The sequence below is a fragment of the Lutra lutra genome, chromosome 2, assembly GCF_902655055.1.
Source record: "Lutra lutra chromosome 2, mLutLut1.2, whole genome shotgun sequence".
NCBI lineage: Eukaryota > Metazoa > Chordata > Mammalia > Carnivora > Mustelidae > Lutra > Lutra lutra.
Window position 1 is genome coordinate 198,823,052 of NC_062279.1, and position 130,020 is coordinate 198,953,071.

Here is a 130,020-nt window from a genome sequence, read left to right on the forward strand (position 1 = left end):
ACCTCACAATCAGGTGCAGGACAATAAACACTCCACAGAAACAGTGCACCTTTCTCTCTTGTTCTTAGCCTTTGTTCATGTCTACTTGCCTAGGGAGCACTTCCTCATCCTGTATGCCTGCTACCTTCCTACTCATTCTCTCAATGATTCACTTCTTGGGTGACTTGCTTTGACTCAAAGCACAAGCTATCTGCGTAGGGCTGAGGTTTAGCAGTGTAGGTGGTTGACAGGAGCACAGAGAGGGAAGGGTCTGAGTCTGACCAGAGCCAGAGTAGAGAGGGCCAGGATGACCACCACATATTTCAAAATGTTTCCTGCAGGAAAAACGAAGTCATTAAGGACTTTCACAAAGTGTAATGTTATGAGGTATCTCTATTTTAAGAAGATACATCTGCTGGCAAGCTATATTTATCCTTGATGGGAAATACGAAAATATCACAGAACTCAAAAATATGCTATGGAAGAGTTGACTGGTTGAAACTCCTTTACTCAGGACTATATATCAACTACAATTTTCTCACTATAAAAGCTCTTCTTTGGGTCACAGAAGTTTAGAAGGTATCTATAAAAGATTATACCATGGCATTTCCATAAATCATATGTGGTAATAGGATTAAAAAGCAAAGTTTAAAAGAGGAATCCTCACATTCAGAAAAGACCACAGGGTCAGTCATTACTGACTCCTTCTTAGGAAAAGGAAGTCCTTCTAAAGGAAAAAAGAACAGGATGTGGGGGAAGTAGACTATGGAAGTGATTATGGGGTCATGTCTGAAGAAACTTTTAATCCATTACATCTGGAAAGAACAAATCTACATTTGAAAAATTAAACTTATTCTTTAAATTAATCCAAGTAAATCATTAATAGAAGCTTTCATTTTTTAAAAGATGTATTTATTTATTTGAGAGACAGCTACCCACACAAGCAAGGGAGGGGTAGAGGGAAAGGCAGAAAGACTCAAGTATATTCTCTGCTGAGCATGGAGCCCCCTTTGGAAGTTTATCTCAGAACCCTGAGATCATGACCTGAGCCGAAGCCAAGAGTCAGATGCTCAGCCAATGAGCCACTCAGGATCCCCTTAATATAATATTTTAAAATATTAGTTATCAACTTAAAAGAAGAGTAACCATATTGGGGTTACATACATTATAAAAACCCAATACCTCCAAACACAACTAATCTTTCCAGTTCTGCCCTAAATTTATAACCTGAAGTGCCGAATTTCAGCTATACCTGTTGATATTTTCTCAGAAGAAAAAGAAGGTCATTGATGAAATTTGACCAGAGAATCTGACTGGAATGAACATTCAGAAAGCCTATAGTGACAGTGGTATAATGGCTTGCCAATACCCTGTCTAGCTACAAAATAACACATTTTGGAAAGAATAAAAACCAGTGGCAGAACAGCAAGAGAAATAACCTTAAAGGAAAGAGGGTTCAAATTATTTTTGGGCCATTTCTTCCTGCCACTGCTTTCTGAGACAAAGAACTAAAAGAAGACAAAAAAGATCCTTTCTAGATTTTATTGTTTTACTGGAAAATGACATTTTAGGGGATACTGGTTGTGCAACAAACCAATATGTGTCTTCTTAAAATGAGAGTGATATTTATAAAAATACAGTTTTATACTTTATATCTTCCTTTCCAACTTTGCAAAGAGTTAATTTAAACTACTAAGAAAAAGGGGTAGGAGAATGAGTAGGTTCTGATTTTCCGCTATGGGAAGAAATCAGAAATTGAACGAATGATATACTGTATTTACTTCCACTCACATAATCTTAATTTATGTGTATATTATAGGAAAATGTGTGGCATGTGTAGTTGGATACACTTATGTTTGAATAAATGTAATCTTGGAAAGTACATAGTAAAAAAAAAATAATAATAACTGCCCCTCATACTGGCCCCTGTCTCAGAACCACAGTTTTAAAATATATATGGAAACATCACAGGCCTAAAACACCTACAATCCCTCTCTCTTCCCTTCTCTCCCCAAATCCCTCCCCAATCCCTATCCCAAACCCATCCACTCAGCTCTCTTTCCTTCCCTTCCTCCCCCAACCCTATCCTTCTTCTCTTCCTTTTCTTTCTCTTTCCCTCCTTCTGCCTTTCCCTCTCCAGTGCTTCTCTAGTTGGGCATAGAAATCACTGGGATCCTCTTAGACTGTAGGTTCTGATTCCGTGGGTCTGCGATGGAATGTGAGATTCCACATTTGTAACAGGATCTCAGGTGATGCTGATGCTGCTGGCCCAGAGACCACACTTGGGCAGCAAGGTGATTAACAAGGATAGAGGAAATGCAGCCACTGTGATATGTCCTTGTTCTTTCATCCCTCCGCAATCAGTTCACATTTACTTATAATTATTCATTGTGGGAAAACAGCAAAGCTTTATTTGCAGGAGTTTGACTTCACATTCTCTTCCTCCTTTATCCCACGAGTCACCAAGTCTTACTTTTTCTTCCCACTTCCCAACTATTATTAATTGAATCTAGAGACATAAAGTCAGTGGATATTTTAAAGCATTGTCATGTAATTTTTTTCTGAATTTGCATTCAATTCTGTTGCTGATTTGTAAGCATTCATACTTAATTGTTCAATATTTAATAAAGTCTCAGATCTTACTCACAGTACTTATAGATTTCAACCCTGAGTTTTTTTCTTATTGCGGTTTTGTGTTTATTTTAAAATATTTTATTGGCATGTCACATCCATACCAAAAAAGTATACAAGTTGTAATTTTGAAGTTCAGTGTATGATTACAAAGAAATTTTATCTTTAGAATAAAATCTGATCTGTTCCCCTCGAATCTCACAAAGACACACAAAGCTGCTCTATCCATTACCTTCTATATCTCAGTAGGTAAGAACAATATTATTCTAGTCATCCTTTACTCCTCTTTGTCACATGCCACATAAGAGATCATTAGTGAATCATAAAAGCACTATCTCTGGGATGCCTGGGTAGCTCAGTCAGTTAAGTGTCTGCCTTCGGCTCAGGTCATGATTCCAGGTCCTAGGATCGAGTCCTACATCGGGCTTTTCACTCAGCAGAGAGCCTGCTTCTCCCTCTGCCTGCCGCTCCCCTTGCTTGTGCTCGCTCCCTATTTCTCTCTCTTTCTCCCTCTCTCTCTCTCTGACAAATAAATAAACAAAATCTTTTAATTTTTTTTTAATTGCACTATCTTCACAATATCCAGATCCAGTCACTTGTAATAATCTACACTGCAAGGACTCTGGTCTCAACCACTATCATTTCTCACCGGAGTTTCACAGTAGCCCCAGAACTGGACGGCTTGCTCATCCTTTTTCTTTAGAACCTATTTTCAACATAGTTGCAACAGTGATCCTTCCAGAATACTAGCTATATCCTGTCACTCTGCCAAAGCTTTCCAAGAACTTCCCATTTCCAAATAAAAGCCAAAGTCCCTTCAAATGCTGGTTCCCCTTAACCCTCTGATTGTACCTTACCTTGGCTTCCTCTATTCAATTATATTGGTCTCCTTACCTTTCTTTGAATACCATGGACATACTCTCCATTCATGGCTTTTGCACCTACCGTCTGTTCCCTTTGCCTGGAATGCTCATTTTCCACATGGTTTGCATCCTCACCTCCTCTGGATATTTCTTCGTATGTAAGGTTGTTAGATTTAGCAAAAATAAATAAATGAAAAACAAGACATCCAGTTTAATTTGAATTCCAGATAAACAATGTGTTTTTTTAGTAAGTATGTCCCATGCAATATTTGGCACTTATGTATATTAAAAATTTATTGTTTATTTAAAATTGGATAACATACTTAGGGAAGAAGAAAGAAAAACTAGCTTCTGTTTACAGTTCTTCTTGAATTAATCTCTTAATTTCTTAAACAGAGGAGACAAAATTCAATGTGGTCCTCTTGTTCCAGTCTCTGGGATCCACATAAGGCAGAACTGCCTACAAAATGATCTCTGGAAAAAGACCTATTTCTATTTGACTTACTAACACACTTGCATGTGTGTACGCAAATACACACAATTGACTATATTTACTTCAAGAATTTTGCCTTTTGTATAGTTATGGTTGATTGTACCTCAACTTTCTCCAACCAAGGACCAAGGAAAGTGAAAATAACCACTTTGTCACAATGAAAAGAATTAAGGCCTGAAAGATTATAGTTTCTCATGAAAATCTGAGGCCAGTCAATTTCTAAACCACACTAAAATTATCCATTCTATATCCTGACTACTGTGAATAATGCTTCCATAAAGACGGGAGTACAGGTATCTCTTTGAGAACAATTTTGCTTTCTTTGGATATATAGCCAGAAGTGAAATTGCTGAATCATGTGGCAGTTTTACTTTCAGGAACTTTCATACTGTTTTCCATCTGTCTATACCAATTTACATTCCCCCTAACTGTGCACAAGGGTTTCTTTTCTCCTCATCCAAGCCAACACTTGTCATCTTTGGTTTTTTGATAACAGGCATTCTAATCAGGTGTGAGGTGCTAGCTCATTATATTTTGGTTTATATTTCCCTGATAATTAGTGATATCGATATACCCATTGTCCATTTAACCTTAAAAAAAGAGGAAATCATGCCATTTGTGACACCATGGATGAACCTGGAGGACATTGCATCACGTGAAATAAACCAGCCACAGAAAGGCAAGTACTTCATGATCTCACTTATATGTAGAATCTTACAAAGTCAGACTCATTATATTTGCAGAGAGTAGAATGGTGGTTACCAGTGGCTGGGAGTGGGGCAAATAGGGAGATGTTGATCAAAGGGTGCCAGCTTTCAGTTATAAGACAAATAAATTCTGAGGGCACCTGGGTAGCTCAGATGGTTAAGCGTCTGCCTTCGGCTCAGGTCATGATCCCAGGCTCCTGGGATTGAGCCCTGCATCAGGTCCCTGCTCAGCAGGGAGTCTGTTTCTACCTCCCCCTCTGCTGCTCCCCCTGCTTGTGCTCTTGCTCTTTGTCAAATAAATAAAATTTTTTTTAAAGATGAATAAATTCTGGAGATGTATAGCATAGTGATTGAGTATAGTTAATAGCAATGTATTGTATACTGGAAATCCACTAGGAGAGGAGATCTCAAGTTTTCTCACTACACACACAAAATGTGAGATGATGTTATGCTAACTAGCTTGACGGTGGTAATCATTTTGCAATGTATATCAAATCACTACCTTATATATCTTAAATATATGTAATTTTTATTTGCCAATCTTACCTCATTAAAGCTGGGGCGGGGGGCGGAATTTGCAGTAGAATTAAGTGAAAGCCTTTCTGCAAGTAAATGAGTAATGCTTGATAGCAAAGCACAGGGGGAAACTGATTAGTAGGTTAGAACTGTGGCTAAAACCACCAAATAATTACAGCAAGGAGTTGATTCACTCTGACAAATGTAATGGAAAAGCAGGATGATACACATGAAGAAAGGACTCAAGTACAATATTGTAAACACCCTTCATCTCTCTCCAATCATGTTATTTAAAAAGATGCATAGATACAAAGGAATTTTCACATTAAAAATATGAAATATATTTCTTTGTATTGTCTTATATCAGTCCCCACAGATTCATTGTAAGTTCTATTTCTATCACAAATTTTTCCTGAGGAAAGAAAACAAAGTATCCAATGGTGACTCCAGAAAAATCTTAAAAGTAACATTCATACTTTAAGCCCAGGCAGGAGGGTAATATGAGAAAGAAGTACAAGACACCACTTATTAATTTCATGCAATATGGTTTCAAATACTTATGATACTTGCTAGTCATAGTTGACACTGACCAAAAGATTGCAGTCCTTTACCCTACATGCAGAAGTCAATTTCCTAGACTTTTAATTATCTCAATTATCTCCCTGGAATTCCCTATTAATCTTCCAAATTCCCTATAAATCCCTCAAATATCACAAATCTAACAATACGATAAATACTTGGCATTTATTTCGTTAATTTAGAATGAAATTTCATTCATCTCAGGAGAGCTATTCTTCAGCCCCAGCAATCTGAAGGGTCAAGAAAATGACAATACACAAAGGACAGTTTTCAAAGATACGATCTCCAGGAATAATTATAAAATGGCCAAAAGTCTTTAGTGCCCCCCCCGCCGCAGTTCATAAACCTGTTCCCTTCTGCCCCAATATATGCTCACTGTCTTCCTATTCTATTCCCATCTAAACTCAGTCTCTCGAGATACCTTAATGGTGTAAGTGACCTTTTCCAACTACTTCCTTCTGGGAGCTGCTTGCACTTCCATCTCCAGTCTTCTGAGAGTCTAAGTTCTTAGTACTTACTCATTTAGATAAATGAAAAGGTACCCCTTAAGCAGAGCTTAGAACTCTAACCTTAAAGACTACATTTGAGCAGAGTTTTAAAATTTTAATAAAGATGAAAGCACACCATTTTAGGGAAAATTCTGACATCAGTGAGCAAGTGATAAGCAGATGAATGAAATGGATGAAAAAAGAAAAAAAAAATCTGGCCCTTGAAATTGCCAAGCCACAAAGACAACTGGCAGAAATACTGTTCAACCATGCCTTTGGGTACGTACACAGGTGACCAGACTCTGGTCTTTCCTTTGAAGATTTAGTAAATCAAATATCAGCATTGTCCCTGAGACACTTTGAATAAGCCACTGGGTTTATTTGGGGAGAATTTAGATCTCTTGACTTTTGTCATGTCTTTGTTTCCTTTGGCTTCTCTCTAGTTGGCAAACAATGGGTCTCTGTTCTTGTTTGTGAATGTCTTTATTGATTCTGTTGTCACATTTATTTTCCTTGTACTAAACTTTAATCCCTGGTATATGCTTTGAGTGAATTTGTCCTTTGTTGCCATAAATGACCTTAGTCTATGCGCTCCTTAGTGGGATTCCTACGGAAGCTGGACAAACCTCCTAATGTTGTCACAGGGATTAAGGAATCATTTTGTAAGCTTCTGATTTGGCACTGAATTCCTTCTAGCATTTAACATTCTAAAAGTCTGTCACATTAAGAAAAAAAATCACGTCTAGATTCTAACTGATTCTCACTGCAAAGGATACTACTATCATATCTTATTTTCAAATGGTTTTATGTATTGGCATTATTTGTTAGACATTAAAAGCCATACAAATGGCACCTGGCTATCATATACTAGATTTGAACAGATACAGAGCTTTTCTGACAGCAGTCTGGATTTTTTGGAATTTTAAACCTCCATATTTTACTTCCAGAAAAACACCAGATATTCATCCACATTTATGATTAAAACTGAGTGCCATAACCACAAATCTATTGAGTATAAACTGTCCCTCAGCTTTAGCATCTGAAGCCTTTCATAGTCTTCCACATATTGAGTTGGCTAAAATGAAGCTTGAGTTATCTGCAGTTATTTGGAATTTACATGCCATGGAGGAAAATGTAAAATGTATCATAATAAATTACAGTTATATTTTCTGTTAGGAAAAAAAGAATTACAGTGAAGACAAAAAAAACACTAAATAAATGTGTACCTGATGAGGAGAGCGCCCCCATGTGGTACTCCCCAAATACATTCTGCCCACATAGGTAAATGCCGACCTGCCTTTATGGTTGACAGATGATTTTATCAGGTCATGGTGCGTATCCTGTGCCCATTGCAGTCATTACTAGTGGATTTAGGCTTAAAATCTCAGTAGGACATTCTAAATAGATATATACAATCGTGACTGGCATGTAAGATAAAATTTTAGTTTCTTTAGCTACAGAATCATTTAGGTAAACCATCCAAAGATAATCAAATTCACCAGGAACTAGTCAGACTCATGTCTTAAAGTCTGATTTCATATTTCATTCAGTAATTTTCTTTACATTTTAATAGTCCTATGTTAATTATTTGACTATCCAAAAGCAGACAGGAAAAGAATCTTAATCCTCCAACAAAATTACATCACCAATCATATAACCATATATTCTCTCTCTCACCCCTCAATCTGTCACACACACACACACACACACACACACACACACACACACATACACACACCACACTGTGCTTGGAGCATTGTTTCACTCTGGGACCTCTTGGCCTTCTGTCTGTATCTTACTCTTACCAAGGCTATCTAATGATATGTATTCTATTATCTACCCCCATCTATACACAAATAGAGTCATACAATTTGTAACCCTGACTGACTCTATGAATAGTTCATGGAAACAAAGAATTGTGCATCCTAAAGTAAAATTATTGGGAAAAAAACATATATATAGAATATACCTTCCAAGGACAGGGAAGGAGGTGAAAAGCCTCCAATTGCCCTGGCCCAGCTCTCAGTCAGCAGTCATGTCCTCCACATGATCTCCTCCAACACAATAGACCCACAGGCAGATACAATTAGTCTTATCTTACAGAACAGAAAACTAGTGCCCGGAAAGGTTGGGTAGTTCACTTGAAGTCAGGCATGTACTATATCAAAGATCTAGAATGATCTGATGCCAGTGTAGTTCACTGACACCACTAGAAAAATGGATGAGAAAATTGTAGGAAAAAGCATAAGTAGGTTTATGGGGAAAATTCATTCAGATGAAGTATAAGGAAGGGTTATGGCAAGATATTAGGGTTGCAGTGGAATAATCAGTACAAGTTAATTTATGCCGTGGTAGCAACCCCCAAATCTCAGCAGCTTGAAGCTACAAGATTTATTTCTCCCTTATACTACATAGTTACTGCGGATTGATTTAAAGTTTTGCTCCATATTGTTCTCACATACCCTTCTCACCGGGGGATCCAGATTGAAGGAATTTATGTTGATAGAAAAGGTAGTATCTGGAACATTGCCAGTGGCCATAGGAGAAAGAGAGAGTGGTGAATTATCTCAAAACTTCCAGCCAGAGTGACACATACCACATCTTGCTCATATTTAATAGGCCAAACCAAGTCACTAAATTTCAAGGGCCAGACAGTAGAATGTGATATTCTACCGGACACCAGGAGGAGGAATGAAAATATTTGGTAGACATGACTAACGACTAACACAGTAGCCCTTGCTTACTTGATAGATGCCAACAGTGAAATCTAAGCACATTTATTTGTTTCAGAGCACCCTCTGTGATGTAGCCTCTATCTTCCAAATCTCATCCCAACAATTTCCCCTAGGAATCTATATTCCAATTATCTTGAAGAGTTATGCCTCCATAAGTATCAAGCTATGTTCTGCCCCAGGATTTTGCACATGAAGTATATTTTGCTTGAATTTTTCATTCTACCTATGAATTCCTACTCTTAGGAATGCCTGGTGAATTCCTACTCCTCCAGCTCAGGGTTTCTCTACCCTATAAACAGCCCAATCCATCCCTAATCCATACATACCATGGCATTCTATTCTATTCCATTCTTTTCAACAGTATTTGTTTATACGTAATTCTCATTCTGTTAGACTGTAAGTGTTCTGAACACAATTATCTCTAGATCATTGTTAGTAATAAATAATGTTTGGTTGAAGGAATAAAGTCATCTGCATTTTAATAGGGGACACCAAGATTTAGCAAAGAGAATATTAAACTTTCATCAATAAACCAGGAAAATTTTGAGGAAAAAAAAATGTAGGACAGCAGGGGATAGTCATGTGGGCAGTAGCTTTTCATTCCTCACTGCTAAAGCTAACATTTCAAAGGAAACTTTCCTTTTATTCTTTTAAATGCAACCTGGTCATTTTAAATTAGAGGATCACATAAATGTGAATCAGATTGGGAAGTTATTTTTAAACTACCTTTACCTCTTAGAGACTTGTTCCTGGAAAATGAAATATGTCAAGTTTTCCCTAAATTGTTTTATTGAGAATTATTACTATGGTGAGCAATGCATTTACACATTTAGCAGCATTTACTTTCCATAGATACCCTGGAGATAAGCATTTAGTTTGCCCCCTTTTATGGAGAAGAGAACAGGGTCAGAGGAGGTAGTTAATTTGCACAAAATTACATGGCTGGCAAATGCATGAAGTGGGATTCAAACTCAAGACTTTTTGATGATGAAGCCATGCTATCAACAATGTCATTTATGCAATAAATGTAGTAAATAAATTTATCATACGCCTGTGTTTATTCTAATAAATTATCCTACCCTATGTTTAACTAAGGATCTTCTCTTTACACTGTTTTTATTCAAAGAGCATTGACAAATTATAAACTTACAATAGTTTGGGACTCATAAATTTTGATGAAATCATACTTGACAAACAGCTATAGTTTTCTTGCAGATTTAGGGCCTATGTTGGGCCTGGTGCTACATGGTGGTTACGCATCCAGAAATCTGAAGACCATCCTACATACTCCGACTGGCACATATCATTGGGTAGAATATGTCCTTGAATTCTTTGGTACTTTTGACATTTAAAGGGAAAAAAAGCAATGCATTTGTTTTTTAGGAACTTCTCCTACCAAGAATTTCCTAATATCACAGTGGAACTGCCAAAGAATTCTAAAACACATTCTCCAAAGTACATATAATTGGCCCTAGGCCAGGTCTTCACAAGTATTCCTTTCAGGACTCTAACTGTAACCACCTGTGCCAAAAGAATTTTTATCTGAAGGCTCATCTAATCTCTGAATCTAAGTCAGTTCTCCAAAGTCCCTGTGAAGCATACAGCCAGGAACTTCATTCCACCATCCAACATAAACTGATTTTTATAGTCCTTTACAGACATATTTTTATGGAGAAATATTAAAAGTGTCTTCAGGGGTGCCTGGGTGGCTCAGTGGGTTAAAGCTTCTGCCTTCAGCTCAGGTCATGATCCCAGAGTCCTGGGATCAAGCCCCTCATCGGGCTCTCTTCTCAGCCGGAAACCTTATTTTGTTTAATTTTTTAAAAAATAAAAAATAAAAATAAAAGTGTCTTCAAAAAGTCTTCTTGGATAGAGATTTTACTTGTTAATTCCAGCTTTCGGTGATTTTTCTGTACTTAGAATTTGTCTGAAAGCCCTAACAAAAGAAAGTTGCTCGTTTCAGCAATAAGAAAACCCAATGAACATATTTCATTGGGGCACATAATTAACATGACTATTCAGTAAATTTTACCTTCCAGAGAAATCACGATGAGTAATTACTGAAGAAAGAGTGCCCAAGTAGTTCTGCTTTACTGGCAACCAAACAGGCCATGCTCCCTCAGAATGATTTCCCACAAATCATTTCATTGACGTTTCTTGAGAGAGTCATTTCAACCCAACCTAACACTTACTCAAAGTCCAGGCTCAGACAGATAACCCACCCTCAGACATTCCGCAAATTATTACATAGTGTTTATTCATGGACTATCTTGGTCTCCTTTATAGAGATTAATTTCACGATTCTTTCTCAGTGATATTCTTTTCATTCATTCATTCCTTCAGGGCTAGAACTTATTTTGTAGCATTTTTAATTAATTTTTCCCCAAGACACTATTTTTTTCAGTTTTGCCTGGTAAATGACAGCATAAGGAAATTACATTTTCCACAGTAATGTAAAGTGGATGTCATAAAGGAACATCTTAATAATAAATATCATTATCCTAATATCACAAAATAATAAATTATCCAAATACCAAAAATACAAAAAACAATAAATGTCTTAAATTCTCATGTATGGATGTTACAACGGGATAAAAAAGAAGACAGATACACTTGTAGAAATGTAGTTTCATACACATCAGACCCATGCCAAAACACATTCAATTAACTAAGCGATTTTTTTTTAAGGGGCACCTGGTTGACTCAGTCAGTTAAGCATCCAACTTCTGATTTTGGTTCAGGTCATGATCTCACGGATCAGGGGACTGAGCCCCACATCAGGCTCCACACCCAGCAGGAAGTCTGCTTGAGGATTCTCTTTTTCTCTCTCCTTTTCCATCTGCCCCTCTCCTTGCCTGCTCTCTCTCTTAATTAATTAATTTTAAAAGGAAAACACGTGATCTTTTTAAATGTGCACATATATGAAAATGCAAACATTAAAGTTTATGTAATAGGTCTTTAATGAATTATGTGTTTCGGTATATATGGTTGTTAAGATGATTTTGGACTTGTACAGACTTCAGTTCAGATCCTGCCCCTGGGGGGCGCCTGGGTGGCTCAGTGGGTTAAGCCGCTGCCTTCGGCTCAGGTCATGATCTCGGAGTCTTGGGATCGAGCCCCGCATCGGGCTCTCTGCTCAGCGGGGAGCCTGCTTCCTCCTCTCTCTCTGCCTGCCTCTCTGCCTGCTTGTGATCTCTCTGTCAAATAAATAAATAAAATCTTTAAAAAAAAAACAAAACAAAAAAAAAAACAAAACAAAAAACAGATCCTGCCCCTGGAACTCATTATTCTCATAACCTTCAGAAGATTTCTCAATCTCAGTGATTCCTATACTATTCACCTATAAAATCAGAATATCAGTATCTAAAACTTAAGGTTGTGAGAGGATTAATACAATTGAGTTGATTTATATAAATAAAGTACTTGGGATAATACCTGGCATAATCTATATGTTAATAAGCAATATTTTTGTTCTCATTACCTCATCATTTAGAAACAGGTGCTGAATGTGATGCTTTACAGAAGTGTGCAAGTAAATGCATGTTTGGTGTACACATCTATATATGTAAAAAGAAAGAAATCAAGAGCAAGAAGGCATGGAAGGTAACAGCACATACATTTAGAAATTTGATGAAGCACCCAATTATAGTCATGAATTTAATTTCAGAAAGAAAGTAGAGCTCTTTGTAATATTACCATTTATCAGAAGTCACATGCAATTCTTATTTGACAAAAACAGAAATAGACTAGTAATTTAAAATGTTTCTGGGGGCGCCTGGGTGGCTCAGTGGGTTAAAGCCTCGGCCTTTGGCTCAGGTCATGATCCCAGTATCCTGGGATCGAGCCCCACATCGGGCTCTCTGCTCTGCTGGGAGCCTGCTTCCTCCTCTCTCTCTCTCTGCCTGCCTCTCGGCCTCCTTGTGATCTCTGTCTGTCAAATAAAAAAAAAAAAAATCTAAAATTTTTCTGACTGCTGAATCTAAAATATCCAATTAAGCAGATATTTTAGGGAGACACAATATTGGTATTTCCAGAGTTTCTAAACTTCTGGAAGCAGTCCCTATGAGGATAGTTGCTATGGCACTGATTTATTAGCTCTTGGCTTCTGCTGTTTTAAGTGATTGTTTCTGCAGATGGAAAACCTTCTTGGAAAAGGAATAGAGAAAATTAAGCTTCTTTCATTGAAATGTTCCCAGAACAATAAGCACTGTTCTTCAGTGACTTTCATGGTTGCTAATCTCAGCTGAGGGCACTTAAACTGTAGATTTTAGAACAATAATCCTGGACATACTTCCTCATATCATCAGTATGAGTTTCTTTAAACTACTGGAAAAGAGAAGTAAAATGTCTGGCTTAGTATCTGTCTTAGAAAACTCCCAAAAGATCTAAGGGAAGCCTCTGAAAATCCAGAAATTGGGAGATAATGACTATAACAGAAAATATGTCACAGATTGTATTATTCAAGACATGTGGGGAGTCTTCAACAAATAATCAAAAAAAAGATTTAAGCAAGAAAACTGGGATGTTTATTTAATATATCTCAAAAGTACATGGGAAAAATTATCCAGTATCTTTGTTCTATATAAACACTTAGAGAATGATGTAGAAATAAGCACTTCCCTTGGTAAAGGACCTGGGTTCAAATCAGTTTTATCACTAAACAACTAAGCCACCTTGGGCAAATGACTTTGCTGAGTCTCAGTTTGCTCATAAGTAAAATGATAATGAAAATACTTAGCCGATTCTTAGGAGGATCAGTTGAAAAAATGTATTCAGAAAACATAGCTGAGAACCTGATATAAGGCATTAAACAAATGTTAGTTTCACATATCTCTGAATACCTACAACCTCAGTATAAACTGACAGCTGTGTGAGATACACCATGGAAAATACTTCTGACCAGGGCAATAAAACTACATTATTTGGCCGATTCAAGCACTATCCATTATGTGAAGGCATTACTTTGCTGGAGTTGACTTTTATTGCATCTTGAGATTTAATCTCTAACATTAGAAATTTTAAGAGTCAATTGTTAAACAATTGGTAAACTGAAATGGGCCCTTGTGGAAATCAGAAGATATAACAAAAAAGAGGTTTTCTGTTCGTCTGTTTGTTGTCAGAGATCCAGTTTACTGGGACATCACTGACTAGATGAAAGGACAGAATTCAAGAAAAACAAGAGTGGGTAGAACCAAGTGACTTTTCCTTAATAAAATGTTGAAATTAGTATTTTGGAAATTTTTCAAGAATACTTCTAATTCACAGACTAATTGGTTGATAATGTACATCTTAGTTTTGGTTCAGGAACCTACCTTTTCACCACTCTGTGGATCTTCGATTTCTAATATCACATTGGCTCTTTGCTTTTCACTTCTGTTCTTCTACACCAAGTGCTACTCAATTTCCCATCCTTGTCTCGTAAAAAAAGGTATTTCTGTAATATGCTTCATTCTTTCATACATTTAACAAATAAATCTTGGGCCAGGCCCTGGGGATACTCAAGATATCTACAGTCTAATGTCTAGTATAACTAACATCAGGTACTTTTTGTAAGAACAGAGCTTTCATTATCTTAACAACCCAATAAGATTACCCCCATTTTACAGAAAGGTAAACAGTTTCAGAGACATTTAAAATTTGCCCACAGCTCAAGTGTCTGCAGCTGGCAGTTAGAATTGGAGCCAGGCAAAAGGGCTCCAAAGTGCATGTTCTTGAGCTTTATTTGAGGCTCTTTGAGATGGAGAGCAGTTGAAAATTGGTAACAAGTAAATGCAATAAACGGCCAAGTTTTGTAAGAGTTTTTAGAAATTATTGGGGCATCTGGGTGGCTCAGTCTGTTCAGCATTTGACCGTTGATTTCAGCTCAGGTTTTGACCTCAGGGTCATAAGTCAAGACCGCATTGGGCTCCATGCTGGGCATGGAGCCTACTTAAAAAAAAAAAAAAAAAAAAAAAAAAAGTTTTTGGAAATTAAATTTCCACAGCCCTGGTTTATCTAGTCCTGACTTTGTACCCCACAAATGCATGCAGTGCTAAACTTCCAGTGTATGCACTGCAAAACTGCCAGGTGCTTCCTGCCCTAGTGAGATCTCCGTTTCTGTCTCTCTTTCTTCTTGAAGCTTGGTCAGTAATGCTTTGCAAAGGAGGGGGGGTGCAATTTTTATAAGCCATTATAAAAAAGAATAACCAGCAATAATTTCCCATCACAGGCTCTATATGTAGGACCTTAGAGCTTTCCTGTTTAACCATTTTTATGCCCATTATATCAGATAATATTGGTTCTTATTCAAGATACATCTAATTACTAAAATACATGACAGTGACAAATTTAATGAAAAGTCTAGTTCTCTATATTAGACCACAGCCTAATTAGGCCACAGAAATAATAACATTCGCAATTCAACACATGATCAATGCAAGTAGCACACGTTAGGTTATTTCTCAGAAGGAATCCAATCTCTATAGTGATTCAGAACTGGCTAACATGATGAGAAATTATTAACACTTGATGAACCATGATCAAATTTTTATTACATGTCACTCAAAAAGTAATATTTTCAAGACGAAAAACTTGGGGACTGTCTCAGGAAGTAGACTGAAGTGGGGATTAACAGGCAGGAAATGTATTAAGGGCCTTGGAGTTAACAACCACGCAGTGGAGGGAAAGCAAGGAGGATCAGACAAAGGAAGAACTCAGCTGCTATGTAGTCAACAAATGCTTTAGTCAATCCCATGGGGAATTGTGGAGCCAGGGTAGGCCAGTGGCCTGGCCTTTAGTGAATTAGTTAGATGGTGATTCTTGGCATGGGAAGGGAGAAGTCCGCTGAGGAGGCAGGTGAGGCAAATGCTGAAGAGGCTGTTAGCCCTCCCAGCTGCTAGGGCAGTAGGTCCTTCATTCCTGAAGGGGGCTCTGGTTGAGGCATCATAGCATCCATGACAGAGACATAGAACTCTGAAAAAGAAGAGTTAGAAAGTAAAGAAGATTTTTTTCATCAATAATTCCAAAGATCTGTCCTTTGGTGAATATGGGTGACCAAATGACCAACACCAGTAATTCAGAGAGAATTATTCCCAAGCTGGAGCAGGATGACAGAATAATATCTCACAGCACTTTTATCAACATGTCTTCATAATCGGAGTTGACTACGTGGAGTGACGTCCAGCATACAGTTCCCATTTATAGCATTATTTTTCATAAACTTTATACTGATTGCTTTCCTACTTCTGATCCTTCTACCAATTTATCTCCATGTCTTTCCTTAACTCTTGACTTGACACTAAGTCTTATTTTCCAAGCAACAAATACCAGTTCTCCCTTTAGTGTTCAAACAGCAAGCAGGGAAGGGGAAAAAAAAAAAAAAGCAGACATTTATAAAATTGCTAGGGTGTGGATTAAGACATTACAAATAGAGAAACACATAATTACAAATAACCACTCCTTCCCACCATACTCTTCATGCAAGTTCACCAGAAATGGGTAACAGATTCTATTATCAAAAAGTATTTAAATCAAGCCAGAGGTATCATTTTTGTTTGGAATAAGAAAGACAATGCATTAGTAATTTTATTGTATTATAATATGCCTATACAACAGAATGAGTTTCTAGAAGGAAGAGTAATTTATTAAACAATATAATGTCTCATCATCAAATACTTCAATGACTTTCAGTATCTGTCAGTGCTATAAGTAGCATTCAATGTAACTCTCTAAAAGTATATCTTGGAATTTCCAAGTTATAGGAATTGCCATGCAAATGTTCAACATATACTTGAGTATTTATTATGGGTCAGTCACTGTTCTAAGCACTGGGATAAAAAAGCAAAAAAAAAAAAAAAAGAAGAAGAAGAAGAATCTATCCTAATGTAATTTTTTCCTAGTAATGGAAGATAAAAAATAAAACAAATAATTTTGAATATTACTTAAAAAACTACTAAAAAATAAACAACAAAATAAGCAAACAAATATAGCAAACACAGTAGACACAGGCTTTGCAGAGAATTTAAATAGGGTGATCTGATAGAGACGACTGCTCTAGACTGGGTAGTCTGGAAACATCCTTCTGTGGAGTGACTCCTAAACTGAATGACAAGAAGTCTTTGGCTCCTCAGTGATCAAAGAGAGAGCATTCTAAGCATAAATAACAAATGTAAAAAGCCTCAAGGCAGGGATAAATTTAACATGTTCAAAAGTCAGAAAGAAAACTAGCTTGATTGGAGCTTTGTGAACAAGGATGGAAGTGAGAAGCAGTGAAGTGAGAGAACAAAGCAAGGGTCAGATCATTGCCATTTCGTAAACCGGAATAGGTGGAAGAAGAAGGAAATAAATAGAGTAGGAAACGAAAAAAGAAAAAGAGTAAATAAATGGAAGAAGTTAAGGAGAGAGGAAGAGGGGAAAAAGAAAGGAAGACTAGACAGCAAGCTTTTTGGAGCCATAAAATACCACTGCTGTCAGAAGCATAAAATCTTGTGGAGGAGATAAACTCTTAATGTAACAAAGTAGAAAAAAAGACAACAGAATTCTGAGGGAGAATTAAATCAGATTGGGCTGGGGTTCTACTGCCCTTGACTGGGACAGTCACAAGAAGTCCCATGACTACAGCATGGGCTTGGCTAGATGTCAGGGGGAGAAAGCCAGAAATTATGGAAAGACACTAATCTTAAATCAAATTATTAGAACTACAAGATTTTTATTAAGATGGGGTTTGTTCCTGGGAGGTTATAGTACAGAAACTAGGTTAGTGCCAAACTCTGATTATAGGCCCAATGAGAAGAAACAGATACAGGGGTCATGAAAGTAGAGGTCTGAAATTTATACAGAGTGAAGGACACAAATCAATACGATAGAGGTTCAGTAGAAAAAGAAACTATTTCAGGTTAGAGGACAAAAGAATTGTTTCTTAGAGAGGCTGAGTATTGATTATGTCCAAACCGGGATGGGTTGTGTTTGAGAGAACGTGCCTCCCACTGAATGTTCTACAGGCCACACTCTATGGAATCACAGGCACACTTTTGGAGCCCTACTTTAGTTGTGTCTGGCCTCTCAATTACTCTGAAACTCATGGGTCCTTTTGTGAAAGAGGAAGTATATATTCCCTTATTTTTCTTAATATCTCCTGGATATATATATATATATAATTTATACATATAATTTATTATATAATAATATAATAATTACTCCTGGAAATTATACTTTATTTTTTAAAGATTTATTTATTTATTTATTTGAGAGAGAGAGAGCATGGGCACATGAGCAGGAGGAGTAGAGGGAGAGGGAGAACTTCAAGCCGATTCCAGGCTGAGCACAGAGCCCAACGTGGGGCTCTATTTCACAACCCTGAGATCATGATCTGAGCTGAAACCAAGAGTCAGAAGCTTAAAGGACTGAGCCACGCAGGTGCCCCCTGGAAATTATACTTTCTGGTCATAATTCACAAGCATATACCTACAAATCTGAAATATAATAAAGTTAGTCTCATATAATCAAGCCCAAGCCATTAAGCTAGAATGGATTGTCATAGTGGAGAGGTGGTGATTAATATCCAATAATGCACATTATTAAACAGAAAGGGCCATTTTAGTAAAGTCTCATAGAGTTTAAAAGTAAGAACCCTCTGTAATAGAAAAGATATGATTGACAGCTTGCTTATCTTCTATATTTATGGCACAATTTAATAATGAAATAATTGTTAGAGTCACCTATTGCCTTGATTGAGCTGAGATTCATTATTCAACTCTGGCAGTATATGAAAATACTCACTTTTATCACTTATTATTTTTATCTGTTAATTATCTTTGGAATCGTGATATGTCTCTTCTCTCTGGTTAGGCAGCTTGGTGATTTGGAAAGACTACTTGATTAATAATCAAAAGAACTAAATACTAGCCAGAATTCTAGTACTTTATTGACAGTGGGGGGAAAAGCAATTTCCATGAAGCAGAATCATATCTGTTTTATTAATACTAAGTTCTCAAAGCCCAGTAAGGACACGGATAAAGAAGTTATACAATAAGTATTTCTTTTTTAAAGATTTTTTTAAAGATTTTATTTATTTAGTTGATACACAAAGAGAGATCACAAGTAGGCAGAGAGGCAGGCAGAGAGAGGGGAAGCAGGCTCCCTGCTGAGCAGAGAGCCCGACATGGGGCTGGATCCCAGGACCCTGAGATCATGACCTGAGCCAAAGGCAGAGGCTTAACCCACTGAGCCACCCAGGTGCCCCACAAGAAGTATTTCTTATACGAATGAATGAAGTTGCTGAACCTTCTGTACCTCAGGTTTCTCACTGAAACATGGCAATGATATAAGTATACTACCTACTTTACATGTCATTAGAAGTTCCTGGAAAATTATAACTCATACGTAAGAAAATTGTTTTTATTCTAAGCAGTGCTAAAATTTAAACTCTATTCTCTTAGAAGAATTGATCTACTTCACAATGGCTCTCTGTAAGCTTCTTAACTGATTTTTCAGGTTAGTTGAAGAGGAAAAAAAGCAGAGATAACATTTTGAAAGGACTAATATAGAAGCCATTGTTATTTGTGCTTCATCATCTGTCTTACTGGAACAGAGCAAAGTTAAGGATAATTTTTAATGGTACATAACCCAACAATCATATGTACTTGGCACAGATGTGTGTTTTCGTACTTTTATTTGAATAGATATCTGGTGTTCTGGTAATCGAACTAAAACAAAGTAATGAAGTCACAGTCACAACATCTGGTTCAGGATTTCCTTATTGTAAGGTTCCTCAATTTAATGTCCTTGCACCTTAATCCATACAGACTGACATTGCTCTGGATGTGTATTGCCTTTTTCTCCTCTGAATAAAGAAACTATTTATTTCACAAAAGTCAATGGAGTACTTACTGGGTGAATGACAGTGAACACAATATGAGTTAAGTTAACATAGCAGAATGGGAGAAAGAGACACAGACAAGATCCACACTAAGAGGTGGTAAGAATTAAATGAGAGCTCCTTGCGACTTCCCCTCCTTCCCAGAGGTAACTTTGATGCAAATGACATAGGGAGCTATCAGGTAGGAAAGCAGTGCCTGCTCTTTTCCTTTCAATATGGTGTATAGCTGGAGAGTTTTGACTGCTTTTCTTGAGAATACTCAAGTAATGGAAAATAAAAACAAAAAGAAAACAATAAAAGAAATCTCCTTCCAACTACCTTCAGATCTGAGGAATGTAGCTAAGTGAAACTACTCATCATCAAGATAATTTTTTTTAAAGATTTTATTTATTTATTTGACAGAGAGAAATCACAAGTAAGCAGAGAGGCAGGCAGAGAGAGAGGAGGAAGCAGGCTCCCTGCTGAGCAGAAAGCCCGATGCGGGGCTTGAACCCAGGACCCGGGATCATGACCCGAGCCGAAGGCAGCGGCTTAACCCACTGAGCCACTCAGGCGCCCCCATCAAGATAATTTTTACATTGACTATATTTTGGCTCTATAATACAGATCCTAACTTCAGTGTTTGGTCCTGATAATTTTCTGGGTCGGTAGTGGAATTAGCTGCCTAAGACGCCACACAATGCAACAGAAAATCTCCAAGACTGAGACCTTAATGGTGTATTAAATTTAATTTGACATGCAGAAGAGACCAACGTCATTAACTGGAAATTTAGGCAATTTAGAGCTGGCTATCTAGTTCATCCACCCAATCAATTTACCAGATTTTCCAAGTAACAGTTGGTCACATTAACTACCAGGTTTAGTTAAGTCAGCATCAACATTTGAGGCAGTCTAACTATTTGGCTAATTTAAAAAGAAACTTTCAGAAATCTTGGGAAAGTTCCATTCTAACAGATACAAAATCCTAGTGGTACTAGGATTTAGTAAAGAAAGGCATCTTGTCATCTTTACTGTATCTTTCCCTCCTGGCTTTTTGTTGTTGTTGTTATATAACAAAAGGTATATTCATTTTAATATTAATGAGCCATGCAAGTTTAAGAAGTGTCTCATCCTACTAAGAAAGATGTATTCACTGAAAGGCAGTAATTTGTTTTCCTGCATGATAGCTACCACTAGTTGTTCAAGATGAAATTAGGCAAAGAACTCTTCCAATGGAAATCAACTTATCATACCTTATGGCACGACTGTGATCGTGGACTATCTACTAGAATGAGGTCAATACTAACAGCAAAGAAAAACAAGACAAATGCAAAACACACTACAAAGAAAATTTAAGTAACAACAAGGTACAAATCATAACAGTATATATTTTGAATGCTAAAATCATATTTAGCAAAAGAGACTTTAAAACACAAAACATAACATTCACCACTCTTTTTTTAAAATGTAGGCCATCATGCTTCATACTAATTAAATTAGTTTTCCAAGCAACATGATCATATGGGGACACAGATGTCACAGATACATAGAAATTTAGCAATTTGTTTTAGGATTTCATTCCACAGGTAGATAGAGATACACTGATATTTTCAAGGTTGAATTTAAATGAAAATAGTTCATATTTACTCAGTCCAACACTGATGAACAAAAGAATCTTAACTGCCCAGACTAGATTTTGAATTTTTATCTTTTAGACCTATGTCTTACAGCTAATAATTCTGTATTTTACTCTTGAAATAAAAAATAATCACTCATTAATCTTTGAACAAAGGCTTAAAAGTTACTCTACTACTGTATTCATATAGAGGATGATAAAAGGAACAGAATAAAATTATTCTAGAAGATTTCATCATAACTAAAGCAGAAGCCAGGAATGATCACTAAAAGTGTGGGAATCCCTACACCACCTAGATGATTTGGAAAGGGGTTATTAGCTAAGCCATCGTCTGAAACCCACTGAGTCACTGGTCCCTTTGAAAAATGATTGGTCATTCTTTTCTAAAGATGGGTTTTTAAATTTAAGAGAAGCTTCAAGCAGCTGAGCTGAAAGATAAAAAGAACACAGATCTTGCATGGGTTTAGATTTCTCTTCTTAGGCAAAGGATTGAGGTAAGATATCAAAATTTTTGCTTTCATAATTTTAAGAACCCAAATCAGTCAACTCAGAAGGATAAACTACCAGGGTCCCCCTCAATGCTTACATAGATCAGTAATTTGAACTAGACCAGGAGTTTTTACACCTGGAGGACAAGACATAATATGCTTCCATAGGTTGCATTATAAATTAATATTACAGTTTTCATATTTTATATTACAGATTTTATAATCTTTTTCCTTAGAGAAATATTGACTCAGTTGCTCAGTTTTAATGTATTTCATGTTATTAATCTTTTAAAAAGACTTGTATCTGTTATAGACTATTGTCAGATCTTTATTGTAGTATTTTTATTACTATGTTAAATAGACATTAAAACTGTTTTCACAATAAAGACCTAGTTCACTGACCCCCGTCATGGACCTCCCATGATCAGAAGGACCCATTTCATGTACAGAACAGTGCAAGCAATGAAGCCATCTTGTTCATTAACTCATTCAGCTACATCCCATGCCACCAAAGGACTCATTTGGTCAAGAAAAGGACAAGCAAACAATTCTGGTTTTTTTAAACAACTGCTCTGAGAAAAAGAATAGGTTCTGTTATAGATATTTATAAAGCTACCTTTTTTATTTTAAATCCTAACATATAAGTAAATACTACAGAACTCACCCAACTACACTTCTGATCAAACAATATCACCACTTATTGTTATCATGATTTTTACATAGAGGGTCCATTTAAAGCTCAATTTCACAATTTATTTTCTAGATATTTCCTCTGAAAATGAAAACCATAATTCTTCTTGGGCTGCTGGGAGCCACAATGTCAGCCCCAGTAAGTGATTTCACGGTACATCTAAAATCATTGTGTGAAACCTCTAACAAATCCTTCTTTGACCATCTCTGTTTTTCATTTTTTAGCTTATCCCACAGCGCCTGATGTCTGCAAGCAACAGCAATGAGGTTAGTTTAAATACTTACAAGCAGCTCTCCATTTTGTTTTCATTTTTGTTTTTTAAGGAAACTCAGTGGAGAAGAGATTAAGACCTTTGTTCTCCAGCTTGCTCTTTCTCAAATAGACAGATCTTTAAAAAGGAGGGGAGAGGCAGGCACCTGGGTGGCACAGTCAGTAAAGCCTCCTACTCTTGATTTTGGCTCAGGTCACAATTTCAGGGTCTTGAGATTCTCTCCCCAGGCTTAGCACTCAGCAGGGAGGCTGCCTGGGATTCTCTCTCTCCCTCTCCCTATCCCCCTACTATGCTCTCTCTCTCTCTTTCTCTAAAATAAATAAATAAGTATTTTTAAAGCCTTAATTAATTTCTCCTAATTCCTATCCACTAGCTCTTATATCAAATGCATTTCCAACGTTCATGTTTATTTAGTATACATGTTTTTTTCTACAATATTATTTGCTCCCCATCTGAGTATAAAATCTTTAAGAGACAGAATCTCCTATATCTTTTTATTCTAATAGCGCCCAATATGGGTGTATATAGGTGTTTAAGAGCGTAAAAATGACTGACTAAACCACAGGAATGGGCTAAAGTTGTGCAATCTCAGACCCAGTGGAGGAGAAGTCGTTAAATCCCAATCTCTAATCACTGTAATTTAGTACAAGCTTAGTGAGAAAACACCCCTAGCAGGAAACTGATCAGTCAGCCCTGGCTTGTTCTATGTTTGTAGTAAACCTTGTTCTCAATAGTTTCATCATGTGTAATCATCTTGTTTTCATGTTATCTTTCCTTTTCTAGTTACTTCTGAGTCTTAATAATGCTCAACTTCAACCACGACAGCTTCAGGTACCTCGATAATTATTTGAAGAATGCTTTTCGACTGTTTATTTCTTACAGTACTTTGTAGAGAACAAAATGTTCACCGATTTCATTTCCGAAGTCTCAATTTTTAAGATTATGAATTTGTCCCACATATTCTAATGACCATGTGTTTGAAGACAAAAGTAAAAGCTGTAATCTGACTAACATTTATTGAAAACTTGGTAAGTGCCAGGCACAAATTCTCACAACTGTGAGATAGTTAAATTGACTATTTACACACAGTCATACTCAACTATGAAAAAAAAAAAAGACTTAAAACCAGTCTGGCAACTGTAGAAACCAGACTCTTTATCCCTCTCTGCCCCAATTTTTTTTATGAGCACTGGGAAGTTGGCATTGTTCATGCTACTTGCACAGCTCATAATGTGCTAAGATGCTGTCCTTTTTTATAATGCAGCAATGGAATAATAGAAATTGTCTACATTTTCCCTTTTTCTTGCTCAGGAATGATTTAAAACTCTTTGCAAAATGGAAGAGAAATGCTTCCTTTCTTTCTTTCGTGTCTTTCCAGGGCCCATTTAATTCGTGGATCCCTCCTTTCTCTGGGATTCTGCAACAGCAGCAGCAAGCTCAAGTTCCAGGGCTCTCTCAATTCTCCTTATCAGCTCTTAACCGGTTTGCTGAACGGTTCCCAAATCAAATGCCTTTCCCAGGATGGGTCAATTTTGCCCAAGGAACCCAGGTGGGACAGCTGGACCCCTCACAGCCTCAAACAGCACCGCAGAGCCATCAGGGCCCTAATCATGTAAGTCAGGCCTCTCCCATCCTGTTCTGAGGAGATAGAACACACGTTGAATGTGAAAATGAGTAGGAATCATCTTTAAAATAAGACAGGAGTTACTGAGAAAGACATTTTTCTCATTATTTGCTCTACCATCACTGGAAGTACTTCCTTTTCTGATTTCTAACATGAAAAAATACCATTTAAATCAGCTATTCCATCACAGCCACAAATCAAGAGTGTTAAAAAACACGTCTGAGAAGAGATAATTAGGGAAATTTCCTCTTTAAAGAAGAAACAATTTGCATTAAGGATATACATATAACATGACCTTTTGTTGTCACAGAAGTCTTTAATACAAATTGTAAATGTATATGACTAGATCTAAGAAAAGCAGCTCTGGAATTTTACATTAAGAAGTCAAGTATAACTGAGGTGTCTGGGTGGTTCAGCTGATTAAGCATCCAATTCTTGATTTCAGCTCAGGTCATGATCTCAGAGTCGTGAGATTGAGCCCCACGTGGAGCTCCGTGCTGGGCGTGGAGCCAATTTAAGATTCTCTCTCCCCCTCTTTCTCTGCCCCTCCCTGCTATGTGCACTAGCTCTCTCTCCCTCTAAAAAAAAAAAAAAAAACAGTCAAGTATAAATTTTTTATACCTCTTTTGGCAGGTTATGCCCTATGTGCTCTCCTTCAAAATGCCTCAAGAGCAAGCTCAGGTAAATGAGTAGAATACCACCACTCCTACAGACAGATGGCTAACTGTACTCTCTAATGCTTTCTTTTGCATTTGTAGCTCTGACTCCTAGAGCAGGGCTATGAAAACTAATATAATTATCACTGTTTAGTACCACTATTGCTAGGCTGGCATCAGTTTGATAATGTTAGGCTCACTTAATAATGCTAAGGAGAGTCCCCAGAACCCCTGAGTTTCCGGGGCATTACTCTATTGGGAATAAAGGAGCTCAATAAACCATAAGTCCTGGTCCTTCTGCATGGTGTTTGTACTGGCATTTGGAAACTCAAGAGAAATACCATGGACTGACTTTGCTCAACCCTAAATTTTGTTTCAGAGGGAGATGCATTAAACTGATAAAATATGATATGATGTAGAGATAAGAAACACTTGCCACATTATTTGGCACTCGGAGCATTCTGTTCAAAATATTACCAGGTTCTTGTATATTTTCAATTATTTCTATATTACAACCAAATGGGGGGATTTCCATTAAATAAGAAACCTTAAAAGATGAATGCCAATTAGTATACTCATTAGAGTAATATGGAAAACTCTCTCCAGATTAGTTTCACCTAATTAACTTTACAATAGACTAGGTTCAAAGAAATATGGACATGGATAAATTATTCACCAGCAGAGTACTGACTATTTCATAAAAAGTTACACCACTTGACTCTCCTGTAATCATAATTATGTAATTTTTGTCCCACACTCATTATAAAATAAAAGTTACTTCTAGACATTACCTCATTCTATGCCAGAGCATTTAGAGACTTAGATACATGGTAAGTGGGATTACTTCATTTTAAGGATCAGGGAACTAAGTCTTAATGAGATTGAATCCCCAACCCTAATCAAAGTAAGTAGCTAAGTTGGAATATAATTCTTCATCCTTCCTCAACCACTAAACCAGTGGTTCTCCACCCTAGCTTTGCATCAGAGGCTCTGCTGGTAATTTTGAAAATTACAAATGCCTAGACCCTATCCACACCTAATGAATCAAAACATGATGAGTAGATCCCAAATACGATTATCTACTAAAATGCTCAAGAGGTGATTTTAATTCTTAGCCAGAAATAAGAACCACTGCATAAAATGTACTTCTCAAACTATAGTTGTTGTTGTTTTTTTTAACTCTTGTGTTTAATACAGTCTCTCACTTAATTAGGCAGGGACACAAACATACTAATCTCTATATATGTACTAAGATCTCCATTTTCTATAAACACATATGCATATATAGACATACACAGGCATAAATGGAAGCCAGTACATGGTAATGTGGATGGTAAAGTTGCAGGTGATTTATTTCTTCCTTGTCTATTTCTGGATTTTCCAAATATTCTAAAAAGTCTTATGGATTATCTTAATAAAATGGCACTTATTAAAGGCAACACATTCTTGAGAATTCCTTCATTATCATAGCACTTCTAACATTCTTGTAAAATAATGATTCTCAAAATATATAGGGAAAATGTCCAGCAAGTCAGCCATGACTTCTTAGATATTCACAAAGTAAACTGTACATTAAGTTTGTATATAAAGTATATATATATAACAGCTTATATATATATATATATACACACACACACACACAAACACACACACACACACAGAGTTTGTATACAAAGTCCATGGTGCCCTTTCTTAAAATTTAAGCCTATTATTTTGCTACTTCTTTCATGAGTTTGGCCAAGCAACCTTGAAACAAAGTCCAACGTCATATACAATATGAGTTATTTCTAAAGTCTGAGAAGGGCTGTTTCATGCATTATTTTGATCATAAAATTATTAGATATATAAAATTATTAGATATAAATATATAATAATATAAAATTATCAGATATATAAAAATTATTAGATATAAAATTATTAGATATAAACTTTTAAAAGGCCTCTGCTGATGTCAAGGAAGCTCTTCCATATCTTTCTTTTACAAGTAGATGCTGCAGTACTATCCAGTCTACATGCTCCTACCCTGGGAACGATCTCAACAAACAGCCACACAGTCACCTCCACAAACGGGACAGCAGCAATTTGAGGAGCAGGTACTGCTGTTTGATTTTAGTCTGACTAGTTCCATCTGAGACTAGAGAGACAATAAATTTTCAAAGGAGAGACTATTTGAGTGTATTTACTGCAAAAGCTCAACAGCCTGAACTGGTGGTCACAAAAAGATACAGTGTGTTATCCTAACATATCAATAACTTTGAAATGTTCAAAGGCTGGATTTTAAAAGAACGAAGTCGGTGAGTGGACTTCAACAAAATCGGAGGCCAAAAGATGAATCATCTTGGCAAATTTTTTTCTAACTTTCAAAAAGCTACCAGGATCCTTCTTGTCATGTTTACATGTGGTTATTGTAAGAAAAAAAAAAAAAAAGCTTCCATGATGGAAGGCACTTATGATCACTAGATACAATTAGATAACATTATAATTGTGTTTTGTGGACCTACAGCACATTTTTAGAATTCTAATGTAATTTCAAGTGGCCCATACATAACTAGATTTCTCTTAGGTATAATGGGGGGAAAATTAACAGTTTATCACCACTCTAAAACCAAATTAGAGAAAACTGAAAATTGTGCTTTAAGTGACTGGTAGTAGTAATTCTAATTAAGTTGTGTTAGAAATTTAACCTCAAAGTCGTATGGTATTAAAAGGATGCTTGGTAAATTAACAATAATTTTTACCACCTAGAATATATGAACCTTCAAAAAAGCATTTAATGTAATATATATATATATAATTTTAAATAATCATTTATTATAAAATTATGACAAAATCATCACAGCAAATCTAACACATTTTCCAAAAATCTGACAGATGCCATTCTATACTCAATTTGGATATATTCCAGTACAAGCAGAACCTGTAAGTAATGCATACTTTTCATTTAAAAAAAAAAACACTAACTTTTGAAATGATTTGCTTCATAGCATATTAAATCTATGAGCACCCTTCAGCCAAAAATCCATTAAGAACAAACCCATAGTTGAACAAAATTGGATTTACCTACTCATTTCAACGAGGGAAGACCCATATGGGGACCTGTGGGTGTCTTAATAGGAAGGTGACTGATTGTTCAAAGGGTCTGGGCTTCTGTCGGGCGATTTTGCAGAGAATTCAAGGAGTAATGGTTCACTCTGAATCGGGTGTTCTCAAGAAGTGATGGGCAAGTCTGTGATTAGTAATTAGACAGTTCCTTCCTAGATGATAAAAGCAAAGAAGAGCAAGGCAAAGGCCTTGATTGTTAAAGAAGGAAGAGTTACTCAAATTATCCAGGATATGAGGATGTCTGGTATTATTGTGGCTTGCGTGGCAACCTTGCTTTAGACAAAATTACACAGCCGTCTTGTTTTTGTTGCATTTCATCGTGTTCAGACATGACCTTGCTTGATGCTGGTGTTCTGTAGGATTGTTCATGTCCAACAGAACACCAGGGCCTAGCAGAGAATATCCAGTAAGCTCCTGACAACACAAGCAGAGTTGTGTGTCCTGTGTCAGAGGCCACTTTTCTCTTTCTCAAATCTAAATGATTATTTTTATTTTTAAGTAACTACAATTAAAGAAGTTGGGAAGGGTGTAACTGCCTTGCATGCAAAACTACGTATTTTAAAGAGGAAAAATTTAGACTTTTTTCAACTTTCCAATGTTACAGGTTATGCCAGGAGGACAGCAGCAACTAGCCTTAGACCCCCTCTTAGGCACAGCTCCTGACACTGCTGTGATGGTGAGATCCTCTTACCACCCTGTACTAGCTATCAGAAGTCAGCAACTGTCAGCCTACAGGTTCCTGCACTATTGTTCATTTTAATAGACTTCACTGTTATTTTTTCATCAAAAATTATTCTTCCTTCCACCTGTAATCTTTTACCAGTCAAGGTCCAATTTACTCAGTCCATCATATATTTACTACTCTATATCAGATACACTCCTAGGGACACTCATTTAAAATCAAGTATTAAGAAACATCCAAATTTGCCAGTATATATTTATAATCATTCTATGATAGATTATAATCTAAAAAACTAATACAGTCATTTACTTCCTAAATAAATTCTTTGCCTTACATCTCAATCCTGTGGCTTTATATTCTTTCCAATTTTGATCTTGTATTTGAATCTGTAACCACTTTGTGTTCTTTCTAATTCTATATAGCCAGCAGAAGGAGTGATACCATATTTACAAAAAGAAGGGATAAACTTTAAACATGCCAGTGGAGGAATTTTCATTCCTTCAACTTCACAAAAACCCAGTACTACAAATTCTTTTGCTCCTGCCGTGGACCCAACTATTACCCCAGAGCTGATGGAAAAGAAGGTAGAGAATCAAAGATTTATTTTATGTAAAAAATGGTTACCTAATGGAAAATATAAAGTTAATGTTTAATTTATAAGATTAAGTCATAGAAATGATGTGAGAGTTAACGATATAGTAAAACACATTGTCTTTACCTTAAACAGGGAGGCCAATAATTTAATTTTTATTTAATAAGCACTTCTTATGAATATCCTTTTCTCGCTAGGCCAAGACTGATTCCTTAAAGGAACCGTAAGATGTTTTCCTAACCATTCAGAGTTTTTGGTAGGTATTTGCCAAAAGGCATGCATTAAGTACCATGACACATCCTAAACTAAAAAAGGGAAAAAAAAAATCAGGGGAACTAATGAATAGGTCTTACCAAAATCAAACAAACAAAAAGTGCTTATATAGTTCTATAAAGCTAATAATAATTGTGGGACTTTAGCCACTTTTTAAAAATAAAAACAAATGTTTGAGAATCATGTGTGCCTATACCATAAATTTGGTATAGACTCTGAAAACACGAGTAGTAAATATACTAGGTCCATATAAAAGACATTCTACAAACACAATACAGAGTTAGTTCTTCTAAATCATCACTGCACTTTGCAAGCCAGAAGTTGTAACAATGTCAATACATCTGTATTAGACTGGAATGAAATAAACTCTCAAAGTGATTTTTTAAAATTGCAAAATCATATGGAAATTTAAAATGCCATGACCTTCATATCAAACATAATTAATTAATCAATTAACTGTCCTATTGGGCTTGGTTGGCTATTAGGCTTGTGGGTGATTGACAGATGGGCAGGCTGGGACAGCACAAGAAGTAAAAACTACACACTAAAAAGCAAACAATTTGGCCTGAAGGGAAAAGTAAAAGGCAAGGTTTTGTTTTTTGGTTTTTTTTTTAACTCTCCTTCCTGCTGCCTATGGTCTTTTCTGATTTCTCCTCTTGTGAAAATGAATCCTCAGCACTCTTCAGCTAAGTAACAAAACAACAACAAAAACTCTATAAAATACAACCAGAGTGAATAGTTTAGCCTAGATTTCTTTAGAAAAGTCTCTTTAATAATGTGACATTTTGTACAATGCAAGTCAACTCAAGTTATTTGATCAGAAATACTAAGGGATTTCGGTATAGCATGACCTTCCTTTTATGTGACACAGTGCCAGAAGGAAAGTTTCCTAGTTTCTGTCAAGTACTTTAGAAAATATCTCAGAAATGTTCCACAAAACAGTCTAATGGTATTAAAATGCACTCTTATCTTATTTTTCAGAGAAAAAGCTATGGCGGTGCCCCGGATATCATTTTAGGCTATCTGCTTCCTCAGTGCCAATAGCAATTCTTTGAAATATACAAAATACTCTTCTCTTGAATTTCTTTTTACTTATCAATAATATTACACTTTTTAAATAAGTCGTAGAAAATAATATAATCATGTAAGTCCTGCCTTTACAAAATTATGTTTCTTTTCAAATATCCTATCATTATATAATCTAGAAAGTAACAACAATAATAAAGCTAATATCACTGGATCAACTAATCATTGCATTTATTATTTATTAAGGGTAGCTTTGGAAAATGAGAATAAGGGTACCCTGTCATTGAATTTATGAGTGTGGTGATTGTGATTAATGAACTAAAGTACGTACCTTTAACATATCATCTCATTATTACCCCCAGGCTCATTTATCTAGACTCCTTCTGATGCAGTTCCTTTCAGAGTCAAACATTTGGTGGCAGAGATCATGAAGTGCATGCTCCCAGTAAGACACAGCTCCGCAGAGAGATGGCTGTCCTCACCAAAAAGATTAGATCCCTACGAACATGTGGGCTGGCTTGAGGAGGCAGCACTCTGTTGAGAATAGGGCACAGATTTCAGATTTCAGATTTCATCATATCTGGCTTTCAATGGGTTTTGAGCCTTCAGCAAGTCACTTAACCTGAGTCTCGGATGTAAAACAGACATAATAATACCTTTTAGAACTTTTGAAAGGACTACATGAAATAACACATATAAGATACCTGGCCATACAAAGTACTCAGAAAATGTTAATTTCCCCCCTTTCACCTGTGACTATGGAAACTTCTTATTTATTGTCTCAGCTCTGGAGCTAAAGCTAAAATCTTGAGAAAACAGGAAAACTGACATTTAATATGCTTTATATAACTGTATGTGAGTGTATGTTGATGTGTGTGAGTGCATGTACACAGAAAGAAAGTTCAATGTATAAATGAGGAAATACATGAATGTGTTAAGTGGTTCAAACATATTTAGTTAGTATTGTAGGCTTTAAAGTTGATCAAAATTCCTGGAATCCTACCTTTTCATGATTTAGTAATATTATTCGAAAACTGTTACTTACCCTGTGGAAGAGCAACCCAATAATCCCATATTCTATTTTCATCTTATATTTTTCTCCTTTCCCCCTAAATTGGTGAGTTAAATGAGTGCAAATCTGGGTAACTGAATGACCTCTTAATATTGGACATGACATAGAGATTCGTACATCAAGATGTCTGATGAAAGCAAGTATTCAACACTTAGGAACATTGTGTCCCCAAATTCCAAGAGTTCACTGAAAAAAATTACATGAGATATTTCATGCTGAGTGTTTAGAAAACATTCTGAAACACAGCACACACTTAACTTCTCTTCAAAGAGGAGGAGAAAGGGGATGGTCAGAGACTGAAGAGGAGACATGAGCATGACGGTGAACAGAAGTAGAAGTCAGGGAAAACTGCAAAACTCTTAAGCATCAAACTAAAATCCAATCAAGAGTTTGGCAATATCAGGGGGTACAATAATAAATACTGTGAAAAATATGAGGATTACATAAATACAACAGTAATAGGTAAAAGCATAAAATGAAGAAATAGCACATAAAAATAATGCAATGTTAAGCGTTATTACTCTGAGAACAAGTATTTTGACAAAAACATTTCATATTAAGCTAAGTATGTTGACATTATTTCTTTATTCTAGACAATATTAACAGGACCTTATTACTCTGGATAGCTTTAACAGATCCAATTTAGTGTCTTAACTTAAAAAATAAATTCTCTAATCTCTGACTGTTCAGGATCCAACCTGTTTCAGGAAGATGTTAAGTCATGTTAAGGTATTTGTAAGCAACAACTATGCTTGAAAACCTGAGTACTACAATTGCTATCAACGTAAAATTCTACATTTTCAAAGTACTTTATAAAAGAACTTTAAATCTACCATTTTTATTAGCAAAATTAGAAAGACAAGGAGGTACACTAAATGGAAATATCACCCGAATACAAGCAAAAAACTATGCTTTGTTTGTTGTAACCCTAATTCCAATCTCTTCATCCCAGGCCAGTGGGGGAAAAAAAAGTGAAGGAGAAAAAGAAGCTTAACCAATGCACTTTGTACTGATTTGAACAGAATAAATCTACATAGAATAATTTCTTTAAAATCAGTCCTATGTAGATTTTATAATCCATAAAGCTTTGGTTTGCTTTAAATGTTTCCTTGGGGAAGGAAACATCACACATCTTTTTAATTAAGGGAAATATTTTTACAGTCTTGAGGTCATTTATATTTTTTACACTTATCATGCCACAAATTCATGCAGAATGAGTTGCAATGCTCCTCAAAACTTTCCCTACAGACTTTCTCCACTGGTTGCTTCCTATGTAAATTTTATTAGAACAGCATTAGTTCAAGACTAAAATATAGAATCCATGCATGACTTCATCTTCATTATATCCATATCCAATCTATCATCATAATCTAGCATCCCTATAATGCACAGATTTTCAAAGTATGTGGTTTGATGAGTTTTATTCACACACACACACTCACACACACACACACACATAAATATGTATACCTTGTAGCCACCATCCCATCAAGTACAGAACATTTCTATCACCCCTAGAAAGTCCTTCTTGCTGTTTTCCAGTCAATCTCATCTCCTATTGTCATGCCAGGCTACTACTTTAAAAAAATTTTTTTTCTGCCAATATACATAAATTTTGCCTGTTCTGGAACTTTATATAAATTAAATCATACACTATATATTCTTTTGTATCTGGCACCTGTTATTCAATATAATGCTTTTGTGATTCATCCATTTACTATTTCAGTTGGATATCACATTGCACGGAAGTACCAGTTTCTTTATTCATTCTCCTATAAAAGAACATTTGGGTTTTTCCTAATTACCGAACATTACAAATAAAGCTGCTGTGACTGTTCTTTTTTTTTTTTTAAAGATTTTATTTATTTATTTGACAGAGAGAGATCACAAGTAGACAGAGAGACAGGCAGAGAGAGAGAGAAGAGGAAGCAGGCTCCCTGCTGAGCAGAGAGCCGGATGCGGGACTCGATCCCAGGACCCTGAGATCATGACCTGAGCCGAAGGCAGCGGCTTAACCCACTGAGCCACCCAGGCGCCCTGCTGTGACTGTTCTTATACAATTCCTTTCGTGAACATGTATTTTCATTTCTCTTGAATAAATACCAAGAAGGAGAGGAAAATCATAGAGTAAGGGTATGTTATAAATAACTGGTAAGCATTTTCCAATATGGGTGTACCATTTTATACTCTAATTAGCAATATGTCATAATTCCAGTTTCTCCACCTTCTGGCCAACACTGACAATCATTTTTTTTTTTTTTAAATCATCTTTAGGGCCGCCTGGGTGGCTCAGTGGGTTAAGCCTCTGCCTTCAGTTCAGGTCCCTGATCTCAGGGTCTTAGGGTCGAGCCCCGCATTGGGCTCTCTGCTTGGTGGGGAGCCTGCTTCCTCCTCTCTCTCCGCCTGCCTCTCTGCCTACTGGTGATCTCTGTCTGTCAAATAAATAAATAAAATCTTAAAAAAAGAAAATCATCTTCGTGAATTGCTCTTTGGTCACACATCGTTTCAGAGGTTAATCTTCATGCAGTATGACTTCCATCCCTTCTTCTCAAAAGTTGCTGCATGAACATTGTCATGAATATTATTTTGACTTTAAAAAGTATTTATAAAAGACCACTGACTCCTACATCTATATCTCAGTCTAATCTATTAAATAGCAGTCTACAGCTAATCTAAAATTGTAAATAGTTCAAAATTGTCTGTCTTTTTAATGTTAGCTATTTTAACAAGTATGAAGAAGCATCTCATGGTTATAACTTGCATTTGCCTGACGACCAATATAGTGTTTCTACGTTTGCAGACCATTTGTGTATCTTCGTTTCCAAAAATTATATTCTTTTGTTGACTTTTTATGATTGAATTTTAAGAGTTTTTAATATATTATGGATGAACATATTTTGACAAATAAATGTATTTTGAATACTTCCCATTGTATAGCTTGTCTTTTCATTTCTTAATGGGGTTTTTAAAAAACACATTTTTTTAATTTGATGCAGTTCAATTCGTCAAGTTTTCAAAGATTAGTGTCTCTTATGTCCTATTAAGGAAATCTTTACCTACTCCAAAGTAATGAATATATGTTCCTATGTTCTCTTACAGAATTTTAAATGCTATAGCTTTTATATTATTTAGGTCTGTAAGCTATCATTTTTTGTGTAGAGTATGAATATTGGGTCAAGAATATTTTTTTTTCACACAGAGACCTAGCTGATGTTATACAGAATCATTTTAAAAGACTACAATTTTGGGGGCACCTGGGTGGCTCAGGGGGTTGAGCTTCTGCCTTTGGCTCCAGTCATGATCTCAGAGCCCTGGGATCGAGCCCCACAGCAGGCTCTCTGCTTAACAGGGAGCCTGCTTCCCGCTCTCTCGCTGCCTGCTGCTCTACTTGTGATGTCTCTCTCTGTGTCAAATAAATAAATAAATAAATCTTAAAAAAAAAAATAAAAAGGACTACCATTTTCTAATTGAGTTGCCTTGGAATCTTTACTGAAATCAATTGACTTTATCTGTGTCTGTTTTGGACTCCATTACATTTAATGCTTTTTCTGTTTTTGCATCAATACTACATGGTATTGATTACTATAACTTTACACCTTTTGCATTTCCATGTGAATTTTAGAATGATTTTACCAATATCTACCATGCTAGAGTTTTAGTGGGATTGTGCTGAATTTCTAAATCAATTAGCACAGACTTGATATCTTGACAATATTGAGTGTTTCAATTCATGAACATGGTATATATTTATTTATTTAGGTCTTTTTAAGTGTATCTCTGAAGAGTATTGTGTCTCTCAATGTGGAGTCTTTGTAATATTTGTTAAGTTTATTTCTGAATATTTTATGTTCCTAAATTTCATTTTCCATTTTCAGTGTGTAGAAAGGCAGTTGATATTTGTACATTTCACTTGTATGATATGATTGTACTAAATACATTTATTAGTTTCTGTAATTACATTGTGAGTTCCATATCCTTTTCTACCAAAAAAAAATATTTTTCTGGAAATAAAAGTAATTTTACTTGTGTCTATTTAATTTATATGTTTGCAATTATTCTTCTTACCTTGTTACACTGACTAGGGTATCCACTGTAGTGATGAGCAGAGAAATAAAAGTGGACATGTTTCCACTGTCCATTACATTAGGGAGAAAGCAATTATTATTTCACAATTAAGTCTGTTGTGCATTTCCCATAAATTACCTTTATCAGATTGTAGAAATCCTTTTATTTCTCGATTGGTGAGAATTTTTATTATGTTTAGCTGAAACTTTTGTAAGATGATTTCTCTGCATTTACTGAAATAATATTAATTTTCCCTTTGATTTGGTTATGTGGTGAATTACAAAGTTTAATTTTTTTTAATATTTTATTTATTTATTTGATAGAAATCACAAGTAGGCAGAGAGGCAGGCAGAGAGAGAGGGAAGAAGCAGGCTCCCCGCTGAGCAGAGAGCCCCATGCGGGGCTCGATCCCAGGACCCTGAGATCATGACCTGAGCCGAAGGCAGAGGCTTTAACCCACTGAGCCACCCAGGTGCCCCAAAGTTTAATTTTTTAATGTCGAATCAACCTTACATTCCTGAAAAAAAGAAAGAATTTGTTGTAATGCAATATCTTTTTAAAATATTGCTGGTATCAACACAAAATGAACAAACTGTTTAGAATCTCTAAAACTAAGAAAGAGAGTTTTATTATAAGAACTTAAGATACCTGCCCAGGAAGCATGCTCTTCACAGGGATGAAAGTGCTTCAGAGACTGAACAGTTTTACAAGGTAATATGCCTTCTCACATCTTGTAAATGCTCAAAAGATTATAGATTAACCATATAGGTAGGAATAACTCTTTAATGTCAAGGAATGCATTGATCAGTATCTTAAGGACTAGATGGTTTTCCTTTAGGCTACTCATTTATAAAGTGTATGTTTGTATGTTTGGTGGGCCATAAATCAGGCTTTTGGTTTAAACAAAGTTTATATATAATCATGCTGACTTGGAAAGAGATCTAAAATAGATTCCTATACATATCAGGCCTTTAGAGAGCTTTTTCTCTAATCACTGGGTTTAACCCAGTAATATTCTATGAATGATTTTCACTTCTCTGTCCATGAATGCTATTAGTTGGCAATTTCCCTTTCTTATAATATCCTTGGCAGTTTACATATTGAGGTTTTGCTGGTTTCATAATAAGAGTTTGGAAATTCTGTTCTTCCGGAGTCAGCCTGTATGTTATTGGTATTCTTTCTTCTTTAAATGTTCGATAGAATTCACCAGTAAAGCTATTTGGGCCCAGAGCTTTCTTTAAGTGAATGTTTTTAATTATACTTTATTAAATACAAGGTTGCCTCAATTTTTTATTTCTTCTTACATTGGCTTTAGATGTAATGTCAATGAATAGGTATAGCTGTGATTCAATAAAACTTCATTTACAAAAGCAAATGTGGGCTATATTTAACCCTCAGGCTATAATTTGCCAACCCCTAACTTAGATCACTGATTGTAAACATTTCTTTTATTCTTATATAAATATGTTAAAGATATAAAATTCTAATCATTCCTTTCTTTTTTAATTCATGCATTATCAAGAAATGGTTTTAAGTATCTAAATGTTTGAGCATTTTCAGTATATGTTATTATTAATTTTAAAATATACCCATTGAAATCAGGAAAATACATTCTTTTTATAGATATTTTTATTATATTGTTAGCTGATTCAAATACATTGTTGAAAACAAAAGAAGTGAGAAAAAGACTAAACATAAAAGGAATAATTAGTAAATAAGCATGGGAAAGTATTTCACATCTTTTTTGATAATGAATGTGATGTATTTATATATAACTCAGTAGGCACAAATGATACATAATTAAAACAACTAATGCAGTGAAAGTGTATTGTAACTAGCAGTCCATTTTCTCAAAGCAACAGAGACTAATACAGTACTTTGCAATATAATTTATAAAATGTACCTTAAGCTTACATTCCTTGATTCAATTTATTTCATACCTGCATATCTAAGGAAATGATCCTGTTATGCATAGCAATTCACTGAAACTTTATCAAACTACCAGAAAAAAACAAAACAAAACAAAAAGAAAACAAAAGAAGTCTCCTCACAAAAGGGAACTGCAAAATTCATTAGCAGGATATTCAGCAGATATTTATAATGAAGTACATTCACATAACGTTAATTTGAAACTCAACAGAAATTAAGTATGCATAAAAAGCATGCACAACAATGACAGCAAAATAATAGACAAAAGTGTCGGGGTAAGAACATCAAGGTCCTGTTCTTTTATTTTTTAAAAATTTTCTGCAATGTGTTTATTATGTGAAATTTTTAAGGAAAAAAATTTCTTTGAACATATCCCAAACAATTAAGTTGCCTTTAAACACCCCGTTCCTTCTTTATTACTGACCATGATTGCATCAGCTCTAACCTGGTTTTCCCCTTGGAAATCAGCTACCCGGATATTCCAACACTGCTTCAACCATCTCTTGGTGTCTCAGCTGAGAATAACTGTCTCATCTCCACCTGGAAATCCACCACAGGTACTTGCTATTGCTGAGATCACCTTGGGTACAGCTGACACTTTTGGTTGCTCAGTAAGGATGTCCTTCTACGTGTGACTTGAAGTTTCATCTTTGTTCCACAGTCCACCTCAAGTATGAGCGGTGCCTGGCCCACTCTGTCATGCTGCTGGCTGCTCCTCAGAACAGAACATTAAACATACCCAGTGGCTGTTCCCTCTACCAGACATTTTATATCATTTTACTCCTTTAAAATTTATTGTTACAGTCACTGCCTCAAACTATGGTCTATCTTAATGACTATTGTCTGTGCACTTAAAAAATAATACATATAATGCAGTTGCTGGGTCCCATGTTCTACAAATACCCGTAGATTAATTTGGTTGATTGTTTCATTCAAATTTCCTATATTTTGACAATTAAAACAGATGTGAAAATGTCCAGCTGTGATTGCTGATTTGTTTATTCTTCCCTGCTTCTGTTGATTTTTGCTTCATATATTTTGAAGCTCTGATTTTAGATGCATAAACATCTGGGACTCATATTTCCTTGAGGGATTGATCTTTTAATTATGTCATGACCCTAACTATCTCTAATAATACACCATATTTTGAACCTTACTTTGTCTAATATTAAATGAAGACATACCAGCTTCTTATGCTTAGTGTTTACATGATACATGCTCTACCATCCTTTTACTTTCAGCTATGTCTTTATATTTAAAGTATGTACCTTATAAACAACATATAGTTAGTTGGCTCTTGCTTTATTATCCAGCCTCAAAATTTATCTTTTAATTGGAATATTTAGTCCATTCAAATTTAGTGAATTTGTTGATAATGACTGGGATTAAGTCTACTCACTTGCTTTTTGTTTTCTCCTATGGTGTTTCCCCTCTGTTTTTTAAATTAAACCCATATTATTATTTTTCCTTTCTATCTCCTTGATTGGGTTTTTAGCTTAAAAAATTCATATCATTTAGTGTTTTCTTTGAGGATTATATTATACATCCTTAACTCATCATGGGCTATGTAGAATTCATATACTACCTCTTTTCCTCTAACACAATTATAGTACAATTTATATAATACTATTTACATTCTACTGTCTTTTGTGCTAATACTTTCATATATTTTGCCTCCACATACGTCTATTAACTCTTAAAGCATTTTAAAAGGAAAAAAAACACACCTATATTTACTTACACAGTAATTTCAGTGCTCTTCCTTACTTCCTTCCTATAGATCTGAATTTTCACCTGGTGTAATCTCACTTTAGCCTCAACCTTCTTTAAAGTTTATTCAGTTTGTGTCTGGTGACTGTGAATTCCTTCGGTCTTTATAACCTAAAAGTTCCTTTATCATGGAATACATGTCTATATCCTGTTTACATGTCCACATTTTTATAGATTATCTTTTCTGGATGTTGAATTCTAAATTGATATTTTTTTTCCTTTTCACATTTTAAACACATTACATTTTTTTTAAAGATTTTATTTATTTGAGAGAGAGAGAGATCACAAACAAGAGTGAGGGGTAGAGGGAGAAGCAGACTCCCCACTGAGCAGAGGGCCTGATGTGGGACTGGATCCCTGGGATCATGACTGGAGCTGAAGGCAGACACTTAACAGACTGAGCCACTCAATGCCTGTTACGTTATCTTTTAGCTTCCATTGGTTCAGGTGAAAAATCAGCTATCGTTTATGATATTTCCTTAATATTCAATGTGTCTTTCTTTCCTTAAGCTGCTTGAAAGACTCTCTTTTTATCTTTGGTATTAGCAGCTGACTGCAACAGACTTAAATGTAGTTACCTTTGTATTAACCCACCTTCCTGTTGCACTGAGTTTCTTGGATCTGCATTGATTTTTTTATAAAATTTGGAAATATCTTCTCAATATTTCTTTGACTATTTTTCTGTTCCATTTTCTCTCTTCTCTCATTCTAGAACTTCAATAACATACATATTAGATTACTTGATACTATTCCTCAGATCAGTGAGCCTTTGCTAATTTTAGTTTTCTCAGTTGTTCAGTTTGGAAATTTTCTATTGATCATTGGTCCTTTTTTATCAATTACAGTCAATCTGCTTTTGCTATTAATATCATCCATTGAGTTTTTATTTTAAGTTTTTTAAAATTTTAAGTTCTTGGATTACTATTTGATTTTTTAGCAATTTTTTTTTACCTCTCCAGAAATTACTAAACCTTTCAGTCAATATTTTAATCATATTCCCATAAATCCTCCAACATGTTCAATTCTAGTTATTTTAAAATCCTTACCAGTTTATTTGAACTCCTAGCTCATCTGTGGGTCTACTGACTGATTTTACTTTTGAGTACAGGTAACATTTCCTTGTATAGTGGTTAATTTATGTGTCATTTTAACTAGCCACAGAGCACTAAGATTAAATATTTCTGGGTGTGTCTATGAAGGTGGTTTTGGATGAGATTAGCATTTAAATTGGTAGACTCAGTGAAGTAGATTACCTTGCCCAATGTAGGTAGGCAGCATCCAAGTCACTGAGGGCCTGAATAGAACAAAAGACAGACGGAAGAGGAATTTTCCCTTTTTTTTCTGCCTCACTCCTTGAACTGGGACATCTCATTTCATCTTGTTTCTTGAACTGGGACTTCTACCATGGGTTCTCCTGGTTCTCAGGCCTTTGGACTGAAACTGAATTACACCACTGTAATCCTGGGTCTCCAGCTTGCAGATGATAGATTGGGGGACTTGAGTCAATTTCTCATAATAATTGTCATTAAAGATATATAGATTTAGATACACAGTTGATTCCTAAACAACATGAGGGTTGGGGTGTCAACCCCACCCACAGTAAAAAATTCATATATGATTTTGGCTTCCCAAAAACTTAACTACTAATAGCCTACTGTTGACCAGAGGCCTTACTGATAACATAAGGAGGGCATATTTTGTATGTTATATGTATTATTTATTGTATTTTTATAATAAACAACAGAAAAGAAAATGTTATTAAGAAAACCATATGGAAGAGAAAATACATTTATAGTCCTTTGCTATTAAAAAAATCCACATTTAAGTGGACCCACGTGGCTCAAACCCATGTTGATTGAGGATCTACTGTAGATACAGAAAAGAGATATATTATACTGGTTCAATTTCTCTGGAAAACTCTGAGTAATATAATTTGGATTTTATCTGCATCCTTAGTCATCTTTTCATTATATGTTGACTTTGTAAATGATTTATAGTAGAGGCTCTACCTCTTGTTATATTCCCTTGAAGAATGAATTTTGTGCTAATATAGTTAATACAGTGGAGGATCCACACTGGTTTAGTGGAGGCTTTTTTTTTTCTTTAACATTCATATATTCATTTCACTTTTATCTTCAGTGCTAGGGCAAAACTAAGTCCTATCAACAGGGTTTTTACACCTATGGCTTGCCCTTATAGTATTTGAATAGAAAACTTATGATATGGGGCGCCTGGGTGGCTCAGTGGGTTAAGCCGCTGCCTTCGGCTCAGGTCATGATCTCAGGGTCCTGGGATCGAGTCCCGCGTCGGGCTCTCTGCTCAGCAGGGAGCCTGCTTCCCTCTCTCTCTCTCTCTCTGCCTGCCTCTCTATGTACTTGTGATCTCTCTCTGTCAAATAAATAAATAAAATCTTTAAAAAAAAAAAAAAGAAAACTTATGATATTTATCAAGCTCCTCTAAGTAATGGAACTTTAACTTTAACTTTAACTCAAGTCCACCACAATAGGAAGTTGCTGAAATCTCTACTCTGCTCTTCAACTTTCCAGCTATTGTTTTTCCCTGGGATCCTTGATGTCTTGCTTTGCATAGGTATATTTTAGTAGTCAGCCAAGAATTAAGAAAGACTTTATATACATATTTTGAGGATTCCACTTCAGACATTCCCTTCATTATGGGACTTCCCCCACTTTGGCACCCCCAAACTCCTTTCTCTGATATCTCAGAGACTATCACTTCCTTACTCAGGAAGCCCCCAAACCCACACCATGCAGATGAAGAGTGTCTATGAGGGAAAAGTGATATAAATGTATATTCAATCTTTCTTGGAAGAGTCTAATTTCCTTAAGTTTCTACCTGCTTTGGTCACTCACCAATGCTTTCCAACTATTGTTTTTCATATTATATCCAGAGTTTATATAATCGTATTAGGAGGAGGTTTAGTTCAATATAAACTTTTCTGTCACAGAAGGTAAAGTTTATATTCTTCAGATTTTCCATCATAAATATCTTTGAATATCTTTATCTTTACTGTCTCTACCTTCCTGAGGGCCATGCTCATCTCTTATGAGGATTAATATATTACCACCTCCATATTAGTTTCCCCCAAAACAGAGTGTTCATTCAAAAAAGGAACTTCTATCATGTTACTCCTTTGCTTAAAACCCTGCAACACCTTCCCATTGGTCTCTGCTTAAACACCAAACTCTCTTAATTGACTTAAAGGTTCATATTACTTGGTCCTGCTAATATATCAGTCATAAACACTTTGATCATTATATTCCAATGAAAATAAACTCCTTTACATTTCATAATATATGCCATGAGCCCCTGATATCTAAAATTTCACACTCTGTTCCCTCTCCCTGGAATATTACTCTTCCTTTTCTTCATTTGGCTAATATTATATCACTTAGGTCTTTACTTTTTCTGGTTTACTCTTTCATAAATCATTTCTATTAGCCTGGGGTGCCTGTTCTGTAGTTCTACAATATCCATATTCCCTTAGTCATTTCATTTATAAATTCTATTTACTTGTATTTTGTCTAACAAGCTGTAAGCTCTAGTAAGCCATGAACAGTGTCTTTGCTACCGAGTACCACAGAGTGCCTGTGACTTCCATAGTGCCTGATTTGTTGTTACAGCAAAATAAATGCTTAATAAATTAGTAAATTAATGACTATAACTTAATTTGAACACAACCTAATTCCCTCCATCGATAATTTGATACCTTGAATGGCAAAAGCCAGCAGATGAGCAGCCTTGCTTACTTATTTTCTCAAAAAATTAGACATGAAAATGCCATCAACACATTTTGATTATCATATCAATTTCCATTAAGAATTACGTATATCTGGGGGCGCCTGGGTGGCTCAGTGGGTTAAAGCCTCTGCCTTTCGGCTCAGGTCATGATCCCAGGGTCCTGGGATCGAGCCCCACATCGGGCTCTCTGCTCAGCGGGGAGTCTGCTTCCTCCTTTCTCTCTCTGCCTGCCTCGCTGCCTACTTGTGATTTCTGTCTGTCAAATAAATAAATAAATAAAATTTAAAAAAAAGAATTATGTATATTTGATATATATTAAAAACAGTTTAACATTTGCCTTCAAAGTTGTCCAGTTATAAAAATTATTTTTGTGGCTGATTCAAAACTTCCCTTGCCCATATCAAAGTTATTTTTTTGAACATACAGTTATACTTTTAAGTATATAAAATTAAAAGACTATCTTTGTTATATGTTGTAGCCTAATGTCCAAAGGGGTTGGTATATAACCTCTTCTGATATAAAAATACTTTTTAAAATTACAGATTTGGGGCACCTGGGTGGCTCAGTCAGTTAAGCCTCTGCCTTTGGCTCAGGTCATGACCCAGGGTCCTGGGATTGAGTCCCATACTGGGCTCCCTGCTCAGTGGGAAGCCTGCTTCTCCTCTGCCAGCCACTCTTCCTGAATGTTCACTCTGTCTGATAAATAAACAAAATCTTTAAATAAATAAATACATAATAAATAAATTAATTAATTAAATTACAGATTATATAACTATTTAAAATCTCTATAGCCACCTTGTAATTCACTAAGTGGATTTTTTCCCTAATTCATTTCTTGTTACTTGTGTTATGGTTAGGAAACAACTCTTCATTCCAGTTCCACAGTTTACTAGATTTGTGTTAAGTAACTTTCTTTCTTTTTTCTTTTTGTTTTCTCTTTTTTTGAAATCTAACTTTCCAAGCTGCACTTTCCTCATCTATAAAATGGGGATAATTACAGAGTTTATCCTATAGCGTATTTATATAAAGCATTTGTCAGCTTCTAACACATCAGCATTTTCTGACAATGTTATCTTAAATAATGTAAACTAATAGAACATTTTCTAATTATACTATATCCCTTAGAACTTAGTGTAATTAGAACCTCTATTAAATACAAAAGGCTTCTCATATTTTAATAATTCAGAGAGAAAAATAAAGGGGGAAAAAACTTGAAATTCTGGACCATGAACATGGTGATCAGATATACACCTGAAGGAAACTAGCGGTTCAAATTCAAAACTTTTGATTTCAATATGCTGCCACATAGAAAACATGATTTTTATTTAAATTTTTTAAGCTAGGAGACAAACAGGAAAAATGTTGTTAATGTTTTTTTAATGCTGAATAAATGGGTGGTTATAAAAAGTTAACCAATTTGCCCAAGTTAAGTAATTGGAAGGGCATGATCCTGGATTCGTGATTCTACAGGCCACTTTCTTAATCTCGGCATAAAGAGCATGTGTCAGGGGGAAATGTCTATTAGGAGAAACCACAGGCAGTATCTACAGAGCTCTGTGTAACACAGACAGGGTAGCAGCACTGTAAACCATGATTTGTATCAAAATATTTAGGTTTTATTCAAACATTTTAGGAAAAATGTAATAGTTCATAGAAGGAAGTCATTCATTTTAAAATTTTGTATTTAACCAAAATTGGTTTGATTCTGAGGAAAATAAGGTAATGTATTTTGCAGGCAGAATGGCTACCTAAGCTTTTTGTAATATATTTCAAATTTGGCAATTTCCATCATTTGAGTGATGTGAAAAATATCAAATTATCCATAGAATTTGGTATAAAATTCAAATTATGCTGATAAAATCATGTCTCATGAGTTTGGGGACAGTTAATGGAGCTTATCAGGTACGGGTCTTTTGAGTTTCAAGCTGTTATGACTGAAAAAGAGCATAAAGAAGTATCCAAAGCAATTTCTAATGAGCCTAATTTGTTCACTCAATAAGTATTTCTTAAGCATATAATTAGTGCCCTGGTAAGCTAAGCCCACTCCAAGGAACAGTGTGGTGGTCACAGGGCTGTCTGGCCATGACTCTGGCACTTGCTGGTGCTGACTTCAGGCATCAGAACTCTATGACCACCTTCCTTTTTAACAACTGGAAGTTATGTGTGCATTGCTGATTGTGGAATTGACAACTACTGAGATTCTACAACATTTGACAATAGGATTCTAATTCTTTTGCAGGAATCAGTCACTAGGGACACTTCAAGCTGAATATATAACACAGGCTTTGAAGATAACTCGGAGATTTATCTGCATCCATGCTCTTAGAAGGAAAATGACACAGTCTTTTTCCAAATAAAATATTCCTCCTGAGTACCGAATATGTATGCAAGTCTATCAAAGGTTATTTCTTATAGTCATTTCTTATGGTTTTCAATGACAAAAAAAGAGAGAGAGAGAGAACAGAAATGCCTAAAGAATGTGTATGTATTGAATTTCTACAAACTTTGTCAGCCACAAGATGTAGAAGTTGGTATCTCTGCTTCTTACTGAATTAATCTATTGATAAGTCTTCCCATAGGGTGGCGTAAGATGTGCATTTCCTTACCACTAATTCTAATCCTTTAATGAGAATAAGCCTAGGGGCTTTCTTTATTTCGTTAACTCCTAAACCTGTTCCCGTAGGTATTCTCATCTTCACTTACCACCCAATCTGAGTGTTATAATTGAAAAGGTACAGGAGAGGTCATCTAACCATTCCAAAATCTCTGCTTCCTACACCACAGCCTATAGTTACTCAACATCTCCTTGAATACCTGGAGATAGATAGGTCTTTTTAACTTTCAAAACGTTTTTCCTTACAGATTATTTTTAATATTTTTTTGAAGTATAATTGACCCACTAGTTTCAGGTGTAAAATCTAATGATTCAGTATTTGTATATACTGCAAACTAATCACCACAGTCAGCCTAGCTTCCCCATCACCATATTAAGTTATGTAATACACCATGCAATATTATTGACTGTGGTCACTATGCTGTACATTACATTCCCATTACTTATTTATTTTATGACTAGAGGTTTGTGCCTCTTGAACCCCTTCTCTCATTTTGTCCACCCTCCAATGCCACTCCTCTCTGGCAATCACCAAGCTGTTCTCTGCTTCTGTTTGATTTTATTTTGTTTGTTGGCTTGTTTTTTGGATTCCACATATATGTGAAATCACAGGTATTTGTCTTTCTCTGCCTAACTTGTATCAGCATAATACCCTCAAGGTCCATCCATACAAGAGTTCATTATTTTTGTGGCCGAGTAGTTTCCATTGTGTGTGTGTGTGTGTGTGTGTGTGTGTGTGTGTACACACACAAATCACATTTTCTGAATCCTTTCACCCATCAATGGATATTTTGGTTGTTTTCATATTAATATCTTGATATATTCATTTTCTTCTGCCATCTGATACCCCCCCAAAATAAATAAACCTAAGCTCTCCTTCATATGATAACCTGTCCAGCTTCTTTTTTTTAAACTTATTTTTTTTAAGATTTATTTATTTATTTATTTGACAGACAGAGATGGCAAGTAGGCAGAGAGGCAGGCAGAGAGAGGAGGAAGCAGGCTCCCTGCTGAGCAGGGAGCCTGATGCAGGGCTAGATCCCAAGGGATCATGACCTGAGCCGAAGGCAGAGGCTTTAACCCACAGAGCCACCCAGGTACCCCCAACCTGCCCGCTTCTGAAAGCCACTCACAACTTCTTTCTAAGCAAAACATCCTAGTTGCTCTTCCCTGGGTTACCCTTGCCCTTTGAAAGACAACCGCATGCTGAAGACATTGTAGAGGGAATTTTTGTATATATAATTTTTGCTCTTTTAGGCAGAGCTGTTTTCTGTTTATTAGATTCTAGTCATTTGAACGTAACATTTAACACATGAAAGTAAGACTGCTTCTATGGCCTGAATTCATCCAGAATTACAGCTTTTCAGAGCTTGGTGTGTTGATGTGGAGGGTAAAATTAGATCACTGATCAGAAAGAACAATCATTCCCTCCTGATACTGCTTGGTTTCAAAATTCCACTACTTAACATTCAGACTTAACTAACATAGTAAGCCCCTAATCTGGTTCCAAATACTATGTAATATGTTTTCATACACCTATACATTAACTGAGGAACATAATTATCTATGGAACCCTGAGGATGTGTGGCAGGAATAGGTCTCACTTACTCAAAGCTTCAGCTCTGATGTTCGTGAAACCATCATTTGTGAAGTCAGACACCATGATGACTTTCATAAATTTCATTTCACTTCATTACCAGTCCCAGAGATAATTATTTTTATAGTCACTTTATTTTTTAAAAGATTTATTTATTTGCGAGAGAGAGAGAGAGCAGGGGAGAGGCAGAAGGAGACGGAGGAAGAATCTTAAGCAAGCTCCACACTCAGCATAGCCGATGTGGGGCTCGATCCCACAACTGCGAGATCATGGCCTCAGCTGAAATCAAGAGTCAGATGTTTAACTAACTGAGGCAATCCAGGTGTTCCTTAATACTCTTTATTTTCTTAAAATTATACTACCAAATATGTTTTCCAATAGGTCATAATCAATGCCAATAGGATGTTTACAAAATATTTTTAATTATGGAAATTAAAATAAGTTTTTAAAAAATAAGAGCATGGGGCAACATCGTGTGAAACAAAAAGCTCTGAATATACACGAATAAAATTTGAAAAGAAACCACAGATAGATGTACCTGGTAGTCACTCATCTAAAGTTTCGATGAAACTGTAAATGTTGCTTATTTCTCAATTTCAACACATTGTGATAGCTGATGATTCAACTGATTAATAACTGATCCCAGGGAGAGGCCTTCAAGCCACAAACTACTCCAGTCCATTCACTTCTGAGTATATATATAGCTGTAATATTCCTGGTCCAGACATTGCCCGTTTCTTACAAGATATCCAAGAGAAGGAACTGGTTGCAAAGTCTGAGAGGTAAGAGAGCTCTAAAATATTGTGAACTAGGATAGATGACAGGTAGGTAGATAGACAGACAGACAGACAGACATGTCATGTAACAGAGGACATTGGGAGATGGAGAGGAGAAGTGAGTTGGGGGAAATTGGAGGGGTAGACAAACCATGAGAGATTGTGGACTCTGAGAAACAAACTGAGGGTTTTGGAGGGGAGGGAGGTGGGTTGGGTGAGTGTGGTGGGGGTATTAAGGAGGGCATGTATTGCACGGAGCACTGGGTGTGGTGCATAAACAATGAATTCTGGAACACTGAAAAGAAATAAAATGAAAAAAAAAGTCAAAATTAAAATTATTCAAACTGTACACAATGGTTGCTTGAATTTGTAAACTTAGGAATTAAATAATCATTTGGGGTATTATGCTTTATCATTTTACCCCTGATAGTATCTAGTACAATGCTTCAGGCTGAGAAGATATGCTCTGTGTATGTTTATTTATGTCTGTGAGGAATGTGTGTGTATGTGTAAAATTGTCTATTCTGTCAGTCTTTCTATAGAATTCTGAGCTTCACTGGAATTTTAATCCTCTATCTTATTATAATCGTAACATCCATCTGGTATTTTTTTAAATCCCAATTTGATTTTTGATTAATATGAACCAAAAATAAGATGGAGTTTAAAACTTGATTATAATTTTTCTTTTAAATTTTATTTTTCTGTCTCATAGATATTTAGGAAGCATCAGGAGGTGATTAAATCCCCCTAGAATCTCCATTAATCACCTTGAAAAACCCCAAAATAATAATAATAACATGGGCAACTGACATTTTCCTGATGTAAAAGTTTAAATTAAATAATCTTCAGAAAACTTTATAATGTGTTGACCTAAAATTGTAGAAATAATTTAGCCATTTTTCTCAAAAATTTACTAGCAATTATAATGAGTACATTATAACAATTTGTATCATGAGATAAAGAGGCTACAATCAAAATTAAAATATAAAATGAAATGCTTTGGAAATGTCCTTTCCCAAATTTCAAAAATAGGTCCCTCTAAACAGCATGGAATTTTGGGAGTTGCCTAAGAACCAAATCAAATTTGTGTCACCTAAGTTAATTTCATAGTCATTATTACATTGTTTTGAACTTCCTGAGCTCAGTAAATAACTGCTTACCCACACACTACCATTCTCTGTATACCCTGATGCTGTATTTCATTCCAGAAACTACAATTACCACATAAAGAGATTATTCTGAAATGACATGCAAAATTTATTTTTAAAAGGATTATAACATAGTTATAAAGTTGCAAAGTACCTTTGATTTTATCCAAACAACAATGTACTCCATTAATAAATAGATTGATACCCTAAGATTAAGGAATTTACCTAAGCCAAGGAGTTGTTAGAACATAATCTGTACTAGAACTGGATCTTCCAAATTTACGCTAATATTTGGTCTTCTCCCAACTTCTAGGATGTTTCTGAGTAAGATGAAAATTCTCCTTCTGATCGCAGTCATCTTGGCAGTAACTGCTGGTTTCCCGGTAAGTATCCATTTCTATATTCCAGAGTATTTATGATTTTTTTTTCTAATTCATGAATCTTAGGGATTTTTTTTCCTCCACATGCTGTATTTCTACTTTATAAACATACCTGATGTCTGCCCCTTTAACATGATATTCTAGAAAATACTGTAAATCATATATTGTTCAGTGCTCACTTCAATTCCATATTGCTTATAGTAGTGAATTTTAATCATTTAGAAAAAATACTGACACTCTGCAGAAAAATGGTTACTATGATATCTTCTAGACACTCAGATTCTAGATTTTTAAAAAATGGATAGTATAAAATAATATTAGGTAGTAGATAAATTATTTCCTTCACACATAATACATCTATTTCTCAGTTTGCATGTTTTATCAACATGAGTTGAACTAATTTCACTGTTTGAGTTTTAGGTCTCTGAAAACCAGGAAAGAGAAGAACGAAGTGTAAGTTACATTTTCTCTTTTTCCATGTAAGATTTCCATGTAAAATATCCATAACTGTGGTTTAAATTCCTTTATCCAACCTTCTCAAATTCTAGAGAAGACCTTAAAGAGTTTAGGTATTATTAGCACTCCACAGAATAAACTTCAAGAATTTGATCTTTGTTTGTAAAAAGGGAATTTTATCAGCAACTCAGGTAAAAGTGGGACCCAAACTAAAACTTGAATCACTCTGTGATAACAGGGTTATTATATTTTTGTTAAAATTATTTAACCCAATAGAGTCTCATAATTGTTCATGCCTCCACTCTGATTAACTCTACAAAACTCATTCTAGAAAAAGTAAAAATATGATAATAACAATTAAAACTTAAGAATTAGGAGATGTGGACCAGCTCTGATGATCCCACCAGTGACAAATTCACTAAAGGATTATTTTGGTCTAAACAGTTAATCAAAATTTTTTAAGAAAAAGAAAATAAAATTTGAAGAGGGAGGTTCTTATTTAGGGATTCATTTGTACTCCTAGAAATCTTACTATATGGAAGGAAGCATTGTTTTGGGGTCAAAACTATAAACAGTGTTAAAGATACCAAAACTGATAAGGATATAGACAGAAGACAGAGGGGGAAAGAGGAAAGAATGAAAAGAGATGAAGAGAAGACTGTATCTGACACAGAGTTTGGGTAAAGATCTTATATAAAAGCAAAGGGAGAAATCTGATGTCACCTCATCAATCCCCCTCCCTCTTGGTCTTAAAGTTAAAAGCACTTATCAGTAAAACTGGGCTATGAGTAGAAAAGTACAAAGATATGGGTATCTCTAAGTAATTTCCTAAAATTTTCTAAAATGATGCAAATTAACTAATCCCTGTTTTTGTATGTGTAGAAAAGGCAAATGATCCCAGAATTTCTAAAACCTCTACTTAAAAGACCCACGTTAAAAGGCTATTCTACCTCTTTCAGTCATAAAGAGTAAAACAAGCCTTTTTAATTTCTTTCAACAGGCCAGTGGAAGCAATGAATCACCTTCACCGTTTTATGGCCCATTTGGCCCATATCCACCATTCCTGGATCCAAGATATCCATGGTGGAGATATTGTCCTCCTTTCCCAATACCTTTCAATGTCCCTCCTCCTAATGGACAGTAAAGAAAGAAAAGTTCCACTACAGTTTAACATGAAATAGGTGGTAAGTATGTCCAATACAAAGCATGTTTTTTAAGTTGTCTGTGAATTATAATATATTATTCCATGAAAAAAAGTATGTTACAATGTTCCCACTTACCCCTTTAAGTTATAATTTGTTTCAATCTTTTTCTCTGGTAGACATTGTTAGGTCTCTATTTAGAGGTACTTGAGTCTTTCCATGATCAAGGGGTCAGAGAAGTTTAAAAACCTCATTTGCTATGAAATAATAAGTCCTTTCCTTTTTTATTAAAAGGTTTTTAACTCTTAAAATATTTTCTACTATCATCAACATTTGTGCATATTTGCACTAAGTCAGAGGTCTAAAAGAAGTAAAATTTCAACCAAAGAGGATATCACAATAAATAAATTTTGGACTTAGGGTCTAAGGCAGACTTCAGCCTATTCCTTAGAAAATCATGTGTTTTTCTAATTAATATTAAAACCTCAAACCTAGCTTCTGATGGTCACAATTTAATTAATCCTAAAAGTTAAATTATCTCATATATAATAGAGGCCCCTGTCATCACCTATCAAGAACAAAGTAACCAGATGAATTGAAGGAATGTAGACTACAGATTACATTAGGACCAAGAGGGCTGTTTTAGGAAAGAAAAAACTTTCAGCTAATACCTACCACTAAAGGCCCTGCCATCTTTCCTGCACCTACTCAGTCTTCTTGAGTGGAAAACTTCCCAGTCCTTGAACCAGATTTACTTTTGAAGTGATCATCATTATTAAAAAGCAAAAAAAAAAAAGTAATTCACAAGCAAATTACCCATTGGGATTAATAACTGAATGCTTATCATTTATTTCAGGTCACTGTAAAATGGAATGTGAGCCACTTCCTTGAAGAATCAATATTCCTGCTAACAAGATAAAAATAAATGTAATTGAAATAGCATATAGTATTCTCTCGCTGATTTTCTTTAGTGGGCTGCAATAAATAAAAGAGAAGAACCTGGTTTCCTATTTTCTAAATGTGCTTTGCTGGTAGGAATGCAAAATAAATTCTAACAGATTTTAACACACATTTCTTTCTTTCTTTTTTTTTTTTTTTTTTTTTTTTTTTTTTTTTTTTTAGAGAGAGAGAGAGTGCGTGAGCTAGTATTTTGGGTGGAGGGGGGAGAGGGAGAGAATCATAAGCACAGACTCAATATCATGACCCTGAGATCATGACCTGAGCTGAAATCAAGAATTGCATGCCCAGCCAACTGAGCCACTCAGGGGCCCCTTAATATACATTTCTTGATGACTAACCAGTCTATGGAAAATATGCAGATGGAGGTGACCAAAATCAACCAAAATCAACCAAGGTACTGGAAGTACCTTGAATAAAAAATTCTATACAGCAACCTGTGCTGGTATTTGTATTACACCAACTATATTAACAACTGCACCAATTGTATTAACAAGAGCCAGAGGTCAATTTAATTAAAAAAATTTTGAGTAATTGTGCTTCAATTACTCAGTTGATACTGTAATTATATACTGTAGGATATAAACTTGATGTGTTGGCAAAGGATATAAAAAACAACCAAGTACTTTCTCTAACTTCAAAAAACTTATGAGTAAGATCTTAAAAACAGCATTGATATCATGCCTGTAGGCTACAGGGTGCTTTTTTGAATTAGATCACCAAACCATCACATGATCTCTGTTCAGTAATCACATTTCCTATGTGAGGAAACTAAAGATCATGAGAATCCTGTGGACCTACACAAGACCTAGAACATGGCAGAAAAGAAATACAAACCAAGCTTATCCAACTCCTATGTTTTTGCTAGCAGCCTATATACTAAAATAAATTCTGAGTCCACGACTCCACAATGGCAGTACCAATGTCTAGTTAAGTCCATCTGTTTTTACTTTAATTCAGGAGGAAAAATCAAACCCCTACTAATAAATATAACTGCCACACACTTCCTTCTCTGCTAATCTAGATGTCACACCATCAAAAGAATTACCTTTTGAAACACTCTCACTCTCTCTCTCTGACAAATAAATAAATAAAATCTTCAAAAACAAAACAAACAAACAAACAAAAAAAAACCCAAAAACAAAAAAACAAATACAGTAGTTAAAAGTAAATGACAGTTTCTTCTTTTTTTTCACTCAAGGAAATTATAGTGATATAATTTGAGGTGAATAAAATCTGAGAGTTAAGGACATATATCAAAGACTTAAGCAAACAAAGTGGAGGAAAGACAGTAAATTAGAGATTCGTCCTTCCCAAACTTTAGAGTAGCCACGCTTTGCCTTAGGCCCCTTTTCAGAGCTTTGATTTCCTACCTTCATTTTCCTCCATCTTGGTTTCCCTTGACTGCCTTTCCTCAGTGTTTCAGTGTATTTCATATATTTCTGACTTACTCAAATACCTCGGAAAGCTTCATCTCACCTGCACCTTAAATCCATTTTCCCCACATGGCATTCAAGGCCTCTTACATACTAACCTTGAGCTTCTTTTTGAATTCCCGTGGCATCAGCCAGCCTCTCTTATGGCCCCAGATGTTACAAGACACTACTGCCATTCCCGACAACTGGCTTTCATTCTCACTCTGCTGTGGCTTTGCTTATGCAGCTCTCTCTTTGTGCAATGTCCATTCCTCTGTTTCACTATTTAAATTTATCTTTCAAGATCCAAATCCAATATCGTGACCTTCAAGAAAAACTTTCTGCTCTCTCTCCAAACAGAATAACTCACCACTTTGACCTTCTTCCACCATGTTTTATTTCCTCTTTTCTTTATAAATCTTACTATAATTTCTAATAAAATCATCCATTTACATTTCTGTATCCTTCTCAAGAAGACTGTAAGTTCCTACAGTAACACAATAATATATCTACCCCCCAGTACTTAAGCTGACTATAGGGTACACAGTGAATGTTTGATAAATAAAATACATTAAGAAAACTTTCAAATTCCTAATGTTAAACAAAAGAGTTTTTTCATACTCTGATCTATATCAACATGGAAATTAGCAGATTATTTTTTTGTGGAAAAAAAACTTATTAAAATCAATATATCAATGGTAACATTTCTCTCTTACTCAATTATAGCATTAGCAAAACAAATTGGTTAACTTTGCATCTCTCCATACTTTGTTACAGAAATTATAGGGTCCATAAAATATGAAGTCATGAATAACATTATTTGTCACAAGACAATGCAAAAATCACTATATGTGTGTGTGTGTGTATACATATACATATATATATATATATAAAATTATACATGCAATTTGAGTATACACACACACACACACACACACTTTCACAGGATTTAACATTTGTGTCTGCTATGGAAAAACCAAGTTCAGATATTATTTAACCAAATATATATTCCCTTTCATATAAAGTAAATAACACAGCAAAGATTTCACAAACTTCATTGAAGAACAACTTGTCCTGATCATCAGTTTACATAAATCTAATGATGAAACTCTAGAAACAAAACCCTAAAGGAGAAAAGGTAGCAGGTGGTGATGAAAATAGACTTTCTTACAGTAAAAGACAAAAAGCATCCAATAAGATTCTACTTGCACAATGAGCCTTTTATCGTGTCACAATGGCAACCTTTGTCTCCACAGGTCAGGCAATTAGAAAAATTCTCTTAGAACAAAGATTACATTTCTCTACTCCAAGTTAAAATTGTTCATAGCTAACAAACCTAACATCAATAAGGGAAACTCTGCCATGACCTGTAAGTTGACTACAAATCAAGGCCAGCCTAATGAGCCTCTTGGCATAACTTGAATAGGGAAACCGCTGTCTCCCTTGGTCATTTTCAGGGTCAGAAGTTCCTCAAACATTAAATATTCATTCTTTGGTATTAAAGTCAGGGATCCCAGTTAAAACTATGGGAGGGACAGCAAAAGGACCAAACTGTCCTTAATATAATTTGGTAAATGAATTTTATAACAATTATTTCCCAACCTTACAGCTGACAGATTGGAGGCCACTAAAATATTGAGGAAAGGCAGTCAAGGGAAACCAAGATGGAGGAAAATGAAGGTAGGAAATCAAAGCTCTGAAAAGGGGCCTAAGGCAAAGCGTGGCTACTCTAAAGTTGGGAAGGACGAATCTCTAATTTACTGTCTTTCCTCCACTTTGTTTGCTTAAGTCTTTGATATATGTCCTTAACTCTCAGATTTTATTCACCTCAAATTATATCACTATAATTTCCTTGAGTGAAAAAAAAGAAGAAACTGTCATTTACTTTTAACTACTGTATTTGTTTTTTTGTTTTTGGGTTTTTTGTGGGTTTTTTTTTGGAAGATTTTATTTATTTATTTGTTTGTCAGAGAGAGAGAGAGAGAGAGAGCGAGCACCAGCAGGCAGAGTGGCAGATAGAGGCAGAGAGAGAAGCAGGCTCTCCGCTGAGCAAGGAGCCCCATGTGGGACTGGATCCCAGGACCCTGGGATCAGGACCTGAGCCGTTTTCTTTTCCTTTCTAATTTTTTTTTAATCCTCCATTTTCTTTTGTAATCTCATGTTGATTTATGGGGATAAGATCCACAAAAGCACTGTGTCCCAAAGTCTGTTTCTTGAAGATTCTTTAAAACATCATTTGCTTAACTATCCTTCCCAAACTAAACTGACAACAGAATGATCCCCATCTCTTCTAAAACAGTTAATAAAATTAGTGTGCCCCTGGACACCTATATTATTTTAAAATGTAATCAGCTACAGAGACACTAAGTACCACATTCACATGGAGTATATATATACTAATTATTGAAAAAGGCTTTATGGAAAAATAAGCAAATCTAAATTCATCTCCACTATTCTATTAGTTCTTTTGAGGAGAATACTCATATTTTCCCACATAATCTTTCAGATTTCATTCATTCACTAAAAAAATAAATATTTATTTTGTGTCATTCATTGTGCTAAATGCTAGGGATTTGGACAAAATGATCATTTTTTTTTCCACCTTTAAAGATCTTAAAGAGATTAACATACATACAATTACAGTAAATATAGTAAGTGTTCCAATAAAGTACTCACAGAGTTATTTTGGGGTTTTTTTTTGTTTGGGGTGGTTTTTTGGGGTTTTTGTTTGTTTGGTTGGTTTTCAGGGAGAGATTGTTTTTAAAGCAGAAGGGAAACTAGTTCTGCCTACACAAATTAGGAAAGGTCCCACAGATGACTTTGAGCTGAACCTTAATGGATAAAAAAAGGTAATTGACAAGTATATAAGCACAAATAAAATGTTCAATAGACGTCTACTGAATGGATAAACTCTACTCAGATTAGTACTTATTTTATTTTATTTCTTCATTTATTTTAGAGAGAGAACATGTGTGTGTGCAGAGGGAGGGGCAGAGGGAGAGGGAGAGAATCTCGAGCAGGGTCCGCATTGAGCATAGAACCCAATGCAGGGCTCAATCCCAGGACCCTAAGATCATAACCTGAGCCAAAATCAAGACGTGGATGTTTAACCAACAGAGCCACCCAGGAGTCCCTCAAATTAGTATTTTTAATGACATTTGTCTTTGTTGGTCAAAGTAAAAGAGAATAAAAGATGGGAAATAAAATCATTTAGAACCTGTTTCTAATGAATAAAAAATTAATATACATTTCTCTTAACCTTAGGAATACCCTCTGACCTGAGGGGAAAAAAGAGAAGGTAATAAATATTATATTCTTGTTCTGTATATAACATTTCTGCTTATTTTTCATATGGATATAGAGAACAAATATCACCTGATGAGATTTTTCCTTAGTAAATGGGAAGATGTCCAGGAGGTAGTATTTCCTCCAGAATTCCATGTGAATTTAGTAATACCACAGCAGAGTTTTTCTTCCGGTTAAAACTTCTGGCTGAAGTTCACGCAAATCAAGACAGTTGAAAGAAATTAGCTGCAATAGAACAAGGTGAAAAGTAAGGTACTGGCAGCTAAAGGGTCCTCCCTCTAACAGCTTAAGAATGCATCCCATTTCTCTTAACTATCCAAGACTTTAGCAGAGCAATGAAATACAACTGGGGGCACACTGATCTCTAACAGCAATCACTCCAAGTGAGAGCCCAGTGAGAGCTCAGCTCCACAATCAGAGGGGAGTCAGTTCTAATGCTCTCCGGAAAATCAATCCTAGAACACCCGTGTATTATCCACATACTTTGGCTCCTCAGTGAAGTAAATCAGAATTCCAGGGAAAACAGATAATACACCCACCTATGTCCAGAGCTCTTCATGCCCAGGTTCCGACATCATCCAGAACAAAGTAGTGAATCCCAAACTTTCAAGTGTATTAAAAGCTATTTAGGTGTTTATGTACTATGCAGATTTCTAGTGACACTCCTCCTCTAAAAATTCTGACTCAATAGTGTGTGGTGACATAAAAATTTGCAATTTAAACAAATATCCAGATAATTAATAATTTGTGCAAAAAACATTTGAGTGTCTAAAATGTGCCAGACATAACTCTATGCAATAAGGAGCTTAGGTTCTAATGAAAGAAGACAGAGAATAGCAAATGAAAGTACATAAATTTTGGAAATAATTTCATGTTGTAATATATTATGAAAAGTAAGATAAAATAATGGAGTGATGAAGGGAAGGAAAGGACTAGAAAATGTACCAAGAAATATCTCTGAGAAGACATCTGAGCTGAAACTTAATATAAAGGAGACACTATTTGAGAAGATTTAGGGTAAGTTTCAAAGACTATGAACACAAGTAATATGGCACCTTCTAGAAACAGAAAGGTTATTGAGGCTGACACAGAGTGAGAGAAAAGAGGAATAGAGAGGCAATAAATCATGTAGAAACAAATAGACACTGATAAAATGCTTGGAATTTATCCTGAGTGCTAGAAGCCCCTGAATGACTTTAAGCAGGAGGATAATCATATCAGGTGTATGTTCAAAAAATAACATTTTTATAACTGTGTAAAGAAGGTTTCTAAGGTGACAAGAATAAAAGTAGTGAGACCAGAAAGTACTGAGATGGTCAAGTGTGGGATGTCAGTGTCTGGGACTGATTAGGGCAATAAAGGTAAGACTGTAGAAAGTGCTGGCAGATTCCAGGTATATCGTTAAAACAGGGCTTATAACTCTTCAAACGGGTTGTTGAGGAGGGGACAAAAGATGACTCACGGGACTTTGTCTTCAGCCGCAGAGAGTATCACGGTGTCATTTACTAAAAAGGAAAAAACTAGTAGAGGACTTGGATGAGAAAAGAGATGTGTCTGGAAATCAAACATTGTTTTGTTCATGATAAATGTGGGCTGTCCATCTCAAACGTAAATGGAGATGTTAAAGCAACTGCCAGATACCTGAATCTGTAGTTCAATGAAGAGAATGTGTATCATATTTAAAACTATAGGAATGAGTAGGTTAACTATAATGATACTAGAGAGAGGGAAAAATTGGAGAAGGGAGGTAAACTCTCGAAGAATTATGAAAGTTTTCCCAAATTTAAGAGTTTGAGAAACTTAAGAGGAAGCAAAAGAGAAATTAAAAGCAGCCAGTAATTTGAGAGGTAAAAAAAAAAAAAAAAAAAAAAAGAATAAATCATTATAAGTCAGAAATAACAATCACCATGCCAAAGGCTCCAGAGATCCAGAGATTGATTAAAAGAAGTTGCACTGGATTTTTTTTTTTTTTCCAAATCCATTTGCACTGGATTTGGCTACATAGAAGTCATGACCTGGCTATATATTTTGAATGGTATGAGAGGAATAAAAGACCTATTGGAGTAAATAAAGCACAGAGTTACAGAGAGTCCTGGGGTCATATTGGATTATATAATGCTTTATAAAACTGAAAGCTTTCTTTATTACCTTTTATTTTTTAATCTGTGTTATTATAGTGAACCCAGAAACTCTGGGATTCTAAAGTTTACTAAAGCATAAATTTATATGTGCATGCTAAAGTCATAACAACACTCATTCTGGGCTCCAGGTGGTATCAAATGTCTTCTCAAAGCCTCAAAAGGGTCTTCCTACTTATGTCCAACAGAAAGTATTATCTCTGTACATGCTCTCTGCAAGCAGAGACTGTGACTGTCTACTAAATTCTTCAAAGTGCCTTGTTTTTAATAACTTTGTATGTGTGTACTGTTTATTTAAATGTATTGTCTTTAGGAGAGCAAAATAGCAATATTCCATTTTGCTAGTGCTGAAAAAGTCTAAGAGCATTTTGCACTACTTTCCCAGAATTTTCACATATAGCAAAGGTTTCCAAAGCATACAAATTTCTGCATTAAAATATCAATTTTCTGATGCCTTATGAATTAATCATGTAGAAGTTGTGTTAGCTATTTACATTGCAAGTAGTGTCAAAAACACATTGTTGTACTTCAAGCACATGATAGAGTATTGACATCAGCCTGATACTAATGAAGGAGCTGAGAAATAAAATGAGGCAGAAAAAAATAAAAACACATGCTGTGAATACCACCAAAAGAAGAGCGAGATAAAGTACATACCAGATGTGAAAAATGCTAAGAGAACAAAAAGTTGTTATGGATAAAAGAATGCACAGATTTCAATAATCACCGTCTTACTTATCACAAAATGACTATTTCATAGTGCTTGGAATGTGAATTTATGAACCATAATCACCTCTTACTCAGCTCCAGTATGCAGTTACACAGACAGACACTGATCTAGGACCCAAACAGGAAGAAGCCATAGCTTGATTAAGAAGCCCTCCTGGTCCCTCCTCCTACAGTCCAGGGATGTTTCAGGAGTAGACTGTGACCGTTGAATTGAATATATGACTACATCAAGGCTAGTTTCAAACTGCAAACACTCTAAGTTTTAAGACCTTGTTTAGCACTATCCCAGCTACTGGAGAGATTTCACATCGTGGGAGTTCTGATCTTCCTTTTGTTTTTCTTTGGAAAACACCAGGGTGTCTGAACAGCTCCAACATAGAGTTCACCTAGTCCATCTACATCAGTCATTCAAAACTCTTTAGCTCTTCTAGACTGCCTAAGATCAACACATACACGGGGAATGTTCAGTGTCACTAGTATTCGAGTACATGCTAGACTATGAGCTTCACAAGGGCAAAGATCTTTGCCTGCTTTGGTAACTACTTTATCCCTAATGGCTGGAACAGTACCTAAGCTAATATAAGTGTTCAACAAATAATGTTCAGTTTTTCAAAAAAAAAAAAAAAAAAAAAGGTCAAATTAGTGTTTGAGGTGGATAGGTGATCCCACTGTAGAAATGGTTTTCTCTTGGTGTGCGTAAGGATTCCTAGCATTCCCAGATGAAACAGAATTACTGAAATATATTTTCCCACTAAAACAATGTTATTAAAGGTGTTCTGAGCCTCTGACGCTTCTGAATAATAATAATAAATTTAAATAAATAAAGTTCTGGTAATTCTAAAGACTCAGCTGAAAATCAGTATCATTCTATGGCCCTAAACCAATGACTGAGAAATTATCATGTAGAAAGGAACACTCTCATGATTTGGAGATTGACCAGTCCACACAGAACGGCCGGTCTTCTTATTCTAGCCGTTTGTTTGAGCAGTCTGTATCTCTGCCATCTTTCTTCAAACAGCAGAAGCCAACTATTCTGAGAAATAGAAAATCCCAACTCACTCTGTACAAACTCAATAAGCACTCATTCAAAGATTCTGAATACCGTTCCTAACTTTCTAAGACATGAAACAGTTCTAAGAAAAAGACAAGAATACAGGCAGAGCTACAATGCCAGTATTATTTCTTGTATTCTGGCAGTCTTACCTTGATTCCCGAAAATACTTCAGTCTTGCCAAGACCTCATAGCACAATTAACAATTTTTCCCCCAGAGAAATGCAAACAAAAGAAAATACCTTTTCTGAGGCAAATTATTTGGTTAGCTGTATTTTACCAAAATGTCTCCCATAGTCATGGTTTTATGACACTTACTACCTATTTTAGAATGAGCTATCCCTGAAACAGAACAATTATCCTCAACTCAATAATTTAATTTTGTATATCCAGAATATTACCTATATTACTAAACTCTAAAAAATCTAAAATAAAATTTGGTTCATAAGCGCTTAAGCAATGAACAAATATATATTGAATGTTTATACCATGAACTGACTGAAAACTGTATGTTGTAGCTCAGATGCAAATGAATATGTTATATTGATTAAAATATTTTACATGTAGATTTGACTTGTTAGAAATTGTCCTTGGGTGCATAAGAAATGACCATTTTTCTAATTTTTAGAAATCAATAGATCTAACTCTGTAAAGACCAATTAGAGTTCATTATATACGTAGTATTACTTGATACACAAGTTCTTAAGTGAAAAAAATCTTCAAAATATGGAAGTGTTGTGGTTAGCTACTTTTCATTTAAATTCAAATAGGTTGGATTACTTAATTCAAATAGTTTAAATTCAAATAGGTTTAAGTTCAGTTTAAATTCAAATAGGTTGGATTACTTAAGAATGCAATTAATTTTTTATAACTCTTCTTTATCTCTTTAAGAAACATAAAAATTTATTCTTTAAAAAGTGTGACTGGTCTTCTTTTCAACCTTTATGAATGACAACTCTATTTCCCCTTCTGAATTTCATTAACTAAGATTGACCCAAAGATGACCCTGCTGTCATCAAATCTTTCTTTTTTGTCATCTTCCTATTCGGTGAAATATAGGAGGAAAAATGAATCACGTGGTGCAAGGCACTAATATCCTTTAATAAGTCTTCGGTTATTTACCTTGGGTCTTCCCTACAACTGAGAGGGCAACTCAACTTACTGCCAAGCAAGACCTGACAGGCACAAGGAAAGGTAATCATATTGAAACACCCAGACAGAAGTCAGTAATAGTATCACCAAAGTTATTTTAGAAGTACATTTTCTTCCTCTTAGCTTTTATCGTTAAGTTTGAATATGTCTTATTTGATTTTGACGTTAGTTTCTAACCTAAACCTTAGATTCTGAATGATGTTATAATCAAATTTACTTTTAACTTCACTTTGGGGTAAAGGTCAAATTTTGATACTGGTAAATTAGTAAAGACAATGTAAATTCTAAAGAAGACGGTAGAGCGGCAAACCGAGAAACAGACTCTTAACTATAGAGAACAAACTGATGGTCACCAGAGGGGAGGTGGGAGGGGGAATGGGTGAAATAGGCGATGGGGATTAAGGAGTGCACTTGTGATGAGCATGGGGTGTTGTATAGAAGTACTGAGTCAAAATATTGTACACCTGAAACCAATATTACACTACTTGTTAACTGGAATTTAGATTAAAACTTCTAAAAAATCATAGAAACTAAAAAATAAAAAATAAAAAAGAAGGTATTTAAGACAAATAACCTATTTCTACAAATGTGGAAGATTAACTTTTCAGCAAATGACATGTAATAACAATCCAGGTTGATCCCTTAACTGCAAATATAATTCTATGTAAAGGTGACAATTTTGTTTATAATTATTGTTTTAAAACATGCATTTTGTATCCTCATGAAAGCTGAATAGCTCTACTATTTCATAAATTATTTCTACCTTCCCAAGTGATGAAGGCAAATTCAAGTATTAATTGGTTTAAATAGGTGATAAGTAATGTATGGTCTTACCTCTCTGGTTTCTGTTTATGCTAAAAAGGAAGGAATTACAATCATTTACAGAGTATTTTTTGTACACACATGTGCCTCTGTGTGTGTGTGTGTGTGTGTGTGTGTGTGTTATAATTTTGGGAGAACTAGACAGGAGTCCTACTTGCCATAGAAATTTATTGTTCAGTCTATAATTTTAAAAGTTATCTGGTGATTATAATACAAAATTGCTATCTATATTCATGATACTTGCTAAGACTTGGTCTTAATCATTCCAAAAAAAAAAAAAAAAGAAGAAGAAATAGTAACTATAGGACATGATGGTGGTATTAACTATCACTACAATGGCAATCATATTACAATATATAGATGTATCAAATCAGCATGTTGTATACCTTAAATTTATAGTGTTATATGTTAAATATATTTCAATGAAAAAGTTAACTGGCAAGTAAAGAATTACTAAAAACCCCAACCCTCTCAATGAAATTTGAGTTTGCTGGAGGTTGTATGGATTTGATTCTATGAGTTCCACAATACCCATTGACAGTTTGAAGTCAGCTTCATAGACAGCCTTCTTAATCATTATTAGCTGGGAATGGAGGCAAATAGAGTCTAATGTGTTTCCCCTTTCCAAGCCTGTGGGACCCTCTTTTGTAAAACTCTGTTTGCAGGACTAAAGTCTATTACAAGTATGGCAGTAACAGGAGCTATAACAAGATGTAGTTAGTATTTGCTTCACAAGTACAGTATGTGCTTAAATACTAAAAGTTTGAAGTATTACACAAATTTTTCTAAAAAGATAATTTATTGAAAAAAGGGTCAAATAAGTAGGTGTGACAACCCTATATTCCTTTTAAAGGATAAGGCTAATTTTTTTTAAGATTTTTATTTATTTGACAGAGAGAGAGACAGCGAGAGAGGGAACACAAGGAGAGGGAGTAGGAGAGGGAGAAGCAGGCTCCCCGCTGAGCAGAGAGCCCAACGTGGGACCTTGATCCCAGGACACTGGGATCATGACCCGAGCCAAAGGCAGACACTTCACGACTGAGACACCCAGGCGCCCCAAGGCTAATTCTTTTATATATATTCAAAGCTACCATAATCGTCATATCTACATTTCTTATTAAAACCATCAATAACATCATTTATGATTATTACAGAAGTGTATTATAAAAAGAATGCAGTTTCAGGATCCATCCCCCCCTTACATGTTCCCATTAGATAGATCAAGGAATTACAGAATTTTAGAAACAACTTAAACTTTCATTTTATAGTTGAGAAAGAGAAGGTCCAGGCAAGGGAAATTACTTGGCCAAAGTTAAACAAACAGAGATAGGGCCTGGGCTGAAATGCAGTCCTCCAAAGGAATGTACACTTTCAATACTCTCCAATCTAAAATGATTCAACTAGTTTCTATTATTTAAAAAACCATGCCCAACTCTTTCACGTGGCATTCAAGGCCTCTCCTTTTCTGTCCTAAACTTTCTTTTCAACTTTATCTTTCTCTTATAAAACACTACTCCATTCAAAATGTCCATGGATAGCCCCAAGGCTGCCTCCTTTCTCTCCTCTCCTCTTTCCTCTTCTTTCCTCTCTCCTCTCCTCTCTCTCCTCTCTTCTCCCTCTCTTTCCTGTCCTCTCTCTCCTCTCCTCTCTCTCCTCTTCCCTATTTGGGAACATTTTGTCCCTATTTATCTCTCCATGGACAAATCCCATCTATATGCCATCTCCTATACAAAGAATTTGATAATTCTCTTAACTGAAACCTTCTATCTGCAGAAAACCACTTGTGGCATTTTCCACTTTCTTTCCTCTTGCCCTGATTTGTGTATGTTGTAACTCTCTTCTTAAAATTGATGCTAGGTGTTGGTAAAGCTTGTATCCCTGGGGTACCTGGGTGGCTTAGTCGTTAAGGGTCTCCCTTCTGCTCAGGTCATGATCCCAGGGTCCTGGGTTGGAGCCCCTGCATTGGGTTCCCTGCTCAGCGAGAAACCCGCTTCTGCCTCTCCCTCTCCCTCTCCTTGTGTTCCCTCTCTCGCTGTCTCTCTCTTGTCAAACAAACAAACAAACAAACAAATAAACGATCTTAAATAAAAATAAGTTTGTATCCCTGATAATCTCGTTTGGTTTTTCTACAGCTTACGATAAAATAGATTTTCCACATTAGCTAAATCTACCCATAAATCTAGCTTTTTTTCCCCTTACAGCAAAAACAAACAAACAAAAATTGTCCCAAATCACTTTTAAATTATAAGAGTTTTTAATTTAACTTTTTTTAATTTTTATTTTAGGTGCAATGATGAAGAGTTTTTTCCTAGTTGTGAATATCGTTGCATTAGCCTTGCCATTTTTGGTGAGTTAATTTCATCTAATCAATTTATAGTAAGACTTTAAGAAAATTTTATATAAAAGTTCTAATTGGGGCACCTGGGTGGCTCAGTCTGTTAAGAGTCTGCCTTTAGCTCAGGTCCTGATCCCGGGGTCATGGAATTGAGCCCCACATCGAGCCCTACATCGGGCTCTTTACTCTGTGGGGGGGGGGGCCTGCTTCTTCCTCTTCCTCTACTTGCTCTTCCCCCTGCTCATTCTTCCTCTCTGTCAAATATTTTTTTTTAAATTCTAATTATGCAAATTTATAAGTGCAGTTACACTTCATAGAACCAAAAAATTGCATTCTAGCTATATTTTTCTAAAAGCAACTTTATTTGTTTTATATTACAAAATTAAAGTCCTATTCTTCTGCATATGCTTTTGGTTCTCAGGAATTAAATAACAATGTATTCTATATGAAAAACCCTTAAAATTCTCAAACTATACAGAAAATACATTTTGGGGAAAAATAGTGGAAATATTTTTAAGTTATAACATGCTCTAAAATAATTCTTAAAGAATCAATATATAAATCATAGTTTGGGGTCAGAAATTCCTTTAAATTCCTATCTTACACAGATCCATTTTCTTTAGGGACTAAATCCTTAAAACTTAAGGAGCTTGGTTAAAGATTTTCCACCAGTATCAAAGACCTTGACACATCTGCCTTCACCATTCAAACATTATGTCTTTTGTTATACTCTTCCCATGAACATCAACTGACTCCTCCCCGGGGATAATATCCATAAACAATTCTACGGTTTTCAGGTATTTTCTTGAATTACATGCTGTATGTTAAAGCTATGGAACCAAGGAAAAGGATTTGGAGTTGTTTTTTTTTTTTTTTTATTTTTTACTTGCTTTCTTTGTTGTTTTGGCTTTTGTTCTGTTTCATTTTCATGTTCATTCAGGGATCCCAGGCACTTATTTGCCAATAGCAAGAGCAAGAAGACAAACAGAAGAAGCTGTATGACCATTTCTTAGATTATAAATTTTGAAAGGCACTAGCCCTTGTTTCATAATTCATTTATTACTGAATTTAGACTTGTTTTTAAGTTAATATCTATTAAGTAATTCTTTAGGTAAATTCTTAGAGTCAAACTTTTTAAAAATTTGGATTATGACTTTCAAAATTATTTTATTTCATTTATTCTTTGAAATTCCATTTTATTGTGGCCACCAGCACATTTCAAACTCGGGTTTTCTCTTTGAGGGGCAGGAATTAAAATTTAAGTAGGAAAATTATTTTCTTGGACACAATTCCAATATGTATTGGGGACAGTGGGTTCTCATACAACACCGAGTAATTTTTGGACACCACGAGTGCTGAAGAATTCAACTCAATTCTGACACTATCTTCCCAGAGGTACTGTCAAATTCCACAGGTTAAGGGTTCAGACCTACCACATCTCCCACTTCAGACATGAGTTGCAAGCCCTGCCTGTTACCTGTAGTTCTGGAGAATGACTATAGATGGGAAGTTCCCACAACCTCCTCCATGGGTTTGGTTAATTAGCCACGTAGCTTACAGAACTCTGGAAGTGTTTTACTTACCAGATTACAAGTTTATCATAAAAGGATATAAGTCAGGAACAGTCAGATGGGAGAGATGCGTAGGGTAAGGTATGTGGGAAGAGGTGCAGAGCTCCCATGCCCTCTCCAGGAAAGTCACTCTCCCCGAATGTCCATGTGTTCACCAAACTGGAAGTTCTCCCAACTCATCATTTTGGGCTTTTAAGGAGGTTTCATTACATAGGGATGACTTACTGACCACTGGGAACCATTCAGCCTCCAGTCCCTTTCCTGTCCCTGGAGGATCAGAGGTGGGACTGAAAGTCCCAACCTTCAAATCAAGTGGTTAATTTCTCCGACAACTGGCCCACATCCTTAGGCGGGGTCCAAATGTCACCTCATTAACATAATAAAAGATACTTTCTTCCCCAATGCACTCCCATCACTTAGGAAATTACAAGGAGCAGAATTGTCCAGAAACTAGAATAAAGACCAAATATATATTTCTTAATATAAATTGCTATAGCACATGACTTACAACTGCCTGCTCTATGGCAACTTCTTTCTGAGCAACTTGAGCCTGCTCTAGCTCACGAACACTCCTTCCTGTTTTCACAGAGGCTTCAAGCCCCAGGAACATGAACACATAATTCAAAAAAACAATTAAAGTTTATAGATTTTACCAATCTTATGAGTAGTCAAATTTATATGTATTTTGTGATAGTATCTCTTATGTGTTAATTTATTCCTTCTCTCTAAATATAGTCAGGACAATATTTATTATTAACAATTATGGAATGAGTTGCACACCCTTACAGCCTATGGGAGGCATTATAAGTTGGCATTATAAGTCTTCAGTAGAGCAATCTGATAATCCCAATCAAATAATTTTTGTCCCCCCCACAAAGTTACATTTTTTAAAAACTATCTTAAGGACACTATGAAAACTATTAAAAAGGACACTGGTATAAAGATGTTATTCATCTATTTATAATAGAACAGTTTTTTTAAAGAAGCTTAATGGTTAGCAATAAACATTTCATGACATAATTATTAATCATTTTTCAACTATAATAAAACAGGAGGAAAATTGAAAAATATTATGAGGTCATGCTCTTTGAACTGCACTAAAATGAACATATACCAGGAACATATGTACAAATTGATACTAGATGAATGTCTAGATTATCAGAATTTTTGAGTGTAGGCAAACTTTCTCTAGTATTTCTATTACTTTTAAAATTTTTAACTAGTAATATAATACATTTAGAGTAAAGAAATCTCTATCTCAACATACCCTGAATTTTAATATTTTATCAAATTTCTGATTTTCTGTACCTACATCTTCTAAAATGTTTCTAGTCTTTTCATACCAAAGAGTATGTGTGAAAGCCCAAAACTAGATCACTTAAAAAACTAATAATAATGTTATTGATGTAGTAAAGACATTAGGGTTTCAAGTCAAAAGCCAAGAAAGAATTCTTGAGACAAATTAGTACAAAAAGATGTTTTAGGGGCGCCTGGGTGGCTCAGTGGGTTAAGCCGCTGCCTTTGGCTCGGGTCATGATCTCAGGGTCCTGGGATCGAGCCCCGCATCGGGCTCTCTGCTCAGCAGGAAGCCTGTTCCCTCCTCTCTCTCTGCCTGCCTCTCTGCCTGCTTGTGATCTCTCTCTGTCAAATAAATAAATAAAATCTTAAAAAAAAAAAAAAGATGTTTTATTAAAGCATCAGGACAGGACTTGTGGGCAGAAAGAGCTGCACAGGGGTCATGAGGAGTGGCCCATTATATACTCTCAAGTTGAGAGGGGGTTAGGGATAGTGTACGTCTCTAAGAAATTTTGGAAACAAAGTTTTCAGGAATTTTGAGGGGGCTAGCTATTGCTGGGAAAAGGTAATTTATTACTGTCTAATAAAACCTTAGTCATAAGACCCTACAGATGTATATCAGTGGGTTATATGCTTGGGGGATGACTGCCAACATGGATCTTGGAGGAGTAGTGACAAAAGAAATTCCAAAGGAATTTTAATATGTTAAAGTAGACTGACAGGATCCTGGGAGTCAGGCTAAGATTGCCTTTTGCCCTTAACAAAGTGTCAGCATTGAGGTAATTGAGTCCCTAGAGGAATGTCACTCTGCCTGTTTCAAGAACTTGTCAATGGGCTGTAAGTAGTAAGAATATTTAATGATTTTTCTTTTGCTTTTGTTTCCCACATCATTATTACCTCATCTCAAAACTTTACAAAGACTTTGTGAGTTTTTAAAGCTTTATATAGATGCTTACGTAAATCGTTTTCTCACTCCCGATTCCCTATACATGTTGCAATCCAGAATTATTGTAAAAACAAATGAAAAATGATTTAAAAAACCACTATTATCTATATAATACTTATACACTAATGTTATGTGAAAGGCAATTATTTATTTATTTATTTATTTTTAAAGATTTTATTTATTTATTTGACAGACAGAGATCACAAGTAAGCAGAGAGGCAGGCAGAGAGAGAGGAAGGGAAGCAGGCTCCCCGCTGAGCAGAGAGCCCGATGTGGGGCTCCATCCCAGGACCCTGGGATCATGACCTGAGCTGAAGGCAGAGGCCTCAACCCACTGAGCCACCCAGGCGCCCTGAAAGGCAATTTTTTAAAATCTAGATAAACCTCATATGTCATCTTAGGAGAGCAGAAAAAAATATACTCAACGCGCCTCTTTTTTTAACAATACATATTCAAAAAACAAAAAAAAATTCCAATGTACATTCAATACAAAATATGTTATTCATATTTTTCATTTAGGCAAATATTGTATATATTTTTTGCATAGGAGTCAGATGATCATATTATATTCAAACTTAAATTCTTCTTCTCCCCAGTGGTGATTTTAAAGATTTTTTTTTTTAAGATTTTATTTATTTGACAGAGAGAGATCACAAGTAGGAAGAGAGGCAGGCAGAGAGAGGAGGAAGCAGGCTCACTGCTGAGCAGAGAGCCCGATGCGGGGCTCAATCCCAGGACCCTGAGATCATGACCTGAGCCGAAGGCAGAGGCTTAACCCACTGAGCCAGCCAGGCGCCCCAATTTTAAAGATTTTAATTAGTTTATTGCTGTCACTGCTTGAGTGGTTCACAAGCCTTATAGACTAAATAACCATGGAGAATGCTTTATAATATTTTATAATATCAAAATAAAAACAAAGAAATCATGTTTTGTCTTTTGTACAAAAGATTTTTAAAACTACAAAAAAAATCTGGACTCTGCCCAATGCTTTTTTTTTTTAACTTATTTCTTATTTCTGTGAACTCAGCAGGGCGCAGAGGTGCAAAACCAGGAACAACCAACTGTAAGTTTATTTTAATTATTTCTAGTAGAGATGTGAACTCTGAAGTATAATATTATGCAAAGTTCTATGATATTTAAGTGCCTTCTGCCTAAAAACTAATAAACCCCACAAAATAATTTAATAATCATTGAAAAAAATACCACTTTAGCAACCAATCATATGAATCAACCTCAATATTCATCTGAAAATCTTGGATTCTTCTAACCCAAATCATGTGCTTTTGGTTTTCGTGTATATTTTGCAGCATGAGAAAACTATCCCAGAGTTTAATATTGGGAATAAAGGAAAACAAATGTAAAGTTTAGTATCTCTCCTCACTGCAGACTTGGGGAAAGATCCCTCTCTGATCCGTCTCTGAATACTTCTCATACACTTGCATTTACTTCCTCCTCTTGTTCCATACATATGTTTGAAAGAACACATTTACATATGTCTTCTTTCATGAGAAGTACTTGCTTTGCAGTATAATTTTGTTGATTTGTTTTACTTTTGGAAAGACCTAATGACATATTTTTATAAATGCACACAACCAACAGAGACAAATAAAAATGGTAAATTCCCTAACTGATCTTTAAAGAATAATATGAAGTTGAAAAGAATCCAAAGTACAAATCCAAGAATCCTCCCACATCACATTATTTTACTATTTTGCTATAATTCGTTTAGAAAAAAGTAAATGTGCCCTCAGCCTAGTCTCTAGATAAATAAAATTTGTAAATATTTACAAATATGTAGTAAGAATACATATATACATACATACAAATATATGAAAATATATATATGCACATATATTCCTGTCTTTGTGCTATGTTTGTGCACCATAGGTCAAAAATCTCTATGAGATTATTCTAGCTGTTGTTCTTATTATAATGCCCAACATTTACTGAGCACTTTTCATGTATGTCAAGACCTAGGCAACGAGGTTTTACATCATGGATTACCACATCTAATTTGTTTGAAACTAATATCATTTTTAGTATTTGTTGAAAATCAAAAAATAGAAGGGAAGTGTACAAATCTGTCTTATAAAAAATAATATGGTTGCTGAGTTCACTACTTCCAATATTGTAGTTACTCAATGTCAAACACTAAAATACATACTTTAAGATATCTCTATATTCTAGCCTACAATAATACCATCTGCATAATGTATTCTTTTTACAGTGCCACAAGAATGATGAAAGCCCGTTCAATCAGAAAATTGCCAAGTATATCCCATTTCATTATGTACTGAATAATTTTCCTCGCTATGAGCCTACTTACTACCCACACATACCAGCTGTACCAATTAATCATCAATATGTGCCTTATCCACTTTATGCAAAACCAGTTGCAGTTAGGCCACATGCCCAAATTCCTCAATGGCAAGTCCTGCCAAATGCCTACCCACCCACCGTGGTACATCCCCCACACCTACATCCATCATTTATTGCCATTACCCCAAAGATGATTCAGGATAAGACAGGCATCCCTATCATCAATACTATTGCTTCTGTGGAGGCTACATTTATTCCTACCACTGAACCAACAGTGAACACGGTAGTCACTTCAGATGCTTCCTCAGAATTCACCATCACAAGCACACCTGAGACTACCACAATTCCAGTTACCTCACCTATGGTCTAAAAACTCTGAGGAAACATCAAAGAAGACAACACAGGTAAGTGAGCAAAAGACAAAAGTAAATAGTGCAGACAAGATTCATGAATTTATCAGTACAATCATAATAACTGAACTAGTATAATAGATAAATTAAGTCCGTTATAGGAGCAGGTAAAATGGGTTCATTATAATTTTAATTTGTTGGTACCATAGCATTGATATACTAGATTCTGTTCCAATAAGAAATGAAACATCTTATTTTACAAAATGCAGAAAAATTAGAGTTTTTTTAATCAAATCTTATTTCAACAACTAGAACACTCCTAGAATCTACTAGTTTTAGTTTATTCCTATTCATATACACAGAAAGCAGAGTGAAATACTATGCTAAATTTGTGATTTTTCTTATCTCAAAAATAAATTTTCTGAGACTATCTATATAGAATATGAGTTTAAATACATTGTAAACATTTAACCATGTTCTTGCACTCTAATTTTGCCTTGAATCGAGCAAAAGGAAATGTTTCCCATGCATTTCTTTATTTCAGACATCTAAAACATGAAGTTTAAGCACTCAAAATTACTATTCTAAGATAAGCCCATGGAAGAATTGTAATTCTTAATTTAAGAAGCACATACACACTAGAAAAATACTTTCAGAATCTTTTTTAAAAAATACTTTCAGAACCTTAAACATGATGCCAACATTTCCATTTATTATTTGGATCAATGAATAATGGCAAAGTCTAAAATCTGAACTTACAGAAAGAAATTAAAAGGAAAGTTCAATAAAATAGAAATGACCGGAGTGTGCAATAATTTGGGGAGAAAGTTACAAAATTTTGAGTTTCTTTGCAATAAATATTTTCAGTGCATCATACTGTCTATATTATTATATAATCTGAAATACAACACACTGACCTGTGATACAGGGGAATAGCGTTAGACCAGAGAGGGCTGTTTCTTCCATCTTGTGACTATGGGTAAGTCATTACTCTTTCTGAACTTTTATTTTCTCTTAATTTTGGTTTCTACAATGCATATTGTGAAATAACTGTAAAAACTGATCAGCCCACAAACTGTATGAAAAAAATAAAATAAATAAATGCCAAAATTTACTTTTAAACAGTATCCTGTCCTTACTAAATGATAAAAACTTTATATAGTTATCTCAGAATATTTCTATAGCAACCATATGGATCATATTACTATCTTCAATTTACAAAAGAAAAATAATAGTCCCATGGATCTTAAGTAAATTACCACAGCCCAGAAGTTCAAAACTGGGAACCAAATAAAACTTGTCTGGTTTTGGATAGTAAAGTGTAATTACTATGCTATCTACTTCTATACGGACTGTCTAATATACAGAAAACATACTATGTTTTCCTTAGGTCAGGGTATCTATAAATTGTACTATTTCTTTGCTCTTTAATAGGACATATGTGGTAGGGAAAAAAGAGATAAGATGTTGGGAAAATTTGGAACTTATTAAAATTTAATGAGAAAATTAATGGAGACAACATGAAAGAAAGTAACAGTTATATATTGCATTGATTTAAAATATTACATGATTATGCTTTTAATGAAATGATCATTATTTCAATAGTTACAATTATTCAAAATTTATAAACCTAGATTTCTAAGTTAAAACCAGTATATAATATCACTTATAAAGAAACATGTTAAGGACATTGTCTTGATGTCAATATTAGGTGAAGTCAATTATTTTCAGTTACTATAAGACAATTTTAAATATTTAAATTTAAATATTTAATTTGATAAAATGGCTTGGATACAGACATAAGAGACAAATAATTTAAATAAAATGTACATGAAAACTGTTAACATACTATGAACTAAATCTCTAAACTGTCATCATTTTTTATAGGTCTTGATGAAACCGAATGATTACTCTAAACTCTCCTTTGGTCATTCATCTTCCTTCATTCAAGAAAGAATGTGATTTTGATGGATTTGGCTCCTTTCTCTTCTCCCCTCACATTTTATGTTCATGTCACATTTAATTTTTTGTTTCTTGCACAATAAAGCCATTTGAATGCAAGGAGATCTCTTAATTGAGGAGTCTGTGGATATAGCTCAAAGATCTTTCAAACCTTAAAATTTCAAGGCAAATTTAGTGTGAGTTTGAGTAAACAAGTTTATCTGGGGACAGAGTTCATAATGTTATCCAGTTCTCAAAGTGGTCCACAAACAGTGATTAAATACATCTTCTCCAGGATGACACTGGAACATTTAAACTTACAACTAAGTCATTGGAAGCAGAAAAGAACTAAGCTATGGTGTTCCAATCTAAGGGACCACAACGTGACCCTTGAGAGCCCTGGAAACTCTGGAGTTAACGTAAAAGTTAAGTGCTCCGATGTATTTCTAATGTTAAATCATTCCTGGGAGTAAATTCTGGGCACAGGGAGGCTACAGATGACCACAACTACGAAACACAGATAATGGCAAAATTACAGAAGTTGATGGAGACTAGACCTACATGACCAGATTCCTCCAGACTGGAAGCTACAGTCTCACATCTGTCCAAACATAAACATGAGCATGTGCTGCACACACACACACACACATACACACACACACACACACACACAGGAAGTTTCTGGAATTGAGGTCTTCCAGTCTACAAACATTGGTGAATACTCAAAGTCCAAAAATAGGGTTTTCCCTTAAACACATATTGCAAGGTAAATAAATGGGTTGTTTATGTGCTTGCTCCATATTTAACCCTTCCTGTCAGAGAAAATACAAATCACTCAACCCTTACAAACTGCTGACCTGTCACCCATCTAATCTTCTCCTGAAACTCTCAACAGATGCACTATTATTAGGAATGATCTGTAGCCTTTCGCCAGCTCTCTCACTCAAATTCTAGAGTCTAGAAGAGAGGCATAGTCAGGAGCATGGTATGGCTGAGCCTCATTTGCTATGGCCATTAATAACCATTCATTTCTTGAAAAACAAAGTAAAAATGTGGAAGAGGTAGAATTTATTTATTAATTAAAAAAAAATTTATCACCTACTAGGTACAAGGTACTATAAGAATTATTGTGGGGTATATAACAATGATATTTAATCATAGTGTGCAATCAATAGTTATACAATATATACTATAGACCAGTAAATCTTCTATTTGTTTACACATATTTGCTCACTTAATATGGGCCCCTGGACTACATGCCGTTGTTGCTGCTGCTGCTGCTGTTGTTACACAAGAGAAATGAAGTAATTTTCCCCAGGTGGGGCTGGGATTTGAATCCACATAGCTTTGCTTTATTTATTTATTTATTTTTAAAGAGAGAGAGAAAACAAGAGGGGGTGAGGGTAAGGAAGGGTGAAGGGACAAAGGCAGAGGGAGAGAGAATCTTAAGCAGGTTCCACACCCAGTGCAAAGGCTGACACACTGCTCTATCTCACAATCCTAAGAGATCAGAACCTGAGCTGAAATTAAGAGTTGGATGACTAACCAACTGAGCCACCCAGCCACCCACTGGATATCACATTCTTAAGAAAACCTTTCCTGTACTTCCAAGATCAAATGACCCACTAAGGTACTATTATAGCATCCTGTCCCTGCCATTTCTTTCCCCCTTAGTACTCATCAAACTCTGTTACACCTGCATGTCTACTTTCCTGCTGGTCTATAAGCCCTAGGAATATAGGAACCATATTCTGCCCACCAACTATGTTCTCCAAAGTAGGACACAGTGCAGGAACTAAGAAAACATTTGTTAAACAAATAAGTAAATAAAGGAATAAGTGGACTGTTAATAACTGAAGTTGAAATACCCATTTAAGAGGATTAAATAACCTAGACTTTACTTGCTAAAATCTAAAAGAAAAATAAATGTTGACCTTAGCAGTTTATTAGTGATCATGAATCAGACACCAAAGCCAGTGAGCGATATATTATAAAACCAAGTTTAAACTCAAAAGAGAATTACTGTAAATCATTATCACCAATCACAGTAATATAAAAGTATAAAGAGAAAATGTTTTTATAACTTACTCTCAATTTTCAAGGAAAGAAAGCTGAATGTCAACAGAATGATAACTAAATTGTTGTATCAACACTACATATTATCTTAACTTTAGCAGACTACTTAAAAGAAGGAGATGGTGGCATGCTCTCCTCCTAATATAATACACTTGAGTAGTGGCCAAGTGCCCATATTATTGAAATCATAACTATAACTATAAAGTCAGGCTGATGAACAAAAACAGATTTAAAAGATCTAATGTATTCTTTTATGTGTATATTTTATTGGAATACACTGAAAAATCCCAGAAACTCCTTAAGGCAAGATTAAGCTCTTATACATTCCTTTAAAATTAGTATTTGGCATTAACATAGTTATTTTCCAAATTTAAAAATCTGTCTTTTGAATCATTCACTATAAAACACCTACAACCATCATTGGGATGTTAAGACAGAACTTTAATGAATAAAGCCTTTAAATATTTCATGCTGTAGAAATGATAAATTTTAAACTAACGATTTTTTTTCAAAGATTTTATTTATTTATTTGACACACAGAGAGAGAGAGAGAGAGAGAGAGATCACAAGTAGGCAGAGAGGCAGGCAGAGCCGGGGAAGCAGGCTCCCTGCTGAGCAGAGAGCCAGATGAGGCTGGATCCCTGGACACTGAGACCAAGATCTGAGCTGAAGAAAGAGGCTTAAACCTCTGAGCCATCCAGGTGCCCCTAAATTAACAATTTCAAGTAATAGTAAAAATAATAAAAACTTTATAAGGAATAAAATTATTTTTTCTAAAATTTATCAGTGAAACATATTTCCACAAAAAAAATCCACAAAAGAACGGATGTTGTCAACAGATTTGACTTTCTTTTAATCAGTGTTAACCCTTGCCAACAGTAATGATATTAAAGTTTTCTCAGCCTCTCTCCCCAATAGGAAATAAGTAGGAGGGACATCCAGGGATGGAAGGTTTATTTATTCAAAGGGCACTTACTAGTTTTCATTTGGAGACAACGTCTACTGGAGAAGTCAGCTTGGTTAAGAGAAGATAAAATCTGACGAGAAGACAGAGGAGAAGCTCTTTTCTAAGGTATCTAACAGATAAGAGTTTGGGACATTGATTTTTCATTAGACTCTGGGCTTTACACAGTTTGGACACAAATGTATAGTTAAATTAATCATTGAAAGGATCTTCTCACTTAAGACAAACTGAACGTGTTTCTAACATTATTATACTAATTACTATGGGAACTGTTCATATACCATCAAAAGACAGAGTTTCACTTTCTCTGCAGTTTAATCAAAGCTTATACCTATGAATTACTCAAGTTCTGTGGCCAAACAGCAACATTTGATAAAATGTAATTTGCATAAAAATCACAAAGGAAGTTCGTCTTTGTTAAGTAAAAACTGCTTTAGTAGGAATGCTTCATTCTGCCTAAGACATTCTGCTGAAAAAGTGGGCTCCAACTTTAATGCTTGTTCAACACTTCCAGGTCTCTGTGGAAGTATTGGCTTAAACATCCTAAAAGTATGAATTACAATGTTTTTAACTAAAACTTTTTTAAAATAATTTTTACTTGGATAATGAACTTTTTCTTATATTTAAAGAAGCATTATGCTGTTAACCCCAATTACTCGAATTATTCTCATGCTATTAGAACTTTATAAATGATGCAGAAAGGTCTTGGGTAAACAGTAAATTATTTAGTGATAGTATTGCTCCTCAAGAAGTCTTAATATCATGATTTACTAAAGTAATTTATACTATTTACACAATTAAATATGGACTGTCTATATTCTTCACTTCCTTTCTTCCTTTCTTCCTTTCCTTGTCTTTTTCCTTTTCTTTCCTTTCTCCTTTCTTTTCCTTTCCTTTTTCCTTTCCATTTTCCTGTCTTTCCTTTCCTTTCCTTTCTTTCTTTGCTAGCGTCTATGAAGAAAAGATGAAGATCCTCATCTTGTCTACAGTCATCCTGCACTTTACTACATTCTTCTTGGTAAGTTTTCAGTGATCTTCAACAAGTAATTTTTTTTCTCATTTAGAAAAAGATAAAGAGGTTCATATCAATCATATGCCAAAAGGAAATCTTAGAGTAAAATATCATTGTGTTTGTAACCAGGATAAGGCATGTTTTATTGCTTTAAAAAATTTACCATGAACCCTGATTATTATATCCCTTTCTATATATTCATGTAGTGGGATTATAAAATAACCAGAAACTTATGACCCCACAAAAATGTGAACACGGATGTTTATAGCAGTTCTAGTCATAATTGCCAAAATTGAAAGCAACCAAGATATCCTTCAGTGATGAGTGAATAAACTGTGGTACATCCAAATAATAATATTATTTGGTACTTAAAAACAAAATGAGCTATCAGGACATGAAAAAACATGGAGAAAATTTAAATTCAAATTACTAAGTGAAATAAACCAATCTTTCTTTATACTGTATAGGTCCAACCATAATACATTCTGGAAAAAGCAAAACTATGAAAATAGTAAAAAGATCAGTGGTTACCAGGAGTTAGGAAGAATGAATAGGTAAAATACAAAAAATTTTTAGGGTAGTAAAGCATTCTATAAAATACATGCCATTACACATTGTCAAAACCCACAGAATGTAACAGTAAGAGTGAAATCTAATGTAAACTATGGGCTTTGAATAGTGATGTGCATATGTAAGTTCATGAACTGTAACAAAGAAACCGCTCTAGTGTGAGATCCTGGAAGTAGGGGAGGCTGCATATTTTGAGGCAGGAGTTTATAGAAACTCTCAATACCTTCTACCCAATTTTGCTATAAACCTAAAACTGCTCCAAAAAGTAGACTTAAAAAATAAAATCTGAAAAAAAATTAAAAATGGTTACTTTTTTATTTTTACTAGTGAATATTTTTAAATTCAATCAATGTGACTTGATTGTGACCAATGCCACATATTTTTAAAAATTTGTATACTTTTTTATTTGCAGACAAGCGAGAGTCTTAAAACTCATGACCAGTCAAGACAAAAGCTACTGAGGCTGAATTCATCTTCCCAAACCAGAAAACCCAAGTCCTCACCTGCCGAGGCTGCATTAAGACAGGCCCAATCCCAAACATCAAAGCATCCATCAAGGCAGGTTTCACTTACTAAGACTCAACCAAAATCATCTTCATCAGTTTTACCAAACCAATCCCTAGCATCTAAATTTGAAAAATCTTCACCTTCCAAGTCTACATCCAAGCATTCATTATCTTCCCAAGATGCCACAAAAAGGTCTCCCTCTACCAAAAAGCAATTCTTAGCTAATAAGATTGGACAAAAACAGCCACAATCAAAATCAACTTCAAAAACACAGAACTTAATCCACAAGCCTACACACAAACAGTTATCAGCTAACAAGTCTAAGTCCAAACAACCATCTCCCACCAAAACAGCTATAAAAAAGAAGAAAACTACTAAGCCTAAGCAGGAACAGTCAAAAATTACCAAGCAGACATCATTTTCCGGCCACAGAGGAAAAAAGTCTTCAGTTGCCAAAACTACACGAAAATCAGTTGTAAAGACAGAAAAACCAAAGGCTCCAGTTGCCACACTTGCACTTAAACAGCCGTCATCTTCCCAAGGTGCAGTGAGGAGCCATCTTGTTCCTAAGTCTAAACCACCAACATCTAAAGTTTCCAAGAGTGAAACAAAGAGAGCTTCTTCTTCTAAGAGGTCTCCACCAAACAATTTACCAGGCTCCAAGTCCACTTCAAAAAGAATTGCTAAGTTCACAGCCAAGTCTCAAGGAGGCAGTTCTGCCAGAAGCCAGTGTCTAGCTTCCAAAAACAAACCAAGGAAGAAGAGACCCTTGCAATCTGTTAACCAGTCTCCAGCAGATCCAGCATTCCTACGTGCTCCCAAGCACCCTGTGCACAAATCTCATCCACCCCTATCTTGTCTAATAAAACCTCCTCCATCTCAACTTCAAACTCCTATATCTAAACCTCATAAGCCTTGTCAAAATCAACCAAAAAAGCAGCCATCTGAGAATTCTGTAGAGGCAACTCCTGCATCACACAGAGCACCAACTACTGTCTTTGCAGATATCACCACAACAGCCACTGGAGGTCCTAATGGTATTACTAGTAGCATAACTCAAATTACACCGAATGCAAAAGCCCTTACTACCATCCTCTCACCTTCTACTACCATTTCTGCATCTCAGCTCATCACCCAACTTGCTGATACCACCACCACCGGACGAGAGACCACTATCCTTGAAGATGACACAGCTACCGCTGGGACTGACATTATGGCGACAGCAACCACTTCTGCAATTGACATCACCACCACCAATAGTGGTACCACTGTGGAAGAGACTGCTGTGACTGCTCCTGTGACCAGCCCCACAGCCACTGCAGTGAGCACCAACAGTGCCAGTGGCACTGCGGCCACTGCAGAGGTTCTGAAAACCACCACAGCTGCTCCAGAAGTGAACACCTCCACAGGAGCTGTGACTGCTCCTGTGACCAGCCCCACAGCCACTGCAGTGAGCACCAACAGCGCCAGTGGCACTGCGGCCACTGCAGAGGTTCTGAAAACCACCACAGCTGCTCCAGGAGTGAACACCTCCACAGGAGCTGTGACTGCTCCTGTGACCAGCCCCACAGCCACTGCAGTGAGCACCAACAGTGCCAGTGGCACTGCGGCCACTGCAGAGGTTCTGAAAACCACCACAGCTGCTCCAGGAGTGAACACCTCCACCCTTGGCACTGCTCTGCTTGTGACTGATATCACTTCTGCTCCCCCCGATGCCACCACTGCTACCAATACAACCGCTGACACTGTGCCTGAAGTTGTCACCACCACTGAAGAGTATTCCTATGGCACTGAAGATTATGACTCAGCCTCTGAATATGAATATGAAGATCCCACTGTCGTTCCAGAATCGAATGCCACAGGCCCTGTTACTCCTTCAACTCCAGCAGCCACTTCTCCTAAATAAAAGGTCTCAGAATCTATAACTAATAACACTACCCAGAACCCACACGGGGCAGCTACTGCATATAACCCCTAAAGACTGACTTAATACCCCAATCGATAATCAAAGCATTAAGGAGGGCACGTGTTGTGATGAGCACTGGGTGTTACACGCAACTAATGAATCACTGAACACTACATCAAAAACTAATGGTGTACTGTATGTTGGCTGATTGAATTTAAATTTTAAAAAGGGTGTGAAACACTGAAGATTTGAGCAGTGAAAATACAATGTAATTCTTTAAGCATACTACATTGTACTTTTTTCTTCTTTGTCTATTGCCCACGTATCATTTCACATATTTGAAACACTGTAAGAAATGTCACTGCATTGTTTAAAAATATTTTTGAAAGTAATCTCTATACCCAACATGGGGCCCAAACTCACAACCCCTAGATCAAGAGTCACATGCTTTACCCACCGAGCCAGCCAGGCACCCCAAGAACCCCTAAATCCTCTTAATTCCCCTCTTAAGCAATGAAATCTCCCATTCACTGACTTTCACTATATTATCCCTCTAAAATCTGTCTCTTAGAGTTCAAAATAATCATTTATTAACTTGGTGAATTTTACTTTTATGAAAGGTAATGAACACTTACAGGTGTTACCTATAGAATAATAGGAATCCCTTACGCAGGATATGAAATTTCTACAATACTAGAAAACTGGCAGCAGAGATACTATTCAAAGAACCTGGAAAATAAACATGCTTTCTTCCCCCAAATGAAAAGTTGGCCCTGGTAAATACCAAGAGGGTTCTAGAAGTCCGTAAATACATCTTCATATAGAAAAGACTAAGTTATTTCTGTGCTGGAATGGCACTGGAGTAGCACTGGAAGACCAAGAAAGAGCTTCTTAGATCCAGTAAGATGCTGTCTTGCATGGACAATGTCACTGACGTCTTTGGGACCAGCTCCTCCCCCCACCACCACAGTAACCACACAGTCACAGACTGGGACCTAAGGAGAACTAAACTGATAAATCTTGTCCCTGTCCTTTCTCTCCACAACCATCACGCTTCCTTAAAACCTCTATATCCTCTGAGAAGTAAGTAAGGGCTCAATCTTCTTTTTTTGTTTTAAGATTTTATTTGAGAGAGAGAAAGAGCGTAAGCGACAGAGAGCACAAGTCGGGTGAAGGGCAGAGGAAGAAGCAGACTTCCTGCTGAGCAGGGAGCCCAATGCAGGGCGCAGTCCCAGCACTCGGGGATCATGAACTGAGCAGAAGGCAGAAGCTTAACCAACAGAGCCATCCAGGTACCCCTTAATCATCTTTTTAGGGCTTGTACCTGTGTGAGAGAAGAAGAGAAAGACAGAAGGAGATGGCGGTGGGGGAGAGAGAGGCCTATCAATCTATTGCTTGCCTGGAAGGCTGTAGTCACATTTATTATTTCCATTTCCCACCACAAATTCCTTCTTCCTTTCTATAATGTGGTGTCAAATGACATATATGTAACAGCAATTTAGAATTGGAAAAAAAAAAGATCATTTTTCTTCTAAGGCTGAATATATTTTAGGTTTATCAATTTTTATCTTAACCATTCCTTTCTCAAGACTACCCCACAGACAAATTTTAAATCAGTGTACTCATATTGGATGGGAACACCTTCGCTATCTGATGGGTATTATAAAAGCAAACCAAATTAGTAGATAAGATGTCCCTTCTTTTTACAGACTTTGAGGACAATTTGTATATAGGTGAGAAATATCATAAGGATCTGCTAAGCACAGGCTTAAATTTGACTCTGCTCCAGAGCTCCATGAATGTATACATCTACAAGATGCCTGCTAAGTGATCTTCTCATTCTTAGGCACTTACAAACTTTTATACATCTAAAGTGTTGTCCAAGGTGCTTTACTATGTAAACAGTTAATTTCAGAAAACTGCATATATGAAATTAACACAGTCAACCTCATATTTTGAGCATCCACAAATAGCAAGGCTCTGTGCTAAGCACTACAATACAAAAAGATTCCAAATAGTAACAGTGCTCTAAGGGAGCTCAGACTAAAGGCAGGCACATAGCATAAGTATATAACCAGTGATGGCACAATCCAAAGTGGAAGAGGTGATTTCTTACTGACTGAGAAGACCAGGGCAGCAATCACGGGGAAAAAAGAAAGGAAAAGTGTATGGAAAAGGTGTTATTTGAACTGGACATTAAAGAACAGGTTGAAGTTTCACTTTCTCAATTTTTCTGATTTCACGAGAGCTTTTAACAACTGAATTAGTTACTAATAAGTAAAACATTTAGAAAAAAAATAGGAGAACTCATAAAAGTCCAGATTTTCCTCCAAAACACGAATGATCTGGTATTGTGGCCATGTAACCTTGCATGACAACTGCCAACCACAACAACGCTACTCAGAGTTGTCTGCAAACTGGCTGCTAATCCACAAACTGTTACAGACCAGTCAAGTGAAGGACATAAATCAATGTTGTTAATGTGCACAGTTTTTTTTTCAGCTTCCTTTATATCAATTGATTTATTCATGTTTTCATTCATTTACTTAGCAGTAAGATTTTCTTGCTGACAAAAGCAATATATTGTGATGCAAGCTCTTCAGCTAATCCCTGACCCGTCCTTTGAATATCAGTGAACTGAAGTAAGAAATGGCTATTCCTTGCTTTCATAAACAAGGCAGGCTCTCCTTCAGTCTCCACCAGGCCTGCTTCACGGATTCACTATTAACTAGGTCCTCTCGACATTTAAATTGTAATACTTGCTCTTAAGAGATCACATAAAATGTTTGAAAAGGGAAGCAGAATTCCCTTAGATGTGATTTAGGCCTGGGGTGAAAGCTAGTAAAGCCCTAATAGGGAAGCTGAAGGAACAATTTCGAGAGATATTAAGTAATAAATACCAGTAGAACTTGGTAATTGGTATATTTGGTAAGATAGTGATGAAGAAGTAACTTACATTTTTTGGCTTGGATGACTAGTTGGACGGTAACACCACACACCAAAACTGGAAGTCAGTCTGCAGGGAAAAACTTACTCTGAAATAGACTCTACACATATCCCCTTTCTTCTAACTCTTTGAGCTAGATTGTACACCTTTGGATCCTAAAAACTGAGAGCATGGCATCATTTCAAGTACCCACAGTGCACAGATTTGGCCACAGATATAACTCCCCCACATGTTAAAAACAGAGAAATCTTACAAGTGGAGATCTCTTGCTAGAACACAACAAAACCAAAATTAATTTTAAGTCTAGCCAAAAATGTCCAATTACTCTCCCAAAGGACAAAACTGTAATTAAGCAATATTAATAAGGAATTAAGAACAAAACTGAGATGAAATAAACTAATGGGATATAATCAAAGTTATATGAAGAGGTAAAATGCTGTATTAATTATTATGATTTGAAGATCAGATTTATCAAAAAGGTAAACTTGTTATTTAGCAAATGAATTCCAAATAGGGTACGGGGAATATAAAAAGATCTTTTTTCCAGTTTTATTGGGGTATAATCAACAAACACGATTGTACATATTTAAAATTTAAGGATGCGCTAATTTGATATATTCCTACATTGTGACATGATTACCACAATCAGGTTAATTAACACATCCATCACCTCAAATAGTTACTTAAAAGAAAAATTTTTATTAATAAGTTCAGCACTAATGGTGATGATGATCATATAGATTTTCACATTTTCCTCAAAGCTGACAGCACTCTTGAAAAAGAAACAATTGGTGCATCTCCAAATAGTGATAATCCCAGTGATGATTATATTTTAATATAATACATGCAGTGGATAATGCTGTAATCACAGTTTGTAAAAAGATATGCTCAAGAGTATACATCAAGGGGGGCGCCTGGGTGGCTCAGTGGGTTAAGCCGCTGCCTTCGGCTCAGGTCATGATCTCAGGGTCCTGGGATCGAGTCCCGCATTGGGCTCTCTGCTCAGCAAGAAGCCTGCTTCCCTCTCTCTCTCTGCCTGCCTCTCTGTCTACTTGTGATCTCTCTCTGTCAAATAAATAAATAAAATCTTTAAAAAAAAAAAAAGAGTATACATCAAGAACCAAGCTAGAGACCCAAATATATAGCACTGGAGCAGTTAATTAATAAATTTTCATTTTAAACCCTCTATTGATTTACTGACACACAAAATAATTTACTGTAATTTTCTACTGCTGGACAGAGCAATACTTGCAACCCCATTAAAAAAAGATACGTGACAGATGCATCACTTGGGAGATAATTATGGAAGACTATATGGAAGCATATACTGATTTATAATATCTAATAAAATCTGCTTTGCTCTCCAACCTCATCTGCCAATATACTTTTCAATTTTGAGGGCCATTATTCCAAAGTTCTGTTGTTCTCCAAACCCCAATTAATAGAACATATGAACATACAGCTGCTGCTGCTTGTATTACTATCATGTTACTACTACTACGACTACTACTACTAATAATAGCTAACACCTCCACAATGCTTACTATGAGCTAGGCACTATAGTAAGTATTTCATATATATATATATATATTTTTTTAAAGATTTATTTATATAGCTGACAGAGAAAGACACAGTGAGAGAGGGAACACAAGCTGGGGGAGTGAGAGAGAAAGAAGCAGCTTCCCACTGTGCAGGGAGCCCGATGTGGGGCTCAATCCCAGAACCCTGGGATCATGACCTGAATTGAAGGCAGATGCTTAACAACTGAGTCACCCAGACGTCCCAGTACTTCACATATATTAATTCATTTAATCCTTACAACAATCTTATGGAATAAGAATTATCGTTATGCCCATTTTACAGAAAAAACTAAGACATGGAGAAGGAAGCTGTTTTTGCAATTTCACACTGCTACTAAGCAGGGCAGCTAGGATGAAACTCAAGTATGTCTGGCTCCACAGCATGCCTGTCCACTGCCCAGAAGAGCCAGTCAACCTGAATGTCCAATTTAAAATATTCATTCCTGGGGTGCCTGGGTGGCTCAGTGGGTTAAAGCTTCTGCCTTCGGCTCAGGTCATGATCCCAGGGTCCTGGGATCGAGCCCTGCATTGGGCTCTCTGCTCAGTGGGGAGCCTGCTTCCTCCTCTCTCTCTGCCTGTCTCTCTACCTACTTGTGATCTCTATCTGTCAAATGAATAAATAAAAAAATCTTTAAAAAAAAAATAAAATAAAATAAAATAAAATATCCATTCCTGGTATCAGTTAAGATGCTCAATACTCTTTTCATTTTATAATCTGTAAATATATTTTTTTACTTGAGTGAAATTTTATCATAAACTATCTTACTTGGCAAATAATTAATTGAGTTTTCCATGATTCTTTATGAAGCTCAGAGAATGCTTCTGAGAACTATGACACTGAATAATTAAACACAGTAGCTAATTTTGCCCAAACCTCCCATGCCCTTCCCTTCTGGCGTCCATCAGTTGTTCCTATTTATTGGCCTGGTTGTACTTTTTGTTTATTCTTTTTTCTTTAGTAGATTCCACTTATGGAGTAGAATCATATGGTATTCATCTTTCTCATTCTGACTTAGTTCACTTAGCATAATACCCTCTAGGTCCATCCATGGTGTCTCAAATGGCACTATCTCTTTTTTAGGCTGCATAATATTCTATTTGTGTGTTTGTATGTACATACCACATTTTCCTTACCCATCCATTTTCTTTTTCTTTTTTTTTAGTTTAAATTCAATATATAATGTATTATTAGCTTCTGAGTTAGAGGTCAGTGATTCATCAGTCTTGTGTAATACCCAGTGCTCATTGCATCGCGTGCCCTCCTTAATGTCCATCAGCAGTTACCCCATTCCCCCACTTCCCTCCCCTCCAGCAACCCTCAGTTTTTTTCCTATGATCAAGAGTCTCTTATGGTTTTTCTCCCTTTCTGATTTCATCTTGTTCTATTTTTTCCTCTCTTCCCCTACGATCCTGTTTTGTTTCTCAAATTCCATACATAAGTGAGATCATGTGATGATTATCTTTCTCTGTTTGACTTGTTTTGCTTAGCATAATACCCTCTAGTTACATCCAGATCATTACAAATGGCAAGATTTCATTTTTTCTGTCCATCCTTCTACTGACGGACACTTAGGTACTTCCATTTCTTGGCAATTATAAATAATGTTGCAATAAACATAGGGTGCATATATTTTTAAAAAAATAAAAACAGTAGCTAATACTGGAAATATAATGAAAGATGTGACACTGCATTAGGAAAATCTATTATCATTAGAAATTTGCAGTTATTCAATAAAACTGTAAAATGCTGAGGTAATATTAAAACACTGTAGTTTGAGACAGAAGAAGATATGGTAGTGAGGACGAAAAGATATAAATAGAAATGCACACTCTAAATTGTTTAGTTTTCCAGGAGTGGAAGTAGAAAAATCTGTATTAATGTCAGATTAAGAAATATTGTTAGTATCTCCTAATTTATAGACATACTATAATAATACATGCATTTAAAGATCTTGTCATTTTTATCTAAGTATCTTAATATTATATAACAAGAGGGGAGAAACAGAATATCATTATCAATATTAGAATCTTTAAGGAACCTACATAAGTAATAGAAAGGCATAAAGAAATAGTTCTAAGTTTATTGAAGCATGATTTTTTTTCTATATTTTCTTCCAAGTTTTGTTCAAGCTCAACCTAGCATTTTAGGTATTGATAAATGTTCTCAGAGACTCAGCAGCACTGGTCTTCAATTTAAATGTGATGTATTTTTAGGACCATAAAACTTTTCCCTGCATTTTGTCAGTGTACTTTCAAGTTTCTCAAGAGTACTCATTACCTTCAATAAAACTTTCTGAAAGCAAGTTAATCTTTGAGTGAAGAAATTTTATCTATTTTTTAAAGTATTTATTTATTTATTCTTCAGAGAGAGAGAGCAAAAGCAGGGGGAGTGGAAGGCAGCAGAAGGCGGCTCCCAGCTGAGCAAGGAGCCTAATGTGGAACTTGATCCCAGAACCCTGGGATCATGACCTGAGCCAAAGGCAGATGCTTAACTGACAGCCACCCAGGCATCCCAGAGTGAAGGAATTTTAAATAACTGGATTAAACTAAAATTAGTATTTTATGTCATTTATATTTTAATTTTAAATATTATTTGAAGAGAAGTCATTTATTTTGAAATTCTAGGAAATAGGAAAAACAAACAGAACACAATTACCCTTCCTCCCAGAGGGAGGAAAAATGGTCTTCTAATCCAAATGTGTGTATCTCATACTGCTATAAAATATGGTCTCTACATATAAGGACAAGTCCTGTGTCATTAAACAACATCATATATAAAAGGCTTTATATTATTAATGCATCATAATTTATGTAACCAATTTTATTTTTAGGTAGATATATTTTCTCTTGTTTCTTTTACAAACAACTGTATGACACACATTGCTGGGATCCAAATTCATTTCTATGGGATAGATTCCTAGACATGAAATGAATGAAAGCAACACAGCATTATATAAAGACATTTGTCATAGATATTTTACAAACATTTTATATTCTGATTTTGGAATGCTATAAACGACTAGTGGCAAATATAAGCAGTGAAATGGTTTGACCTAAAACTATCACATCCTTATTATGAGAATTTGGTCTGGCACAGACCAATTAGAAGACCATTAATATAAACCAGATTCTCCAAGCCAATGATGGTGGCTTGGATGAGGAAGGCAAAAAGAAGAAAGATCCTAGATACTCTTTAAAGGAATTCCTGATTGACTAGATATGAGGTATGAGGTAAAGAGAGGGTCACAATGACCCAAGTTTTTGGTCTGAAAAGCTGAAAAGATGGTGAAAGCTAAAAATATAGCAGGTGTTGATTATAGTTTAAGGAAGATTAAGAGTTCCATTTTGAAAGCATCAGACTTAGAGATGTTTCTCAGTGATCTAAATAGCATTATCAAGGACAGAGTTGGATATTTAAGTGTGGAGTATAGGAGGGAAGTCAGGAAGAGCAAGATTATGTATTTAGAAGTTGATGCCATTGAAGTGGCATTTACAACTGTTAGACTAGATGAGATTAGCAAGGTAGTTATTATAGATGGAAAACAGAAGCATCAAAACAACAAGCCCTGGGACACTTCAATATTAAGGAGTTTCTAAATAAACTTTAAGTTATCATTTTAATTATTTTTATTAATAAGAAATCGAATATGTTATCTTTGATTAAATATCTGAATGTGTTAACATTAAGGAAGAAATAATAAAATATTTAAACAAAGATAAACATATAATGTTAACAAGGGATTTTTTCCCACTGCAAATATTGTTAGCCAAGTGGACCCCAAGTTAAAGAAAGCATGCTACACAGAGGAACAGCTAAAGCAAAGATCAAGAACCTTTTCTAGAAAGTTATTAAACAAAACAATTTGTGTTTCTGATGTCTGACAAGAATCTCTTCACCCAACAATCCTCTTGGCTATGTCACAATATCTGAATAACAAAACTATAATTATGAACTTCATAAAGGGATATATAGTGACTAGTGTTCTAAAGCACATGGAAAACTAATAAGCGAAAAAAAGCAAATCACATTATGGGTCAAATCAGTGTAACACTCTTAAGTGTATGTGACCTTTCTAGTTTGAACTGATGATGTCAAGTCTCATGAAGAGAGAGTATTATGTATTGTTCTCTTACTAACATGTTTACTACATTGTTAATTATCCAGCAGACTTTCAAATCAAGAGGCTTTCTGAAGCAAAGGTGAATTAGAAGACTTGTTCCTCTAACAGCAGAGGAATTGCCCAGTTGAAATATGCTGGATCCACCAAAAGTGAACCCTTTGAAAAAAGGAGACTATTCTCTTCCACTTGATCTTTCATTAGTGCCATAATCATTGCTTTGATGTACTCTCAGTACCCATCACAGCATAAAAGAAAAATTATTTACTATTTTTGAATGAAAGAATGGGATCTATTATAAAAAATGCTTTAAGTATGAGATTTAAAGTTATAATCAATATTTTTACATTCAAGTCAATTAAGGTGAACAGCTACTAATTCAATTCAATATGTAAATGGTTAGGGTTGTTAACCAGATTTACAAACAACTTTACAATGTATTTATTCATTACTAAACATCCTCATTTAAATCTAAGAACACTTTGTAATGTGAATTAGGAAAATATCATCCTTTTTTAACAGATGGAGTTAAATGATCTCCCTATCATCAAATTCCTAAGTGGCAGCAAGATTAAAATACAGAATTCCTCCTTCCAAGGACAGCTGCATTTACCATCCAAGAACTACAGGTTATTTCTTCAATGAATTTTCAGATACACCCATTAATTCTCACACCTGCATTTCCTCAGGCACAGAATTTTTTACCATCTGTCCTGGCTTATGATTTTATATTTACACGTGAAAAAACGGTAAATGAGAATAAAATAACAAATATCTAGGCAAAGTAAACTTCATAAATTAAAAATATTTTCAAAAAACTCTAAAGCAGTTACTAATAAAATAATTCTGATATGCACATCCTATCATGTTGATGACAAAAATGTTCTCTATATTTTTCCAAATAAAATTATTTAAGAAAATATTCCAACACATTTTAAGCAACTGGAAGAATTTTGATTGTAGTTTTCTCCTTGAATACTTTCATACATTGATTATTCAGCTTTACTAATAATAAATGGAAGTAAAATATGCAAAATTGGTTGATTGAAGTACTAAAACTGTAGGAATATATATTAATTACTATATAATTAATACTATGTTACTAAATGTTTTTCTTTAATAAAAATTTTTTTAAAAAGAATGACAGTCTAGAAATTACAAGATAATATTATCACATTCTATACTAAACAAATGCAAGGATTCGTACGGTCTTAAGAAAGAATATGCAAAGAAAAAATCCTCCTTTTTGGGAATTACCTACTTATATGGTTGCTGTTGTTTCAAGATGAACCTGGAGCTATCCCATCTACATGAACTGTTGTCCTCTATCCTCAACAGTACCATCCACCTACCCCAGAAAATTTAGAGGGACAAGAAAAAAACTGAATTATTTTATCAAAGGAAAAAAATGACTCAGTCCCTTATAATCATCTAAAGGCATTAAGACATTTGGTTTAGGTTTGAAAAAGAACAGTTCTGGATCAGGATCCAGGGAAAGCATAGCTACCCGCATTTCTAGTTAGATAAACCCAGCTCTAGAACATTCTTGGTTCAGATTTCTTTATAAGCTTCTCTACCAATTCCTCAGGGGAAGAAAAGAGGCCTGGAAAAGTTAGGAGGTCGACTGGGGCACACAGCCCCAGGTCTGAAGAGCGATGATAAAAACAACAGAAACGGTTCATTAAGCCACTGAATCCTTCACAAGAGACCTGGAAGGAATCCGATACAGATGGTGTTAATACCAAGCAAATGTGTGACTACTTGCAGGAATTCTACAGGAGACTGTAGGAGAAATGCAGTGAGATCTCATAGAACACCAGTCTCTAAGGGAATGAAACAAGAAGGAAGTTGAGGATTAAGAGAAAAGCCAGGAAGGGGTAATTCAACAGAGGACAAGAAGGAAGAGAAGATCTGGTCAAAGTATCAACTACTGAAAAATGGTTAACTACAATATAAACTAAAAAATATCCATTATTATTAGTAACAAAAATGTCACAACCAAATTTGACAAGTAACTTCAAACCTGACAACCAATTTCAGAGAAGTGGGGAATACAGCAGATTATAGAGTGTTAAAGAAGAAGAAGTTAAAATTGAGATTATTGCCTGATGTCTTCTAAGGAGACTGACAGTGAAGCAAAGGAGAAAGAGAAGACAGTAAACAGAGCTTGAATGTCGGCTGGAGACAGGAAAGGTTTTCAACACGTTTAAATGCTAGCAATATAAATCCATGAAAGAAACAGAGATGAGGTAGTTGAAAAGATTACCCACAAGAAGTTTAGTTATGCATCATGATGGATGAAATTTGAGGAAAGAGAACTAAGTTTCTACATATCTGCAGTGATAAACATGACGAGAGTCATTTCACAAATATTTATGTATGACTTTCTGTGCACTAAGCACTGAAATACACAATGGGATGCATTGTTAACCAAAATAAACACAATCTCTGCCCTTGTAGAATTTAAAATCTAGGACAGAAATCAGCTTTTAAACATGCAATTACATACACTCACGTATGAATTTGATAATCATTATGAAGAATCATCACAAGTACTAAAAGAGCAAAGAGTGAGAAAGTGAGAAAGTGAAGGGTTTCCTCAAAAAGTAATTCTGAGGGCGCCTGGGTGGCTCAGTGGGTTAAGCCGCTGCCTTCGGCTCAGGTCATGATCTCAGGGTCCTGGGATCGAGTCCCGCGTCGGGCTCTCTGCTCAGCAAGAAGCCTGCTTCCCTCTCTCTCTCTGCCTGCCTCTCTGTCTACTTGTGATCTCTCTCTGTCAAATAAATAAATAAAATCTTTAAAAAAAAAAGTAATTCTGAGAGGGGATCAGAACATAAATAACTAACTAGATAATAGATATAGAACATAAATAATAACTAGAATTCTCTTGCTTAGAAACCTATACAGGCTAACAGGACAAAATGACAGCTTTAACACTGATTAGGTTCATTCTGGCCACTGCCACTTGTTTCTCTGTAAAGATTCTGTACACTGGAAGTGAATACACTTAGTTACTACCTGTTTGGATTAGAAGCGGGTCAGGGGGGAAGAGGACAGTAAGCAGAGAATTCAAAGGAAAATCAGGACAGAAAGCACAGAAGGATTTGGGAAATTCTCTTAAAGGGGTTAGGAGGAATTAAATCTGTGAGATTAACAAGGCCTGCACTTCCCTTCCATTTCCGTATCTTCCATCCAGAACACATGTACGAACGTAGTGTCCTTGAAAGACTAAGTCAGGAGAGGGTTTACATCTCAGACTTGTTTGCTTTCAGTGAATTGCTCCTATGATTCTCTCTTAAAAACCAAGACCAATAAAGAGAACTTCTACTCACACATCAAGTACACAGTTTCCCAAACAAGACTATTCAGAAACACAGATTATATAACAATATTATTATTTGCTTTTCTGAGACTGGGTCCTTCATTTGAAGCACTATTTTTTCTTTAATATCTCTTGGAAGACTCATCAAATACCTTTCTTATACTTTTCCAGCTTAATTATCATTATTTACTAGTTTCATATAATTTTTTTGTAAAATGACATTGTTTTCACAATTCCTATAGATTTCTCTTTTGACAACATGTGTAAATTCATTCAAACAACTCTCCAGTTTTCCAAGGTTCTTCTCTTCTTTTCCTTCATTTCTTATAAATTTTTCCACAATATTTTAGGCCTCACACAGGCTTGGATTCACAATAAAAATGAATTCACATTTTTAGAGTAATCTTTTAAAGATTTTATTTATTTGTTTATTTGAGAGAAAGAGAGAGAGAGGACAAACAGTGAGGAGGGGCAGAGAAAGAGGGAGCACCAGACTCCCCACTTCACAGGGAGCCTGATGCGGGGTTGAATCCCAGGACCCTGGGATCATGACCTGAGCCAAAGGCAGATGATTAACTAACTGAGCCACCAAGGATCCCCACATTTTTAGACTATCATCTTCCAATTCATGAATATGGTTAGATTCCTTCATTTTATTAGGTTATTTTTAATTCTGTTTAATAACTGTGATAGGCAGAATAATGGCCCCAAAGATGACTATCCCTTAATCCCTAGAACTATGAGTTACCCTCCACGGCAAAAGGGACTCTGCATATATGATTAAGGACTTTAAAATGGTGAGATTATCACAGATTATCCAGGTGAGCCCAATTTAATCACATAAATCTACAAGTAGAAAAGAAAGAACACTGGGTAAGAGATATATGACACCAGAAGGACTGCATCGCTTTGAAGACGGAGGGAGGGGGTCATGAGCCAAGAAACGTATCAGACCAGAAAAGCTGGCAATGGCTCTCAGATACAGCCAAAAGAAAATGGTCCCCTAATCCTACAATTGCAAGGAACTAAATTCTGTCACCAACCAAAATGAGCAGGAAACGGATTTTCCCCTAGAATTTCAAAAAGGAATGTAGCCTACCAACATTGTGGTTTTAGTCTGCAGGTTTCTGATTTTTAAGAACTTTTAGGTAAAAAATTAATGTTTTTGGGGGGTCCCTTTGTGGCTCAGTCAGTTAAGTGTCCAACTCTTGATTTCAGGAGGTCATTATTTCAGGAGGCCAAGGTTGTGAGGTTGAGCCCTGCTTCGGGCTCTATCAGCGCAGAGCCTATTTAAGATTCTCTCTCTCACTCTCCCTTGGCCCCTCATCCCCACCCCCAAAAAGGAAACTAATAAAATAAGATTTTATGATTTTCAGTGTAGAACTTGACCATATCATTAGATTTAATATTTATTTCATTTCTTATGTTATTGCAAATGGCAATCATTTTTAAATTTTATATTCTCTTTGTTGCGTATATATAGAAATGCAACAACGTTCAAGTCCAAGGCATGGTCAGGAAAATACGGTTGTGAACCAAGGATGCAATTTTTTCAAAGTTTTATTAAAATCTCAGAAAGCAAAATGTACTTCAAAGTACTATTTGGTCACACAGAGAGACCTTTAAAAGATTAAGTGTGTGACATACTGCCATTTGCACAACATGGATAGACCTAGAGGGTATTATGCTAAGTGAAATATATCAGACTAAGAAAGCCAAACACTATATGATTTCAATCATATGTGGAATCTAAAAAACAAAACAAATGAATAAACAAAAGCAATCAGAGCTACAAATACGGAGAAAAAAGTGATGGTTGCCAGAGGGAAGGGGTGCAGGGAGTGAACAAAATGGGTGAAAGCGAGTGAGAGAAACAGGCTTCTAGCTATGGAATGAGTAAGTCACAGGAATGAAATGCACAGCCTAATGAATGGTCTTATAGTAGCATTGTATGGTGACAGATGGTAGCTACACTTGTGAGCCCAGCATAACATATAGAGAAGTTGAATCACTATGTTGTACACTTGAAACTAATATAACATTGTACATCAACCATACTTAAATTAAAAAAAAAATTAGGTGTATGCCTCACAGATCTTTCTAATCAAGCCATAAAGCCTCTAGAAAGCTTAAGGGTATTGTTCTTCAGCAGTCTTAACAGGAAATCAAACTAGGATCAGCTTATCTTAAAGGGATTTGTGGAAAATGCTGTTATATAAAAGTGAATTGACAAGATATTGATGAGAGATGCCAGGTTTTTGAGAAAACTATTGTAGCAAAACACTGCTAGCTTGGACTGAAGTACGGAACAATAGTTCAACTGAAAATGGACAATGCAGGAGCGACTACCTTAACTAACCATTACTATCTGCAGTTCAATTTTAAGTTCATAGTCCCAGGGAGGCAGGTGGACAAAAAAGCCGGGTCATAAATGCCTGAGATGGGATAGAGAGATATGCCTAAATAATTATGAAATTTTATGTGACTTAACCATCCTTCCTCTATACATTTACAAAGTAGCACCTCTAGAAAACATCACTCCTTACAAAAATTATTCTTTATGAAATGCGCCTGGGCCTATTTTTAGAAAACATCAAGACCAAATGCCTAATTTGTTTGTGATGTCGATTAGATGTGTCTTCTAATTCAAATTCATCCAGATATCAAGTTGCTCCTATTTTAAAATCTGCCGTGTTCTTTTGTCTGTCTGAGCTGTGGATTGGCTGATTATTGGATACTTGAAGGATTTCCTGTTTGGGTTCTCCAAACAAGTGTTAAGAGCAAGGGCTGGTTCCCCTCAGCAACAAAGGACCCATGGTCACTTTGGCAAACTGCTATGTATTCAAGTAAAAGGAGGAAAATCATCATTCTGTGTGACATGGAATGACACGCATATCAGAATGACCTGGAAATTGCAGGGCCCGTGCATGACTTCATGACTGTGCTGAATCTCCTCTAACTACTTCCAGCTCTACTCTCCACCTCCTCCTCTCTGCCCCAGGAGGCTCACCTGTGTGAAGTGACTCAACGAGCTCCTGACCTGCATACTTCTTGCTAGATTCAGCTGACTAGCGAGTACTAGCATGGAACGAAAGGAGAAAGACATTCTCTGATTATCTCACGAGTCTCAAGATGAAATAAGAATGGAAGAACAGATGAATATTTAGGTATGAAGGGCATGATAAGAAAAGAGTGTGGATTGGAAAAACATATTAATATAGAACCAAGGGCAGCTACACAATTCTTCCGTCAAGGGAAATATGATATTGTAACTGTAATTACAAATTACAATATTAACACAAAAAATGAACTCTAAATTTCTCTTAAAAGAAAATAGTATAAAGCCATTATACATTATAAGGTCATAGGGATTTGGGGCAAGATAATGGATTTGTTTTTATTTTACCACAAGTGAATTTTACTTTACTATAAGTAAATTTTCTTCAACACTGTTGAATTAAGAGCCCAAATAGTTCCAAAACTCTAACTGAAATATGGTGTTTCAAATATGGTTTTTCAACAGAAAAAGTACCATATCAAGTGTTAAAATATTAAATTCTGACTTATTTATCCCTTCAACAAACATTTATTTCCTTAAATTATAAACTATGGAGCGAAATCATGTTTGAGCAATTCTTGAAAAGGTCATAGTTTTGAGGTTGTTCACGGTAATAATGCTGAGTTGAATGATGATGACTGTGAGCAAAGAAAGATGAGCATTATCAGATAATTACAAACACAAAACATAAACATTTCACACTGAAATTAACTGAAATAAAAATTCTATTTTGTAGACTACGTATATGCACGTATATATCAGAAGAAAGATACCTCTACTTAATAGATTTTAGTTCCTCAAATGACACTATATCTGCAAATTTCACCTATTTCTCAATTGCTACCCACTATTTGTAATTAATCTATCGCTTCTATTTATCCAATTACTTTTATCCTTCCTTCAAAAACACGTATGTTTATTTTCCTTTCAAGTTTTCTAAAAGGTTACGTTGTCTTGATCTTTTTTAAACATTATATTTTAGATCAGATGGGCGAGTTGGTCTGAAACTCCCTTCTCTAATTACTGAATATGAACCATATGTAATTATTCTCCTACTTTTTCAAGACAACCTGATAGGAAAATGTCTAAGATCATGCTAATACCCAAGAACCTCATAAGAATATTTGCAGATACTTTATATTTATTTAATCTTGATTGGTGTTTAAATGTAAAACAATTAGCCTTTTTCTTCCATATCAATAACATGTTAATAACTGTGCAATTTATCTTATTCATGACTGGAAGAAGCTTGGTCTACTTTTCTAAAACTTCTTGAATATCTTTGAGTTCACCCTGAAGAAGGCATGAATAATTTTTACATAAACACAGAGTTTATGTTATTTGTTGCAATTTCCATATAAGAACTGTCCTTACAAAATTAAGTATAAACTCAAATTTAGGGAATAGGCAGACCAAAGTTCTTAGCTTCCAATGTCCTTTCTACCATATTCTAATATTCAATCAAAATAAAAACCATAAATTGGGACACCTATAATACTGACTTCATAAAGGAGAGTGTTATGTTTAATGTTCCAAAGTAATTACAAACATAAGAGAGAAGGAGGCCAACCTTCTTATGAGTCAAATCAGTGTATCAGTATTAAGTATATATAATTTTATTAACTTTAAAGTGATTATCTCAATTCTCAGAAAAGACAATATTGTGCATTGTTATTGCACAGCCCTTATTGTGATATCAATTATCATGCAGGCGCCCAACTATTCAAGTGCAGCCAAACCCTGACTTCTGACCTTCCAAAGATTCTTGAAGAAAAGGTACTGAATGAAGAAAATTTGTCCAAAAGAAATGGCTAAGTGGAAGTGTGCCTTCTCTATTAACCAAATATCAATGGATCAAAGTCACTCTTTTCTGTTTGTGTTAACATTTCTTTCCAGTAAGTCCCTAGCCCCTCAGGGCAGAAACTGGGTCTCTCTTGTTCTATTGAATCCACAATGCCTTCTATAAATGGACGCCCAGTAAGTATCTGTTGAATGAACAAGTAATTAAAAATTGCCATTTCAAATCCAGTAATGCAGAGATTAAAAATTATATTAAATACATCTATAAATAATAAGTTATAAAAATTCTATATACAAATAAGTTAGATTACAATCAATATTGTCATAGAGTGCTATAGAACTTACAAAGTAAAAGAATATTCTAATTTAATTGTAATAGCAACACATGCAGGTAAATAGAACAGGATTGATTCTCATCTTATAGATGTGAAAATGTCATTTGCAAATAAATTTACCAGAGTTCCACAGAAATAAAATGACAGAACTAGGAGTTAAACCTAAATCTCCGGATTCCAAGTTCGGTGCTCTCTTCACCATTCTAGGATTGTCTTTAAAACTTTTTTTTTTTGCATTTTTTTTCTCAAATACACTGGTGATTTCTCACAGCTACACTTCTTCAGAGCTAGTATATTTGCGATTTGTTCTGGTATGTGGTTTAATAGAAATGAATACATAAAAGGGGTAAATAAGCCAGTATAAAATTAATAAATGCAAAAATGTATAATATAAAACTACATATAATTAATAAAAGCAAGTATGCCTAATGGAAATTATCTATATTTCCTCACTGCATGGAACCTGCAATTGAAAAAGTATTTAGAGGGACACCTGGGGTGTTCAGTAGGTTAAGCATATGACTTAACATATGCCTTAACATAACATAACTTGATCCCAGGACCCTGGGTCCTGGGATCAAGTCCTGCATTAGGCTCCTTACTTAATGGGGAGCCTCCTTCTCCCTCTGCCTGCCACTCGCTCTATTGTGGTCTCTTGTGATCTCTCTCTCTCTCTCTGACAAATAAATTTTTTTTTTTAAAAAGAAAGCAGAGTAAACATAGTTCACAAATTTCCCTAACATGGGCACTTTGAGTTTACATGTTAAGTGAATGTGTTTAACACAGTGAAGGAAAGATTATATATATTCTCTTATTACATTCTCTGACATTCACCTCTTCAATTCTATTACACTTTGAAATACTGAAACAAACTGCAAAAATAAAGTCATTCTAATGCCAAAAATTGGGGAACATTTGACGATATATAAATTATTTCACAACTGCAAATAAGAAACTGAACCACAGTTTTCTTAAAATGAACGATATCCATATAAGCTATAGTGTTAATTTATGCATTTTGTTAACTCATCAGATTTTATCATCATCTCTTCAAAGTAAAAGAGAATTCTCAATGTTCCCAAGTCAGAAAATACAAAGGGCAAATGTTTGAAGATTAAATTATGAGAAATAATTCCTCATACACATTTTTTCCCTAGCTCCTACTCCGTACCACAACCAATAGGCAGAAAGTAGGAGGTGCAAAGGGAAGGCGTGGTTGCCTTATTAGATGGAAGAACCATTCAATACTTCTCTTTACACCTGCAGGTATCAAGTCTTAGAGGCACTGCTGAGTCAAGACGAAGCAAGTTCTCACCAAGATCCAAAGGAGATACACCTCCCAAGGTAATTGTGTGCATAATGACACTGCTTCTAGGGCGCTTTTACTCCAAAATCTTTTCTCTGTTAAATCTGGTTTCTTAATCAAGAAGAGGCTAGCAGACACCAACGAATCAATTTCAGACAGGCTGGGTTAAAGGTATAATGGTACAACAAAATGGAGACGTCCATGAAAGAGTTTGATATGTGAATTTTGATCAATAAACTTAGAAGTCAGCATATAGATAGATGCTGATTCCAAGTAGAGGCAGGAGATCGCACAGAGACGTTGCTAAGGAGGGAGAGAAAAATAGGACTGATGCCTGAATCATAATGTGGGTAAGTAGGGAAAAGAAAAAACCCACAAACCTTAAAAACAAAATAAAACTTCAGAGAGGTAGGAAGATTAAGGTGGTTTCACAAAAGCCAAAAGAAGGGATGCCTGGGTGGCTCAGGTGGTTAACAGCTGCCTTCAGCTCAGCTCACAATCCCAGGGTCCTGGGGATGGAGCCCCAAATCAGGCTCCTTGCTCAAGAGGAAGCCTGCTTCTCCCTCTGCCTACTGCTCCCCCTGTTTGTGCTTGCTCTGACAAATAAATAAATGAAATCTTTAAAAAAAAAAAAAAAGCCAAGAGAAGAGGGGAGGACCTTCAAACACTGGAGAGAATTTCATTCTGTCCGATAAGAATTAGACTGACAATAAACACATCACTGGCTAACTTGGACTGGAGTTGTTCCAGCAGGCAGGTGGAATAAAAAGCATTTTACACTGAACTGTGTAACAGAATACGTAAGGACCTTTGAGAAAGAGAAGAGTATCTCTCTCTCTCTCTGTCTCTCTGTCTCTCTCTCTCTCTCTCTCTCACACACACACACACACACACACACACACACTATGTAGGTGACACTAAGAGATGTGACTGAAGATCAGTGAGAGGTGCGGCTGCAAAGGGCCTAGTGAGCTACTTGAAGAATGTTTTTTCGGGGTAGGGGGAGGCTTTAGGATAAGAGCAATGGGAAACCAGGGAAAGGTTTTAATGAGGGAGCTAAAATAATCAGATTTATATTTTAGAAAAATCACAGAGACTATAATTAATTAAAAACAAAGCTGTGCAAACTATGGAAAGAGCCCAGAATTCCATCGACAGATGAATGGATAAAGGAAATGTGATACACACACACACACACACAGAGAGAGAGAGAGAGAGAGAGAGAGAGAGAGAGAGCAGGATACTATGTAGCCATTAAAAAATGAAATCTTGCCATTTGCAACAGCATGGATGGAACTAGAGGGTATTATGCTAAGCGAAATAAGTCAGAGAAAGACAATTATATATGATCTCACGGATATGAGGAATTCTAGAAACAAGACAGAGGATCATAGGGAAAGGGAGGGAAAAATGAAACAAGATGAAACTAGAGAGGGAGACAAACCCTGAGACTCTTAATCTCAGGAAACAAACTGAAGGCTGCTGGGGTGGAGGTGGGTGGGAGGGATGGGGTGGTTGGGGGATGGTATGTGCTATGGTCAGCGAATTGGGTAAGGCTGATGAATCATATAAATCAGATAAAACATTACATGTTAATTAAAAAAAAAGGCTGTGAGTCAGTTAAGAGACTATTTGGTAATCATGAAAATGAAAACTTAATAAGTCAGGGACACTGAACTGAACTCCTCTATCTCTCCATATTCTATAACAGTGCCTACTACTTAATAGGTAATAATATTTGCTAAGCTAAGGAGTGGCTCAAGGGAGATATGATGCTAACTTAGCTAGGATGCTGTTGGTGAAGATGAAGAGAAACAAACGGATTCAAAACTCTGTCTAGAAAGTAAAATATAGAGAGGATTCAGTGATGGATGGACTCAGGAGAATGAGAGGAAGAATCAAGACTGACTTGGGATTCTAGCTGAAGCTAACACAGGTGAATGCTATGCCATTCACTAAGATGGGGACACACAGAAGAGTCGGTTTTGTGGAGGAAGACAATTACAGAAACTGATTCAGTTCAGACTCAGATTGAAACACCAAGTGGCTTCACAGTTCTCTGATGATGATTCTAAAAGATGACCTGCTGGCACTGACAGCCACCAGAGCGAGGGCCTCCCATCACATGATCCCAATCCATGTGCTACTAGAGACCAGCTCATTTATACTGAGCTTCCCTAAGGTAATTCCTAAGGCAGGTACAGGCTGCCTTTCTTTTCCATTTTCCTTTCACAAAAGTCTGGAATCAGAAGTCTTTTTTCCTATGTACTCATCCTAATAATATGACATCATGGAAACACTGTACATTTTCTACCCATAAAACAGTCTTCTCTTAGGAAGAACAACATGGGGTTCTTTTTTTTTCTTTTTTTTTTTAAGATTTTATTTATTTATTTGACAGACAGAGATCACAAGGAGGCACATAGGCAGGCAGAGAGAGAGGGGGAAGCAGGCTCCTGCCGAGCAGAGAGCCCAACGTGGGGCTTGATCCCAGGACACCGGAATCATGACCTGAGCCGAAGGCAGAGGCTTTAACCCACTGAGCCACCCAGTTGCCCCAACAACATGGGGTTCTTAAAAACTAGACTAACACAGGCCAGAAATAGACTTGATATATTCAATAAATTAAATTGTGATGTGCACATCATCTAAAAATGAATTATCAATAGGCAAAGTATACAATAAGAGTTTATAAAACATTTTCAGGTAAAGGATTCTGTAGACTAAAAAAATAAAAATGGGAGGAGAGAGCAAAAGTAAATAACATCCTAGAATCTCAGGATTCCATGGAAACTGTCCTAGCAATACAATGATACATAGTGCACCATGTCACCCATCATACACATAGGAGATGAGTTCCAAAACTTGGCCACTCAACAGCATATCATGTACCTTCCTAGAACTCTCTTTATGTCACGACTGCTATGATTTTCCTAAAAGATGGGATTTGGGGTAAGAGAACAAGTAGGGTGTGTGTGTGTGTGTGTGTGTGTGTGTTTGTGTGTGTATAAATACACATCCAGTAGTGGATAATGGATGGGTGAGGGATTTCTTATTATAACTCCTGATAGAAGATGACGGTCTCCTTTCAGGTGAGAATTTAAAGAAAAATAATCATCTTATTAACATACCAAATGGAAAGACCTGATGTTTACTGGTTTCAAATAATGACAGTGTTTTCAAAACATACACAGACATCTGTTCATTTCACATCCACATTTTGAACTTAATTTTAGAGGAAAAAAAAAAAACTTCCTTACTCTTAAACTTGCTACTAAAATTTTCATTTTGTTTCACTAGGCAGTTTGGTAAAATCTATTTTTTCATTGTTAAGCACATATCTTTTCTCTTGTGTCTTCACTTCTAGGGGTTAAAAGGACAGGATGAAGACTTCAATCCTGACAGGGCTCATCTTGGTCTTTGCCATTTGTTTCCCGGTAAGATTCTATACATTCGAATACATGAAGAACTACCTAAAATTGAGAGCTAACACAGAGGTGGGTTTCGGAGTGAGATTATGGCATTGTATTTTTAAAAACAGGGCAGAGTCACATGAGATGGGTTGGAACAGGAACAACTGTCTTCTACATCTAATACCATAAAAATCACCTGAAATTTGAGGAGAAGAAACAAAGCTAAGGGAGAGGTGAAAGGGAAATTAAGAGGGAGAGAAGAGGCAGAGAATGACTGCTAATTGAGGAGGATAAGGTAGGAGAAAATCTCCAAATAAATCTGGAGTACTGGCAGTAAACTTGTGAAGAAATGACCAAGATTCCCACTTCTCCCACCGGTCCCTGTTCTCTCACCACCTCCATTGTAAGGAGATTCCCCTGTGAAGGCAAAAACTGAGGGTGAGTTTACCCATGTCTCAAATTTGTTTTTCATTCAACCTCTGGGTCTATTATTATGTTCTCATGATCAAAAACTACAACATGTTCTTCCACACAAGACTTAAACACAATGAAAAAGAAGATAGTCTCTTCTATTGATATCTAAAATAGATAATTATTATACACATTTGACTCATCTGAAACATGACTTGTGCAAACAGGTTTTTATGTACGTCTTTGAACGAGCTTTGGTCTTTTGAATTTTGTGGCCTTTTGCTTTACCCTTTTATCTCTCTTGCAAAGTTTTGTGTTTTTTTATTTGTTTAAAAAACAAAAACAAAAACAAACAAACCTTCTTCAGGGTGCCTTAGTGGCTCAGTTGGTTAAGTGTCTGACCCTTGATCTCATCTCAGGTCTTGATCTCAGAGTCATGAGTTCAAGCCCCACATTGTACTCCATGCTTGTAGAGGAGCCTACTTTAAAAACAAAACAAAACTACCTTTTTTTGCTCCTCTGACTTAATTATATACCACTTACGAGTTCCTTACATCTCTCTTTAATCAGAGCATAGTATCGACTATTTTTAGAATTACAGATGGTCTTTAAGTGTTTGTTCCATGATATTTTAACAACCATGCTTCATTCAAGGATCCTTTCCTTTTCTGCCATTATTATTATATCTTTGTCATATTCTTCTCAGAGATTTAATGCCTCAGATAAAGCTTTTACAAGCAAGAGAAACTCATTTTTTGTTGCAGTTTTTAATATCCAACTTTCTGAATTCACCACCAAATACTTCTGTGTAATTCTAAAGTAGCATTTAGCTACAGTACTTTCACTGAGATTCATGTAACATGGTTGCCTTATTATTTGATTCTTTTCTTAATTCCTAAAGGAGAAGAGAATGATTCCATCCTGTAATTTTTTTTAAAGATTTTATTTATTTATCTGACAGAGAGAGAGATCACAAGCAGGCAGGGAGGCAGGCAGAGAGAGGATGAAGCAGGCTCTCCGCAGAGCAGAGAGCCCGATGCAGGGCTCGATCCCAGGACTCTGGGATCATGACCTGAGCCGAAGGCAGAGGCTTTAACCCACTGAGCCACCCAGGCGCCCCTCCATCCTGTAATTTTTAAGCGAAAAACAAGTTTTCATATATTTAACGGGGTATTTTATGAAACCAATGATTTCCCCAAATTAGATTTCTGTATATCGTTGGATTTCCTTAGTAAATACTAAAAGCACTAAAAGTTAACACCGAGATATTTTCTCTAATTATCCACCTATAGTGCCTTGTTCTTTTAAATTTACAGTGCGGTTTATTCTAAATTTATATTGCACTTAAAACCAAAGCACGTTCTAAACTAAAGAGCAGAACAGCTTCTCTAATAATTGAATGAATACTTCATTTGGTAATATCTTCTATTCTCTCCTCCTACAGTTCAGCGAGAGTCAGCCATCACAGCGCCGGCCAAGAGCAAAGACAATCAATAGTCGACCAGTACAAAGTTTGCCTGCCAGGACCTCACAAAATAGATCTCCACCCACGCAAGTCAGTAGGAAACCTCAACCCCGTTCTCATGCCTCTGCCTCACCTGCACTGCCACACAAAGCAGCCAGCCAATTATCTTTAAATTCTAGGACATCAAGCAAAAAGAAAAAACCTGTCCTGACATCAAAAAGGCAAAGTCTACAAGTCAGTCCTAAGAAAAGTACATTGACCTCTGCCAAGAAAGGCCTGACCCCCCTTCCATCTGGTTTAACAAGACGAAATACTCCACGGAGCACAAGTAAAACTCTAAAACAGCCGAAAAAAAATCAGAAGACGACCGCCAAGAAACAGTCAAAACGGACGGCAGCAGCACCAAAGCCATCTCTATCTGTAAAGAAAAGTCAAAATGCATCTAAAAAAATCCTGTCCACCTCTGCCAAGAAGCAGCTGAATTTCCCAAGAGTGGCTAAGGAGGCATCAAAACAAACTTCAACTTCAAAGAAAAGTTCACAGAAGTCCAAGAAAATCCAGGCTAGGCCTGCTAAGAAACAGTTACAACAACGCACAACTAAATCAACTCCCCAAAAAAAAGTAACTAAGAAGAAATCTCAAAATACTTATAAACTTACCAAGTCTGTATCCAAAACACAAACTAAGTCCACGACAATAAAAAGTTCCCCCAAAACTTCTTCAGCTCCAAAGAAAAGACCAACTAAATCTCGTGAGACTCTGCCATCACCTGCCGAGAAAAAACAGAATCGGGCAAAAGCAGTTAAAGCAGCCCCCAAAAAAAGTTCAGCCAAAAAGAAAAGTCTAAAGAAACAAAAAAATAAACAGTTAACGCCAGTCAAAAAAGGGCCAGCTACGGCAACAGCAACGAGAGCAGTATTAAAAGTCAAAAAGAAAAATCTAACCACACCTAAAAAGACAGCATCTACATCTGCCAAGAAAAGGCTCAATCAGCCAAAGAAAGTTGCAACAAAAAAGAAAATATCTAAAGCCAAAAATAAAGTGTCAAAGAAACCCAAAACTTTACTTCACCTGCCAAGAAACAAGTGAATCAACCTAAAGCACTGAAATCAGTACTAAAAACAAAACCAGCCTCCAAGAAAAGACCAAATAAAGTGAAAAGCTCCTCGTCTAAAAGTGCCAAGAGGCAGTCAAATCAAACAAAAGGCGGCAAATCTCCAGCTCTCAGAAAAACTCTGGCCAAAAAGAAGAGCCTAAAAAAATCTAAACCAGCCGCTGGAAAACTACTCAATGGGTCTAAATCTGCTCAAGCCGGAGCAAAAAGATCTCCCGCCAAGAAGAAAATTCAGAAGAAACCTACCCAGAAAAAGCCCACAGCAGGTAAAAGGACTGTGAAAGCAGTTCTTACAAAGAGCAAATCTATAAAACCATCTAAAACAAGGCAGCCCACCTCTCTAACAGCAAAGAAGAGGCTAAGTAAATCCAAGAAAAGACTGTCTAAGCCTCCTAAGAAAGGTGTAAATCAACTTAAACCCCTCAAAGGGAAAAAAAGACCACCTTCTGTAGCAGACAAAACTGTAAAACAACCAAAAAAAAGGAAATCCATACCTGCCAAAAAAAACTTGAAATCATCTAAATGCAAAGGATCGAAGTCTGTTCAAAGTCCACAGAAAAAGTTCCCACATAACAAAGTCACAAAACCATTTCCATTACCTGTACCACCTAAATTCCATCCCTGTCTACAACCAAATCGACCACATAAGTGTCCACTAACGGCTCATCAACTCTATCCACTTCCACCAAAACTACAGCCAAGTGCCCAACATCCCCATGCAAACCAGCAGCAGCATCACGGCCCTCATTTGTCTCATAAGCCACCCTGTCGTAATCCAAAACCTCCCACAAGGCCAACAGGAACAGAAGACATTACGACTGGTGGCCCGACCAATGCAAGCACCACAACACCTGTAGCTATTACTAATTTAGCCACCATCACTAGCACTACAGCCAATAGCAAAATGTCTACTTCAGTTGCCCCAACTAGTACATCTGCCACTGCAACTAAGGGATCAGATGCAACCACCAGAACACCTGAAACTCTGGCTGCCACCACAGTCCAAGTGACATCAACCACTAACTCAGCAACAGATGCTGCCTCCACAACTGCCCCAGCACCTGATTTTACCACAGAGAGTTCAGAAGCTGAAGCAAACACAGCAGAAGACGCCACTCTCCCAGCTACAGCTGGTTCCACTACTCAAGTTGCCACGACAACTTTAGCAAACACACCCCCTGCTACTGTTGCTACCACTGCTACAGCCACAACCCCCACACATGTTGGCACCACAAGTGCAACACCTCCCATAACTCTAGGGATTGGTGCCACTAGCACTGGTGCCACTTCATCATCACCCAGTGCTACCACAACTCTTGCTTCTGCTACCACAGAAATACTCAGAACTTCTGCCACTGCTTCTAGTTCTGTCACAACGACAGCTTCACCTGGTGCCACAACCACAGCTGCACCAAGTTCTGCAACCACAGTTGCACCAAGTTCTACAACCACCAGTGCACCTGGTACTGCTACCGTAGCTGCCTCAAGTTCTGCCATCCCACCAGTGGCTGAGACTACCACTGAACCAGCCGATGACATAACCACTGAAGCTACTTCCCCAGTGAGTGAGGAAGTTACTGAAACAGCTGATGACACAACCACTGCAGCTGCCACCACAACTTCACCTAATGGGGTAGCAACTGGGGCAACGGACTCCACAACCCCAGAAACAAACTTCTCACTCACTGCTACTACAACTGCTGGATCCTCAAACCCAACATCTGGGGGAACAATCACCACCAAAACTGCAGCAGCCTCTTCAACCCCAGGACTAGATGTGACCACCAATGGTCCAGTCACAACCTCAGCCACCAGTATTACAACTGCTGCTGCTGGCACAACCATAGCAGGTGCTACTACTTCGACCCCTGTGACTTCAGCCTCCACTGCTGAACCAGCTGTGCTGACCAGTGTGGGTGAAACAACCACTCAGGCTTCTGGAGCTACAACCCCAGAGGATGAGGCTACCACTGAACCAACAGAAGATACAACCACTGAAGCTCCCACAACTGCACCTGTTGATGCCATAACCCCAACAGCTAACCCTACATCCTCACCAGCAGAGTCCACATCTCCAGCTGTGAGTACAACTGCTTCAGCTACAACCACAGTATCTGGAGTAGCAACCAGCACAACCACAGCAGCCTCCACAACTCCAGGAGTTGATGCCACCACAAGTGCCACCACCTTACCTTCAGTCACTGGTACCACATCTCCTTCTGGTGCCACCACAACTGTACCAAGTGCTCCCTCTACTACTGAATCTGGTGTCCTGACCAACAGTGAAGCTACCACCCAGACTCCTGATGCTACAACTCCAGGGGAAGAGGCTACCGCTGAACCAACAGAAGACACAACCACTGAAGCTGCCACAACTGCACCTGCTGATGCCACAACCCCAACAGCTAACCCTACATCCTCACCAGTAGAGTCCACACCTCCAGCTGTGAGTACAACTGCTTCAGCTACAACCACAATAACTGGAGAAGCAACCAGCACAACCATAGCAGCCTCCACAACTCCAGGAGTTGATGCCACCACAAGTGCCACCACCTCATCTTCAGTCACTGGTACCACATCTCCTTCTGGTGCCACCACAACTGTACCAAGTGCTCCCTCTACTACTGAGTCTGGTACCCTGACTAACAGTGAAGCCACCACCCAGACTCCTGATGCTACAACTCCAGGGGAAGAGGCTACCACTGAACCAACAGAAGACACAACCACTGAAGCTGCCACAACTGCACCTGCTGATGCCACAACCCCAACAGCTAACCCTACATCCTCACCAGTAGAGTCCACACCTCCAGCTGTGAGTACAACTGCTTCAGCTACAACCACAATAACTGGAGAAGCAACCAGCACAACCACAGCAGCCTCCACAGCTCCAGGAGTTGATGCCACCACAAGTGCCACCACCTCATCTTCAGTCACTGGTACCACATCTCCTTCTGGTGCCACCACAACTGTACCAAGTGCTCCCTCTACTACTGAATCTGGTATCCTGACCAACAGTGAAGCTACCACCCAGACTCCTGATGCTACAACTCTGGGGGATAAGACCACCACTGTGTCAGCAGATAGAACCACTGCAGCTACCACCGCTCCAGCTGAAGGTGCCACAACCCGTTCAGGTGACTCCACAACCTTAGAAGCCAGCACTACATCTGTTGCTACTACTGAGTCTGGTACCCTGACTAACAGTGAAGCCACCACCCAGACTCCTGATGCTACAACTCCAGGGGAAGAGGCTACCACTGAACCAACAGAAGACACAACCACTGAAGCTGCCACAACTGCACCTGCTGATGCCACAACCCCAACAGCTAACCCTACATCCTCACCAGTAGAGTCCACACCTCCAGCTGTGAGTACAACTGCTTCAGCTACAACCACAATAACTGGAGAAGCAACCAGCACAACCACAGCAGCCTCCACAGCTCCAGGAGTTGATGCCACCACAAGTGCCACCACCTCATCTTCAGTCACTGGTACCACATCTCCTTCTGGTGCCACCACAACTGTACCAAGTGCTCCCTCTACTACTGAATCTGGTGTCCTGACCAACAGTGAAGCTACCACCCAGATTCCTGATGCTACAACTCTGGGGGATAAGACCACCACTGTGTCAGCAGATAGAACCACTGCAGCTACCACCGCTCCAGCTGAAGGTGCCACAACCCGTTCAGGTGACTCCACAACCTTAGAAGCCAGCACTACATCTGTTGCTACTACTGAGTCTGGTACCCTGACTAACAGTGAAGCCACCACCCAGACTCCTGATGCTACAACTCCAGGGGAAGAGGCTACCACTGAACCAACAGAAGACACAACCACTGAAGCTGCCACAACTGCACCTGCTGATGCCACAACCCCAACAGCTAACCCTACATCCTCACCAGTAGAGTCCACACCTCCAGCTGTGAGTACAACTGCTTCAGCTACAACCACAATAACTGGAGAAGCAACCAGCACAACCACAGCAGCCTCCACAGCTCCAGGAGTTGATGCCACCACAAGTGCCACCACCTCATCTTCAGTCACTGGTACCACATCTCCTTCTGGTGCCACCACAACTGTACCAAGTGCTCCCTCTACTACTGAATCTGGTGTCCTGACCAACAGTGAAGCTACCACCCAGATTCCTGATGCTACAACTCTGGGGGATAAGACCACCACTGTGTCAGCAGATAGAACCACTGCAGCTACCACCGCTCCAGCTGAAGGTGCCACAACCCGTTCAGGTGACTCCACAACCTTAGAAGCCAGCACTACATCTGTTGCTACTACTGCAACAGTTACATCATCTGCAACCACAACTCCTATAGCAGCTTCAGTTGCCACAGATGCCACAACTACTGCTAGTATGAGTGTAGCAGTCACCACTACCCCTGCTGAACCTGCTTCTTCAACTATTGAAGCTGCATCTCCAGGGGAGGAGGACACTACTGAATCTTTAGGGACAGCTGCCAGTACAACTCCATCTGGTTCCACTTCCACCACTGTATCTGAAGATTTAACCACTGTACTGGACCCTACCACCCCAGAACCTACAACAGCTGCCCCCACTGAGGAGGTCACTGCTACCACAGCAGATGATACTACTCTCTCTGAAGCAAATACTGATGCTGCCACGACTCCTTCTGCACAATCCACACAACCCCTTGAGGCTTCCACACTTGCAGGCTCAGCTGGAACCACCTCTGCTGTTGACAGCAGCACACAACCACCATCTGCTACTACGACTACAGCCAGTATACCTATAACCAGCCTTACTGATCCTTCCCCATAATAAAAGCAATGCCGTGGTACATCTCAAGCATCTTGATAACAGGTAAATCACTGCAGGCAAAGATTTAGATGAAATTCAATAGTGCTCTATATATCTCTAAACACCTTACTTAATAACTAGTTACTCTTGATATGCGTAAGTTTTGATTTTTTGCAATTCTATGAAAGAGAGCAGAGAGTCTCTCATTTTTGTATACAGGATACAGAGGTATGAACTGGTTCAAATTCAGAACACATGGTGGAAAAAACAGGAATAGAATCCACATATCTTAATACTTAAACCAATAGTCAGAAAGCTTAGAACTCTAGAATTAACCCCAACAGACAGTTTAGTAGGCAGCTGAATCACAATCACTTTGTTTCTTTTTCAAACTAAAGATTACTCAGCTCTAACACTCTAGTACTATACATTTTTAAATAAAATTCTTGGGGAGTGAAGGGGCGCGTGATGAGGTTATGATGTAAAAACACCCAAACGGTATTTCAGGAAGGAAAACTGACAAGTATATAAGCTCAAACACAAGAATGAGTATCACAATCAATTTATTGTAAATACATGAACTTCAGCGGACTATAGCATAAGTGTCACCTCAGTTAAGTTCAGATGGAAATGAGGAAATATGGCTACGATTAATAAGGAAAATCCATGGAGAAGAAAAAAATTAGAAAAATTTATAAAATAAACTTTTATCAAAATATAACAGTGAAACAACTAGTCTAGATTAGATGATCTAAAACTCTAAGATACAAGGAGCCTATCTAAGACTATCTCAGAGAAAGAAATGATGAAACACATAATATCAAATTTTTGTATAAAGGTTTTTGATCTTGGGGGGGCGTTTACAATTTTTTTAAAGGTGGATGAAAGCATTCTAGGTTGTTATAATGATGAAATAAGATTTAAACATAGCAAGTAGCTATGCTTTAAACAGAATATCTGACTAGTTACATTTTATTTTACAACAGAATCATGAGCTGTCATGAAAATAAAAGAGTGGTACTGGGGCAGGGAAGGGTATATAGACTGAAATATATTTCATGTAATTAATGGAAAACAGCAGTTTTAAACCAACTAGATAATGTTTATAGGACAACAGAAACTAATTTTATATTTCTCAACATTTTTTCTAGGTCGTAATTTCCCTAAATATTAAACTTCTCATCTTAATTTTTGCCAATATCGCCTCAAGAATTGACTGCAATCCCACTTCAGAAATGAGGCCATTCTAGAAATTCTGTTTCTTTCACTCTCACTTCTTCTGTGTGTTCATGTCTACTTCTCAGCTTTTGTTCAATAAATCCTTTTGAAAATCATTTGTTCCCTGCACATATTTGTATCACTCTCACATGTTTGGAAATGAATGAAAAGATTAATATGCCTGTCCCTCTAAGAAAGATTCCAATAATGAGCAATAATAAAATATAAGGTGGATCAAGACCTTAATGTTCCCCTCAGCTTGACTAAATTTTAGACAGGCTTCTTCCTGACTCCAGACCCCTGGAGTCTTAGAACATCTCTTTAGAAACCGTGCAGTTGTAAATTCTTTCTCTTTCTCTTTGAGATGTAAATGTTTTTAAAAGCCTCTTTCCAGCTTTACAACCGAGAAATACCTTTCTTAAGGACCTAGGAGCCAAGGAAGATACTGCCTCTATCTCCCAGTCTCTGTGGGAGGGTAGGATCCTATTTCGATCAGCACCGACTAGCACATACATAGTGTCTAAATCACAGTAAAACATTTGCAAACTCAAGAATTACATAATTTGCTCTACACATCCATTTATCAACATCCTTATAACATCCACTAGCTCATCCCAGCCCTAAAAAACCTCTCACCTTTTGTTTCTGCAGAGTTCAATATTTAAATAGTATTGAATGAAGACTTCCTTGCCTGTTTGACATTGTCCTGCAGTTTTTACTTTGACAAGGTAAAAGTGTAGAATGCAGAAACTATAAACAAAGTTTGGATTAAAACTTCCATCAATCAAACTCCACAAGACATAAAAGGAATGAAAAACAGGGTCAGGCCCACTAACATAATCTGAAATGTCTTTTCACATTATGCCTACTTTTAAGACCATCAAAAAATATATATTAAATTTTAGAGACCAAGAAATTCTGAATTTGTAAGTATAATAAACATACTTTTAAATGTATAGCTGATTTTGAAAGAAAGTAATAATAAGGGAAACCCTTACAATACAAAAATAAAATGAAAATAAAATCCAGGGAGGAGATGTGCACGGACTCTGAGGATGCCCTCAAGGGCGTGGCTGGTCTTGGTAACCCAAGGGCTTGAATTTTGAAACCTAGATGAAGACAAAAGAACGAGCGTTGAGCCCACTGCAGACAAATAGTTGGAAATAAGTCTCTCCACATAAACCTGGGACTCTCAGGAAGCCACGTCCTTTAAATGGATTCAAAACATTTTGATCACTGGTAGAGGGAATTGAAAAACAATCCGCTGTACCCGCCTGAGTCTAAAAGATGAAAGAGAATTTAAGAGACAGTGGACATAGTCTGAAATTACCTGTTTCCCTTCCAATAACGTAATAAAGACAAAGGAACAGAGGCAATATTCAAAGACACAAGGCCTGAGAACCAGTCATATCATTCGCAGTTTTATCAAAATAACAAACACGTAGATATTTTTATAAAACAAAGAACATGCGTAAATCTGGAGCTACTCTTCCCCTTGAGCACCATCTAGTACAGATTTTCCTTGACTTACGACAGGGTTATGTTCTGATAAAACCATCTTAAGTTGAAAACATCATAAGTTGAAAAAATCGTTTCATACACCAAACCCACCAGACATCAGAGCTTAGCCTAGATGACCTGAAACACGTGCACAGCTCCTACAGTAGCCCACAGCTGGGCAAAATCATCTAAACAAAGCCTATCTGTAATGAAGTTGAACAGCTCACATAATTTATTGAAAAGGAAAGTGAAACACAGAATGGTTGTAAGTTCATCGGTTGTTTACCCTTGGGATTGGACAGCTGACTCGGAGCTGCGCCCCGCCGCTGCCCAGCATCAGGAGAGCATCACGCTGTATATTGCTAAGCCAGGGAAAGATCAAAATTCAAATACAGATTCTACTGAATATGTATCAGTTTTGTACCATCATGAAATTGAATAACCGTACGGAGAACATCACAAGTCAAAGTCCATGTATGCTAATCACTCTAGTGAATCCATTAGATTAGGCCTGACCCAGGGACACCCTCTTCACAAATAGACCAACAGCCCAGGAATGGCCATCCTGGAGGCGTTAGCATTGCCCAGCTTGTCTATGTATGTAAAGTACCTTGAGGTTACCATTTACACTCCAAAACAGTAACAACAATAGCTGACAATTACTGAGCAAAAATAGGTCCCAAGCATTTTACATACTCATCAAATGAATATTGGGTATTGGATGTAAGTGATGAATCACTAAATTCTGCACCTGAAACTAATATTACACTGTATGTTAACTAACTGGAATTTAAATAAAAACTTGAAAAAGAAAAAAAAAAAACTTTCAGCAGATCTTAGTAACAACTCTGTGAGGTTGGTTCTATTGTTAGGCCTTTTTTTACATACAAGAAAATTGAAGCTTGGGGAGTTTAAGCGTTTGCTCAAGATCGAACAGCTTAGAAGTGGTGGATCTAGCATTTATAAAATTACATCTAGATTTAACATAAAATAAATGAAGCTTGGGGCACCTGGGCAGCTCAGCTGGTTAAGTGGCTGACTGGTGGTTTCTCTCACTCTCGCTGTCGCTCTTGCTCTGTCTGTGTAAAATAAACAAATAAATCTTTTAAAAAAAAATGAAGATTAACACAAAACTAATTTAATTGCAGATAACATCTTTGGCCTAGAAAAGCTGGCTCAAAGGACATGAAGAAGTTGGATCCCCACCGCCCCCACCCCCGGCAAAAGAAATAAGCATATAGGGGCACCTGAGTGGCTTAGTCCTTAAGCATCTGCCTTCAGCTCAGATCATGATCCCGGGGTCCTGGGATAGAGCTCCACATCAGGCCATCTGCTCAGTGGGAATCTGCTTTTCTCTCTCCCTGCTGATCCCCCTGCTTGTACTCTCTCTCTCTCTCATTCTGTCAAATAAATAAATAAAATCTTTTAAAGAAATAAAGAAGCCTGTAAACTAAGGTTACTTCTACCACATGATCCATGGCTAGATGGTTCCGAGGGTTATACTGGATACTCAGTACTTTCATTCCAACAAAGGACCTAAAAAGACAGCTTAATGTAAAAGAAAGTACTTCAGGAAAAGAAATGACATTAGGAAAATACGACTTGGAATTTCCACTTCCTGAAACTCGGACAACATTATCTTTGGAATATCAATACCCAGGGCACCGAGAGATGCTCATCTGACCCCAGAACCTATTCAGTAAAACAGAATGAACTGTTGGTTTTCAGTTTCCTTTAATACACTGAACACACCAAAAATCAGAGCGTAGCCTAGATGACCTTAAACATAAGGAGAACACTTAAGTTAACTTGAAGGGCACCTGGGTGGCTTAGTCATTTAAGTGTCAGACTCTTGGTTTCAGTCATGATCTCAGGGGTCATGAGATCAAGCCCCACATCAGGCTGCACACTGGGCATGAAGACTGCTTAAGATTCCTCTCTCCCTCTCCCCTCGCCCCTTTAAAAAATAAATAATAAAAAGAAATTTAAACATAAATAAAATTAGATAAAATAAATACACTTGAGGGGCACCTGGGTGGCTCAGTGGGTTGGGCCTCTGCCTTCGACTCGGGTCATGATCTCAGGGTCCTGGGATCGAGCCCTGTATTGGGCTCTCTGCTTGGCAGGGAGCCTGCTTCCTCCTCTCTCTCTGCCTGCGTCTCTGCCTACCTGTGATCTCTGTCTGTTGAATAAATAAATAAAACCTTTAAAATTTAAAAAAACAAAAACAAAAACAAATAAATACACTTGAAGTATAAGGGCCTATTTAGCCAGAGCAGCTCCATCTCAGTTGAACAGCCTATTTTGCTGTTTATGCAGTAAAACTTACACTGACCCTGCCCCCCCACCCCCCCACCCCCCCACCCGCAGGGGACTTACTTAAAAGCAAGTCTGGGAAACTAGTAAAATATGGTCGACCAGTCCCAGGTAACAGAGCCCAAATACAAGGGCAGGTCAGGCCAGGTGGAGACATCCAATCAGTGGGGGGCACATACTGTCTCCCTAGCTACCGAGGAGTGTGGGCCCCGCCTTTTGGGTGCCTTTTGGGCACCAATTCTGACCAAGGTGATAGGCTAGTTCAAATAGCTACTATGGGGTAAATTGTAATTCAACTGGTCACCTGTGTGTGACCTAGCATGACTGTGCAGCTTTCTCTGTGTGCTGCAATCTCATTGGCCACCTGCGTGTGGGCAGGCTCAACCACATGGCCTTTGCTCTATAAAAGTTAGTCTGTGAGGTTGGGGGTGGTCACCTTCTCTGTAAGAGGAGGAGGAGGCCCCAAACGGTCGGTTTGATTCTCGATGCTTGGTGTGAAATAAAGCTTTGCTTGACCTTCGCTTTGTATCAGTCTCTCTCCTTCTACCACGGACCTATCAGAAGTATGTTGCAACATCTACTTCTAAATTACAGAAATTCACATCTAGCCCTTGTTGCCAGGGACATTTATAAAGGGGGAAGCACAATCACAAGTCACAGTCCAGCTAATGTTTCAAAGGGAGCACACCATGAAACCAGCCACTACTCACATAAAGAAACAGAACATGACAGGCACACAGAACACTCTCATATGCCTCCTTTGTCATTCCTCTTGACAAACAGCAACTGTCCTTCTGACATTCATCTTTTCATCCTTTTTTTTTTATCTGAAGCATAATTAACATATAGTGTTACATTACTTTCAGGTATACAATATAATGATTCAACAGTTCTATACAATTCTCAGTGCTCATCAAATCCCCTTTATCATTTTATTCTTGAGCTCCAAATCCCCACTTCTGATTGCTTTATGAACTGAAAGTATTTGTCTAGATACCATGGAAGCATCTCAAATATTACACATTGGAAAGGAATGTGTTATATTTGCCTCCCATAGCCTTCTGTCCTATGGTCTCCATCTCTACCGCGATCTATCATCCACCAGTTGCCCAAGCTACAAATAACAGTATTATCCTCGACTGCTCTTAATCCTCACTGTACTCTATTGATTCTCTCCCAATTATTTTGTTCTTTTTTTATAAGTGATATTTTCTTTTCTTGCCCTTCACAGAGACTTACAACCTCTACTCTAGACTGGGATTAATAGTCTGCAAATTAGTCTTCCTGCTTTTAATTTCTCTCATTCATCTTCCTCACTATTAAGGCAAGAATGACTGAAATATTCTAGGTACCATGGCAGCATATCATGGCTGGACACAGTGAGTTACAGGGAAAGCAGAAAATGAGTTCTCAAAGGTAATGGGGGATAATATTCTGTAGGACCTTTAAGAGTTTAGCTTTATTTTTAGTAAGGTGAATTACGTTACTAGAGGCTTTGAACAGAAGAGTAGCATAATCTGACTGATATTTAAAAGAAACACCATAGCTGCCTATAATAATAACAGAAAGTGGAATCAGAAAACTAGTTAAAATACAAAAGCAGTAATCAAAGTGAGAACTGACTGAAACTTGACCAGTGGCAGTGGTGTTCCTGCTAAAAGTCATGAGGTTCTAGATATATTTTGAAGGCAGAGCCATTAATATTTGCCTAAGAACCAGATGTTGGGTATAAAACAGAATGAACCGTCAAGGACGACTCTGACCTAAACAGTGGAATTAATGAGTTACTCTATTAGTTTGCACAGGCTGCCATAACAAAATACTATAGAGTAGGGTAGCTTAAACAATAGAAATTTATGTTTTCACATTTCTAGAGCTAGAATTCAAATTGATCATTCTGATTACCAATAAGCATTAACAAGCATCTGAACATTGTGATCAAATATGCTTTTCTCTGGGCATAAGAACAAGGAGGATGGAAAGTTATATTTACTCTGAACTGATGTCTTCCAAACAAGTATGATAAAACAAGAGCAGGACAAAGGAGTTAAAAGTATATGAAAGGGAGAGACTTCAGTAATTGTTTATAAAATGTGAACTGGGTAAGGAGAAAAAGTAAAGACTCGGAGTAAGGAAGAGTTAAAATTTGGTATGATTCACTGACTGAAGGAATTTAAGAGATTAAATAACTGATAGAATCACAGTAGCAGAGAGAGGCAAGAAAGTCAGTCTTTTTTTTTTTTTTAAGATTTTATTTATTTATTTGACAGACAGAGATCACAAGTAAGCAGAGAGGCAGGCAGAGAGAGAGGAGGAAGCAGGCTCCCTGCTGAGCAGAGAGCCCAATGCGGGGCTCGATCCCAGGACCCTGAGATCATGACCTGAGCCGAAGGCAGCGGCTTAACCCACTGAGCCACCCAGGCGCCCCAAGTCAGTCATTTTTAACAGGGAATATTAGAAATGGTGTGTTTTAGTTATGGCCATGAGAATGAGTGGTTAAGACAAAATAAACGATAAGTATATAGGAAAAAAGAGTCAAGGAACTGAGAGTTCATTGAAAGGACTGTCTATATAAACACTGAAATCACCAAGAGTTGAGAAAGCAGTGGTATTAAAAAAAAAAAAAAAGTAAGAGTATAAAAAAGTTACAGTGAGCCAAGAGATAAATCTGTGATAGTTCATTTTTTGTGTTAACTTGATGGGGCTAAGGGGTGACCAGATTAAATATTAGTTCTTACTGTGTCTGTGAGATTGTTTCTGAATGAGAGTAGCATTTGAATCAGTAAACTAGTAAGGCAGATCATCCTTCCCAATGTATCGATCGTCCAATCCTTGGAAGGCCTAAATAGAAGAAAAAAGGTGGAGCAGAAGGAATTTTCCCCTTTATGCTTCCTGCCGCTGACTAGAGTTGGGACACTGATTCTCTCCTGTACTTGGATGAGGTTATATACCATTAATTATCCTGATTTTCAGGCCTTGGTCTTGGAATGGAATTACACCTCCGGCTTTCCTGAATCACTACAATGGAGATGGCAGATCACAAGACTTCTCAGCCTCCATAATCATGTGAACCAATTCCTCATAGTAAATCTCCCTGTATACAGGGAGATTCATTATATATATATATATAGGTTCTCTTTCTCTAGAGAACCAAGATGAATACAAAATCTTACAGGAAGAGGGGAAGTGAGTTCAGTGTCACTATATGACTAATTGCATAATGTATGAGAGGTGTATAATGATGTAAGAATCTAGGCTGGTGAAAGTTTGAAAAGAGACACAAAATGTTTGGAGCATCAATAAGGAGCAAGGGAGATTCCTAATTCACCTCTGAGTTCAAAGGTACAAGGGATATGAAAAAGCAAAGAAGCAAGACTTAAAATAATAATAAGTAAATCCATGTCTTCAGGTTGGGGAAGCTACGTTGAATACCATAAAGGATGAAGGGCACAGTAAGATTAGTCTTCATGATCTCAAGCCAGATGTGTTGAGTTTCAGACTAGAAAGGGGCTAAAGACTTACAGCTTGAATTCACTCCTATATATTCAGATTTTAAGGCCCAAAAAGGGCCAGTCTTATGAGACTTAACCTTGAGCCCCATGAATGTAGTGACATGAGGAAGGGAAGATATCCTTACTTCCGAGTTCCTAGGACTTCCTCTAGATCTCTGCTGATTCTACTCTTATCGCAGGCCATAGATGCAAAGGAGAAGTACGGAAATCAGACATTCTCTTTTCTTAACCCCAATCGCTCCTGAGAATTCTCATTTCTGTGCCATTGTTCATAATTTTTTGTATACCGAATAAGTACCCCCCAACCCAAATCTAGTCTCCAAATACCCACACTTCAAGCGAAAAACTTTTCAAAAATTCATTTCTTCTCTACTGAAACCCCAAAATTATAGTGCTTTGATTATGTAACTCATAGGCCAGATTTTGCCTATCTTGCTTCCCATTACGTCACTCAGGGCCTGGAGCTAAAGTTAACAAGCACTCAATTAATACTTGAATGAACAAATAAATGGCACTAAATATGGTTATGATATACATTCTTTTCCTCCTAGAATAGATTATAATTTCTTTGAGAATCAGTGTTATATCTTCTACTTCTGTTTTTCCACCAGTGCCTTTCACACTCAGTAATACTTGCTGAATTGATATGCGTCCTCATCCATTAAACATATGGTGCTGATAAGCTTGTAAGTCAGTAAAGGAAAACAAGCATTCTGTGAAAATTAATTAGAGCTATGCCTGTAAGCTTCACTTTTGCCATGTAAGAAACATAACTACATGTGGACACCAATAACCTGTTGTCTAATCTGTAACTCCTCCTTCAATATAATTACTATAGCATATGGAAAAGTGCTGGTGTTAGCTTACTTATTATGCATTACAGAGGACAACCTCCAGAAATACTGAGTAGATCATAAACAGGAAGGTATGTGGAAAAATAAATGAACTACTCACCTCCATGAAGGGAACAATGGATTAGAACTTCTTAGACCACAAAAAAAAAAAAAAAAAAAAAGTATTTCAAAGATGAAGTTTCTTAACAAAGACTTTATTTTATTGTCCCAGGTTCAACTCTGGAAACCATGAGGCAGAAATCTTAGCTATCTTAGATATTATAAAGTTGAATTAGTGCCAGCCAGGAATTCTGAGTCTGAGTCTGGCAGCCTACTTGAAATGAAAAGATCTTCAAATATTATCTTTAATTCAATGAACATTCCATCCTTAAGTATGTATTACTGCGTTAGCTTTCCAACAATTACTTCAAGAGCCATGAAGAGCAATATTTAATGTCATGGGAATGGTGTTTCTAAGCTACTAAAGTGATAACATTATAATTGTTCAACTCCTGACACACTGCTTTTTATCTGAAGGTAATTATCATGTACACAGACATTTTATACATCAACACTCTGCTTGATTAAAAGAACAATCCAGTGACAGTCTGGGATATAACTTGAGGATTCAGTATTTGTTCCAATGCATAATAAAAGAATGTCAGCTATAGGAAAGTATTAAGATGAGCCAGAGGATAGGGAAAATTGAGGAAGCCGAAACAGAAAAACAAGTACAAAAAGTCTGACTTTGTCTTTCTACTTAGTAACGCCCATATATCACAATCATTATTGAATTTCAGGGTTACATGATATGAAAGTGGTATGCAGGGTAAAAGAAAAATTGTAATTGGCAATAAGTAAATCTTGAGATATCTTCAAATGAAAAGAAATAACAAGCCGATTAAGTTCAAACTGAGTCTCCATATTTTGTCTGATAAAAGTACTATTATACAATGCCTTGCATAGCATAAACTGAAAGTCAAAAACAACCTCAGTTCAGAATTTTAGGCAGGTTTTGGAATATATACCAATGAATCACTTCAGCAAGTCACACAAAAGGGATGATGTACATTGGTGGGTTCCATGTAAATGGACAGTCTCAGAAACTGAAGTTAACAGCTATATCAGCCAGTGTTGAGCTGATCAAGGAAGTAGAGGCCTGAGAGATCAGCGTGGTATCTATACAAATGATGCAGAAAAGAAAAAACGAAAGATTATTATAAGCATGTTACTTTTTAAAAATTTCTTCTTCTCCTATATTATAAACATTTTCAGACACTCAACCAAACACAATTCTGTCCTTACAAAAACCACAGCCTCGAAGTTGAATCCCAATGTAAACTAATTAATGGAAATACATGTTAAATGCTATTATACTGAACCAAATTTTGCTATGTAAGAAGGAACAAAGGTTAAAAAAAAAAAGGCAGGAAAAAAGAAGGAAAAGGCACTAGAACCTAGAGAGTTAATTTTTAAAAGACTTCATTATAATTAAAATATGAGACTTGCCCCCTTTCAATTTGAAGATAAGCTAATAGGTTCACTTTGTGCCTGAGAAATTCATGCACAAAAGCCAACAGACATTTCCTCTCTTTTCTTTTGTTTTGGGATTAGCTCAGAAGCAAACCTTTATATGAGAAGCTTTCTCTCTCCCCCACTGAAATAAAGGAGGAGGAAGAACGAGGAGCTTGCGTTTCTAAGATTCAGACTTCGTCAGCATGGATTTCATCTTCGTGCACTGCTGAACCAGGCTGATTTGGTCAAGAGTTAAAGCTAGAAGGCAGCCGAGAAAGGAAAGATCCCTTTGCAAGGTAAATGCCTGAATAAGTCAGAAGGTTTGGAGCCATTCTATCTTCAAATGCCTACCCTTTCTTATAACCCTTTCATTTAAGGGATCTACTTGGATAAATTTTAACTCTGGCTGAATAAAGATTCAACAAATTAACTTTTGTTTAAAGAGTCCTGAAAAAATGCAACAAATAGATATCAACGTGAGAATGGGGGGAATTTATACGATGAAGTCCCCACTGAAGCACTCTGTCCAAAGTGTACTTGCTAAATATTTACTCCTTGATTCTCTGTAACTTGTAAAGAATAGTCAAAATTCTTCCCATTCTCACTGATTGGTTAAATGGATCTTAAAAAAACAGTATTCTATGCCTCATATTATCATTTTCTTTTTTTCTTCTTTTTTTTTTAAAGATTTTATTTATTTATTTGAGAGAGTGATCTAGCTCAAGAGAGAACACGAGGGGAGTGGGGGTGGGCAGAGGGAGCTCCTCTCCCAGCCAGGACCTTTGAGCAGGGAGCCTACTGTGGGGCTCCATCCCAGGACCCTGGGATCATGATCTGAGCCAAAGGCAGATACTTAACCAACTGAGCCACTCAGGCACCCCTGGCATATTTTCATTTCTAATAATGCACTAGAATTACTTGAGTCCTTACTTACTTAATAGCAAGCCATCATTTTAGTTAATTTTTAGTTAATTAATAATATTAAAATATAATAGAAATTATTTCTGATGTTTTTTCAAATTGTCATTCAAATTGTCAGTGAGTTAATATAACATAGTACAATCTTGCATTTAGTTGCAGGGAACAGCAAGACAAGATGAAGATTCTAGTCTTCACTGTGACCATCCTGAATTTTGTGGCTTGCTTCCCCGTAAGTTTCAGTATTTTGGATAAAAGTATCTTTATGACACTAAAAATTAGATGGAGGGAAAACATGGATTTAGATCATTAGATTATGTTTAATGCAGAAAGAATATTTTGCTTAAAAAAATCATTGTATTTTAATGTTCTATTTTCTATTTATAAATTTCCTCCCCTTAACATTAATCCTATACATAATGAAGTAAAGATAACAGAAGCTATAGTGTATGAAGTACAGAATTTAAAGGGCTTCTCTATACTTCTTATACTGTAAGAGATTCCATACTGAAAGTTTGCTATGGGACACCTGGATTTGTATTCGCAGAGGATACTTAACTCTAATATATTAACTGTTCCTTCTTACATTGATACTGTGTATTTCTGACTCGATTAACCTAACAACTACTGGATAAAAAAGAAAGCACAGATCTTCAGAACGTTGCTTTATTTGATCAATATAGCACTGTGACTACTTATTTCAGGTTTTTAGTTAAATAGAATCACCAAAAGGAACCTCACAAAAATGTTGTACTTCTTTCCCTTTAGTATAATGGGAATCAGGAAACACACAATCAGACAAATTATTTGTCTGCCAATCCACCTTTGACTGCATCAGAGAGCCACACAGCAAGTCAACTCTCATCCACCCTAAGAACAAAAGATAATTCTGCACCTACAGACGATTCAAATAGTTACTCTGAGTCTACTGATACAGTAACAAGGCACTCTGGATCTCTTTCAAAGAGAAACCACTCAGAGACTCTTCAAGCTAGCATTTATAACTTTCCCCCATTTGGGAATGATGTACCAAGAAACCCCTCAGCTACCCAGACTTCAGCTAGCTTTGCTTATGTTGAGGGTATAGAAGGCAACTATACTCAGGCAGAGTCTCCAATGAGCAATGTTTCACCTTCATCTGCTGCTATGCAGGATACTTCTGCTGTCAGTACCACAATTTCCAGATTTGCACCCGATTCTGCAGTAACACAGAGCAGGATGGCTGTTTCTGGGGAAAACAGCATCTCAGTGCCTGCATCCGTAACCACCCACCAGTATAAATCTGATTCCGTTGCTATTCCCCACTATCAGAGAGACTCCAAAGCAACCCAGAGTCTTGAACCCTTCTTCCCATCCACTGGAAGATCTAAACGATTCTTTGCCTCTAATCCTGCTGCATATAGACGAAACACTAAAAATGAGTTTAGCGCCTCTGCAGATGAGAGCAACACTGCCATATCAAATACAAACAACCTCCTTGGGACTTATAGCACTACTCGTGAGGAAGAAGCAAGACCAGAGAGTATCTCCTTTATTGGTACTACCACCCTTACAAAGGAAGACAATACAGCTACAGTTGATGCCCCAGACATTCTAGAAGATTACACAACTCTGTTTGATGTTCCTGACATGAAGGACGAAACCATAATTATAACTGATACTACTTACCTGGAAAGATATGGCAAAGCTATGAGCAATGCTCCAGATGTTCCACAGAGAGACAATTCTATTGCAACTGATGCCACAGACAAGAAGAATCACCACAGAACTACAGTTAATGCTCAAACACCTAGCATTTTCTTTGCAAAAAAAACCAATGACTTTGAATCTTTTCCTATTCTGAGTACTTACAATTACAGTAAGGCTGACAGCAAATCTAGCACGACTGCCACTGACACTGATGAAGCTACTTCCAGGATCAATCCCACTACAAATTCTTTTCTTAATTATAGAATGTATAAGAAAAGAAATAATGTTATTCTTAATTTTAATGATACCAAGACAATGTTAGATGTAGCTAAAAATACGAAGCATCCAGGGAACTTGATTATTTCCAAAATAAATGGGATCACTTCTACAAAGCATTATACTAACCCTGATGCCATAGCACCAACAACTAGCACTAACTCTAAGATAACTTGGCCTTTAAAGGCAAACACAATAGTAGAAGGCAGACATCCTGTACAGACGGAAAACACCAAGACACCTGACAGTAACAATATTGCTGAAGCAACTGGATTTAAACTCAATGATTCAGTAACTGAGCTCCATTCTAATATTCCTGCCAGTATACATCTTCAACATGGTATGAATTATTTTAAGTATCTGAGCAATGATGAAATTGAGGAAGTCATTCCTGTGGTCCAACAAATTGCAAATATGGATCAAAATGATATAGTTATAGAGGAAGTCATCTTTCTTCATCCAGACACTTCTACAACAGACATTAGAAGAAAAATTTACTCTCTTAACCCTGATGCAGATTATACCCAAACAGCCAAAGACAAAATCAATCTCCTTTCTGAAATCCCTGATATGTTCCATCCCCTACTCAAAAACAATATAATGCCCTTTATAATGGACGGCACAAACCTCATTGAAAACAGAGGTGACCATAGAACCCCCACCACAATTACTGCAAATGACGCCAAAGCCAAAATGGATGTTGAAAGAACCAGTGTATTGAGAACAGCCAATCTCCAGAACGTTATCAGTCCAATCATCACTCACCCTGGAACTGCCACCATACCAGAAGGAAGGCCCCTCACCTCCTTGCCTGCAAAAACAGCTGATATTCTTGCACAAAAACAAAGACTTGGAAGTTTGACAGACAAAGAAAGGACTAATGAAGAAGAATCAACTCCCTATATGGAAGTAAAACCTGCAGTGGGAGAAGATGGTATTTTTCAGATAAAAGAAGACCTTCTACCTGCACAACCAAGCAGTGGCTTTGAAAGGAATGGATTTGCAGCTGTGGGTAGCACAAAATCTCCTTCCAAATTAAGTAGTAGTATACCTACTACTGAAGTAACAGTCAGCGGCAGCGACCTTACCATTGCTGGGGAAGAAAATGTTGATGTTCTATATGATGTCAGTAAACCTTCAAATGGCAAAATACATTTTAAGACTATAGTCACCAAAGCAAGAGTTAATGGTCTGGGCAAAAGTGCAGCTGTGAAACAGAATGTGGAAGCCACAGATGGCACTGAATTCCTTCCAACTAGCAATTCTGTCCTCCGAAGTAGAAAGGATCACCCTATTCTCTCTAATTTAGACTACCGTGTAATCACCGATAATCCACTTACTACCACCAAAGAGAATCCAAATGTTGCTCAGAACACTATGCAACATAAACTGTCAATCTTCGCAATGGACAATGCAGACCTTACTGATTATAGAAATGACTATCAAACCCTTGCTGCCATCACATCAAGCAATGCTAAGAGACTGATCAATAAAGGCAAAATGGCTGGGACAGAAATAACAAACATCCCTCCTGGCAGTCCGGCTATAGGTAATGATATTTCCAATGAGGATAAAAATACTGACACTGTAACAGACTTGGCTTCAACAGCTTCCACCTCCCCAATGATGAAAGGCATTCTGACTAAGAATGAAGTTAATACTCTTAATAAACCTAACAAACTAAGAGATGACTTTACCATTTCCAGAGGAGATCCCAGTGTGTCTACAGACAATGACATACTACTAGTAGCGGGTTCCTCTGCTTTTATGCAGGCTCTTGACCCTTTCAATCATCCTCATGCAACAAACCCTGTAAAAAAGATCTCCTTGGCAGGTATCATAATACCAAAAAATTTTCATAGTAAGTCTACCCCAGCAGCTGTGACAGGAGCTGTCACTGCCGCTTCTCAAGCAGATGCTGACACCATGCTTTACGGCACACACCATGAATCTAAGCGCCCTTTCAAGGAAGATATGACAGTGAACTCTGAAGCATATCCTCAAAATGACATGGGCATTATGGCAAAGGAAGATGGACTTAAAGTAGAAAATGTGATGGATAGTATTTATGTTACACCTACTGCAGGTGGTAATGTTCCTAAAGGCAACAACTCGACAGCTAAACATTATTCTCTTCACTCTGATGTATATAATTCCACCAAAGGAACAACCAAAATCATAGCTGGTCAACTTGAATTTGAGAATCCCGCATCATCCTATATGACTGAAGTCTCAAGACCTCTACTTAGAAAATTGACTCCAGAGTTCCAAGGAAAAGTGATTGTGAGAAACAGTAATAGTGATGCTGAACATGACCCATTCTTTGGTGGTGATATTCTTTATCCAATGATGAAAGAAAATGTCCCAAAAGGTTCTATCTTTTCCCCTGAAAGAAGATCCACCTTTATAAAACCAGATTTTAGAATTCCAGTGAAAGATAATACAAACTCTGCTCCAGAAGACACTGTTTTGTTGGGTAAAAGAACTTCCCATACAAATTATGCATCCTACACTGCTGAGCAAAGTGATCCAGGAACAGAAAAAGATCAAACTGATACAGAGAGCACAACAAATTCTCACACAGGCATTATACCTGTGACCTTATCCATTCCTATCCCCTCTGAAGACACAAATGTGAAAAATTATTACCATATATCTGGAACAGGTACTCCTCTATCATTAGGATATGCAAATACATTAAGAGATGATTCCTATATTCTTAGGCCTGAGATGAGTCTGACAAAGGAAAATAATCTGGATGATATAGAGCTCATCATCACTGAACCTGATAAAAGTGATTCTGAATATATTTCAAATAAGCATTCCTTTGAACTAGAGAAGGAAGAAACTAGCTCTATTAAAAAACCTATTCCATTTATACATGGACCAAATGGACTTGTATCTCATTCAACCTCCCCTAAAGGTGGGGCTTCAAAGAGTCTACTGTATAGAATAACTCATCCTGAGTTTGAAACTAAAGAAAAATATCAAGCTATTGTTCTCAAAGAAGAAAATCCTGACTCTGATATTGTTGCCATTTCTTTCAAAGATTATACCAAAAACTCCAATACTCAACATCTGAAAACTATGGCACCCTCCCTAATGGATGCTACAGAGACTTTTCCCTCTGAGTTTCTAGAAAGATCATCTGTGGGAGAGGAAACTCTAAGTGAAGACGAAGCCATCCTCATTCTTCCTGAAATTACTGATTTGGGAAGTAAAACAATCAAGTATTTATTTGCACCATACACAGAAACAATTGTTACCATGGAAGGGAACACATTCCACACTGTGCCCACTGATCATGCTGAGATCACTATCCCCATACAGAGTCAAGGTCATCCCTATAAGAAAGGCATTTCATCCAACGTTGGTAACACAAATGCCGCAGAGTTGGCAGATACCATCAAAGCAGAAAAATCAAAAGTCAATGAAAACAAATTGGACGTAGCTAAAGTAATGCCTTCACAGGATCACATGTACCTCTTGGCTCAGGATACTGCCTCCCCAGCTAAGAATATCTCCTTTGTTGGTGAAGTTACTAGAGGTATAATAAAAAATGCTTCACTAGCTTCTCTTAATCCTGTTAGTGCCACCAACATGCCAACATATGTTACCACCATTTCACCTAATGCCCCTGCCTTTGACTCTAAGGAGAGCAATAAAAATGGTGACTCTGCCATGCCTGAGATAGATGATGTCTTATCCATAAAATTAAAATCTCTATTAATTCCTAATCATAAAAAACTTAGAATTGCAGATGCTTTTAGTCAAAATGATGATTCTTTATCTAATAAATTGGTGGCCTTAGAGCCACAAGGTAAACACTCTACTATCACTGACCAAAACTGGGAAATCACCAAGGTGCAAACTAATCCTCAGCCATTCTCTGTGGTCTCCTCTGTTCCTTTGGAAGATCCTACTACTTTTTCAGATAACCCTATAAATGTAGCCACTGACAAACCTGAAAATGGGGGCATTTATGATAAAACTGGCCTCATGGCCTTTGCACCTAATACAGTTTTTCAACCTGCAATCCACAAAAAAGAGCAAATAAGTAAAAGTTCTGACTATGCTATAAATCACCATATAAATACAGGGGTTATCAGTCCACCTGCTAAAGAAATCACTACCATGGAAACTGGGACAAATGCTTTCCTAGGTAAAGATAACACTATTATAGAGGATGAATCCTATATTTCTGAAGCCAAAATTCCAGTAATCTTAAGAGAAGTAAACTCAATGAACATCAATCCTTTCATTCTTAAGCCTTATGTTGCTTCTGCTGAACAGAAAGCACCTGGAACTTTAAAAGAAACATTATACCCTGATTCCACAATGAGCACTACAAAGCTGAGAAAGGCCAGGGTGGAGGGCTCATTTTCTCTTGTTAATGATAATAACTTAAAGAGGTCTATCACAAACTCTGATAATAAATCATATTCACCAGTGAAATCAATTCTTCCTCCTACTGATTTTCTTGATGATTTCAACATCAATAATCCTGAATTTGACCCAGTGTTTGCCGTCCTAGAGAACAACGTAAAAATGGACGATGAGTCTCTTATAGCTAGAGATATCACTGTTCTACCTGACAGAGATATCATTTCACCTGAGAATATTATCTTTATTGATGACATAAGAAACATTGTAAATGGAAAAAGGCAAATGGATTCTACAGAAAATGATAATGCTGCTCAATATGAAGTAATTCCTTTCACAAAGGACTTTTCAGCAGAGTCAGATGTGGTTTTTCTGGCAGAGGAAAACAATCCAAATGATATGAATCTAATGACCACTGGGTTTGATGACAATACTTTTAAATATGCATCAGAGAAAAATACCTTTTATGTTGGAGAAAAAGGAAAGAGTCCCACAACAAAAACATATCCTACTGTTCAAGGGCTCCATAGATATGGGTCTCCTGCTCCTTTCCCCATTGCACAAGTCACTGAGAGTCTCCAAAATGAAATTCCTGTAGAACCCAAAACTAAACAAGAATACCAAATGTTGACCTCCAGAAAAGGACACCCTGATTCTGACAAAGATGGTACCTTTCTCAAAGATTATACTGCCAAGTTCAAAAGCAAGTCACTTAGAACCATGACTTACTTACCCACAAATGGAAACAGAAAAGTCTCCCCCAAGTTTCCAGATGACTTATCTCTGGAAAAGGACACCCTAAGTGGAAATGACATCATCATCACTCTTCCAGAAGGCAAATGGATTGAGCATATCAATGCTCCAGACACAGAATCAATGGAAACTATGGGAGAAAGCAGGATGTTCCCAGAAGAAATCACTGATCTCACCATGAGCACAACTCCCATAACAAACAAAGGCCAGCTTTACAGGAAACACACATTCACTGCTCCTTACTACCAAAGGGAACCTGAGATGTCACCCAAATCAGATTATAATCAAGATAAACATCTCAAGGCAGAGAACTATCATTCGTGGAATGCCACTGTTCCTTCAACTACATTCAATGTCAGCCTTGATAATAATGAACTTCCCTTAGTTGATGAAAACTCTGGAAATAAAAAAAATAGGGCTTCAGTGTCTTCTTCACCAATGAGGACAACTCACACTGTTGCTGATACCACTGCTCTTTCCCTTCAGAACATTTATAAAGTCGGAGATTCTATGCAACTGGATGAAGATAA

General features: G+C 36.6%; 5 protein-coding genes and 1 non-coding gene across 8 annotated transcripts; 5 read left to right on the forward strand and 1 right to left on the reverse strand.

Moving 5' to 3' along the window:
• The first annotated feature begins 22,727 nt into the window (after positions 1 to 22,727).
• ODAM (odontogenic, ameloblast associated) lies at positions 22,728 to 29,823 on the forward strand. 2 transcript variants are annotated; one of them, XM_047719460.1, is made up of 10 exons: positions 22,728 to 22,778; positions 22,865 to 22,906; positions 23,695 to 23,742; positions 24,290 to 24,523; positions 25,169 to 25,216; positions 27,180 to 27,284; positions 28,063 to 28,110; positions 28,898 to 28,969; positions 29,398 to 29,559; positions 29,765 to 29,823. In XM_047719460.1, exons 1-10 carry the CDS (start codon positions 22,728 to 22,730, stop codon positions 29,792 to 29,794), a joined length of 840 nt encoding a protein of 279 aa, XP_047575416.1. In that variant the 3' UTR covers positions 29,795 to 29,823. The 2 variants fall into 2 exon arrangements, with proteins under 2 accessions (XP_047575416.1, XP_047575418.1); XM_047719462.1 differs by lacking the exon at positions 28,063 to 28,110.
• Positions 29,824 to 49,904: 20,081 nt separating this feature from the next.
• FDCSP (follicular dendritic cell secreted protein) lies at positions 49,905 to 52,464 on the forward strand. Its single transcript, XM_047719465.1, has 4 exons — positions 49,905 to 49,979; positions 50,397 to 50,429; positions 51,433 to 51,616; positions 52,431 to 52,464. Exons 1-3 carry the CDS (start codon positions 49,911 to 49,913, stop codon positions 51,574 to 51,576), a joined length of 246 nt encoding a protein of 81 aa, XP_047575421.1. The 5' UTR covers positions 49,905 to 49,910; the 3' UTR covers positions 51,577 to 51,616; positions 52,431 to 52,464.
• A 3,115-nt stretch (positions 52,465 to 55,579) lies between these two features.
• CSN3 (casein kappa) lies at positions 55,580 to 73,961 on the forward strand. 2 transcript variants are annotated; one of them, XM_047719463.1, is made up of 5 exons: positions 55,580 to 55,626; positions 65,430 to 65,491; positions 70,323 to 70,355; positions 71,520 to 72,015; positions 73,849 to 73,961. In XM_047719463.1, exons 1-4 carry the CDS (start codon positions 55,611 to 55,613, stop codon positions 71,979 to 71,981), a joined length of 573 nt encoding a protein of 190 aa, XP_047575419.1. In that variant the 5' UTR covers positions 55,580 to 55,610; the 3' UTR covers positions 71,982 to 72,015; positions 73,849 to 73,961. The 2 variants fall into 2 exon arrangements, with proteins under 2 accessions (XP_047575419.1, XP_047575420.1); XM_047719464.1 differs by lacking the exon at positions 55,580 to 55,626 and adding an exon at positions 62,300 to 62,364.
• A 13,934-nt stretch (positions 73,962 to 87,895) lies between these two features.
• On the reverse strand, positions 87,896 to 88,005 carry LOC125094616 (small nucleolar RNA SNORA5). Its single transcript, XR_007125625.1, has one exon. It is a non-coding gene; the product is annotated as a small nucleolar RNA SNORA5 (small nucleolar RNA).
• An 11,357-nt stretch (positions 88,006 to 99,362) lies between these two features.
• Positions 99,363 to 105,781, forward strand: LOC125093789 (histone H1-II-like). The gene is made up of 3 exons (XM_047719459.1): positions 99,363 to 99,441; positions 102,771 to 102,840; positions 104,672 to 105,781. Exons 2-3 carry the CDS (start codon positions 102,787 to 102,789, stop codon positions 105,779 to 105,781), a joined length of 1,164 nt encoding a protein of 387 aa, XP_047575415.1. The 5' UTR covers positions 99,363 to 99,441; positions 102,771 to 102,786.
• A 929-nt stretch (positions 105,782 to 106,710) lies between these two features.
• On the forward strand, positions 106,711 to 111,862 carry LOC125094193 (mucin-19-like). The gene is made up of 3 exons (XM_047719864.1): positions 106,711 to 109,526; positions 110,082 to 110,640; positions 111,729 to 111,862. The coding sequence occupies exons 1-2, from the start codon at positions 106,711 to 106,713 to the stop codon at positions 110,596 to 110,598; spliced, it is 3,333 nt and encodes a 1,110-aa protein (XP_047575820.1). The 3' UTR covers positions 110,599 to 110,640; positions 111,729 to 111,862.
• The last annotated feature ends 18,158 nt before the right edge of the window (positions 111,863 to 130,020 follow it).

Excerpts from the sequence above, each read along its gene's own strand:
- ODAM (XM_047719460.1), top strand. The coding sequence starts at position 22,728 with ATGAAAACCATAATTCTTCTTGGGCTGCTGGGAGCCACAATGTCAGCC. Across the intron at positions 22,907-23,694 it reads CTGCAAGCAACAGCAATGAG|TTACTTCTGAGTCTTAATAA; the intron begins GTTAGTTTAAAT and ends TTCCTTTTCTAG. Across the intron at positions 29,560-29,764 it reads CAGAGCTGATGGAAAAGAAG|GCCAAGACTGATTCCTTAAA; the intron begins GTAGAGAATCAA and ends TTTTCTCGCTAG.
- FDCSP (XM_047719465.1), top strand. The coding sequence starts at position 49,911 with ATGTTTCTGAGTAAGATGAAAATTCTCCTTCTGATCGCAGTCATCTTG. Across the intron at positions 49,980-50,396 it reads CAGTAACTGCTGGTTTCCCG|GTCTCTGAAAACCAGGAAAG; the intron begins GTAAGTATCCAT and ends TTTGAGTTTTAG. Across the intron at positions 50,430-51,432 it reads AGGAAAGAGAAGAACGAAGT|GCCAGTGGAAGCAATGAATC; the intron begins GTAAGTTACATT and ends TTCTTTCAACAG.
- CSN3 (XM_047719463.1), top strand. Across the intron at positions 65,492-70,322 it reads CATTAGCCTTGCCATTTTTG|GGCGCAGAGGTGCAAAACCA; the intron begins GTGAGTTAATTT and ends TGAACTCAGCAG. Across the intron at positions 70,356-71,519 it reads AAAACCAGGAACAACCAACT|TGCCACAAGAATGATGAAAG; the intron begins GTAAGTTTATTT and ends TTCTTTTTACAG.
- LOC125093789 (XM_047719459.1), top strand. The coding sequence starts at position 102,787 with ATGAAGACTTCAATCCTGACAGGGCTCATCTTGGTCTTTGCCATTTGT. Across the intron at positions 102,841-104,671 it reads TCTTTGCCATTTGTTTCCCG|TTCAGCGAGAGTCAGCCATC; the intron begins GTAAGATTCTAT and ends CTCCTCCTACAG.
- LOC125094193 (XM_047719864.1), top strand. The coding sequence starts at position 106,711 with ATGTCTACTTCAGTTGCCCCAACTAGTACATCTGCCACTGCAACTAAG. Across the intron at positions 109,527-110,081 it reads ACCTTAGAAGCCAGCACTAC|ATCTGTTGCTACTACTGCAA; the intron begins ATCTGTTGCTAC and ends AGCCAGCACTAC.